Consider the following 122,940-nt stretch of genomic DNA (forward strand, 5'->3'; position numbering starts at 1 on the left):
CGTTAAGATTGACTAAAGAGTTTGGATTTTAGCATTAAGGTCTTTGTTACAAAACTTGTGAATTTCACTTTAACAGTAAATCCTAAACTATTATAGATATGATCAATATTCAAGTTTTATTGGGATTACCATGAGAATTTATGGAGGATGGCAGCTTAAAATTACTGTGGCTTCATTCGCTGCACTACTACAGAATTACATAGTTTTCATAAATGTTCCCCTTTCTGGCCAATCTTAATTAACACCGCTGCGTCTCCTTCGCCACAAACGCCTTCTACTCGGTTCCCCTATGACGTATGCTCTCGTCTGTCTCACTTGCACACTACAGTGCTTAAGCCTCAATAGACAATAGACGCCTGTGAGTTTCCCCATCTCGTGGTGGACATGCGCTCTTTGTGGCACGCAGTTCTGGATGACAAGGTTTCGTTTTACAATTCCTGAAGGCTGACTCTTTCGGCCATATACTTAAATGAGAGTGAAATGCTCGTTAACTCACAAGCATAAGCGGACTTGTGTTGCTGGATATAGGACGTTTCTCAAATATTGGTTTATGGAGAGAATTTCCATGCAATGTCTCTGAAGTTTGGAGCTTGTTGTTTATACTTTGAAGTTTATAGCGATGCATTTGTGTTCCAGCCGTGGTAAGCGAGCAGCCTTAAGCAGCAGCTGTAGCTGCTTTGAATGTAGGTATCAATTTAGTTGTTCTCTCATTTGCTTTTATGACATAGTAAACAGTAACCCTGTGTTGACTAGTGTTGATTAAGTTTTTGAACATCTGACATTTTGCGAGCGCTAGTGTTACGTGAGCTGACCAGTTCAGTGGTCTAGTATCAGGTAAACGCAGCACTGAGTTTGTGTACAGGGATGAATTTAGTCGTTTTATTACGTCCAACAATGAAATGACTTTTAGATGCTTAATTTTTGGCTGTGGAATATTGCTTCCTTTTCTCTGCTTGTTTGCGTGTTTTAGGATTGTTAGTGTAGCGTTATCAGACTTTGTAGTGAAGTTTCGCGCTACCAAAAAATTTCGGAAGCGACCTATTAATTATGAGTCAGTGCAAAACGTCACTATTGCCCGAGTCCATGACGAGTGAGTGAGCAACAGTTCTTAGAATGTGTGGCGACTACTATGAATTAGAAGCGTATTTCTTCAGCAGTCTAACGCAGTTACAGATGGATAAGGACTGCGTCTTTTACCTGTGGATCCATGACGAATATTCAGTCGTCTGAGACTAGAGGAAGCTGCATTTGCTACGGTCGACAGACTTGAGGATGTTATCATGGGCTGCCATGGCGCTGAGTCATCTTCGGTGAAAGCTGTTGGCACTTGTGCTAACTCTAGTGTTGCTTGGGCCTTCGAAGTTGTAGAGTCTTCCGATAGGTCGGACATGGGAGATTCACACTCACCTGGCAGTGAATCGTGAAGGGTCGGGGACGCGAATCTCTTAGAAGGAGGCGAAGGAGGCATAGAGGGTACTGGCTGCAGGACCGCCAATTTACATACAGAAACCTTATTATAGGTCTTGCCTATTGTCTGGAAATGTGCGAAGTGTAGTTTGTTGGGCACTGTGAGCTCCAACGCTGGAGCGGATGGATGATGTATTCTTGCCGTGGCATAGGAACCAGATCGGAAGGAAGGTCAGTGTCCACTCCCCATGCTAGCCGGACGTCTCTGTCAAGATGTGGATCAGGCTCTGCCGGTGTCACTGGAGCGCAATGGGTGTAGTCGGCTACAAACAGAGGCTCATGTTATCAGAAATGACCTCTGTCCCCCGATTCAGAAGCCATCCTCAGATCCGACAGGTAAATGCCTAAAGTGGTGAAGACAGCTAGCCTCACATGTGGTTTGGAAGCTTAGCTAGAGTTTTGTACCACCTTTTTCAGAAGAAATCACGATCCTCTGATATGAAGTCGAGAGGAGAGTTTAAATCAAAGGCTCAGACGACTATGTGACGACTTTCGATACGGAGCTTTCGACCTTGACTGCTTTGAGCGAAGAATCGCTGTACTCTCCTTAACAAGCCATGTGTGTACTACAGACAGGAAGCAGCTAATAGGGTATCAGAGTGCGCATATGTCTCATTTTAAGAAGAGGAAACACTCCATAAGCCCGATAAAAGTAGCATGACGTTCCTCACAGAGGAGAGTGGCATCCTCTTACATTACAGAGTGTACAAATGGTCATTAAAGACTGAATACAGAAAATGGTGCTGTATTAGTTAAGTGTTGGAGCATCCACGGGAAGCTACCAGAAAGAGACTCATTTATAAATAACAACGACGCCCACACAGCACTTAGAACAGAAAGCTGACTAAAGCACGGAATGGCTAGAAAGAAAATGTTCAGTTACAATTGGGCTGTACATCGCAAAAACATGCTGAAATACGGTGGTGGAGTCTTGTTTACGGCTTTAACTATGATAGCAATATGTAGTGAAGTTTTAACAGATTAAAAAATGTTCAACTGTGTGGGAATTCCTAAGGGACAAAACGGCTGAGGTCATCGGTCCCTAGACTTACACATTACTTAAACTAACTTATGCTAAGAACAACACGCACACACATGCCCGAGGAAGGACACGAACCTTCGGCGGGAAGGTCCACGCAGTCCGTGACACGGGGCCTCAAACCGCGCACCCACTCCGCGCGACTTTAACAGATTCCAAATACTGAATAATGTGAGTGAAGTTAAACGTTAAAGTTGGATCAAACATGATAATCCTTTATACTGAAACAGCCCTTGTCTTAGATGATGTAGTGGCGGAACGTTTGCAAGGAAATCTTAGAGAATGTGGCCTTTAAATTTCTTATCATGTTTTAGTATTAGAGGAGAGATCTCAAGCTATGGAATGGGTGATACAAGTGATCACTGCGGGTGATAGATACTTGTATTCGTGTGACAGTACTCTAAAAGGCACCTCCGAGTTGTACCTTGAGCGGCTACGGAGAGATCGACCTACAATAGTAAAGTCCTAATAATATATTTACAGAGGTTAAAAATTTTCTATTCAGTTAACGAAGACCAGGGAATCAGTGATTACGAGGACATAGCATCACTAACTGGAAGTTTAATGTTAAGAGACGTAGAAAGATGTTTCTGCTTTGTATGTATGACAGAATCCTTTGAGATTACCTTCTTGTTGCGCCTTTAAACGTTGGGTGTAAGTGGACAACATTCAAGAATGTTGCACAGTACGACTTTGACTGATCCCATGTGTCGACGAAAAATGTAAGATACGAGAAGGTCCCAACGTGCTTAAATAACCGCGGCAAGTACTCCGGCAACAATTAACCTCATCATACACGTAGCCAAAGACTTACGCAGAAATATAACTGGACGAAACCAAAATGAGCACTAGGAGAGCCATGCGTGGAACGTTCAACGAAATCGAAAGTATTATTCTATCTATCAGTGTGAAAGAAAAAAGGATTTACGATCCTACTTTAAATCAAGAAACAGATCAAAGGCATCTATAGCTTACCTCAGTGACAGTATGGCACAGAAAAGTACAATGACAGAGTGCCGAATTCTGAAATACTTTTTCCGAAATCGTTTCACTGTGAAAGATTTCAATACATTTCCTCGCTCCAAACGCCATTCAAACAACGAGTGCTCATAGCAAAATAAATGAGCCGTGCATATAGAATCAACTAAAGGAGACTCTGACTGCTGGTCAACCTGTCCGTCAGATTATTTATGATACAGAAAATAACAGTGGTCCTATCACACTTCCCTGGCGCACTCCTGTCGATACCCGCTCTCTGATAGACACTCGCCGTCGAGGACATCGTACTTGGTTCTGCTATTTAAGAATTCTTTGAACCCCTCACATATCAAGGAACCTATTCCGTATGCTCGTACCTTCGTTAACAGTCTGCAGTGAGACACTGTGCCAAATGTTTTTCGGAAATCTGCAAATAGGTAATGTGCCTGTTGTCCTTCATCCACAGTTCGCAGGGTATCACGTGAGAAAAGGGAACGCTGAGCTTGTCAGGAGCGATGCATTCTAAAGCCGTCTTAATATGTCATCAGAAGTTTTTCCGTCCCAAGGGAAATAATTTCGCAGCTAACCGATGTTAAGGATTTTAGTGCGTAATTCTGCGAGTCTGTTCGTTTGCCCTTCTTATCTACAGGAATCACCTGCGCATTTTTGAAGTCACTTGTGACTTATCGCTGGGCTACACATTCGTGACAAATGCTAGCTAAGTAAGCGCCAGTATCGTAGAGTACTCTTTGTAAAATGGAACTAGGGTTCTATCCGGTCCTGGCTCTTAACTCTTTCAGTTTTGTCTCTACGTTAGTGTTGCCTATTACTATGACCTCCATACAGGAATCTGATGGATGCTCAAACGACGGTATGTTTGTACGATTCTCTTTAAACATGAACTCTTTAAACTTGGGCTTTCATTTTGCTATCCTCCATAGACAGGCCAGACTGGTAAATGAGTAACTGAAGAGAAACTTAGACCGGCTTACCGATTTTACGTAGGACCAGAATCTTCTCGGGTTCTCGGTAAGACCTTTTGCTAAAGTATGCTGGAGGTAGTCGTTGATATCCATCTTTATAGAGACGTATGAAACTCTACTAAATTTTGCCAATTGCCATTTGCGCGTTCTATTTTGAGCCGAGAGTGCAACAGTCTTTGCTTCCTCAGCATTTTCCGAATTTCGATATCAAACCGCTGTGAGCATTTTTCGTCTGTAATCCACTTATTCTGCTCAAACTTCTCGAGAACACAATTTGCAACAAGTTCAAGCTTTACCTATAATTCCTCTATGTCCGTCGTACTGGGATTAAATTATGTACATTCATTGTCTAGTTGGGATGCTAATAAAGCTTTATCTGCTTTTTCTAGCATAAATACTCTCGTAGCCTTATAAATTTATTTATTAACCCTCGTAACCATTGTCCTGTGATGATATCATTGCCACTAATCCCTGTCTCTATTCTGACGCCGTTGAGAAGGACAGGCATGTTTGTAACTACAAGGTCTAAAATATTTCCAATGCGTGTGGGCTGTCGAACTTGTTGCTCAAGACAGTCCTTGGAAAATGTGTTGAAAATTACTTCGCAAGACTCTGTCTGTATCTCCTGCAACGAATATCTCAACAGAGACAGTTTTTTGTCAACAGCAACTGACACTGCCTCTCCTATGCCGTCTAATCTGTCTTTTCGATGTATGTTTCATTAATCGCTGAATACCTCAGAGGTCGCAGGAAGTGTAGTTCATTCAGGAAAGCGGTAGCTTATACAACTTCCGTCTGAGTAACATTGGAATGCTGCTGCGCAGTAGCGGACAACCTGCAAGAAGACGAGCACGAAATGCTGTTGTTCGCTTTTTTATGGACCAGTACGATGTATAGTTGGTGCACTTCAGCGTGACTCTCCCTTATTATAGTACAATGGCATCTATGCTAATTGTTCTGACATCAAGACAGGCATGAAACCAGGTGCTCCTAAACAATTTTCGTGTGGACCAAAGCACTCAGTAAGGTTCTGAACACCTGCAACATACATCTGTATTTAAAGAGACACAAAGATTTTTACTAGAAGAATAACTAAAACTATTGCGTATCCCTAACAGATTCAGCGGAAAGGCCAATAAAGAAAAATATGAGAGATTCTAGCTCATTTGTAGGCGCAGATTACACATTCTTCACGCGTACTGTTAGCGATTGGAACAGGAACCGTAGAAGTGACGTGAAGTTCTCTCTATCACACACAGTAAGTGAGATTGCAGAAAAGAGGGGTAAAAGCTCTCAACTATTTCGGCCACTTTCTCACGCCATGTTCAGCGGGATTTGAGGAAAACAGTGATCATATTCCCTAGTATGGAAGTGAAAGCATGTTAGAAAGTAGTCGCAAAGCGGCAGGAAAAAGGGCTATACAGTTAAACTACATTTCACCATAACGTAATTTTTAACAGTCTCACTGGGTCTTCATAAAAGCTATTGTAATGTGTTACTGTAATAGCAATTAAAACAGAAATTTTAAGAGAAACAGTGAAATAACTCTAAGCATTTACACTTTAACTTCTGTTCATTGTGGTTTGAAATCTTATAAACTACGTCATTACCATCCCCCAATAGATATGGTCCGGAACTCTTAGGGCTAAATCTGCTTCTGACCACAAACTCTGCGCATTGGTTAATGCGATTGATGTCACGTCAAGTGTCACTTATCAGCAATGATGTTCCGTGTTAACTGCTTTCTTCATAGAAATCCATAAACCTTTAAAAAATATAAAATTCTGCGTATGATTACATTCTAATTTCACATGAAGAACACATATTACGATAAAACAAATCAAAGAATGGTTTATATACAGAGTCCAAAACAATAAAAACAATTTTACCTATGATGTTACTGTTTCTTTGTATCAAAGAACCAAAACCATTAAAGACATATCGTGCAAAAACATTAGTTGCTACTGATGAAAGCGTTAAAAAATGTTATCCGTCTACACATCTTTTTATACGTATAGTTGACTGTTAATCAATACTTTAAACTAAAAGACTTATAACAGTAAGTTACGACACCGTCTAGTCCGGAACCGCGCGACTGCTACGGTCGCAGTTTCGAATCCTGCCTCGGGTATGGATGTGCGTGATGTCCTTAGGTTAGTTAGGTTTAAGTAGTTCTAAGTGCTAGGGGACTGATGACCACAGATGTTAAGTCCCACAGTGCTCAGAGCCATTTGAACCATTTTGAACGACAGCGTCTAGATGCTTCCAAAGGCGGAGAATCGTTGGGCCGGTACGTTTCACCATTAATTATTGACACGGAAACTCCAGTCCATGTTATTGGTGTTCCGTCTGAGTCCAGTTTCGCTATCGCTATCGGACTTGTAATGTACAGTGTGGTACTGTAGCGTGGCAAAGAACGTTGGCTTCTTTGTCAGAAGGCGGCTGCATGCCCACGTATGTTGAAAACACAAAAGGTAGCGTTTCCCTGTGGGTAACTGTACCACCGGTGCCTATAACAATGCACAGTGCTCGGTTTTCCTATTTTGGCTACACTTTTTGAACTATCACTGCTACTGGAATTTTTATCTGCATTACGTCGTACTTTCACTTGAACTGATCATAGAGGGGCAATTACTATCTACATTCCTAATCGGTGTATTTGTACTTTGTGTGATGGTGCCACGGAATTTGCAGATGATGGATTACTTTGCCCTGAAGTTGCCTAAAACCCACTTTTTCCACTCCTAAAAAAACGTTGGAATCACATCGTACCGTCGAAAAAATTACAAGTGATTTATTTAATTGAAGAAGCTCTCTTAACCCTGCTGTTCTGTTCGGATCTGTGTGATCCGAAATGGCTATATATTTCGTTTCTCATATTTTAAATTTCAGAATATGAAATCCGGTGACTTTGTCTAAAAGTGCCAGGGCAGGATGTGGTTAATAAAGTTTTAAAATATTATAAGTCATCTGATCATAATCCTATTGTAAAGTTACATTCTTTCTCGTTGTCTCATATTTTATAGTACTAATGACTTTCATTGTTCTTACTTACTCTCAACATTCAACAAGTCAACGTAGGCGCTTCGTTTACAACAGGGGACTAGTCACTACGCGTTGTCAAGTGTTCGAATTATCCATTGTTTCTTCTCAGTTTGTGTTCTTTATCATTTGTGATTAGTCTGAATTGAGACATCACGTCGATTACGTAATTGACAGTTGGAAGAATTAGTAAACAGCTCAACAGACGAAGGATCGTTTTCCGAGTTCGAAGATCATATCAGTAATTCATCTGAAATAGAGTATTTTGATAACATTGGCGACAGTCTACTGTCTGTTCAGACTTCTGTCTCTAAAAACGGGAACAGAGAATGGCAATTGTAGCCACCAGCACCGCACGGCCACCTACCTGCTTCAAACGTCATCAGGAGTACTCCGGCAGTTACCAGATATGCAAGCAGCAAAATGAGTGATGTAAAAATTTCATTTCAAGTATTATCTTCTACAGCACTTCAGAATGAAATAATAGACATGTGAAATGTTGAGGGTCAACGAGCTTATGGTAAACAATGGACAGACATTGATGATTCTCTTTTCCACGCATACTTAGGACTCCTGTTCCTTGCGGGTGTATGTCGACCACATGGGGAATCTACAAAAATTTTGTGGGTTAAGGATACCGGGCGGAACTTATTTAGAGTCAGTATGTCGCTAGAAACAATCTATAAAACATCGCGAGTATCGCGATTTGATAAGGAATCCACAAGAGAGGGAATACGATGTGCTGATAAACACGTCGCAATTCGCGGTACCTGGCAGAAGTGGTTAGAAGTCCTCCCTAAATTGTATAACCCAAGAGAAAATGTGACCGTCGACTAGGAGCTGGTAGCATTTAGAGGCCGCAGTCCATTCAAATAGTACATCACAAGCAAACCGGCAAAATATGGGATCAAGATATGGACTCCGTGTGACAGCAACTCTTCATATATACTGAAAGGCCAAATTTATACAGGAACGGAGAGTGGAGCTTCACCAGAAAAATGTCGGGGAATGAGAGTAGTTGCTGACCTTACTTATTATTTTCGAGGTAAGAATGTAACGTGTGACGATATTTCTACGACATACAATTTGGGACAGATGGTCCTGAAAAATAAACTAACAATATTAAGGATCATACGGAAAAATAAGCCGGAGCTTCCACAAAATAACATCAGCACGGAGGTTCATAGCATTTCATTTTACTACACAAATGACACTACAGTGGTTAATTATATTTCTCAGAGAAATAAGAATGTTGCACTAATGAGTACACTCCGCAATGGGGAAATAAGTGATAGTACTGATAAGAAGCCAAAAATGATTTTAGATCATAATTCCACCAAAGGGGCTGTATACACACTCAGTCGGCTAACAGGTACATATACATGCAAACGAAAAACCAGTAGATGGCCCATGACAGTTTTCAACAATTCTCTTGATGTAGCTGCTTATAATGCATTTTGTCTTGTGAACTTCGATTGAAACTAACGGGAATACAATAAAATGGATAGAAAGGAAATATTTTTGGAGAAGCTTGGGAAGTCACTGGTTTTAAACTTCCTGGCAGATTTAAACTGTGTGCCCGACCGAGACTCGAACTCGGGACCTTTGCCTTTCGCGGGCAAGTGCTCTACCATAGAAGTAAAGCTGTGAGTACCGGACGTGAGTCGTGCTTCGGTAGCTCTGATGGTAGAGCACTTGCCCGCGAAAGGCAAAGGTCCCGAGTTCGAGTCTCGGTCGGGCACACAGTTTTAATCTGCCAGGAAGTTTCATATCAGCGCACACTCCGCTGCAGAGTGAAAATCTCATTCAAGTCACTGGTTGCTTAGCACATTGCATCAAGGGAGCGTTTTCCAAGACCAGAAGATTCTTTGAGAATGGGCAGGATCACCCAAGACCCTGGAGGAGTGGCAGTTGTAGCTATATCGGTAGTAACAAGAAATTCTACTAAACTTCAACATTTTAAGTTCTGTTGGTTAGTTTGGGGTTGGGGACCAAACAGCGAGGTCATCGGTCGCAATAAGTTCTGTCCTTCAAGCAGTGACAATAAAAAAACTTGTGTGTATTAAACATATATGAAAAACACGCGTCACCTACTTGTGTCCAAACTGCAGTGAGTAAGAAGGAAAGAATGTGACATGGGAAGAGGACAGATGGTCATAGAGAATGACATTTTGGTGGAAATGTCTGTTGTTCCTTACATACGTTGAATGAATATGAAAATAATAAATTTTCTTTGGTGAAGTTCCGTGTATTATTATTATTACTTTTCTTATTATTACTATTATTATAACACTATGATCATTAACAACATAACAACATCCTGAAGTATAACATCAATGTCGAAGGCTTACAACTGTACGAAAAATACGTGTTAGTAGAGGTGTCGGTTAGTACTGACCCGAACAGTACATTTTTATAGTAAAAGTGAACACAGCAGCACGACACACCTGTTTATACGTGTCGCTGACAGTCAGCATTTCAAACTAAGAGTCTCATCACAGTACGTTACCGGACGTCGTCTGCATGGCTCCAAAGGCCATGGATCGATAGGCCGGTATGTTTCACCATTAATTATTGATACGGAAGCTCCAGCCCATGTTGCTGGTGATCCATTTGAGTCCAGTTTTATTATCGACAGTGGACTAATGATGTACGGTGTGGTACTGTAGCGTGGCGAGGAACATGGGCATCTTTGACAGATGACGGTAGTATGTCCACATATATTGGAAACACAAACCATAACGTTGCACTGTGGGTATCTGTGTCAGCTGTGACTACATGAATGCACAGTGCAAGAGTTCCCTGTTTTCGCTACACTTTTCCAACTATCACTGCTGCTGGAACCTTTAGCTGCACGACGTCGTACTTTCGATTGAACTGATCATAGAGGAGCAATTACTATCTACGTTGCTAACCGGTGTATTTGTACTTTGTTTCAGTACCCGAAGCATCTGCGTAGTATTTGCGTATTGTTCCAACCAACCATTAACTAATTTAGCAGCTCAACTCTGCTTCACGTCTTCCTTTAATCCGACTCAGTGCGGATGCCATACACTCCCACCAGCACTAATAATGGGTCGCACTAGTGTTCTATATGCGGTCTGCTTTACAAACGAACCACCTTCTCTAAGACTTCCCAAGAAGCCGAAGTCGATATTCTCCTTTTCCATTAAAATCCTTAAATGCTCCTTCAACTTCACATTGATTTGCAAATTTATTCCTAGACACTAAATCGACCTAACTGTGACAAGCAACACACTACTAATGCTGTATTCAAACATAATGGAACTAATTTCCTCACTCAGCTGCATTAACTTAATTTTTTCTACGTTTAGAGCTACCGTCTGTATCGTAGCCTTACACAAACTAGGCACTTCTCTGCTATGTATCACGTAGCGTATGAAAACCGGTATCGACGCTAAGCTGATAGCCGAAAACACATTATAGAGCGAATGGTACGCCTAAAAGTAAATACAATTCAAAGCAGTAGCGATGACAAAGCCAGAACCGTAATTTAACAATTTCAACAAGCGAAAAAATTTAATTCAAAATCCATGTCCATAAAAGTGAAGTGACAGTGGTAGTTCTGAATCTCCTTAAAGGAGTCTAGAAACATGTGATATGAACTACCGATCATTTCCACTCGGTCGGGTACTGGTTTCATATAACGAACTAACGGTCATCCCTACGTGACGTATATACCGCTACCATGGCAGTGACGGCAGTCACAACAGAGCATGGCCGCCACACAAATAATATCACTGCCAGAGAGGTGCATTAGAGATAAGAAACGGTGAGAGTACCAGTCGAAGGTTGTGGATTGCATACTTTTCAGATCAAAGCGCTGTTCGTAAATCAGAAGTAACGGGCTTGCTCCGTTCTCACTGTAACTCTGTATGTATGACGAGTCTGAGAAGTGTGGTGCTGCGGTTACTTCATACTCGTTGACACTGAGATGTGCAGAAGTTTAAGACTGGTGACGACTTAATGTTAGAGCAGAAGTTCAGTGTATGATCTTGTTGCTGTACAGTAAAACTTAGAAGGAGAATTGAACTGACAGGTTGTCGGGATCAGATGACCATTAACGAAGCTGTGTTCAGGGAGACTGTGGAGGGTGTAAGGCGAAAATTAACTACTGCCATGTACACCATTTCAAATGTGTTCCATTGGAGAAGGAAGGGCGGCTTCACCATTAGGCAGTACCAGGTGGCTGCCTAGGGGGGCAGAATTTTAGTGATGGAAAAGGGCGGAAAAAATTAATTTCAAATGAAGCAGTGAAAAAACTGAGCAATTGAGGAGAAAAATGAAAAAAGAAGGGATATTAAAGCATCGAATGGTTTTCAAAAGTATACGGAAACAGTGATTTAACAAGTCTTTAGTTACAATGACGGAAGTAGATGCTCAAAAAAATGAATATTTTCCTCAGTCTAAAAGTATTTCATTTGAAAAAGAAACGAAATAGTGCATGATTATTCAGATGGTCAGGTCTGATGCCTTGGCATTTGTCCCATCAGTACAGCTTAAGTTCTAAATTCAAGGAAAAATTCATTCACATTAAAAAATAATTCTATATCTTTATTAGTCCATTTTCTTGCAACTAAATAAAGTAAGTAATTGATAGCAGATTTGGTCGTATTGTTATTTTCAGCTGAGTTCTAGTTCAAAATGTTCAGCACATTCTTCCCATTTCAGTTACTTTGGGAAATATCCAAAATAAACAACAAAAATAAAAAAATGAGAACATTTGTCGTCCTCAATCAGTTTTAAAGTAATTCAGGAGAAAGCATGAAAACTGAGGACGGTCCCCAGAAAAGAGGAAATTATAGTCTCCTTAGTTTAATGATTGAAGGTGTAATAGGAGATTTTCATGATTGTGCACTGGATATTGTTGATAGAGGAGGGGAGTATATCGGGGAGTCTGATGGCATTAAAAAACAGGGGGCGTTATTTTTCAGTTCTCACCTAGAGCAACAAGACACCTGGCAACGGCCGTGGTTGAAGGAGTGATGTCCGGACTAAGTTAAATGCTACAGTATAAGATTCATAAGAAATACACACAAATTTCGTCCAATGAAAACAAAATAGTGGTATTCCTGTTTATTCCATATCCATCACGACAAACATATATAATCCTTCAAACGATAACTTAGCACAGACCGATGGCCCTGTTATATACCTGCAATCAAAAGGCGCGTTGTTTCTATATTCCTTTTACCATGGTAATTTGCGTTCATGGGCTAACAGTGAATTCTGTACCTTATCATCAATTTCTGTAAGATCATACGAAACTGTTATAAATTTATTTTAATAATTTATCACTCGCCGGCCGGTGTGGCCAAGCGGTTCTAGGCGCGTCAGTCTGGAACCGCGAGACCGCTACGGTCGCAGGTTCGAATCCTGCCTCGGGCATGGATGTGTGTAATGTCTTTAGGTTAGTTAGCTTTAAGTAGTTCTAAGTTCTAGGGGACTGATGACCTCAGATGTTAAGTCCTATAGTGCTCAGAGCCATTTGAATTAATCACTAATTAGTGACGGCACACACACACCCACCCACCCACCCACCCACACACACACACACACACACACACACACAGAGATATATATATATATATATATATATATATATATATGTGTGTGTGTGTGTGTGTGTGTGTGTGTGTGTGTGTGTGTGTGTGTGTATATATATATATATATATATATAGTAATAATCGTCATGCCCAGTGGGGTTGCTTTTGTCGTTTAAGAGCAGGTTGGTTATTTTGTTATACTTCAGCTTGCACTTGACAATGGCTCTAAAGCCCAAATTACGATTGTGAACTTAAATGAATAGTAACTGACAGCCTAATGACAGAAATTAGTTTCAATTAGGTTGCATATGCTGCGGAAATGTCGCGCGTGCGCGATTATACTTGCAAACTCATGTATTGAGTCTTGTTTCAGAGCGATTCGAATACCCTTGTACCTAACAACCGACGCAGGAGAGAAGTGGTCGGTGGCGGAGACTCACGAAGCGGGAATACGAGCAAACATAAAAGATGAGTACGGAAATGACGGCACAGGACTCTGATCTCTACGGTGCATCCCGCCACATATGCCATCTCGACCCCGCCCACTGTCAACTCTTCGTTCTGTTTCCGCACCGCGGGTAGTCGTTCTCAACTGTAGGCGTACCGGGAACAGAGTTCCAGAGCCGCGACGTCGAGAAATGCAGCTCGCTCGGATACCCGGCTGTCCCTGAGAGACATCAGGCTAGGTGAGGGGGGGAAACAGAAAACACCGGGAAGGGGGGAATGATTGGTCACAGACGGATTTGGCTTTGTGAATTGTCGGCACTCCTTTGAGAATCTTGATGGACTGATATGCTAGGAAGAATGTATTTTTGAACCTTTGTAAAGAAAACTTACTCGTAAAATAAAATAAGCGCTTTAACAGTAATAATAATGGAGATACTACAGGAAATCTTATATTGGTTCATACAATTAACCGCCGGCCGGAGTGGCTGAGCGGTTCTGGGCGCTACAGTCTGGAACAGCGCGACCGCTACGGTCGCAGGCTCGAATCCTGCCTCGGGCATGGATCTGTGTGATGTCCTTAGGTTAGTTAGGTTTAGGTAGTTCTAAGTTCTAGGGGACTGATGACCTCAGCTGTTAAGTCCCATAGTGCTCAGAGCCATTTGAATCATTTTTCTGAGCTTCTTTCTGAAACTTATGCCAAATTTTGTAGCTAAGTTCTTATTACGCTTTGGGACAGAGTTGATATACCAGGTACAAGTGTTACAATCATCTCTCCTTATATCCTGTTTTTTTTATATTCTTGTTCAAGTGGTCTTTTGGGTCATTCTGCACAAACAAGCTTTTTTTTGTGGTACAACTTTATAAGATTTTCAGTGAGGTTCGCCGTTCACTCGTTCACCATACGAGAAGCAACCTGACCTTCCTATCACGTGAAACCAGAGGAAAACTCACGGACTTTCTTCATATCGCCTGGCTCATAGGTGCAGAAATTTGTATGTGTGCCGATTTTCTTTTAAAACCGACTGTGAGATAGAGAATGTTATGGTGTGCTGTGAAAAATCTGCGGTTTTGGTATCTTTCTCTGAGTCAGTTTTAACTGTGGTAGCAGGGCATGTAAATCATTTGACTAATCGTTTTTCCCACAAATTATATTCTTTTTCCTTATGTGTAATTTGAACCATAAAATATATGCACAACACTGTACCATTCTGTTTTCTTTTTCGCCTACGGTTTTAAGAAAATAGAAGAGGAAAGATGAGTTGGACAGAGAAAGGTGATGGGGACTGAAGGAAATGAATATCGAGAGGTGGGTAGTAAGAGACAGAGGGAGGAGGAGACGGAGTGAGTGAGGGTGAATGAGAAGGTGAAAAGAGGGAGGATGGAGGATGGAGGAGGTGAGGTAGGAAGGGGAGGATTTGGAGGAGTTTGACATGGAGAGGACACATCAAGTTTACCAGTTGAGAAGTATTGCAGAGTACGCTAGTAAATGCATACGTACAAGCATCATCCCATACAGAACGCCCAACGTTTAACCTGCCCACAATATTTTTATCCAGCGGAGGTACTTCAGCTGTTCAGTGAAACTAGTGCGTCCCTTTTTAATGAGCGTTGCCGTCCTTTTTAATGCTTTTAAATGTCTGTTTAGCCTTTCTGTCGTTACCTGTCGGAATTTCTACTTCGTTTTTTAAACTTTAAAGTTTAAACAGAGAAAACAAGATTTTTTTTTGTAAATTCATTACATTTTAGAAAGTTTTTAAATTTTGAATGCATAAATTTTATTTGGTATGTCCTCATTCATATCTTATAAAGGATCTGGGGTGAGGTGTGACACATTGTATCGCTGTCAGCCCATATGATGCGAGGGGGATGAAATAATAATAAACAAAAACAGGCTCTCTGGCACCTACAGTATTTGAAAGTAATTTGTAAGACTCAAAGTGGCAAACAGTGTGAATTAAATTTAGTAAATTCATGTAAACAGCAACTGAGGTGGAACCTTCATAGTCTCCTTCAACAAAGTTACAGCTATGGTCTCCACACGAAAAAGAAACGATATTTTCATCAACACGTTCTCTGCAGTTTGCTATCAAGATATGTGCTGTTGTATTCTTGAGTTTTGTGGTGTCACCGCCAGACACCACACTTGCTAGGTGGTAGCCTTTAAATCGGCCGCGGTCCGTTAGTATACGTCGGACCCGCGTGTCGCCACTATCAGTGATTGCAGACCGAGCGCCGCCACACGGCAGGTCTAGAGACACTTCCTAGCACTCGCCCCAGTTAGACAGCCGACTTTGCTAGCGATGGTTCACTGACAAATTACGCTCTCATTTGCCGAGACGATAGGAAGCATAGCCTTCAGCTACGTCATTTGCTACGACCTAGCAAGGCGCCATTACCAGTTACTATTGATGCTGTAAAACATGTTCACCAATTATGGATTAAAGTTAAGTATTCCAGAAGATACGTACGTTTTTTGCTAGTCTCAATTCCTTCTCCTGTTCCAGACGTCACGCCAGCCTGCGTGAGTTTAAACGCGTGCCTTTCGGCTTCCTCATAGTGGGTTGACTGTCTTGCCAATACACAACAAATTTAACTTATACATCCAAGTTAGTTTAACTTGTTTATAAAATTATTGCAAAAGAATGTTATTTCGTAGATAAATTACATGGCTGTCCATCGTTGTTATGAAGTAAATCACATACACAACCAAAACAGTGAGAGTGTCTGTTACTAAGTTGTAATTGTCTTTTTTGTGCAGTAAATACTCCAGTAATTTACGGTAATATGTTTGCAAGTAATCACTAAACTTTAGGCTCATTAATGAAAACTAGGTTTTGCATGTCTACATCTTTGTTAGTTGTATTTAACATACAGTTGCTTTGGAAGTTTTATTCAGACGAGAAGATCAACGATTTTGCCTTTTCAGATGAAAGTCTTCCTCGCGGAGTTGCTGTCTGCTTGCAATGTTCTTTGACCAATGTTGTTAATCGGCATCTTTAATGTCAATTGGCGAAAAATTTCAGTTTTTCTCGTCAGAAAACTGAAAAATTGTCTGTAGAATCACAGCTCTGGACGTGGGCGGTAAGTTTTCTGTACGTAATAGGATGACCTAGGTATTGAAATACACAAACACAGGAATCTCGTAACTTGTATCTGCGGATTTATTTCACAAAATATCTCTGAAGTATGAAAACACACTTTCACATCTGTTTTACAATAATCGTTACTCTAACCGTTTCATCATCCCACTCAAAATGACCGTATTTCAGCTCAGCACCGATTTACATTACAAAGAATACACTACTTATTATCTCTCTTATTGGTATCTTGAATAAACAACTACGTCGTTCAGTTCCAACTACTCTATTATTATAAACTTTCCTACAAAAGGAGAAAGACATAAATGTGACTACTGTTTCCTGTTTAACTTATGTCTCACTGAACATTCTGATTTCAGCTACCTGTGTTTCCCTTTCGGGTACAACTCGGGCAGTACAGTTAAGTTTTTAATTTTCTATGGACGTGGCTGATTAATATCTTCACAAGTTTCTTTTACATTTCGTAGTGCACGCAAACGTATAAATACGATTGTGATTCACACAAGTATTACTGAACTGGAAAGATGCATGACGACTGTTACAGTATATTCACTTGCCTTATGTAGAGACGCTTCTGTCACAAAAACTTGAAGATATATTCTCTGTGTACTGTAGAATTATGTCTGGTTGCAGGTGCAGTACACTTTCAGGGGTTTTCTGCAATGCAAAAATGTGCTCAAAAAACAAACACAAAATTAATAAAACGGCTCTAAGAACCATACTATATCATGGCAGTGATGTCTGGAAATAATTAAGACTCACAAAACACACGCTCGTGTTATAATAGGCTGAAGGAGTACCACTGAAAGACTAAGTACGCTATGAATTCATAAGAAGTAGTTTGCAAGTCACCTCCACACATGAACAACCCTCAAAATTAAGGCTGAGTTGGTACGGACCTGATGAGCATGACATGGAAAAGTGCGTTTCCGTGGCTATACAGAGGAAACGGAGGGGAAGACCTCAAACTTGCAAATTGACGAATTGACAAAGCGATGTGGAAAAACGAACGTTTAGTGAAGATGTTGCCTACCATCGGGATGGATGGCACTTTACGATTTAGAAAGTCGTCAACGAGTAAGAGGGAAATGCGAGGCGAAGAAAGAGGATTCTATATCTGGCCTTTGCGAATCATTTGAGACCTAACTTTCTATTGTAAAAATAAAATTACTTCTGATAATGTGTAACGGATTATGTTTGGGGCTAGCATATCCTTAAGGTTGAATTTTTTTATTAATTCATTGTTATGAGAATTCGTAGTGATACTCGAAACAGAAAGAACTGCAAGACAGTGAAAAGAGTATTTCACTGTCATCTGAATTCATGGTTCTATGGAGTACGGATGCTGAATGTCTCTAGAAATCAGGTCCTGAAGTCTCAGTGGAAACTGTTGTAGTTCGGGAATAAGCCTGGTGCGATTGCGCTGTATACAGCGCAGCAAGTATTTCATCCATTTTACCAACAGGAATAATAGAAAGACGCCCAGGCCACATGCGAGAATGACGGAAATTATTTGATGGATATATAGGTGTATAGAAAAATGTGCATGGGTATCATCTTCAGGTGGCTTTGCTGTTGTTATGGCTGGCAATGAAGCGTTTACGTTGCTTCTTCTGGTGGTGACGTCGACCCGGCCCGGCAGTAGCAGTGATGTGGCGTCATGCTCCTCCATTGAGCGTAAGGCGCCGGTGGATTGCACCAGTGCCTTTGGCGTCGTTGTCGAGATGTCATCTTGGTCCCGTGATGCTATATCCCTACAGACAAATTAAAAGAAAATGTGACAATCACTTTTAGAGTTAAAACTTGATGGGCTTTTGGCCAATGGTTTGGGAATATGGTAGAGGCATCATGGGGTACCTGGATATTTTGCTGCTCATGTATGATGTGGTCTGCCGTGACTGGGTAGAGCAGGTAATGTACCTTAGCCTCTGAGGTAACCTGACTTCAATACTCAGGATATTTCTGTCTTGTGTCATCTCAAATACGAAGTATACTCCACTCTCGTTCATTAGGTAGAACAACTGGGACAATATTTTACTGCAGGGATGAATGCTGAGTAGCATCAAAATGCGACAAGAGCCTTGTAACACTTTCTTTAACACGTTAGCCCGAACAGTAAATCGTAGAATGTAGATGCTGACGTATGACTATCTGTTTCGTTAAGGTGGGCCATAGGTGGTGCGTAAGACAAATTACGTTGGAACTTAATCGAAAAGCTTACATTTCAAATAAATTCGTGCTAGCTAGATTCGCTGGAGTTTACCCTCATATAACTAGCAACTGCGAATATTAAACACCGCTTCATAGAAAATTTATTTATTTATGTAATTTGTTATCAACAGTCCATAGCAATTTTACAACACTAGAAGGAAACTATTGATCTGCAATATCCTTTAATCGATCTAACTTTGGCACAGGAATGGGTGAAATACTGAGCTATAAAACTCAATGTAGGTCTACCGATGAACGTTGGATGTTTCATAGACATAAAAAATATTTCTAGACTGTGAGCGTACAAGCGTAGAGCGGCAGTTTCCTGTCCCAGAGCATGTGGCTGGCGCTTGCTATGGGGAAATGGCGAGCGGCTAGCGTTACGCGGCCTTGGACAAACCCCAGCGGATGCTAGGCAGCGGTGCATATGGCAATGTATGCGCGCTTGGAGAAATTTATATGCCAGAGAAAAGATGAAAGGAACTAAACTAAGAGTGACACGGAAGTGCGAGTTGGCATTCATGGACAGAAACATATGTAGAGCTAAACAAAAATATGTAATAGTGGTAAGTGGGCTGTTTAGGTTCTTATATTGGTAACGCCGCCACCACGTAGCGCTCTCTGTATGAAAATCACTGGCTGTGCTGTGTGCAGTCTGTGGCTAGTTTGCATTGTTGTCTGCCATTGTAGTGTTGGACAGCTGGATGTGAACAGCGCGTAGTGTTGCGCAGTTGGAGGTGAGCCGCTAGCAGTGGTGGATGTGGGGAGAGAGATAGCGGAGTTTTGAAATTTGTAATACTGGATGGCATGAACTGCTATGTATATTATGATTTTTCAACACTATTAAGGTAAATACATTGTTTGTTCTCTATTAAAATCTTTCATTTGCTAACTATGCCTATCAGTAGTTAGTGCCTTCCGTAGTTTGAATCTTTTATTTAGGTGGCAGTAGTGGCGCTCGCTGTATTGCAGTAGTTCGAGTAATGAAGATTTTTGTGAGGTAAGTGATTTGTGAAAGGTATAGGTTAATGTTAGTCAGGGCCATTCTTTTGTAGGGATTTTTGAAAGTCAGATTGCGTTGCGCTAAAAATATTGTGTGTCACTTCAGTGAATGTTTGAGTACATTCAGTTTTGCTCAGCTGTTTGAAAAGCAAATAATGTAAGAGGTTTATCAGCGCAGTAACTCAGAAAATGTTCTAAGGGGACGTTTCATATGTCGACCCTTAGCCGAGGATACCTCACTGGAATCTTCTGACTTTTTTTCTTGTAGTTTGTGTAATTAGTGTAGCTATTGTTTATTGCTAGCGCGTTGTTGTGGAGAGAATTTCCTTTGTAGTTGTAGTTTTACATTCTTGTACAGTAAAACAGTTGTGGCAGGCATGTAGATTTGCACCAAGTATTTCGCAGCTGCGCTTGCAATTAACTAGATATTATTTTCAGTGCTATGTTAATGTGTTCCCCTATTTTTGCTCTTCAAATTGTGTTTTTCTGTGTTATCGTGTGAAATATTGTGACAATAATGGCGTGTGAAAACGTAATACCAGGCTCCAAAGTAAACTGAGAAATGACAGTGAAGGCGAAAGCAGTGTGTTAGCGCCACCGAGTAATGATTTAACTAATGTTCAAAGTAGTAATTTGGTAATTGTACATAGGGAAATGGAGCGGGCTGCAAACAGTGGTGTAGACAGTGAAACAATTAGTGAACAGGGAAGCATTATCGATCGATCGGTCGGCAACAGCTTGCCTCAGGAAAGGAATCCGAAATGACAGGACACAATCTTGCAAATACTGTAGATTCAGGTTTTGCGTCCTCACCCTTTTCTCAAATATGTCAAGACACATTTTCTGCTTTTCAAACTGCGAACATTGCCAGTTCAAATGCATTGCCGAACAGCACTGAGGAACATGTTTCAGACACCAGTGCATTGTTATTACAATTAATGCAACAAATGGGACAAAAGCTTCAAAAGTTAGACACAATGGAACAAAATCAGAGACAAACACAGCAAAAGCTTCAAACGTTAGACACAATGGAACAAAATCTTCAAAAGTTAGAGACAATGGAACAACACCAGAGACAAACACAGCAACAGTTAGACACAATGGAACAAAATCTTCAAAAGTTAGACACAGTGGAACAAAATCTTCAAAAGTTAGACACCACGCTTGAACAAACACGTGAAGATTTAACTACTGAGTTACATAACATCGAATCGAAATGTCAAAAAGTCTGTAATGACGTAAAAACACAAATTTGTGAGGATTTCCAACCTATTTTTTCGCGTCATGAAAATGCATTACAGAATCACGAAGCAGCCATAAAAGAACTGCAAACTATTGTTCATGAAAATCACGACACCTTGCAAGCTAAAACTGATTCAGTTGCATCTACCGATTCGGTTACGCAACCTGCAAAAACTCAAGAAAACTTAAAGGACACAGTTGATACGATTTCAACACAAATGGACCCTCTGAAACTTGGTTCAGAAAAACACACTGAGGAAATAAGTACACTATCGGAGAAAGTAGCCGAACGTTCGGATCAGTTCACTAACTTATCTGCAAAGGTAGATGATGATCTGAATGACACAAGACCTGTAGCCATCACTGACACAGAAGGGTATGAACAAATTAAGAAATTTAAACAAAATCAGAATCAAATTAATACGCAATACAAAAGAGAAATCCTGGAAGTACAAGATCAGTTGGCACAAGTAATACAAAAATTTCATATTTCAGAGGACACTCGCGCTCCAACACGGGAAGAGGAACTTAGAAATACGGAAAAGCCACAAAATAATAACACAGGGCATTTCGGAAATTATGAAAGAAATTGGCAAGGTGCACGGAATTTTGAGATGGAACCGCCGACACGACGTAACAATGACCGATATGCTACTCGCCAACACGATGGTTTTGACTATAAGCTGTTCATTACTACACGTAAATTCAAAACATTTAAGAATTCTGCCAACGACATTCATCCACAAGCGTGGCTTCATCAATTCTCTCATTGTTTTCCTCCCAACAGGTCATTAGAGCATAGATTAGAATTTATGTGTGGCTACTTAGAGAATGAACCAGCTGTAAGAATGCGATCTGTCATTCATGATTGCCACAGTGAAGGAGAATTTTACCCTGCCTTCCTCTCAGCATATTGGTCTCAAGCCACACAAGACCGAGTAAAACATAGCATCATAATGATGAAACATTTCGAACAATCTGAATTTTCCAGTCTTGTGAAATATTTTGAAGACATGTTGCACAAGAATCAGTACCTGTCAAACCCATACAGCCCCTCAGAACTCATCCGCATTTGCTTAATCAAATTACCTGAACATTTACTGCATATTATTTTGGCAGGACGTTGCAAAGACGACATTGAAGCTTCTCAGGGGCTCTTACAAGAACTGGAAATTGACACTGACAATCGCGGAACGCAAAAACATGGTGTAATTCCAAATCCAATTATAAATAAGTTAATGTTAAATAGGTGAAATCATTTTGCTAATCCTGATACTAAAACTATTGCTCCAATTGCTCCTGTTAATGGTCAAGGTCTGTAATCTACTAAGTGGAATGGGTGGTTTGAGTGAGTTGTTAACATAGGTTTAGTATACTTCTCTAGAATATGAAGTTCTTAAAATTGAGAAAACATAAGCTTGAATTATTGCTACTGCTGACTCTAGAACTAATAGAAGTATTTGTCCAATAATTAATAGTGAAATTAAGTTTATTGCTATAGATGGTCCTGTATTTCCTAGTAATGTTAATAGTAAGTGTCCTGCAATTATATTTGCTGCTAGTCGTACTGCTAATGTACCTGGTCGAATGACATTTCTAATTGTTTCAATTAATACTATAAATGATATTAATGCAGGCAGTGTTCCTTGAGTAACAAGGTGTGTAAATATATGTTTGGTATGATTAATTCATCCAAATAACATAAATCTTAATCATATAGGTAGAGCGATTGCAAATGCTAATGCTAAATGTCTTGTTCTAGTAAAGATGTAAGGGAATAATCCTATGAAATTATTAAATAGTATTATAATAAAGATTGAAATGAAGATGAATGTTGTTCCATTAAATGACTTTGGTCCTAGTAATGTTTTAAATTCATTGTGTAAGGTTAAGTTTAGTTTATTTCAAATAATATTAATTCGTGATGGTGTAAGTCAAAACAGTGATGGGATTAATAATAATCCTAAGAATGTTCTAGTTCTATTTAATGATAAATTGAAGATATTAGTTGATGGGTCAAATGTTGAAAATAAATTTGTTATCATTTTCAATTTAAGTTTTTTATATCAATTGTTCTTTTTTCTGCTCTTTTAATAAGATTTGGTTTAAATGAAAAAAAGTTTATTTGATTAAATAAAATTAATGTAGCCGAAAATATAATGAATAGGGAGAATCATATGAAAGGGGATATTTGAGGGATTTGGATTAAATTTCCCCATCAGAAGTAGTCGTTAATTTACTATTTACTTTTCAGTCGTCTGATGTATTTCAAGGTGTACTAATTGTTTAGTTATTTTAGATTGACACTCTAATGTTATATATTTTAACTAACTCCTTAGATTATCTTAGATAATCACTTGATAAATAAGTTTACTGAAGTTCTTTCAATTACAATTGGTGTGAATCTGTGGTTCGCTCCACAGATTTCTGAACATTGTCCAAAGAACAATCCAGGCCGGTTTATTGTAAATGTTCCTTGGTTTAGTCGACCTGGCGTTGCGTCAATTTTAACCCCTAATGCAGGTACTGCTCATGAGTGTAGAACGTCTGATGCTCTTGTTAATACTCGTACTTCCGTATTTATTGGTAGAATTGTTCGGTTATCTACATCTAGGAGTCGAAATCCGTCATTTTCTAGGTCTCGTTCTGGTGTTATATAATTGTCAAATTCTACGTCTATAAAGTCTGAATATTCGTATCTTCAGTATCATTGTTGTCCAATTGTTTTAATTGTGATTATTGCATCTACTGAATCATCAAGTAAATATAGTAGTCATAATGATGGGAGTGCAATGAAAATTAGTGTAATTGCTGGCAGTGCTGTTCAGATTGTTTCAATTAAATGTCCGTGAAGTATGTTTCGGTTTGTATAGGCAATAAATAATATATAACTTAGAGCATAACCTACAATTACTGTAATTAATAATAATATGACTATAGTATGATCATGGAAGAATGATAGTTGCTCCATTAATGGGGAAGCTCCATCTTGAAGGGATAAATTTGATCATGTTGCCATTAATAAATTTTCTAATAAAAGGTCAAACCTTTATTTGTAGAGCTTAAATCTACTGCACTAACATGCCATATTAGAATCTAGAAATTAATGGTAGTTCTGAGTAGCTGTGTTCTGCAGGTGGGTTATTTTGTAGTCATTCTGTTGATCTTCTTATATTAGCTCTAAATATGATTGCTCGGTTTGTAACCATTCTTTCTCATATAATTACAATAAATATATAGATTCCTACAATAGAAATTGTAGACCCAATTCTTGACACTACATTTCATGATGTATATGCATCTGGATAATCTGAATATCGTCGTGGTATTCCTGCTAGTCCTAGGAAGTGTTGAGGGATGAATGTTAAGTTTACCCCAATAAATAGAATTGTAAATGGGATTTTTAATCATGTATTATTTATAGTTAATCCTGTAAATAATGGATATCATTGAATAACACCTCCTATGATTGCAAATACTGCTCCTATAGATAATACATAATGGAAGTGGGCTACTACATAATATGTATCATGTAATTCGATGTCAAGTGATAAGTTTGCTAATACTAACCCTGTTAGTCCACCAATTGTGAATAGAAAAATAAATCCTAAAGCTCATAATAGTGGTGGATTGAATTTGAATTTAGTTCCATATAGTGTAGCTAATCATCTGAATACCCTAATTCCTGTAGGTACAGCAATAATTATTGTTGCTGATGTAAAGTAAGCTCGTGTGTCAACGTCTATTCCTACTGTAAATATGTGATGTGCTCATACAATAAATCCTATTAGTCCAATTGATAATATAGCATTAATTATACCTAGTGTTCCAAATGATTCAATTTTTCCTCTTTCTTGACATACAATGTGAGAGATAATTCCAAATCCTGGAAGAATTAAAATGTAAACTTCTGGGTGCCCAAAGAATCAAAATAAGTGTTGATATAGAATTGGGTCACCTCCTCCCGCAGGGTCAAAGAATGATGTATTTAAATTTCGATCTGTTAGTAGTATAGTAATAGCTCCTGCTAATACTGGAAGCGACAAAGGAGGAGAAGAGCTGTAATAGCTACGGATCATATAAATAAAGGTGTTTCATCTAGAGTTATACTTTCTGATCGTATATTAATTGCTGTTGTAATGAAGTTTACTGCACCAAGAATAGATGATACACCTGCTAAGTGAAGTGAGAAAATAGCCAGGTCTACAGATGCTCCTCCATGTGTGATAGCTCCTGCAAGAGTGGGGTTAACTGTTCACCCTGTACCAGCACCGTTATCTACTATAGAAGATGTAAGAAGAAGGGTTAGTGAAGGCGGTAGTAATCAAAAACTTATATTATTTATTCGTGGGAATGCTATATCTGGTGCACCAATTATTAATGGTACAAGCCAATTACCAAATCCACCAATTATAATAGGTATTACTATAAAAAAATTATTACAAATGCGTGTGCTGTAATAATAACATTATAGATTTGGTCGTCTCCAATTAGGGATCCTGGTTGGCCGAGTTCAGCATGAATATGTATTCTTATTGATGTTCCTACTATTCCTGCTCACGCTACAAATAGGAAGTATAAAGTACCAATATCCTTATGGTTTGTTGAGAATAATCATTTTTGCAGTAAGATGGCTAAATTTACAGTGGTAGACTGTAAATCTACTTATGAGATGTTTCTCTCTTAAAATGTGTTTAGGCCTTATATTCAATTATGATTCTAGACTGCAATTCTAGAGGTGTGAAATTTTACTAAGGCCTAAAAGATTATTCTTTTAATTATAACTTTGAAGGTTATTAGTTTAGTTAACTTAAGTCCTTAGTATAATGAGATTAAGGTTGGTGTTGAGATTAATCCTATTGTTGAAATTATTACTGTTACAGGGAGAATAATTCTTGATTTTTGAGACTTTATTTTTATAGATCATGAATTTCCTGTGTATGAAATAATTAGGGCTGAGAATCTAATACGTATATAATAGTAAAGTGTAATTGTAGTTAATACGACCATAATGGTTATAATAGTTATGTTATTTTCTATCAATGATTGTATTACAATTCATTTTGGTAGAAATCCAAGGAATGGTGGCAAACCACCTAGGGATAGAAGAGATAAAAATATTATGAATTTAATTTCAGTTTTTATATTTCTGGCTGAATAAATTTGGTTTATAAAAAATAGATTTATTTGCTTAAATAATAAGACCATAATTAATCTTAATAGAGATTAAATAATAAAGTATAGTTCTCAGATGTTTTGTCTAACTGTTAGAGATCTAATTATTCACCCTAAATGACTAATTGAGGAATATGCTAGAAGTTGTCGTAGAGATGTTTGATTTAAACCACCTATTGCCCCAATAATAATTCTTAGAATGATGATTGTTCAAACGAAAGTTCTTAATTGAATACAATAAGATAACACCATTATTGGGGCAATTTTTTGCCATGTTATTAGTGTTCAACAGTTATTTCTTCTTGAAGCTTCTATTACTTCTGGAAATCAGAAATGGAAAGGTGCAGCCCCGATCTTTAATAATAATCTAGATCTGATTATTATTGATGGGATAAATTCTGTTTCTCATCCTATTGGATATTTTATTTGAATCAGCAAAATTGAAAATAATAGTATTGTCGATGCTATTGCTTGGACAATAAAATATTTAATTGATGATTTATATATTATTATATTTTTATTTCTTGTTAGGAGCGGAATAAATGAAAGTAAGTTGATCTCAAGTCCTATTCAAACTCCAAATCAGGAGTTTGATGAAATGGACAGGATCGTTCCTATCATTAATGTTGATAGGAAGAGTAGTTTTGTAGAGTTGTTGGTCATTATAAAGGAGAGGATTGATACCTCTATAAATGGGGTATGAACCCATTAGCTTGTATAGCTTACCTTTTTACATTAAGGTGTATGATGCACATTAGTTTTTGATACTAAAGGAGGTAGTTTAATTCTGTCTTATGTAATTTTTAATGAAGGTAATTTTTATTTACTTGATTTACCCTATCAAGGTAACCCTTTAATCAGGCACTTCATTTATATATAAATTAAAATTTTTTTTGAAAATTTGTTTATGTATTATTTTGGTTATTTCTAATTAATTTATCTCGGTTCGGATAATTTGAGCATATATTATATATTATATACAATATATAATTTATATTAAGATATTACATTTAATTAAATTTAAATACTTATAATGTTATTTTATTTTATTAAGTGATTATTTTAATACATTTATTTACCTAGGATTATATCTACTTATGTTTTTAGCTTAAAATAGGTTATTATATTATAAATTATATAATAATATGTAAATTAATATTAAATATTATTATAATTGGACATAATAAATATAAGTTATATTATTAAATATAAAAATTATATTAATATAAATAATTATATTAATTATAATAATATAATTAGATATATTTTCTATAATTAAATTATTTAATTAATTAATATTTAAGTTAACTTAATATAAAGTTAATTTTATATTTATAACATATTACATTAATTTACATAATTGTATAAAATATATTTATTATATTATTTAATCTTTCTTTATTATTAGTGAAAAGAAAGATTAAATAAGATAGAGTATAATCCATTTATTGGTATACATGTTCCATATTAATCTTTATTTAAATATAATAGTGAAGTTGTTGTAGTCATTCGAGGGCGCGTTTCTTCTTTTTGTCTCTATTTGTGTTATTTTTTCTTTTTTTTCTTTAAATATTTGAATCTTTCATTTTTTCTTAATTTTATAAATTTTTGAATTTCTTATTTTGTTTCCAAAAGTTTTATTCTTGCTTATTTATACACTTTTTCTTTGTATTATATGTAAGTTTTGTTAAACTTAATGTTCTATTTTGCAGTGATTTGATTTAATTATCAAGTGATTTTGGATTTAGCAACTGATTTAGTATTGGCATAATTTGTGCCAGCAGCCGCGGTTATACGATTGATACAAGTGAATATTATTGGTTCAAACAGTTGTTTACATTTTTAGGGTTAAAATATAAATTTGTAAGGTGAAATGTTAAAATTTATTTATAGCTCTTTTTATGAAACTGTGAAATTTAAATAATAAACTAGGATTAGATACCCTATTATTTTAAATGTTAATTATATTTACCAGGGTAGTATTAGTTAAGGTCTTTAAACCCAAAGAATTTGGCGGTATCTCATTCCATTCAGAGGAACCTACCCCGTGATTGATAATACACGATTTACTCTACTTAATATATTTGTTTGTATATTTCTGTTATCAGAGAATCTTTTTAGAGTTATAATTCTCAAGATTTATAATTATAAAGTATTTCAGGTCAAGGTGCAGCTTATAGTTAAGAGGAGGTGGGTTACAATTGATTTTTGTTTATAACAGATTTGATGGTGAAATACTTTTAATGAAGGTGAATTTGATAGTAATTTAATTTATTTAATTTAACTGATATTGGCTCTGACGTGTGTACACATCACCCGTCGCTCTAATTATTGATTATTCTATTTTATTGTTTTAATTTAGCTTCAATTTAGATGAGATAAGTCGTAACATAGTAGATGTACTGGAAAGTGTATCTAGTAAGAGTTTCAAGATATAACTTATTAGTAAAGTGTTTCATTTACACTGAAAATTTTTCTGTGCAAATCAAGATATCTTGATTATTTATTTTATTATATTTATTTTTTGTTTATTTAATTATTTAATAAAAATAATTTTGTCGAATTTTGTCTTAGTATATTTTGTAGAATTGATTTTTTAAATTATAGTTTATTGGTAATGTAATTCTTTTATGAAATATTATTTTAAATTTTTTAAAGTAGATTTTATTTGTTGTACCTTTTGTATCAGGGTTTATCAAAATTTTAGTATTTATTTTACTTGTCTCGATTTGGGTTGATTTATAAATAATTTATAGTTAATGTATCATAATTATTATTAAATTATTTATAGAAATGAGATGTTAATCGTTTCCCAAGCTATCTAGTTTCTTAAGAAAAATTTAATTTTTTGAAGTTAATTGTTTTTATTTAATTTTTTAAGTATAAATATTAACTTATTTATTCTTTAAGGGATAAGCTTTGAAGTTAATAACCTATAATTTGTTTTTTAAAATATAATAGTAAGCTTTAAACCAGCTATCTCGAAGATTACGTTTTAGTTCATTATTTTTTATTTTGATTTTTTAATTATTTTAGGTTTTTTATTAAGATTATTTATTTAATTTTAAAATTTTTGTAATAATGATAGAATTAGTATATTTATTTGTATATAATTTTTACCTTGTGAATTTATTATAAGGAACTAGGAAAAATTGATTTCCGCCTATTTATCAAAATCATGTCCTCTTGAAAATACTTTGAGGTCTGGCCTGCTCACTGAGCAGATTTTTAAAGAGCCGTGGTATTTTGACCGTGCAAAGGTAGCATAATCATTAGTCTCTTAATTAGTGGCTGGAATGAATGGCTTGACGAGATATCAACAGTCTCTTAATAAATTTTTGAATTTAACTTTTGAGTCAAAAGGCTTAAATTTTTCTTTAGGACGAGAAGACCCTATAGAGCTTAACATTTTATTTTTATATAGTTTTTTGTTTGTCTTTCTATATTTAATGATGATGTTTTGTTGGGGTGACATGAAGAATAAATAAACTCTTCATTATTATATCATTTATTTATGTTTGTTGTTTTGATCCATAATTTATGATCATAAGATTAAGTTACCTTTTATCCTCGTCACTACCACTACTACTACTATTATCTTTTTCGTAACCACTACTGCCACTTTCCATCTTTCTTTTTGCTCCTTTCTCCGATACCTCCAGCTTGTCTTTCACCTTTAGCTCACAGACGCTTGAGTCAGTCACGACCTTGGACACACCTGTAAATATGTCTTCCCCCGCGAAATCCAGCTTTTGTCCCTCTTCCGGCCAGCAGGTAGACGGAGCGCGCTCGGTCCTACAGGCGGCCACAATGGGACGGACCGGTTCCGGCGATGGGCTCTTTGTGGCCCACGCGAACGCGCAGTCGCTAACGGCTCACTTCGACGAGTTCTGTGATCTGTTCTGCCAATCGCTGTTCCATGTTATCCTCATCTCTGAAACTTGGTTGAAACCAAACATTTCTTCCGACGCTATCCGAATCAATGGTTACTCTCTCCTAAGGGCAGATCGTGAAACACGACGCGGAGGTGGTGTGGGTGCCTATGTTCGCTCTGATCTCAGACCTACTGTTCTATGCACATCGGATGCAAAGGGCGGAGGAGAAGCAGAGTTCTTGTTTTTCGAAATAAACACATCAAATCAGAAACTGCTAATTGGAGTAATCTATAAACCTCCAAACGTCAGTGCTATGTCCTCCTTTCAGTCTGCCCTGTCCTCGCTCGTGACACTGTATGAACACATAATCATTATGGGCGACACAAACATCGACTTACAGTTAAAATCTCCCTCTGCAGAAAAACTAAGGAGACTGTTCCACTCCAATGATATGAGTTTAACACCGCTGGACCGAACTCATCACACGCCACACAGCCATACACTCATAGATATAATAGCAACAAAGCGACCAGATAAAATAATTCGCGCCAATCAGACATCCGTTCCAGGACTCTCTGCTCACGACGTGATATTCTTAAATTACTCAGTGCATACTACCAAAGAAAAATCTCACCTGGTAACCTACAGAAATCTAAAAAATGTTAACCATGACGCTCTTCAAAAGGATTGCTCAGACATCCCTTGGCATGATATAAGCAATGAACCGACTTTAGACGGAAAAATTCGGGAATTATGTCGCAAAATTATTACACTGTATGATAAACATGCTCCTCAACGCACTGTCAAGGTAAAGAGAGCTCCCGCTCCGTGGCTCACCACTGCATTACGCCAGTTAATGAATAAACGTGATGCTGCACATAGGGCCTTCAAGCGTAACCCAGCTCCCGAGGCGTACGAAGCTTATAGGAAACTCCGAAATAGAACCAAGCAAGGCGTGAGGAATGCCAAAATCAGACATACCCGCTCTGTCGTATGCGGTATAACAAAACCTGCTGCACTGTGGAAAAAGCTGCGCAGTTTCGGTATAGGGAAGCGAAAATCTGACGCTGTTTATCAAGCGTCTGCAGAAGAATTCAATGATTTCTTCTCAACAGCTATAAACTGCCACGCAGCGACAAATTACCAGCCCCAAGATATCAATCTCTCGAGAGACAAGTTTTTCCTAAAACATGTAACTACTGGCACAGTACACAAGGCAATTATGAGAATCTCTTCCGAGGCAGTAGGAAATGATGGAGTGAGCATTGGCATGATTAAGAACGTCGTAGACACTATTACTCCAGTTATCACAGACATCTTCAACCTGTCTCTTGTCAGTAGTACATATCCTACTGAGTGGAAGCAAAGTTTAATTCATCCTATACCCAAGACTGACAACCCTAAGTCGCCAGGTGACTACAGGCCGATCAGCATACTACCTGCAATATCTAAAGCCCTAGAATACATCGTCCATGAACAGCTGACGGATTACCTCAAAATTCATAACATCCACAACAAATATCAGTCAGGCTTTCGAAAGCACCATAGTACAGCAACTGCATTACTCAAAGTAACTGATGACATTAAACATGCTATGGACAGACGTGAAGCTACCATCCTAACACTGCTTGACTTTAGCAAGGCTTTTGATACAGTTGACTTTGATATATTACTAATTAAAATGAAACAGCTGAATTTCTCAAACAGCGCTATACACTGGTTCGACAGCTACCTCAAAAACAGAAGTCAACAAGTCATTTGTGGGTCGGAAAAGTCATCATGGAAAAACGTGCGCTCTGGAGTTCCCCAAGGCTCCGTCCTTGGTCCATTACTCTTCTCACTGTACATTAATGATATTTCTTCAGTGATTCACTCCTGCAACTACCATCTATATGCCGACGACAGCCAACTGTACATAAGTGCAAGCCCCAAGAACATTGCTGACGCAGTAGCGAGTATGAAGGCAGATCTTTGCTCTGTTTCTCGATGGGCACAGAACCTAGGTCTGAAACTAAACCCCAAGAAATCCCAGGTCATACTTATATCTCATCCAAAGTTAATCAGTCGGTACTTTCGCGAAACAGTCCCTCAAATACTCCTCAATGGCACCCAACTACCATACCAAAAAACAGTAAAAGACCTTGGAATAATCTTGGATGAACACCTAAACTGGGAAGAACAAACAGTCACAGCTTGCCGGATCGCTCTCCTCCCTACATGCAATTCAAAAATTTAGAAAAATATTTCCAACCCATGTTAAACAAAAATTAGTCCAAACACTAGTCTTGCCTAATCTTTACTACTGTGATGTAGTTCAACACGGCACAAATAGTGAAAATTCGAGATGCCTTGAGCTAGTGGTGAATGCTTGCGTTAGATACGTATGCAATATACGGTTGTATGATCATATCAGTCCTTCATACTCCCAGCTAGGTTGGATACGCCCACATAAGGCACGCGATCTCCACACGATGTGCTTACTTCAACGATTTCTTAGCCACTGGTGCCCCCAATACTTATCTTCTCACATTAAACACCTATCATCATTCCACACCGCAATACCAGATCGGATACATCTAGCATCTTGGCTGTACCTTTACATAACACAAAATCTTTCTCTGTGTCATTCTCCATCTCAGCCATACGACTATGGAACGCGCTCCCCTGTGATCTGCGTCTTATCCAGAACCACTTAACATTCAAGAGGGAACTCAAGACTTACATATTAGGGACGGTATAGCCACCATTGTCGTGCCCCTCTCATCTTTTTCTTTCTCCTCTCCATCATAGCTTCGAATTTTACCATTCTATTTCTCCTCCTCTAACTTATCTACCTTTTCTATATCTCTTTCACCCCATTCTATCGTCTTATGTCTCTGCTTGATGAGAATAACTCACAAGCTGCAAGAATATAACGAGAAAATTCCCAACTAGCAATAGGACTGACATTCATAAAAGAAAAAATATGTTCACTGTCCTATACATAGTCGTTACTATTATTATTATTCTTGATTATTATAATTATTTTTTGATTGTTATAATTATCATTGTAGTACTTCTATAACCTCTAATTTTTTCTGTAACATTAATACTGTATAACATGTTATATGTCCTTAATGTTCTGTAGAAACTGAAATTTGTTGAATCTGAGTATGCCTGGTTAGGTTTAAGAGAGGGCCTGAAGGCCCTAATCTTGCTAGGTAAAATAAATGCATAAATAAATAAATAAATAAATAAATAAATAATTATCGTAATTGATTTAGGTTGAAATATTTCGTTTGATGCAATTCTCGTAATATAAATAAATAGAACTAATATACCACCAAGAAACGTTAAAAATAAAATATATGATAATCAATATCTTTCCATTATTGTTCCTGTTATTAGCCCGGCTAAAAAAGTTTGTAGGATAATGAAAAGCATTATTGATATTGGGTGTCTTAATTTAATAAAATTAATATTTATTACGTTTGATAGTGATATAATTATTATTTTGATCATTTCAGGGGTTAGTTTATTAAAAATATCGGTTTTGGGGACCGATGATGGAAAGCTTTTCCACCTCTGAAGTTTTAAAAGTGGGGCTGAACTTATTTCCGGTTTACAAGACCGGCGTTTTTTTTAAACTATTAAAACTAAGGTTTATATTCTCTGTCTTTACTTCTTTATTGATTTATTTTGCTGGTGTTTATGTTTTTTCCTCTAAATGTAGGCATTTATTAATGGTTCTTTTGAGATTAGAATATATTGTTCTTTCTTTATTTATATTAATTATTGTTTTTCTTATTGAGTTTGATTATGATTATTTTTTTCCTGTTTTTTTTTTTTTTGTTTTTTCTGTTTGTGAAGGTGCTTTAGGTCTTTCTATTTTAGTTTCAATAATTCGTTCTCATGGGAATGATTTTTTTAATTCTTTTGGTTTATCTTTATGTTAAAGTATTTATTTATAACTATTTTTTGATCCCTCTTTGTTTGGTTAATAATTGTTGATGTTTGGTTCATTCTTTAATGTTTATGTCTAGTTTAGTTTTTATGATTTGTGTTTATTCATATGCGGATTTGAATATGATTAGATATTATTTTGGTATTGATTATTTTTCTTTTAGTTTGATTTTGCTTAGTTTTTGAATTTGTTCTTTAATAATTACTGCTAGAGGTTCAGTTTATTTAAGTTCTTATCATTCAAATTATTTGTCTTTATAGTCTTAATTTTAATGATTATGCTTTATTGTTCTTTTGCTAGATTGAGTCTTCTTTCTTTTTATATTTTTTTTGAGGTTAGATTAGTTCCTACTTTACTTTTGATTTTAGGTTGAGGTTATCAACCTGAACGTTTACAGGCTGGTGTTTATTTAATTTTTTATACTCTGGTTGCAAGATTACCTTTATTATTAGTTTTATTTAGGTTTTATGATTTTTCTAATACTTTGTATTTTCCTTTATTGGTTGATTTTGGTTCTTATTATTTTATATTTTATGTGTTTATAATTCTTGCCTTTTTAGATAAGATGCCGATATTTTTGGTTCATTTATGGCTTCCTAAGGCTCATGTTGATGCCCCTATTTCAGGTAGACTGATTCTTGCTGGTGTTTTATTAAAGTTAGGTGGTTATGGTATTTTTCGTGTTATGAAGGTTATTTCTTATTTGGGTTTAAAGTTTAATTATTTTTGATTGTCTTTAGGTTTATCTGGCGGGGCTATTGTTAGATTTATTTGTTTTCGTCAGGTTGATTTAAAGTCTTTAATTGCATATTCTCTTGTTGCTCATATAAGAATAGTTATTGGAGGATTGATGACCATGAATTGATGGGGTTGTATAGGTTCTCTTTCTTTAATGGTTGGTCATGGCTTGTGTTCTTCTGGTTTATTTTGTTTATCTAATATTGTTTATGAGCGTTTAGGTAGACGAAGATTATTAATTAACAAGGGTACAATTAATTTGATACCAAGAATGGCTTTATGATGATTCCTTTTGAGCTCTTCTAATATAGCTGCTCCTCCTTCTTTAAATTTGGTAGGTGAACTTAGATTATTAAATAGAATTATGTCTTGATCATCTTTTAGATTTTTGCTTTAATTTTCTTGTCTTTTTTTAAAGCTGTTTATACTTTATACATGTATTCTTATTCTCAGCATGGTTATTATTATTCTGGTGTTTATACATGTTCGCTTGGTTATTTTCGTGAATATCATCTTTTACTTTTACATTGATTACCTTTAAATATTCTTTGTTTAAAGGGTGAGTATTTTTTGTTTAGGTTGCTTAAGTATTTTAATTAAAAATGTTGTTTTGTGGAATCAATGATATGAATTTTTTCGTCTTAGGCCGTGAATTTGTTTTCTATTTGTTCTTTGAGTTTTTTTTCTTAATTTTTTTCTAGAACTATAATTTTTATTTTGGGTATTTATTATTTAATAATTGATTATACAGTTTTTGTTGAATGAGAACTTTTTAATTTAAATGGTTCTATGGTTGTTATGACTTTAATTTTGGATTGAATATCTCTTATTTTTATGTCCTTTGTTATGTAAATTTCTTCTTTGGTTATTTATTATAGAGAGGACTATATATCGGGAGAAAAAAATATAACTCGTTTTATTATTATTGTTTTAATATTTATTCTTTCTATAGGTTTTTTAATTATTAGTCCTAATTTGATTACAATTTTATTAGGATGGGATGGTTTAGGTTTAGTTTCTTATTGTTTAATTATTTACTACCAAAATGTGAAATCTTTAGTGCGGGTATATTAACTGCACTTTCTAATCGTATTGGTGATGTTGCTATTTTAATTTCTATTGCTTGAATATTAAATTTTGGTGGTTGAAATTACATTTATTATTATGATTTTATTTCTAATTCTTTTTAAATAAAGCTTATTACTATATTAATTGTTTTAGCAGCTATAACTAAAAGAGCTCAAATTCCCTTTTCTTCTTGGCTTCCTGCTGCTATGGCTGCTCCTACTCCTGTTTCTGCTTTGGTTCATTCTTCTACTTTTGTTACTGCTGGGGTTTATTTATTAATTCGTTTTCAGACCAATATTAGATGCTTATAATTGTGGTTGATTTTTGCTTTTAATTGGTTGAATAACTATATTTATGTCTGGTTTAGGAGCGAATTTTGATTTGATTTTAAGAAAATTATTGCTCTTTCTACTTTAAGACAACTTGGTTTAATAATAAGAATTTTGGCTATGGGTTACCCAAAACTTGCATTTCTTCATTTATTAGCTCATGCTTTATTTAAGGCTTCATTGTTTATGTGTGCAGGTTCAATAATTCATAATTTAAAGGATTCTCAGGACATTCGTTTTATAGGTTCTATTGTTAATTTTATGCCTTTAACTTCAGTTTGTTTTAATGTTTCTAGTTTGTCTTTGTGTGGTATACCATTTTTAGCTGGTTTTTATTCAAAGGATTTAATTCTTGAAATGGTTTGTTTAAGATGAATTAATTGTTTAATTTTTTTCCTTTATTTCTTTTCTACCGGCTTAACCGCTTCTTAATCTTTTCGTCTTTTTTATTATTCAATGTCTGGTGATAATAATTTTTATTCTAGATTTTATTTTGATGATAAGGGTTATTATATTTCATTTGGTATAATTGGTTTATTATTTATTGCTGTTTTTGGCGGCAGTCTTTTGTCTTGATTAATTTTTCCTATTCCTCATGTTATTGCTTTGCCCTATTATTTAAAGTTTTTGAGTATTACTGTAGTTGTTTTGGGTGCTTATTTGGGTTATCTTATTTCTAATTTTGATTTTTCTCACAATTTATTTTCTTTAAGTATACTTTCTTTTGTCAGATTTGCTGGTTCTATGTGGTTTATACCTTTCCTTTCAACTAAGTTTATTAGATATATTCCTTTAAAATTGGGTTATTATTCATCTAAATCATTTGATTATGGTTGGGGTGAATTATTTGGTGGTCAAGGTTTATATAGACTATTTATTTATTTAATTGGTTATATACAAGGATGATATGATTCTAATTTTAAGATTTATCTTTTAACTTTTAATTTTTGAATGTTTATTTTGGTGGTATTATTTTTCGTTTACTTAAATAGCTTATGATTAGAGCGTAACACTGAAGATGTTAAGGAAGTATTTTTACTTTTAGGTATTTATAAATATACATGTATTATTTTTACAGTGAAAATGTAATGTTTTATTTAAACTATATAAATTTTAGAAATCTTAACGGAATTTAACCGCTAATATAAAAAGTTAGCAGCTTTCATATTGACTTTACATTTCCTTAATTGGAACTTTATAGTTCAATTATATTATTAACAGTAATACGCCTCTTTTTGGCTTCAATTAATAAGAATAAGGGTATTTTATTTACCAACCTTCCAGGTCAAAACTGACTGCAATATTTCGCTTCTTATTCTATTTAAGGTTGATTGATTATATCAATACTTTTTGAATGCAACACAAATGTTATAGTTAACTACAACCCTTTATTCTGCTCATTGTAAGGCTCCTTGATTTCATTCATGGTATAGTCCTCCTAATAATACTATAATAAAAAATATTGTTGATATTGTTCAGATTATAATATCTGAAGTTTTAAAAATAATTACAATTGGAAGGATTAGTGCGATTTCTACATCAAAAATTAAGAAAATTACTGCAATTAAGAAGAATCGAAGTGAGAAGGGTATTTGTGCTGATCTTTTTGGGTCAAATCCACACTCAAATGGTGATCTTTTTTCTCGGTCATTAATTAATTTTTTTGATAGTGTTGTTGCAAGGATTATAACAATTATTGGGATAATAAATCTAATAAAAATTCTTGTAGATAAAATTAGGATTGTTTTTCTTGATTAATATCAAGCTTTTTGATTGGAAGTCAAATGAACTATTTATACTATAAAAACAATTGTCTACCCCATCAATAAATAGAGATGTATAAGAATAATCACACTACGTCTACAAACTGTCAGTATCATGCTGCTGCTTCAATTCCAAAGTGGTGTCTTGGTGAGAATTGGTTTATTGAATGTCGAAGTAGACATGTTGATAAGAAGATTGTTCCGATAATTACATGTAGCCCATGGAATCCTGTTGCAACAAAGAATGTTGATCCATAAACTGCGTCTGCAATGGTGAAGGGTGCTTCTCAATACTCATATGCTTGAAGTATAGTGAAGTATAGTCCTAGTAATACTGTGAAGTATAGTTCTTGTAATGCTTGAGTATGATTAGATTCTATTAAACTATGATGTGCTCATGTTACTGTTACTCCTGATGCTAAAAGAATAGCTGTATTAAGTATTGGAATTTGTATAGGATTAAAAGGTTGGATTCCTGTTGGGGGTCATAATATTCCTAGTTCAATAGTAGGTGCTAGTCTTCTTCTAAAAAATGCTCAGAAAAATGAAACAAAGAATAGTACTTCTGATGCAATAAATAAAATTATCCCTCATCGTAATCCAATTGATACAAATGCCATATGTAGTCCTTGGTATGTTCCTTCTCGTACTACATCTCGTCATCATTGGATTATAGTTAGTAAGGTAATTCAAAATCCAATTATAAATAAGTTAATGTTAAATAGGTGAAATCATTTTGCTAACCCTGATACTAAAACTATTGCTCCAATTGCTCCTGTTAATGGTCAAGGTCTGTAATCTACTAAGTGGAATGGGTGGTTTGAGTGAGTTGTTAACATAGGTTTAGTATACTTCTCTAGAATATGAAGTTCTTAAAATTGAGAAAACATAAGCTTGAATTATTGCTACTGCTGATTCTAGAATTAATAGAAGTATTTGTCCAATAATTAATAGTGAAATTAAGTTTATTGCTATAGATGGTCCTGTATTTCCTAGTAATGTTAATAGTAAGTGTCCTGCAATTATATTTGCTGTTAGTCGTACTGCTAATCTACCTGGTCGAATGACATTTCTAATTGTTTCTATTAATACTATAAATGATATTAATGCAGGCAGTGTTCCTTGAGTAACAAGGTGTGTAAATATATGTTTGGTATGATTAATTCATCCAAATAACATAAATCTTAATCATATAGGTAGAGCGATTGCAAATGCTAATGCTAAATGTCTTGTTCTAGTAAAGATGTAAGGGAATAATCCTATGAAATTATTAAATAGTATTATAATAAAGATTGAAATGATGATGAATGTTTTTCCATTAAATGATTTTGGTCCTAGTAATGTTTTAAATTCATTGTGTAAGGTTAAGTTTAGTTTATTTCAAATAATATTAATTTGTGATGGTGTAAGTCAAAACATTGATGGGATTAATAATAATCCTAAGAATGTTCTAGTTCAATTTAATGATAAATTGAAGATATTAGTTAATGGGTCAAATGTTGAAAATAAATTTGTTATCATTTTCAATTTAAGTTTTTTATATAAATTGTTCTTTTTTCTGCTCTTTTAATAAGATTTGGTTAAAATGAAAAAAAAGTTTATTTGATTAAATAAAATTAATGTAGCTGAAAATATAATGAATAGGGAGAATCATATGAAAGGGGATATTTGAGGGATATGGATTAAATTTCCCCATCAGAAGTAGTCATTAATTTACAATTTTTTGGTTTAAGAGACCATTACTTACTTTCAGTCATCTGATGTATTTCAAGGTGTACTAACTGTTTAGTTATTTTAGATTGACACTCTAATGTTATATATTTTAACTAACTCCTTAGATTATCTTAGATAATCACTTGATAAATAAGTTTACTGAAGTTCTTTCAATTACCATTGGTATGAATCTGTGGTTCGCACCACAGATTTCTGAACATTGTCCAAAGAACAATCCAGGCCGGTTTATTGTAAATGTTCCTTGGTTTAGTCGACCTGGCGTTGCGTCAATTTTAACCCCTAATGCAGGTACTGTTCATGAGTGTAGAATGTCTGATGCTCTTGTTAATACTCGTACTTCCGTATTTATTGGTAGAATTGTTCGGTTATCTACATCTAGGAGTCGAAATCCGTCATTTTCTAGGTCTTGTTCTGGTGTTATATAAGTGTCAAATTCTACGTCTATAAAGTCTGAATATTCGTATCTTCAGTATCATTGTCGTCCAATTGTTTTAATTGTGATTATTGCATCTACTGAATCATCAAGTAAATATAAAAGTCGTAATGATGGGAGTGCAATGAAAATTAGTGTAATTGCTGGTAGTGCTGTTCAGATTGTTTCAATTAAATGTCCGTGAAGTATGTTTCGGATTGTATAGGCAATAAATAATATATAACTTAGAGCATACCCTACAATTACTGTAATTAATAATAATACTACTATAGTATGATCATGGAAGATTGATAATTGCTCCATTAATGGGGAAGCTCCATCTTGAAGGGATAAATTTGATCATGTTGCCATTAATGAATTTTCTAATAAAAGGTCAAACCTTTATTTGTAGAGCTTAAATCTACTGCACTAATCTGCCATATTAGAATCTAGAAATTAATGGTAGTTCTGAGTTGCTGTGTTCTGCAGGTGGGTTATGTTATAGTCATTCTGTTGATCTTCTTTTATTAGCTCTAAATATGATTGCTCGGTTTGTAACCAGTCTTTCTCATATAATTACAATAAATATAATGATTCCTACAATGGAAATTGTAGACCCAATTCTTGACACTACATTTCATGATGTATATGCATCTGGATAATCTGAATATCGTCGTGGTATAATTACCATGCTGAAAATAAGAATACATGTATAAAGTATAAACAGCTCTAAAAAAAGAAAAAAAAATTAAAGCAAAATATCTAAAAGAAGATCAAGACATAATTCTATTTAATAATCTAAGTTCACCTACCAAATTTAAAGAAGGAGGAGCAGCTATATTAGAAGACCTAAAAAGGAATCATCATAAGGCCATTCTTGGTATCAAATTAATTATACCCTTGTTAATTAATAATCTTCGTCTACCTAAACGCTCATAAATAATATTAGATAAACAAAATAAACCAGAAGAACACAAGTCATGACCAACCATTAAAGAAAGAGAACCTATACAACCCCATCAATTCATAGTCATCAATCCTCTAATAACTATTCTTATATGAGCAACAGAAGAATATGCAATTAAAGACTTTAAATCAACCTGACGAAAACAAATAAATCAAACAATAACCCCACCAGATAAACCTAAAGACAATCAAAAATAATTAAACTTTAAACCCAAATAAGAAATAACCTTCATACCACGAAAAATACCATAACCACCTAACTTTAATAAAACACCAGCAAGAATCATTCTACTTGAAATAGGGGCCTCAACATGAGCCTTAGGAAGCCATAAATGAACCAAAAATATCGGCATCTTAAGTAAAAAGGCAAGAATTATAATCACATAAAATATAAAATAATAAGAACCAAAATCAACCAATAAAGGAAAATACAAAGTATTAGAAAAATCATAAACCCTAAATAAAACTAATAATAAAGGTAATCTAGCAACCAGAGTATAAAAAATTAAATAAACACCAGCCTGTAAGCGTTCAGGTTGATAACCTCAACCTAAAATCAAAAGTAAAGTAGGAACTAATCTAGCCTCAAAAAAAATATAAAAAGAAAGAAGACTCAATCTAGCAAAAGAACGATAAAGCATAATCATTAAAACTAAGACTACAAAGACAAAAAAATTAGAATGATAAGAACTTAAATAAACTGAATCTCTAGCAGTAATTATTAAAGAACAAATTCAAAAACTAAGCAAAATCTAAGTAAAAGAAAAATAATCAATACCAAAATAATATCTAATCATATTCAAATCCGCATATGAATAAACACAAATCATAAAAACAAAACTAGACATAAACATTAAAGAACGAACCAACCATCAACAATTATTAACCAAACAAAGAGGGATCAATAAAATAGTTATAAATAAATACTTTAACATAGAGATAAACCAAAAGAATTAAAAAATCATTCCCAAGAGAACGAATTATTGAAACTAAAATAGAAAGACCTAAAGCACCTTCACAAACAGAAAAAACAAAAAAAAAAACAGGAATAAAATAATCATAATCAAACTCAATAAGAAAAACAATAATTAATATAAATAAAGAAAGAACAATATATTCTAATCTCAAAAGAACCATTAATAAATGCTTATGTTTAGAGGAAAAAACATAAACACCAGCAAAATAAATCAATAAAGAAGTAAAGACAGAGAATATAAACATTAGTTTTAATAGTTTAAAAAAAACACCAGTCTTGTAAACCGGAAATAAGTTCAGCCCCACTTTTAAAACTTCAGAGGTGGAAAAGCTTTCCATCATCAGTCCCCAAAACCGATATTTTTAATAAACTAACCCCTGAAATGATCAAAATAATAATTATATCACTATCAAACGTAATAAATATTAATTTTATTAAATTAAGACACCCAATATCAATAATGCTTTTCATTATCCTACAAACTTTTTTAGTCGGGCTAATAACAGGAACAATAATGGTAAGATATTGATTATCATATATTTTATTTTTAACGTTTCTTGGTGGTATATTAGTTCTATTTATTTATATTACGAGAATTGCATCAAACGAAATATTTCAACCTAAATCAATTACGATAATTATTACCTTAACTATATGAGTATTTATTATATCAATATTTATTATTCTTGTTATAATAATATTTATAGACTTTTTCAAGAATACTGAAACTATAAATATTGATAATTCAATCAATTATCAAGAAATAACAATATCTTTAAAAAAATATATAATAGACCAATATTTATTATTACAATAATAATAATAATTTATTTATTTTTGGCACTATTAGCAGTTGTTAAAATCACCAATATTAACCAGGGGCCTATTCGTAAAATAAGATAATTTACTAATGATTAAACCCTTACGATTAAGACATCCTTTAATTAAAGTCATTAATAACTCTTTAGTTGATTTACCTGCACCAACAAATATTTCATTTTGATGAAATTTTGGGTCCCTACTAGGACTATGTTTAGTAATTCAAATTGTAACCGGACTATTTTTAGCTATACATTATACATCAAATACTGAAAAAGCGATTAGTAGTGTAGTTCACATCTGCCAAAACGTAAATAATGGTTGAATTATTCGATCCTTACACGCAAATGGAGCTTCTATATTTTTTATTTGTATTTATTTACATGTAGGACGAGGAATTTACTACTGATCTTACATATACATGACACCTGAATAATTGGTACAGTAATTCTATTCTTAGTTATAGCAACCGCATTTATAGGATACGTTTTACCTTGAGGTCAAATATCATTCTGAGGTTCGACAGTAATTACTAATTTATTATCAGCAATTCCATATTTAGGAACAGATTTAGTTCAATGGGTATGAGGAGGGTTTGCTGTTGATAATGCAACATTAAACCGATTCTTTACATTTCATTTTGTACTACCGTTTATTAATGCTGCAATGGCAGCAATTCATTTATTTTTCCTTCACCAATCAGGGTCTAATTACCCTTTAGGCCTAAATGGAGATATTGAAAAAGTTCCATTTCACCCATACTTTACTTTCAAGGACTCTATTACATTTGTATTAATAACATCATTATTAATTATATTAAGCTTGATTTATCCTTACCTTCTAGGGGATCCAGATAATTTTGTACCTGCTAACCCATTAGTAACTCCCGTCCATATCCAACCAGAATGATATTTCTTATTTGCATATGCAATTCTACGATCAATCCCTAATAAGGTAGGAGGTGTTATTGCATTATTCTTATCAATTAGAATCTTAATAACTTTACCATTTTATAATAAAACACCATTTCGAGGTATTCAATTCTATCCTATTAATCAGGTTTTATTCTGAATGATAGTAGTTTTCGTATGCTTATTAACATGAATTGGTAAACGACCTGTTGAAGAACCTTACATTATAACAGGACAAATCTTAACAATTATCTACTTTACATACTTCTTAATTAATGTACATATTGCAAACGCATGAGATAAACTAATTAAGGAATAATAAGTTAATTAGCTTAGGAAAAGCATATGTTTTGAAAACATAAAACTAGAAGTTTAACTCTTCTATTAACTTTTCTTAAAAAATTTCACTAAATAAATGAAATAAATAAAATCTTTAAACCGACAAAGAAAATAAAAAAATTTAAAGATAAAGGCAAAAAACTTTTTCAAGCTAAGTACATTAACTTATCATAACGAAAACGTGGTAATGTTCCCCAAACTCAAATAAACCCCAAGCTTAATAAAAAATATAAAAGAATAAAAATCACCAACTAAAAAAATTAAAGCTAATAATATTCTTATAAAAACAATTCTTGTATACTCAGCTAAAAAAAGTAAAGTAAATCCACCTGCACCATATTCAATATTAAAACCTGAAACTAACTCGGATTCACCTTCGGCAAAGTCAAAAGGAGTACAGTTAGTTTCAGCTAAACAAGAAGCGAAACAAGCTAAAGCTAAAGGAAAAGAAATAATAATAAATCAACAATAAAGCTCATAATTTATAAAATCAAACATGTTAAAACTACCAATTAATATAATTAAAGATAATAAAATTAATGCCAAACTAACTTCATATGAAATTGTTTGAGCAACAGAACGAAGAGAACCTAATAAAGAATAATTTGAATTAGAAGACCTACCAGCAATTATAACAGTACAAACACCTAATCTAGTACAACTTAAAAAAACAAAAATCCATAAGAAAAAGAACACATATGAGTCAAGTAAGGGAAAATTACTCAAATAGCCAAGGAAATTATTAAATTAAAAACAGGAGAAAAATAATAAAATAAATAATTAGATATAATAGGAATTGGCTGCTCCTTACAAATTAACTTAATAGCATCACTAAAGGGCTGAGGAATTCCTACAAAACCTACTTTATTTGGGCCCTTTCGAATTTGGATGAAACCTTAAACCTTACGCTCTAATAAAGTTAAAAAAGCAACACTAATTAAAACACAAATAACTAATAAAAGAAAATTCAAAATAAACATAAATAAATCATAAAGTATCAATACTATTTGTAGAAAAAATCTACATTAATGAATTCTAAATTCAACACATTAATCTGTCAAAATAGTAATTTAATTAGTATTAATCAATGAAATAAAAAATATTTCAACCATATGGTCCATATGCTACCTTTGCACGGTCAAAATACCGCGGCTCTTTAAAAATCCGCTCAGTGAGCAGGCCAGACCTCAAAGTATTTTCAAGACGACATGTTTTTGATAAACAGGCGGAAATCAATTTTGCCTAGTTACTTATAATAAATTCACAAGGTAAAAATTATATACAAATAAATATACTAATTCTATCATTATTACAAAAATTTTAAAATTAAATAAATAATCTTAATAAAAAACCTAAAATAATTAAAAAATCAAAATAAAAAATAATGAACTAAATCGTAATCTTCGAGATAGCTGGTTTAAAGCTTACTATTATATTTTAAAAAACAAATTATAGGTTATTAACTTCAAAGCTTATCCCTTAAAGAATAAATAAGTTAATATTTATACTTAAAAAATTAAATAAAAACAATTAACTTCAAAAAATTAATTTTTTTCTTAAGAAACTAGATATCTTGGGAAACGATTAACATCTCATTCCTATAAATAATTTAATAATAATTATGAAACATTAACTATAATTTATTTATAAATCAACCCAAATCGAGACAAGTAAAATAAATACTAAAATTTTGATAAACCCAGATACAAAAGGTACAACAAATAAAATCTACATTTAAAAATTTAAAATAATATTTCATAAAACAATTGCATTACCAATAAACTATAATTTAAGAAATCAATTCTACAAAATTCAACAAAATTATTTTTATTAAATAATTAATTAAACAAAAAATAAATATAATAAAATAAATAATCAAGATATCCTGATTTGCACAGAAAAATTTTCAGTGTAAATGAAACACTTTACTAATAAGTTATATCTTGAAACTCTTACTAGATACACTTTCCAGTACATCTACTACGGTACGACTTATCTAAATTGAAGCTAAATTAAAACATTAAAATAGAATAATCAATAATTAGAGCGACGGGCGATGTGTACACACCTCAAAGCCAATATCAATTAAATTAAATAAATTAAATTACTATCAAATCCACCTTCATTAAAAGTATTTCACCATCAAATCCGTTATAAACAAAAATCTATTGTAACCCACCTCCTCTTAACTATAAGCTGCACCTTGACCTGAAATACTTTATAATTATAAATCTTGAGAATTACAACCCTAAAAAGATTCTCTGATAACGGAGATATACAAACAAATAAATTAAGTAGAGTAAATCGTGTATTATCAATCACGGGGTAGGTTCCTCTGAATGGAATGAGATACCGCCAAATTCTTTGGGTTTAAAGACCTTAACTAATAGTAGCCTGGTAAATATAATTAACATTTAAAATAATAGGGTTTCTAATCCTAGTTTATTATTTAAATTTCACAGATTCATAAAAAGAGCTTTAAATAAATTTTAACATTTCACCTTACAAATTTATATTTTAACCCTAAAAATATAAACAACTGTTTTAACCAATAATATTCACTTGTATCAATCGGCTGCTGGCACGAATTATGCCGGTACTAAATCAATTGCTAAATCCAAAATCACTTGATAATTAAATCAAATTACTGCAAAATAGAACATTTAGTATGAGAGAACTTACATATAATACAAAGAAAAAGTGAATAAATAAGCAAGAATAAAAACTTTTGGAAACAAAATAAGAAATTCAAAAATTTATAAAATTAAGAAAAAATAAAAGATTCAAATTTTTAAAGAAAAAAAAGAAAAAAAATACAAATAGTGACAAAAAAAAGAAACGCACCCTCGAATGACCACAACAACTTCTCTATTATATGAAAATAAAGATTAATATGGAACATGTATACCAATAAATGTATTATATTCTTTCTTATTTAATCTTCCTCTTCTCTAATAATAAAGAAAGATTAAATAATATAATAAATATATTTTATACAATTATGTAAATTAATGTAATATGTTATTAATTTAAAATTAACTTTATATTAAGTTAACTTAAATATTAATTAATTAAATAATTTAATTATAGAAAATAAATCTAATTATATTATTATAATTAATATAATTATTTATATTAATATAATATTTTATATTTAATTAATATAAATTATATTTATTATATCCAATTATAATAATATTTAATATTAATTTACATATTATTATATAATTTATAATATAATAACCTATTTTAAGCTACAAACATAAGTAGCTATAATCCTAGGTAAATAAATGTATTAAAATAATCACTTAATAATAATAAAATAACTTTATGAGTATTTAAATTTAATTAAACGTAATATATTAATATAAGTTATTTATTATATAATATATAATATAAGCTCAAATTATCCGAACCGAGATAAATTAATTAGAAATATCCAAAATAATACATAAACAAATTATCAAAAAAAAATTTTAATTTATATATTAAATATAAATGAAGTGCCTGATTAAAGGGTTACCTTGATAGGATAAATCAAGTAAATTAAATTACCTTCATTAAAAATTACATAAGACAGAATTAAACTACCTCCTTTAGTATCAAAAACTAACGTGCATCATACACCTTAATGTAAAAAGGTAAGCTAAACAAGCTAATGGGTTCATACCCCGTTTATAGAGGTATCATCCTCTCCTTTTTAATGACCAACAACTCTACAAAACTTCTCTTCCTATCAACATTAATGATAGGAACGATCCTGTCCATTTTATCAAACTCCTGATTTGGAGTTAGAATAGGACTTGAGATCAACTTACTTTCATTTATTCCGCTCCTCACAAGAAATAAAAATATAATAATAAATGAATCATCAATTAAATATTTTATTGTCCAAGCAATAGCATCGACAATACTATTATTTTCAATTTTGCTGATTCAAATAAAATATCCAATAGGATGAGAAACAGAAGTTATCCCATCAAGATCGGGGCTGCACCTTTCCATTTCTGATTTCCAGAAGTAATAGGAGCTTCAAGATGAAATAACTGTTGAACACTAATAACATGGCAAAAAATTGCCCCAATAATGGTGTTATCTTATTGTATTCGATTAAGAACATTCGTTTGAACAATTATCATTCTAAGAATTATTATGGGGGCAATAGGTGGTTTAAATCAAACATCTCTATGACAACTTCTAGCATATTCCTCAATTAGACATTTAGGGTAAATAATTAGATCTCTAACAGTTAGAGAAAACATCTGTGAACTATACTTTATTATTTACTCTCTATTAAGATTAATTATGGTCTTATTATTTAAGCAAATAAATCTATTTTTTATAAACCAAATTTATTCAGCCAGAAATATAAAAACTGAAATTAAATTCATAATATTTTTATCTCTTCTATGCCTAGGTCGTTTGCCACCATTCCTTGGATTTCTACCAAAATGAATTGTAATACAATCATTGATAGAAAATAACATAACAACTATTATAACCATTATGGTTGTATTAACTACAATTACACTTTATTATTATATACGTATTAGATTCTCAGCCCTAATTATGTCATACACAGAAAATTCATGATCTATAAAAATAAAGTCTCAAAAATCAAGAATTATTCTCCCTATAACAGTAATAATTTCAACAATAGGATTAATCTCAGCATCAACCTTAATCTCATTATACTAAGGACTTAAGTTAACTAAACTAATAACCTTCAAAGTTATAATTAAAAGAATAATCTTTTAGGCCTTAGTAAAATTTCACACCTCTAGAATTGCAGTCTAGAATCATAATTGAATATAAGGCCTAAACACATGGTAAGAGAGAAACATCTCATAAGTAGATTTACAGTCTACCACCTTAAATTCAGCCATCTTACCGCAAAAATGATTATTCTCAACAAACCATAAGGATATTGGTACTTTATACTTCTTATTTGGAGCGTGAGCAGGAATAGTAGGAACATCAATAAGACTACTTATTCGTGCTGAACTCGGCCAACCAGGATCTCTAATTGGAGACGACCAAATCTATTATGTTATTATTACAGCACACGCAATTGTAATAATTTTTTTATAGTAATACCTATTATAATTGGTGGATTTGGTAATTGGCTTGTACCATTAATAATTGGTGCACCAGATATAGCATTCCCACGAATAAATAATATAAGTTTTTGATTACTACTGCCTTCACTAACCCTTCTTCTTACATCTTCTATAGTAGATAACGGTGCAGGTACAGGGTGAACAGTTTACCCCCCTCTTGCAGGAGCTATCGCACATGGAGGAGCATCTGTAGACCTGGCTATTTTCTCACTTCACTTAGCAGGTGTATCATCTATTCTTGGTGCAGTAAACTTCATTACAACAGCAATTAATATACGATCAGAAAGTATAACTCTAGATGAATCACCTTTATTTGTATGATCCATAGCTATTACAGCTCTTCTCCTCCTTTTGTCGCTTCCAGTATTTGCAGGGGCTATTACTATACTACTAACAGATCGAAATTTAAATACATCATTCTTTGAACCTGCGGGAGGAGGTGACCCAATTCTATATCAACACTTATTTTGATTCTTTGGGCACCCAGAAGTTTACATTTTAATTCTTCCAGGATTTGGAATTATCTCTCACATTGTATGTGAAGAAAGAGGAAAAATTGAATCATTTGGAACACTAGGTATAATTTATGCTATATTATCAATTGGAATAATAGGATTTATTGTATAAGCATATCACATATTTACAGTAGGAATAGACGTTGACACACGAGCTTACTTTACATCAGCAACAATAATTATTGCTGTACCTACAGGAATTAAGGTATTCAGATGATTAGCTACACTATATGGAACTAAATTCAAATTCAATCCACCACTATTATGAGCTTTAGGATTTATTTTTCTATTCACAATTGGTGGACTAACAGGGTTAGTATTAGCAAACTCATCACTTGACATCGAATTACATGATACTTTTTATGTAGTAGCCCACTTCCATTATGTATTATCTATAGGAGCAGTATTTGCAATCATAGAAGGTGTTATTCAATGATATCCATTATTTACAGGATTAACTATAAATAATACATGATTAAAAATCCAATTTACAATTATATTTATTGGGGTAAACTTAACATTCTTCCCTCAACACTTCCTAGGACTAGCAGGAATACCACGACGATATTCAGATTATCCAGATGCATATACATCATGAAATGTAGTGTCAAGAATTGGGTCTACAATTTCTATTGTAGGAATCATTATATTTATTGTAATTATATGAGAAAGAATGGTTACAAACTGAGCAATCATATTTAGAGCTAATATAAGAGGATCAACAGAATGACTACAAAATAACCCACCTGCAGAACACAGCAACTCAGAACTACCATTAATTTCTAGATTCTAATATGGCAGATTAGTGCAGTAGATTTAAGCTCTACAAATAAAGGTTTGACCTTTTATTAGAAAATTCATTAATGGCAACATGATCAAATTTATCCCTTCAAGATGGAGCTTCCCCATTAATGGAGCAATTATCATTCTTCCATGATCATACTATAGTAGTATTATTATTAATTACAGTAATTGTAGGCTATGCTCTAAGTTATATATTATTTATTGCCTATACAAACCGAAACATACTTCACGGACATTTAATTGAAACAATCTGAACAGCACTACCAGCAATTACACTAATTTTCATTGCACTCCCATCATTACGACTACTGTATTTACTTGATGATTCAGTAGATCCAATAATCACAATTAAAACAATTGGACGACAATGATACTGAAGATACGAATATTCAGACTTTATAGACGTAGAATTTGACACTTATATAACACCAGAACAAGACCTAGAAAATGACGGATTTCGACTCCTAGATGTAGATAACCGAACAATTCTACCAATAAATACGGAAGTACGAGTATTAACAAGAGCATCAGACGTTCTACACTCATGAGCAGTACCTGCATTAGGGGTTAAAATGACGCAAGGCCAGGTCGACTAAACCAAGGAACATTTACAATAAACCGGCCTGGATTGTTCTTTGGACAATGTTCAGAAATCTGTGGAGCGAACCACAGATTCATACCAATTGTAATTGAAAGAACTTCAGTAAACTTATTTATCAAGTGATTATCTAAGATAATCTAAGGAGTTAGTTAAAATATATAACATTAGAGTGTCAATCTAAAATAACTAAACAATTAGTACACCTTGAAATACATCAGATGACTGAAAGTAAGTAATGGTCTCTTAAACCAAAAAATAGTAAGTTAACGACTACTTCTGATGGGGAAATTTAATCCAAATCCCTCAAATATCCCCTCTCATATGATTCTCCCTATTCATTATATTTTCGGCTACATTAATTTTATTTACTCAAATAAACTTTTTTTCATTTAAACCAAATCTTATTAAAAGAGCAGAAAAAAGAACAATTGATATAAAAAACTTAAATTGAAAATGATAACAAATTTATTTTCAACATTTGACCCATCAACTAAGATCTTCAATTTATCATTAAATTGAACTAGAACATTCTTAGGATTATTATTAATCCCATCAATGTTTTGACTTACACCATCACGAATTAATATTATTTGAAATAAACTAAACTTAACCTTACACAATGAATTTAAAACATTACTAGGACCAAAATCATTTAATGGAACAACATTCATCTTCATTTCAATCTTTATTATAATACTATTTAATAATTTCATAGGATTATTCCCTTACACCTTTACTAGAACAAGACATTTAGCATTAACATTTGCAATCGCTCTACCTATACGATTAAGATTTATGTTATTTGGATGAATTAATCATACCAATCATATATTTACACACCTTGTTCCTCAAGGAACACCGCCTGCATTAATATTATTTATAGTATTAATTGAAACAATCAGAAATGTCATTCGACCAGGTACATTAGCAGTACGACTAGCAGCAAATATAATTGCAGGACACTTACTATTAACATTACTAGGAAATACAGGACCATCTATAGCAATAAACTTAGTTTCACTATTAATTATTGGACAAATACTTCTATTAATTCTAGAATCAGCAGTAGCAATAATTCAAGTTTATGTTTTCTCAATTTTAAGAACTTTATATTCTAGAGAAGTATACTAAACCTATGTTAACAACTCACTCAAACCACCCATTCCACTTAGTAGATTACAGACCTTGACCATTAACAGGAGCAATTGAAGCAATAGTTTTAGTATCAGGATTAGCTAAATGATTTTACCTATTTAACATTAACTTATTTATAATTGGATTTGGAATAACCTTACTAACTATAATCCAATGATGACGAGATGTAGTACGAGAAGGAACATACCAAGGACTACATACGGGATTTGTATCAATTGGATTACGATGAGGGATAATTTTATTTATTGCATCAGAAGTACTATTCTTTGTTTCATTTTTCTGAGCATTTTTTAGAAGAAGACTAGCACTTACTATTGAACTAGGAATATTATGACCCCCAATAGGAATCCAACCTTTTAATCCTATTCAAATTCCATTACTTAATACAGCTATTCTTTTAGCATCAGGAGTAATAGTAACATGAGCACATCATAGTTTAATAGAATCTAATCATACTCAAGCATTACAAGGACTATTCTTCACAGTATTACTAAGACTATACTTCACTATACTTCAAGCATATGAGTATTGAGAAGCACCCTTCACCATTGCAGACGCAGTTTATGGATCAACATTCTTTGTTGCAACAGGATTCCATGGGCTACATGTAATTATCAGAACAATCTTCTTATCAACATGTCTACTTCGACATTCAATAAACCAATTGTCACCAAGACACCACTTTGGATGTGAAGCAGCAGCATGATACTGACACTTTGTAGACGTAGTGTGATTATTCTTATACATCTCTATTTATTGATAGGATAGATAATTGTTTTTCTAGTATAAATAGTACATTTGACCTCCAATCAAAAATCTTGATATTAATCAAGAAAAACAATCCTAATTTTATCTACAAGAATTTTTATTCGATTTATTATCCCAATAATTGTTATAATCCTTGCAACAACACTATCAAAAAAATTAATTAATGACCGAGAAAAAAGATCACCATTTGAGTGTGGATTTGACCCAAAAAGATCAGCACGAATACCCTTCTCACTTCGATTCTTCTTAATTGCAGTAATTTTCTTAATTTTTGACGTAGAAATCGCACTAATCCTTCCAATTGTAATTATTTTTAAAACTTCAGATATTATAATCTGAACAATATCAACAATATTTTTTATTATAGTATTACTAGGAGGACTATACCATGACTGAAATCAAGGAGCCTTACAATGAGCAGAATAAAGGATTGTAGTTAACTATAACATTTGGGTTGCATTCAAAAAGTATTGATATAATCAATCAACCTTAAATAGAATAAGAAGCGAAATATTGCAGTCAGTTTTGACCTGGAAGGTTGGTAAATAAAATACCCTTATTCTTATTAATTGAAGCTAAAAAGAGGCGTATTACTGTTAATAATATAATTGAACTTTAAAGTTCCAATTAAGGAAATGTAAAGTCAATATGAAAGCTGCTAACTTTTTATATTAGCGGTTAAATTCCGTTAAGATTTCTAAAATCTATATAGTTTAAATAAAACATTACATTTTCACTGTAAAAATAATATATGTATATTTATAAATACCTAAAAGTAAAAATACTTCCTTAACATCTTCAGTATTACGCTCTAAACATAAGCTATTTAAGTAAACGAAAAATAATACCACCAAAATAAACATTCAAAACATAAAAGTTAAAACATAAATCTTAAAATTAGAATCATATCAATCTTGTATATAACCAATTAAATAAATGAATAGTCTATATAAACCTTGACCACCAAATAATTCACCCCAACCATAATCAAATGATTTAGATGAATAATAACCCAATTTTAAAGGAATATATCTAATAAACTTAGTTGAAAGGAAAGGTATAAACCACATAGAACCAGCAAATCTGACAAAAGAAAGTATACTTAAAGAAAATAAATTTTGAGAAAAATCAAAATTAGAAATAAGATAACCCAAATAAGCACCGAAAACAACAACATTAATACTCAAAATCTTTAAATAATAGGGCAAAGCAATAACATGAGGAATAGGATAAATTAATCAAGACAAAAGACTGCCGCCAAAAACAGCAATAAATAATAAACCAATTATACCAAATGAAATATAATAACCCTTATCATCAAAAGAAAATCTAGAATAAAAATTATTATCACCAGACATTGAATAATAAAAAAGACGAAAAGAGTAAGAAGCGGTTAAGCCAGTAGAAAAGAAATAAAGGAAAAAAATTAAACAATTAATTCTTCTTAAACAAACCATTTCAAGAATTAAATCCTTTGAATAAAAACCAGCTAAAAATGGTATACCACACAAAGACGGACTAGAAACATTAAAACAAACTGAAGTTAAAGGCATAAAGTTAACAATAGAACCTATAAAACGAATGTCCTGAGAATCCTTTAAATTATGAATTATTGAACCTGCACACATAAACCATAAAGCCGTAAATAAAGCATGAGCTAATAAATGAAAAAATGCAAGTTTTGGGTAACCCAAACCAGACATAAATATAGTTATACAACCAATTAAAAGCAAATATCAACCACAATTATAAGCATCTAATATTGGTCTGAAACGAATTAATAAATAAACCCCAGGAGTAACAAGAGTAGAAGAATGAACCAAAGCAGAAACAGGAGTAGGAGCAGCCATAGCAGCAGGAAGCCAAGAAGAAAAGGGAATTTGAGCTCTTTTAGTTATAGCTGCTAAAACAATTAATATAGTAATAAGCTTTATTTCAAAAGAATTAGAAATAAAATCATAATAATAAATGTAATTTCAACCACCAAAATTTAATATTCAAGCAATAGAAATTAAAATAGCAACATCACCAATACGATTAGAAAGTGCAGTTAATATACCCGCACTATAAGATTTCACATTTTGGTAGTAAATAACTAAACAATAAGAAACTAAACCTAAACCATCCCATCCTAATAAAATTCTAATCAAATTAGGACTAATAATTAAAAAACCTATAGAAAGAATAAATATTAAAACAATAATAATAAAACGATTTATATTTTTTTCTCCCGATATATAGTCCTCTCTATATTAAATAACCAAAGAAGAAATATACATAACAAAAGACATAAAAATAAGAGACATTCAATCCAAAATAAAGTCATAACAACCATAGAACCATTTAAATTAAAAAGTTCTCATTCAACAAAAACTCTATAATCAATTATTAAATAATAAATACCCAAAATAAAAATTATAGTTCTAGAAAAAAATAAAATACTCACCCTTTAAACAAAGAATATTTAAAGGTAATCAATGTAAAAGTAAAAGATGATATTCACGAAAATAACCAAGAGAACAAGTATAAACACCAGAATAATAATTGCCATGCTGAGAATAAGAATACATGTATAAAGTATAAACAGCTCTAAAAAAAGACAAAAAAATTAAAGCAAAAAATCTAAAAGAAGATCAAGACATAATTCTATTTAATAATCTAAGTTCACCTACCAAATTTAAAGAAGGAGGAGCAGCTATATTAGAAGAGCTCAAAAGGAATCATCATAAAGCCATTCTTGGTATCAAATTAATTGTACCCTTGTTAATTAATAATCTTCGTCTACCTAAACGCTCATAAATAATATTAGATAAACAAAATAAACCAGAAGAACACAAGCCATGACCAACCATTAAAGAAAGAGAACCTATACAACCCCATCAATTCATGGTCATCAATCCTCCAATAACTATTCTTATATGAGCAACAGAAGAATATGCAATTAAAGAATTTAAATCAACCTGACGAAAACAAATAAATCTAACAATAGCCCCGCCAGATAAACCTAAAGACAATCAACAATAATTAAACTTTAAACCCAAATAAGAAATAACCTTCATAACACGAAAAATACCATAACCACCTAACTTTAATAAACCAAAAATATCGGCATCTTAACTAAAAAGGCAAGAATTATAAACACATAAAATATAAAATAATAAGAACCAAAATCAACCAATAAAGGTAAATACAAAGTATTAGAAAAATCATAAACCCTAAATAAAACTAATAATAAAGGTAATCTAGCAACCAGAGTATAAAAAATTAAATAAACACCAGCCTGTAAACGTTCAGGTTGATAACCTCAACCTAAAATCAAAAGTAAAGTAGGAACTAATCTAGCCTCAAAAAAAGTATAAAAGAAAGAAGACTCAATCTAGCAAAAGAACAATAAAGCATAATCATTAAAATTAAGACTATAAAGACAAAAAAATTAGAATGATAAGAACTTAAATAAACTGAACCTCTAGCAGTATTATTAAAGAACAAATTCAAAAACTAAGCAAAATCAAACTAAAAGAAAAATAATCAATACCAAAATAATATATAATCATATTCAAATCCGCATATGAATAAACACAAATCATAAAAACAAAAAACTAGACATAAACATTAAAGAATGAACCAACCATCAACAATTATTAACCAAACAAAGAGGGATAAAAAAAATAGTTATAAATAAATACTTTAACATCAAGATAAACCAAAAGAATTTAAAAAATCATTCCCAAGAGAACGAATTATTGAAACAAAAATAGAAAGACCTAAAGCACCTTCACAAACAGAAAAAACCAAAAAAATAACAGGAAAAAAATAATCATAATCAAACTCAATAAGAAAAACAACAAATAATATAAATAAAGAAAGAACAATATATTCTAATCTCAAAAGAACCATTAATAAATGCTTACGTTTAGAGGAAAAAACATAAACACCAGCAAAATAAATCAATAAAGAAGTAAAGACAGAGAATATAAACATTAGTTTTAATAGTTTAAAAAAAACGCCAGTCTTGCAACCGGAAATAAGTTCAGCCCCACTTTTAAAACTTCAGAGGGGAAAAAGCATCAGTCCCCAAAACCGATATTTTTAATAAACTAACCCCTGAAATGATCAAAATAATAATTATATCACTATCAAACGTAATAAATATTAATTTCATTAAATTAAGACACCCAATATCAATAATGCTTTTCATTATCCTACAAACATTTTTAGTCGGGCTAATAACAGGAACAATAATGGAAAGATATTGATTATCATATATTTTATTTTTAACGTTTCTTGGTGGTATATTAGTTCTATTTATTTATATTACAAGAATTGCATCAAACGGAATAATTCAACCTAAATCAATTACGATAATTATTACCTTAACTATATGAGTATTTATTATATCAATATTAATTATTCTAGATATAACAATATTTATAGACTTTTTCAAGAATACTGAAACTATAAATATTGATAATTCAATCAATTATCAAGAAATAACAATATCTTTAGAAAAACTATATAATAGACCAACATTTATTATTACAATAATAATAATAATTTATTTATTTTTGGCACTATTAGCAGTTGTTAAAATCAACAATACTTACCAGGGGCCTATTCGTAAAATAAGATAATTTACTAATGAATAAACCCTTACGATTAAGACATCCTTTAATTAAAATCATTAATAACTCTTTCTTTGATTTACCTGCACCAACAAATATTTTATTTTGATGAAATTTTGGGTCCATACTAGGACTATGTTTAGTAATTCAAATAACTGGACTATTTTTAGCTATACATTATACATCAAATATTGAAATAGCGTTTAGTAGTGTAGTTCACATCTGCCAAGACGTAAATAATGGTTGAATTATTCGAACCTTACATGCAAATGGAGCTTCTATATTTTTTATTTGTATTTATTTACATGTAGGACGAGGAATTTACTACTGATCTTACATATACATGCACACCTGAATAATTGGTACAGTAATTCTATTCTTAGTTATAGCAACCTCATTTATAGGATACGTTTTACCTTGAGGTCAAATATCATTCTGAGGTGCGACAGTAATTACTAATTTATTATCAGCAATTCCATATTTAGGAACAGATGTAGTTCAATGGGTATGAGGAGCGTTTGCTGTTGATAATGCAACATTATACCGATTCTTTACATTTCATTTTGCACTGCCGTTTATTATTGCTGCAATGGCAGCAATGCATTTATTTTTCCTTCACCAAACAGGGTCTAATAACCCTTTAGGCCTAAATGGAGATATTGAAAAAGTTCCATTTCACCCATACTTTACTTTCAAGGACTCTATTACATTTGTATTAATAACATCATTATTAATTATATTATGCTTGATTTATCCTTACCTTCTAGGGGATCCAGATAATTTTGTACCTGCTAACCCATTAGTAACTCCCGTCCATATCCAACCAGAATGATATTTCTTATTTGCATATGCAATTCTACGATCAATCCCTAATAAGCTAGGAGGTGTTATAGCATTATTCTTATCAATTAGAATCTTAATAATTTTACCATTTTATAATAAAACACCATTTCGAGGTATTCAATTCTATCCTATTAATCAGATTTTATTCTGAATTATAGTAGTTGTTGTATGCTTATTAACATGAATTGGTAAACGACCTGTTGAAGAACCTTACATTATAACAGGACAAATCTTAACAATTATCTACTTTACATACTTCTTAATTAATGTACATATTGCAAACGCATGAGATAAACTAATTAAGGAATAATAAGTTAATTAGCTTAGGAAAAGCATATGTTTTGAAAACATAAAACTAGAAGTTTAACTCTTCTATTAACTTTTCTTAAAACATTTCACTAAATAAATGAAATACCTGGAGAGTTGCTAGTCTCCTACCAGGCGCCTCCCCAGGTGGCGGATAGGGGAATGCTCACCAGATATGGTGGGTACCGGGGAAATAAAATACCTGGGGTGGACCAAAACTAGCAAACTAGGGCACGACGGATCCACATGTCAGTGGCGGTTTCCGACAGCGTCTGTTGCACATGTTAGTGGCGGCTGATTTGTGTTTCAAGGCTCCACAACCTTGATCCTACCAACTGGCACATGTCAGACCAAAATACAATCACAAGTAAAATCATGGTTCGTGTATGTAATAACAAAAGTACCCCAGGTGGTGAAATCCACCCACCTAGCAGAAAGGTGGCAACCGGTCTATTGGATTCTGGGGAGACCGGACCTACATGACTTGTGAGTGGATCGGAGCACTCTGGAAAACTTCCCAAAAATGAAGATTACATTGGAACAGTAAACATCTGGACACTAATACAAACGGGAAAATTATACACATTAACAGAAGAATTAAAGAAGCTGAAAATCCAAATCCTAGCAGTACAAGAGACCAGATTTCCTGATAATCAAATCACTGACTACAATGGCTTCAGAATTTTCAAAAGTGGAACGGACAGAAAAATTGGTAAAGGGGCAAACATGCTTGGTATGGCCTTTATGGTCGAAAAATCCTCAGTTAAATTTGTAAAATCTGTAAAAACTATTAGCAATAGACTAATGTTTCTTAGGTTGAAACACAAGAATAAATATTACACCCTAATTAATGTTCATGCACCCTGCAACGTTGACAATAGAAAGGACCTAGACAATGTGGATAAATTTTGGGAACGATTAGAACTTGAAATGTCAAAGATACCGAGAAATGATGTCAAAATACTTCTTGGAGATTTCAGTGCACAGATTGGCAGAGAAAAGAAATACAGGAAGACGGTTGGGCTATACCCAGCACACAAATTGACCAACAAAAATGGCATGCGACTAATCCAACTTTGTCAACAATTCAACATGAAAATCAGCTCAACGTCGTTCAATAAGAAACCAAGAAAACAGAAGACCTGGAGATCCCCTATAAGCCAATTGGGAGAATTTCAAATTGACCATGTGGCCATCTCATATAACTTCCAAAAAGAGATCAGAGATATCCAGGTTAGGAGAGGTGCAAATATTGACTCAGATCATTATCTCACCAGAGTTCGGGTCCAATTCACCCCAAGAAGGAAAACACCAAGAATTCCACCAGCAATCCCAAAATTTGACCTACAAAAACTAACAGAAGCAGAAACAATTAAAAAATGGGAAAATTCTCCCGCAAACAACTGGGAAACATTCAAGGAAAAAATCACAAAAATAGCGAAGGAGCAAATACCATTGAAGAAGAAGCACAAACATCCATAGTGGAATATGGAATGCGAAAAGGCAATTCAAGTTCGTACAGAAGCCTTTGCGAAGTACAGTTCAAATAAAAATGAGAAAACTATTCAAAACTTTTTAGAAACACGGAAACTTTCAAATAAACTTATTAGACAAGAGAAGAGAAAGTATGTAACTCAGCAACTGGAATCAGTAGAAGCAGATTTTAAAAATTATAATACGCATGGATTCTACAAAACTTTTGCAAACCAAATTAAAGGGTATATCCCTCAAAATGTCTGTTTTCGGAAATCAGATGGGAATCTGGCACTAAGCGACGAAGAAAACTGTGAATATTTAGCCAAATATTTTGAAACGCTACTAAACTGTCCAGAACCAACAGAAGCTCTTCCAATATCCAGCACTAAAGCCCCGCAACAGCAAGACTCTGTACCGCCAACTGAAGAAGAAATTATCAAACACATAAACAAACTCAAAAATAACAAAGCATCAGGAGAAGATGGAATTTGTAACATTATGTGATTGTCTTATCATTTTAAATCATTCACTAATCGAGCAGTCCCTCGGCAACAGCTACAGTTAGCAAATAATGTTGCGGGAATGTAAAAGGTGAACGACCTGTGACGTAACTTGTTTATTGTCGAAGCGCCGTCAGAGATGCAGTGAGTTATTGACTTTGAAAACTGCGGCGCGAAAAACGGACAGAAGAAGAACACTTTTACACATTTTTTTTTGGAGGTACGAGATATTCTCGATGAACAGTTACTCATTCTTCTTTTGTCTCCTGAAACTTGTGTCGGACGCGCATGTCTTGCCGCCGTATTATTATTGTTAAAATTAATATTGTTCTAGTGTAAAGTAAATGCGTAATACTAAAAGTGCCTAGCAGAAGATTTATTGTGCGACGTGTATGTGAAAACGTCAGAGGAATTGTTTTCCTTAAGAGAAGTGCCAGTCAAAACGGCATCCATGTTAAATCCGTCATTGCAGTGTAAGTTTGTCTATTACTTGCCATAAATTCAGAGTTTAATGGAACTGGTGTATGGACTATTCATTTACTATAGAATCTATGTCGCACTTCTTCATGAAATTATTTAATTTTCTATATGTTTCTGCCAAATAGAGAGTTCACAGTCACGAATTCTTTCGTCGAGTTCGGACGGAAGTTGCATGCGGCGAAATATTTTCTCCACGCCATATTCTACTGGTAAATGCATGATAAACTACGGTCCCTTAGGAAATTCACGTTGAGCTATCCAAAATAATTATATTTTGAATAGGCATTTACTCTCCTCTGCAATGCAACTACTGACTGATCAGACGATCCAACAAGAAACAGCCGCACACGGTCGGAGTTCGCAAATATGTTTCCACCGCTGATTATAGCTATATGTTACAGCACAAAAGTAACATATTGTTATAATTAGAGACTACGAACGGGGACATTTATAACTGTATGTTTATGTATACACATTACGTAAACATATCGTTATAATTGGCGCCCGAACAGGGACTTGAATTTAAAAAAATATACTCAAGGGAATAAAAATTTATATAAGATACGCATTGTGGGAATATTCATAAATAATTGTAGCTAATCTTGTGCTTTTTATTTGTTACATGACATCAAACGCCATCCAATAAAATTTCCATTGAGCGAAAGAAACGAGATATTCAGAGAAAATTATGGAAGAGAGATTTTTTTTTGGAAAAGAATTTGTGCGAAAATCTAGTTGCAACGGCCAAGGCAGTCATCAGTTACGTAAGTTAAAATTTTGTTAGCCATAGCCAAGCTTCCTTAATTTCAGCCGACATTAATCAATTTGTGACGATCTTTATTAGTTGCAGTAAAATTTGCTTTGAATTCAGTAGATTGCATTTAGTAGATTAGTAATTTCTTCAAGTATTGTTTAAATTCCATTGTTGTGTATTGCATATCATTTGTTTTTAAATGTCCGCTGCCTGTTCATGGAGCTGACCAGCCTTAGTTTTCATTTATTTTGAACAGTGTGCAGCCCTACTTTCTTTACGGTCCAGAATGGTCTCTTGTTCTCGTGACGTGCATCTCCCGACATTCCGATCTTGTGACGTAGCAGTGACAACCGACTCGCAACCGGTAAGTTACATCTCTGTCGACAGCTGACGGCCATAGCTCAAACGAACTTCATTGACTTACTGTTTGTAAATAAGTGAGCTATGGCAGACGATAAAATGTCATCACTAGATTCAAATGAACGGAATGAAACGAGTGAAGTGTCACGTCGCTTACGGTCCCGCACTGTAATTAGTAGGGCTGAGACACCAATTGAAACAATTGTAGAAAGTGAAGTGGGAAATCTTACGGATTTTGGTGCCTCACACCATAATGTTACCGGTACTGAACTAGACAATGCCAACATAGTTTCTGCCACTAGTAGTCGTAGCCATATACTGGTTACAAGGGAGGCAGGTGAAAGCAATTCAGGGGTAGTGACAGACGATGTATTCAAACAGCTACTGAGTCAAATAAGTCAAATGATGCAGGACGGAAATCGCCAAATGGTGAATTCCATTAAAAATGATTTGAAAGACGAAAATAGACAAATGTTAGCCTCACTTGAAGATGATTTGAAAGACGAAAATAGACAAATGTTAGCCTCACCTGAAGATAAACTTTCTACAGTAAGCGAAGAAATAAAAACTGTTAGAGAAAACGTAGCCAAAGAAGTAGCAAAGCAAGTTAAGGATGCTGTTTCTCAAATGCGAAGTGGAATAATTTTCGAACTGAATGACACTTTAGCTACCATGCAAAGCGAGACAGCTGACATCCGAAACGCAACCAAGAATCTTGACTCCACCATAACCACGGTTAATCACAGATTAGACAGAGTAACTACGCAGGTAGAAAAACTAACTGAGGGAATGTCAAACTTGACTCTGGAAATGGAAACGAAAGTAAAGGAGAGGCTAGATAGTCATGAGAGAGAATTTAGAGAAAAGTATGAGAACTGGATTGCTGGAAAGGACAAATTTGTCGAAGATAAAATTAACAAATACCTAGTAGAGACCGTGAAAGCAACCACTCTTGGTATCTTGTCAGCTCCTGGAAGCTCCGGAGATACCGTAATGTCTGAACTCGGTAGTATTAGGCGTACCCTTCAGCAAGAATTACCAAATTGGAAGAAAGAGGTAACGGAACAGCTAAATAACCTGAAGGCACAAGTGAGTAGTAGTTCCCGAATACAGAGACCGAATTATCCTAACTCTTTAGCCTCAGAGGAAGAAGATGAATTAATTCGGCAATTCCGAATACCTGTTGTATCTAATGAACACACTTCACCACCACATCTTCCAGTTAGTCACCGAAATCAAGAATCTGACTCAGTAGTAAAAATGATGAAGGAAGAAAGCATGATAAAGCATCGAGTTTTTGAAACCTTTAACCCAGAAAAACGAAATATCCACCCAATTGTCTTTCTTCGTGGATTCTCCGGGATTTTTCCAAATTCGTGGACTGATAGACAGCGTATCCAATTTGTTACCAGATATATAGGTGGCGAATCGGCAATATGGGGAACAGAAATGGTTGATAAGTGTCGAACATATGAGGAGTTTGAGCACTGTTTCCTCAGCAAATTTTGGAGCGAAGGTGTTCAGAAGCGCCTTCGTAAAGAAGTCTATAATGCAGAACAATTTGACCCCAGGAATAGTAGCCTGAGAAAGTACTTCGAAAAATATCTTGGCAAAATTAGGTATTGGGATAACCCCATCAATAGTAAAAATGTAATTATGATTCTCAAGTCTAAATTACCCTTTTCGATTCGTGAAAAGCTGATAGCCATACCAGATGATGATCCAGATACCTTTCTGTCGATATTAGATTCCCTAGACCTGATCTATGAGGACATGAGAGCTAACAAACCGCGGAATACTCCGCACAATTCTTGGCCATAACATTACGAGAGTAACGGCTACGAAAAGCCAGGGAACGGTTACAAAAGTAGTAACGATTGGCAAAACGGAAATAAAGGCAGTGGGTATCCGCACAAAAGGAATAGACATAATCAACACAACCGATTCAATCCCGTTTATAACACGACTGGTAACCAGTACGGCAATCAATCGTACAAGCAGAAGTTTGGAAACGGTTTCAGTCAAAAAGGTTGGCAACAGCAGAGCGGATCGCAATGGAATGCACCGTACTCGCGCAGCCAACACTCAGATTACGGGCAGCAACAAACAGCTGATAACGCCCACTCATACCATTACAACTCCGCGCCTAGTAAAAATCAAGCGCAGGGAATGCACAGAAACACACAGTTTAACGGCAAACCACAGTGTGAATGTGGATTTCACAGTAACAATTCCGGAAATCATAATAGTAATAAAAATCATCAGACCCCGCGAAGGCATTACAATCCCCTTGTATTTTTCGCAAATGCAGAAGACAGTAACACGTATTGGACACCAGAACAAATGCAGCAATATTTTGACACGAGGTTTGTGCATATTAGTAATTTTGTTCCTCAGTGTTCTCATAACGTCAGATTGGTCGAACTTTCTAATGATGAAGGCCAATCAAAACCACACAAACAGGAAAACTAAGTTCAGCATCTGAAAGCTCCCTAAGTGATGCTGTGAGACAGAATGGGGGCTACCACTTCGACGGAGAGACTAACCATGACGTACTTGTACTGACATACAATAACGGGATTGACATGAGACAAGAATTATTACAAGAGAAAGAGACAACCGACGTTGATGAACCGATAGATGACCAAGTGCAAGCTATGACAAAACTTCCTATAGCCGGAATTTTGACGACTGTAATCCTAGATACAGGTGCATATAATAATGCTATGTCCTTCTGTTTCTATAAGCAAATTAGTACATTAATTAAAATTCCAACATTACCCGTCCAAGGATGTTCAATGTCAATTCAATTCCTAAGTGTAACAACACAGGTGCTAGTTTAGACGCCAGAATAAGACAAGCTCTTAACAATGTTGACCACCCAAGCCAATTTACGCAAGAAGGCGTATGACAAACATATTAATAAGATGTTAACTTATAAAGTAGGCGAAAAGGTCTTGCTAAAAACACACTTTAAACCATCGTTGCTCTTACACAAAAATCGAAAATGGCAAAGTCTTTTTGAGGGACCTTACGAGATCCTTCATATACCGCATACAGGTTGTTATCTGATTTCTGATCCCGCAAATGGAAAAATAAAAGGATTATACCATCACTCTGATCTTAAAAAATATCATGCTACAGAATAAGTCAAAAGGAAAGCTTTATAATGACAAGAGAAGGTTAGCCGCTACTTTTTAAGTGACAACTGATTTGACTTCGTTAAAAAAAATGCTTAGAATATATTACATGACAGTGGGTCTATCTTGCTATACAGCAGACAATTTAAAATATGTTATCTTGAGCCATAATTTAAGTACAGACAAGCTGATAAAAAAAAATCTTGTTTAACAAAGAAAGTGATCAACTCCAAGAACTCTAGTTTTAAGATTTAGTTTTAAGGAGATAATATTTAAGAGAGAGAAATGAAATATAAAGCGACGGATGTGCCTAACAAGCCGGCTTCTGCGATATGAAATGCTAAAGAAGTGAAAATAAAACATAGTATGTAAGAATTTTTTTTTAAGTTCAAGGAGCAATGATCCAGAAACGAAATTTATTTTCGTCAAGGACAAGGGTCGCTTGACAATTATTGGTTCCTGATCCCACTAAAAGGGAAAACAAGTAACTAGTTTCTAAGTCAGCTATGTCTAGATTAAGTTCCAATGTACATAGAAATCTGGAACAGGTTCATCTCTGCATTAAAATAACGTAATATTTACGAAGCATGTGAGTTACTTGTGAGTACCAACATGACCACGAAAGCGCTATCCTTCAGCTAGATAAACAAAGTAGCATTAATTGTAATTGCAATACGCAGGACAGATACATTCAAAGCCATAAGTGAAATAAATACCAAGTATAAGAGCGTAAGTGGCTAGGACAAAGCAATTATGACTTAGGGTCATATATAGAGGCCAATGCAGTGTAGTGCAAACAGGTGTCAAGGCGAGAATAAAATGACTATGAAACCGCTGGCAAAACAAAGTAGCTAGTTTGTAATTGGAGCGTGTACGCAGACGTATTAATATCTAAGTCATAAGGAACAAGGAGTTGTTTGCTAGATTTCTTCTTCTATGTACTATTATTTCTATGTCTTTCTTCTGAATTTGTGTAAATATCCTAACCCGCCTAAACCCGTCCCGTAGACTTGACGTCACAGATTGAGAAATGCAGTTGATGTGGAAGGCTGGTTTGGCATACGATTTTCAAAAGGAAGCGCGTGAACGAAATCGGGAAAAGCTAGTTTTGAAATGTCTTTATTTTTCCTTTTAAAGTCAATCCGAGACGCAAACCGAGATCGCGATAAGGAATTTGAAATTTTCTTGAATGGTGTTCTGTTCTCATGTGAGAGGGCAATCAAATGTGACTGATTGATCCTCACATCTAGTAAAAAGAGAATTTGTGTTGAAATGACAGTGATAACTTTAATGAATCTAATAAATAGAAAGAACGATTGAAATGAATTAAAATAATAATAATTGCTAACAGATCAGAGAAACTAATATATTGTGACTGTGAACTAAAAGCATAATTAGTCTTAGAGAAACAATGTAAAGCGAAATGTTAAGGTAGTTAGCAACAAAGCAACAGAAATTGAAATGGACATGATAATCAAAGCTCTCACTTAGCAAGCTTCAAAGTGAGACAATCTATTTGATTATAAACTGTAAAAAAAAAAAAAAATTTTGTACGTAGTAGTGTATAAGTGAAGGCTTAAAATGGTGTGGAAGTCTGCCACAGACACGATGAAGAAAAAAGTGATAAACGTGCAGATAGGCCGACGGACAATGATAGTCCGGTTGTGTAACCGAAGGCGGTGATGTGATTACGTGCAGTGCATCGGAAACCAAGTGTGTTAGCTGCTTTGCAAAGTGCGAGCACTAGCCTACCTTAAAATCTTCAAAATCGGCTGGAAAATGTGGAGACAGGGATGGTTTCAATGGAGCCTCTGTCCCTGGTAATCCTCGTCCCTCCTCACCAGATTCAGCAAACCACAAAATACCATAACACCATCGACGCAACGTGTTCACTAAACCGTGCGCAGAAAAGCTGAAGTACCGCATGGAGGCTAGTGAGCGCCTCGAGTTGCGATTCAGCTCTAACAATCAGCCTGTGTCAACGTACATCGACGCAACAAACGCATTAAATTTAAAGTGATGTACTAGCACAGCACTCCCACTGCAGTTCGACGAAACGGACTTTCCATGAAAGCCGCTCCCAAAATAAAAGACTTTTATATGAGTTCACAACATATCACATACTATGCTAATGTTATATCCCATGAATAAAATGTGAACAGCCAAACCACACGCGAATAGTGACAAAGTCAAATTCCTATGAATCCCAAGTCCTAAAATAGATTTAAGCTTAGTTTTTAGACTAATGGGTATTTATATTTCTTTTGTTACATGTAACGTGTGTACGTAACGTGCGAGTGAGACTCGCCCGCCAGAGCTGATGAAAAGTTTTCTACTCGGAGACCGCAAAGTAGCGATCCAACTTCTCAAGGCATAAGCTTCACCTGAAGAAGAATCAAATTTTAACTTACCTGTCAATACACAAACAGTGAAAGTGTAAAAATCATGACAACTAGTGAGCAATGAAAAATGGACACGTGTGAGAAATTCCATGTGTGAGAATTATATGTGTATAAAAATGGACACATGTGAGAAATTCCATGTGTGAGAATTATGTGCGTATAAAAAGATGAATCCAATGTGTTTTGTTTCAGGAGCAAAGAGCCTATGAGCTCTGGACAATAACTTGAGGCCACAAAGATGGTCGGTATGAACTCTAAAAAAAAAAGACTGTAATGAGTATAATGTATAATGTCCATTGTAAACTTTGTAGATTTACTGTCTTAGTTTTTAAATTTTTTTTGTGTATCTTTACCTTAAGAACTGCCTTTGTCTATGAATGAGAGATCACCATATTTGTGTAATCCTAATAATCAAATGACAGGAATACTGTGTTTGATCAATGTAAATCTGTAAAGTACTCAATCCCATAATGTTAACGGCGACATGTGAATCTTGGTAATCTCCTTGATTTCCAAGATTCCCATGGAAGGCAATGTAACATTATGTGATTGTCTTATCATTTTAAATCATTCACTAATCGAGCAGTCGCTCGGCAACAGCTACAGTTAGCAAATAATGTTGCGAGAATGTAAAAGGTGAACGACCTGTGACGTAACTTGTTTATTGTCGAAGCGCCGTCAGAGATGCAGTGAGTTATTGACTTTGAAAACTGCGGCGCGAAAAACGGACAGAAGAAGAACACTTTTACACATTTTTTTTTGGAGGTACGAGATATTCTCGATGACCAGTTACTCATTCTTCTTTTGTCTCCTGAAACTTGCGTCGGACGCGCATGTCTTGCCGCCGTATTACTATTGTTAAAATTAATATTGTTCTAGTGTAAAGTAAATGTGTAATACTAAAAGTGCCTAGCAGAAGATTTATTGTGCGATGTGTATGTGAAAACGTCAGAGGAATTGTTTTCATTAAGAGAAGTGCCAGTCAAAACGGCATCCATGTTAAATCCGTCATTGCAGTGTAAGTTTGTCTATTACTTGCCATAAATTCAGAGTTAAATGGAACTGGTGTATGGACTATTCATTTACTATAGAATCTATGTCGCACTTCTTCATGAAATTATTTAATTTTCTATATGTTTCTGCCAAATAGAGAGTTCACAGTCACGAATTCTTTCGTCGAGTTCGGACGGAAGTTGCATGTGGCGAAATATTTTCTCCGCGCCATATTCTACTGGTAAATGCATGATAAACTACGGTCCCTTAGGAAATTCATGTTGAGCTATCCAAAATAATTATATTTTGAATAGGCATTTACTCTCCTCTGCAATGCAACTTCCGACTGATCAGACGATCCAACAAGAAACAGCCGCACATGGTCGGCGTTCGCAAATATGTTTCCACCGTTGATTATAGCTATATGTTACAGCACAAAAGTAACATATTGTTATAATTAGAGACTACGAACGGGGACATTTATAACTGTATGTTTAAATATACACATTACGTAAACATATCGTTATAAATTGTAGCCAAATTTCTCAAAAGTCTAGGGTCTAACTCAAGAAATGAGCTAGTTAAAATTATTCAAAACATATGGGTTACTGAAGAAATACCAGAAAATTGGAAATGTGCCCTAATACATCCGTTACATAAAAAAGGGGATAAATCGGATGTGAACAACTATAGAGGAATCTCCTTACTTACCGTCACATACAAGATATTATCAGCTTGTCTTCTTGAAAGAACACAAAAACTGCTAGAAACCAAAATCTCAGATTTCCAAGCTGGTTTCAGACCAAACAGATCATGTCCAGAACAAATTTTAGACTTGAAATTGATTACAAGGATGAGACAAATGCGAAGGAAGCCTACAGTATATGTCTTTGTCGACTTTAAAAAGGCATATGATTCAATTCACAGACCCACACTATTTAAAATTCTTGAAGAACAAGGACTGGATAAGAAGACACGGAACATCATAGAGCAGACATTAACAAATACAAAATGCAAAGTGAAATTCATGGGAAAACTTTCAAAATCATTTGAGATAAAAACTGGGGTTAGACAAGGTGATGGATTATCACCTCTGTTATTTAACTTAGTTCTGGATAGAGTCATGGCAGAATGGGAAAAAGAACTCAAAAAAGGAAAAGTACTGGAAACCAATATCACTGGGAACCAAAAAAGATGACCTACAAATCCCCTACTTAGCCTACGCAGACGATCTTGGAATAATGGCAGATTCTAGTGAAATGGCAGTCAAACAGATAGAAACCTTAAAAGAGTGTGCAGGAAAAGTTGGCCTACAAATATCTTTTGAGAAAACGATGTTTACAACAACAAATCTAGAAATTTCTAAGTTACAAACCAAATATGGAGAAATTAGGAGGGTACCATACTTTAAATATTAAGGAGAGATAATTTCTGAAAAATACTCACAACAAGAAAGAATATTAAAAGCTCGTAGGGGTCTAGGGCTGGTCCAAAACATTTACAATAAAAAATGTCTATCTATAAATACAAAAATTAAATATTATAAGTCGGTAATTAAACCAATAATGCTATATGCCAGTGAAACCTTACACTTAAAAGAAAAACAGATATGGAAAACCTGAAGAAAGAGGAAAGGAAAATCATTAGGAAAATTCTGGGACCAAGATGGACCAAAGAGGGGTATAGATTACAGAAAAATTCAAAAATTGAAGAATATTCTAACATAGAGATAGACATGAGGAAGAGGCGTCTAAAATTCTATGGCCACATAATGAGACTTCCCGATCACAGACTTACAAAAAGAATAGTAGGATACGTAGCATCCCCTGTTAATGGAGGAGAATGGATCAAAAATGTAAAGAAAGATCGGGAATTAGCCAACATTACTACTGAAGACATGAAGAAAGGAAACAATTTCAAACTTAAAGTTGACAAATGGGAGGTAAAACCAGAGACAAAAGCGCCGAGAACTGGAACAAAATGGAGCGAAGAAAGAAAAGCTGAACTCTCGCAAAGGATGAAGACCTGGTGGGCAAACAAGAAGAATAAGAATCCCCAGAAGTGAACCATCTTTACTTAGTGTCTTCCATGTTGGGAGCTTTACGACTAATAATAATAATAATAATAAATGAAATAAATAAAATCTTTAAACCGACAAAGAAAATTAAAAAATTTAAAGATAAAGGCAAAAAACTTTTTCAAGCTAAGTACATTAACTTATCATAACGAAAACGTGGTAATGTTCCCCGAACTCAAATAAACCCGAAGGACATTACAGCAAGCTTAATAAAAAATATAAAAGAATAACAATCACCACCTAAAGAAATTAAAGCTAATAATATTCTTATAAAAACAATTCTTGTATACTCAGCTAAAAAAATAAAAGTAAATCCACCTGCACCATATTCAATATTAAAACCTGAAACTAACTCAGATTCACCTTCGGCAAAGTTAAAAGGAGTATGGTTAGTTTCAGCTAAACAAGAAGCAAAACAAGCTAAAGCTAAAGGAAGAGAAATAATAATAAATCAACAATAAAGCTGATAATTTATAAAATCAAACATGTTAAAACTACCAATTAAAATAATTAAAGATAACAAAATTAAAGCCAAACTAACTTCATATGAAATAGATTGAGCAACAGAACGAAGAGAACCTAATAAAGAATAATTTGAATTGGAAGACCAACCAACAATTATAACAGTATAAACACCTAATCTAGTACAACATAAAAAAAACAAAAATCCATAAGAAAAAGAACACATATAAGTCAAGTAAGGGAAAATTACTCAAACAGCCAAGGAAATTATTAAATTAAAAACAGGAGAAAAATAATAAAGTAAATAATTAGATATAATAGGAATTGGCTGCTCCTTACAAATTAACCTAATAGCATCACTAAAGGGCAGAGGAATTCCTACAAAACCTACTTTATTTGGGCCCTTTAGAATTTGGATGTAACCTAAAACCTTACGCTCTAATAAAGTTAAAAAAGCAACACTAATTAAAACACAAATATTAAATAAAAGAAAATTCAAAATAAACATAAATAAATCATAAAGTATCAATACTATTTGTAGAAAAAATCTACATAAATGAATTCTAAATTTAACACATTAATCTGTCAAAATAGTAATTGAATTAGTAATAATCAATTAAATAAAAAATATTTCAACCATATGGTCCTTTCGTACTAATATGAATCAATAATCTTAGGATAGAAACCGACCTGCCTCACGCCGGTATGAACTCAGGTCATGTAAGAATTTAATGGTCGAACAGACCTAATCACTGGGCTACTGCACCCAAAATTTTTCTTAATCCAACATCGAGGTCGCAATCTGCTTTGTCGATATGAGCTCTCAAAAACAATTACACTGTTATCCCTAAGGTAACTTAATCTTATGATCATATTTTATGGATCAAAACAACAAACATAAATAAATGATATAATAATGAAGAGTTTATTTATTCTTCATGTCACCCCAACAAAACATCATCATTAAATATAGAAAGACAAACAAAAAACTATATAAAAATAAAATGTTAAGCTCTATAGGGTCTTCTCGTCCTAAAGAAAATTTTAAGCCTTTTTACTCAAAAGTTAAATTCAAAAATTTATTAAGAGACAGTTGATTTCTCGTCAAACCATTCATTCCAGCCACTAATTAAGAGACTAATGATTATGCTACCTTTGCACGGTCAAAATACCGCGGCTCTTTAAAAATCTGCTCAGTGAGCAGGCCAGACCTCAAAGTATTTTCAAGAGGACATGTTTTTGATAAACACGCGTAAATCAATTTTGCATAGTTCCTTATAATAAATTCACAAGGTAAAAATTATATACAAATAAATATACTAATTCTATCATTATTACAAAATTTTTAAAATTGAATAAATAATCTTAATAAAAAACCTAAAATAATTATAAAATCAAAATAAAAAATAATGAACTAAAACGTAATCTTAGAGATAGCTGGTTTAAAGCTTACTATTATATTTTATAAAACAAATTATAGGTTATTAACTTCAAAGCTTATCCCTTAATGAATAAATAAGTTAATATTTATACTTAAAAAATTTTATAGAAACAATTAACTTCAAAAAATTAAATTTTTTCTTAAGAAACTTGATATCTTGGGAAACGATTATCATCTCATTTCTATAAATAATTTAATAATAATTATGAAACATTAACTATAAATTATTTATAAATCAACCCAAATCAAGACAAGTAAAATAAATACTAAAATTTTGATAAACCCTGATACAAAAGGTACAACAAATAAAATCTACTTTTAAAAATTTAAAATAATATTTCATAAAACAATTACATTACCAATAAACTATAATTTAAAAAATCAATTCTACAAAATATACTAAGACAAAATTCGACAATATTATTTTTATTAAATAATTAAATAAACAAAAAAATAAATATAATAAAATAAATAATCAAGATATCCTGATTTGCTCAGAATAATTTTCAGTGTAAATGAAACACTTTACTAATAAGTTATATCTTGAAACTCTTACTAGATACACTTTCCAGTACATTTACTATGTTACGACTTATCTCATCTAAATTGAAGCTAAATTAAAACAATAAAATAGAATAATCAATCATGAGAGCGACGGGCGATGTGTACACACCTCAGAGCCAATATCAGATAAATTAAATTACTATCAAATCCACCTTCATTAAAAGTATTTCACCATCAAATCCGTTATAAACAAAAATCTATTGTAACCAACCTCCTCTTAACTATAAGCTGCACCTTGACCTGAAATACTTTATAGTTATAAATCTTGAGAATTATAACTCTAAAAAGATTCTCTGATAACGGAGTTATACAAACAAATAAATTAAGTAGAGTAAATCGTGTATTATCAATCACGGGGTAGGTTGCTCTGAATGGAATGAGATACCGCCAAATTCTTTGGGTTTAAAGACCTTAACTAATAGTACCCTGGTAAATATAATTAACATTTAAAATAATAGGGTATCTAATCCTAGTTTATTATTTAAATTTCACAGATTCATAAAAAGAGCTATATATAAATTTTAACATTTCACCTTACAAATTTATATTTTAACCCTAAAAATATAAAAAACTGTTTTAACCAATAATATTCACTTGTATCAATCGTATAACCACGGCTGCTGGCACGAATTATGCCAATACTAAATCAATTGCTAAATCCAAAATCACTTGATAATTAAATCAAATTACTGCAAAATAAACATTTACTTTAACAAAACTTACATATAATACAAAGAAAAAGTGAATAAATAAGCAAGAATAAAACTTTTGGAAACAAAATAATAAATTCAAAAATTTATAAAATTAAGAAAAAATAAAAGATTCAAATATTTAATGAAAAAAAAACACAACTAGTGACAAAAAAAAAAGAAACGCGCCCTCGAATGACCACAACAACTTCTCTATTATATATAAATAAAGATTAATATGGAACATGTATACCAAAAATTTATTATATTCTTTCTTATTTAATCTTTCTTTTCACTAATATTAAAGAAAGAATAAATAATATAATAAATATATTTTATACATTTATGTAAATTAATGTAATATGTTATTAATATAAAATTAACTTTATATTAAGTTAACTTAAATATTAATTAATTAAATAATTTAATTACAGAAAATATATCTAATTATATTATTATAATTAATATAATTATTTATATTAATATAATATTTTATATTTAATAATAGAACTTATATTTATTATATCCAATTATAATAATATTTAATATTAATTTACATATTATTATATAATTTATAATATAATAACCTATTTTAAGCTACAAACATAGGTAGCTATAATCCTAGGTAAATAAATGTATTAAAATAATCACTTAATAATAATAAAATAACATTATAAGTATTTTAATTTAATTAAGTGTAATATATTAATACAAATATTTTATTGTATATAATATATAATATATGCTCAAATTATCCGAACCGAGATAAATTAATTAGAAATAACCAAAATAATACATAAACAAATTTCCAAAAAAAATTTTAATTTATATATAAATGAAGTGCCTGATTAAAGGGTTACCTTGATAGGGTAAATCAAGTAAATAACAATTACCTTCATTAAAAATTACATAAGACAGAATTAAACTACCTCCTTTAGTATCAAAAACTAACGTGCATCGGACACCTTAATGTAAAAAGGTAAGCTAAAGAAGCTAATGGGTTCATACCCCATTTATAGAGGTATCAATCCTCTCCTTTTTAATGACCAACAACTCTACAAAACTTCTCTTCCTATCAACATTAATGATAGGAACGATCTTGTCCATTTCATCAAACTCCTGATTTGGAGTTTGAATAGGACTTGAGATCAACTTACTTTCATTTATTCCGCTCCTAACAAGAAATAAAAATATAATAATTAATGAATCATCAATTAAATATTATATTGTCCATGCAATAGCATCGACAATACTATTATTTTCAATTTTGCTTATTCAAATAAAATATCCAATAGGATGAGAAACAGAATTTATCCCATCAATAATAATCAGATCTAGATTATTATTAAAGATCGGGGCTGCACCTTTCCATTTCTGATTTCCAGAAGTAATAGGAGCTTCAAGATGAAATAACTGTTTAACACTAATAACATGGCAAAAAATTGCCCCAATAATGGTGTTATCTTATTGTATTCAATTAAGAACTTTCGTTTGAACAATTATCATTCTAAGAATTATTATTGGGGCAATAGGTGGTTTAAATCAAACATCTCTACGACAACTTCTAGCATATTCCTCAATTAGACACTTAGGGTGAATAATTAGATCTCTAACAGTTAGAGCTTCCACATGAACCATGGACCTTTCCGTTGGTGGGGAGGCTTGCGTGCCTCAGCGATACAGATGGCCGTACCGTAGGTGCAACCACAACGGAGGGGTATCTGTTGAGAGGCCAGACAAACATGTGGTTCCTGAAGAGGGGCAGCAGCCTTTTCAGTAGTTGCAGGGGCAACAGTCTGGATGATTGACTGATCTGGCCTTGTAACATTAACCAAAACAGCCTTGCTGTGCTGTTACCGCGAACGGCTGAAAGCAAGGGGAAACTACAGCCGTAATTTTTCCCGAGGACATGCAGCTCTACTGTATGATTAAATGATGATGGCGTCCTCTTGGGTAAAATATTCCGGAGGTAAAATAGTCCCCCATTCGGATCTCTGGGCGGGGACTACTCAAGAGGACGTCGTTATCAGGAGAAAGAAAACTGGCGTTCTACAGATCGGAGCATGGAATGTCAGATCCCTTAAACGGGCAGGTAGGTTAGAAAATTTAAAAAGGGAAATGGATAGGTTAAAGTTAGATATAGTGGGAATTAGTGAAGTTCGGTGGCAGGAGGAACAAGACTTTTGGTCAGGTGATTACAGGGTTATAAATACAAAATCAAATAGGGGTAATGCAGGAGTAGGTTTAATAATGAAAAAAAAATAGGAGTGCGGGTAAGCTACTACAAACAGCATAGTGAACGCATTATTGTGGCCAAGATAGACACAAAGCCCATGCCTACTACAGTAGTACAAGCTTATATGCCAACTAGCTCTGCAGATGATGAAGAAATAGATGAAATGTATGACGAGATAAAAGAAATTATTCAGGTAGTGAAGGGAGACGAAAATTTAATAGTCATGGGTGACTGGAATTCGTCAGTAGGAAAAGGGAGAGAAGGAAACATAGTAGGTGAATATGGATTGGGGGGAAGGAATGAAAGAGGAAGCCGCCTTGTAGAATTTTGCACAGAGCACAACTTAATCATAGCTAACACTTGGTTCAAGAATCATGAACGGAGGCTGTATACATGGAAGAAGCCTGGAGATACTGACAGGTTTCAGATAGATTACATAATGGTAAGACAGAGCTTTTGGAACCAGGTTTTAAATTGTAAGACATTTCCAGGGGCAGATGTAGATTCTGACCACAATCTATTGGTTATGAACTGCAGATTGAAACTGAAGAAACTGCAAAAAGGTGGGAATTTAAGGAGATGGGACCTGGATAACCTGAAAGAACCAGAGATTGTAGAGAGTTTCAGGGAGAGCATTAGGGAACAATTGACAGGAATGGGGGAAAGAAATTCAGTAGAAGAAGAATGGGTAGCTCTGAGGGATGAAGTGGTGAAGGCAGCAGACGATCAAGTAGGTAAAAAGACGCGGGCTAATAGATATCCTTGGGTAACAGAAGAAATATTGAATTTAATTGATGAAAGGAGAAAATATAAAAATGCAGTAAATGAAGCATGCGAAAAGGAATACAAACGTCTCAAAAATGAAATCGACAGGAAGTGCAAAATGGCTAAGCAGGGATGGCTAGAGGACAAATGTAAGGATGTAGAGGCTTGTCTCACTAGGGGTAAGATAGATACTGCCTACAGGAAAATTAAAGAGACCTTTGGAGAGAAGAGAACCACTTGTATGAATATCAAGAGCTCAGATGGCAACCCAGTTCTAAGCAAAGAAGGGAAAGCAGAAAGGTGGAAGGAGTATATAGAGGGTTTATACAAGGGCGATGTACTTGAGGACAATATTATGGAAATGGAAGAGGATGTAGATGAAGATGAAATGGGAGATAAGATATTGCATGAAGAGTTTGACAGAGCACTGAAAGACCTGGGTCAAAACAAGGCCCCGGGAGTAGACAACATTCCATTAGAACTACTGATGGCCTCGGGAGAGCCAGTCATGACAAAACTCTACCATCTGGTGAGCACGATGTATGAGACAGGCGAAATACCCTGAGACTTCAAGAAGAATATTATAATTCCAATCCCAAAGAAAGCAGTTGTTGACAGATGTGAAAATTACCGAACAATCAGTTCAATAAGTCACAGCTGCAAAATACTAGCGCGAATTCTTTACAGACGAATGGAAAAACTGGTAGAAGCCGACCTCGGGGAAGATCAGTTTGGATTCCGTAGAAATGTTGGAACACGTGAGGCAATATTGACCTTACGTCTTATCTTGGAAGAAAGATTAAGAAAAGGCAAACCTACGTTTCTAGCATTTGTAGACTTGAGAAAGCTTTTGACAATGTTGACTGGAATACTCTCTTTCAAATTCTGAAGGTGGCAGGGGTAAAATACAGGGAGCGAAAGGCTATTTACAATTTGTACAGAAACCAGATGGCAGTTATAATAGTCGAGGGGCATGAAAGGGAAGCAGTGGTTGGGAAAGGAGTGAGACAGGGTTGTAGCCTCTCCCCGATGTTATTCAATCTGTATATTGAGCAAGCAGTAAAGGAAACAAAAGAAAAATTCGGAGTAGGTATTAAAATTCATGGAGAAGAAGTAAAAACTTTGAGGTTCGCCGATGACATTGTAATTCTGTCAGAGACAGCAAAGGACTTGGAAGAGCAGTTGAACGGAATGGACAGTGTCTTGAAAGGGGGATATAAGATGAACATCAACAAAAGCAAAACGAGGATAATGGAATGTAGTCAAATTAAGTCGGGTGATGCTGAGGGAATTAGATTAGGAAATGAGACACTTAAAGTAGTAAAGGAGTTTTGCTATTTAGGGAGTAAAATAACCGATGATGGTCGAAGTAGAGAGGATATAAAATGTAGAGTGGCAATGGCAAGGAAAGCGTTTCTCAAGAAGAGAAATTTGTTAACATCGAATATGGATTTAGGTGTCAGGAAGTCGTTTCTGAAAGTATTCGTATGGAGTGTAGCCATGTATGGAAGTGAGACATGGACGATAACTAGTTTGGACAAGAAGAGAATAGAAGCTTTAGAAATGTGGTGCTACAGAAGAATGCTGAAGATAAGGTGGGTAGATCACGTAACTAATGAGGAGGTATTGAATAGGATTGGGGAGAAGAGAAGTTTGTGGCACAACTTGACTAGAAGAAGGGATCGGTTGGTAGGACATGTTCTGAGGCATCGAGGGATCACAAATTTAGCATTGGAGGGCAGCGTGGAGGGTAAAAATCGTAGAGGGAGACCAAGAGATCAATACACTAAGCAGATTCAGAAGGATGTAGGTTGCAGTAGGAACTGGGAGATGAAGAAGCTTGCACAGGATAGAGTAGCATGGAGAGCTGCATCAAACCAGTCTCAGGACTGAAATTAAATTCATAATATTTTTATCTCTTCTATCCCTAGGTGGTTTGCCACCATTCCTTGGATTTCTACCAAAATGAATTGTAATACAATCATTGATAGAAAATAACATAACAACTATTATAACCATTATGGTTGCATTAACTACAATTACACTTTATTATTATATACGTATTAGATTCTCAGCCCTAATTATGTCGTACACAGAAAATTCATGATCTATAAAAATAAAGTCTCAAAAATCATGAATTATTCTCCCTATAACAGTAATAATTTCAACAACAGGATTAATCTCAGCATCAAACTTAATCTCATTATACTAAGGACTTAAGTTAACTAAACTAATAACCTTCAAAGTTATAATTAAAAGAATAATCTTTTAGGCCTTAGTAAAATTTCACACCTCTAGAATTGCAGTCTAGAATCATAATTGAATATAAGGCCTAAACACATGGTAAGAGAGAAACATCTCATAAGTAGATTTACAGTCTACCACCTTAAATTCAGCCATCTTACCGCAAAAATGATTATTCTCAACAAACCATAAGGATATTGGTACTTTATACTTCTTATTTGGAGCATGAGCAGGAATAGTAGGAACATCAATAAGAATACTTATTCGTGCTGAACTCGGCCAACCAGGATCTCTAATTGGAGACGACCAAATGTATAATGTTATTATTACAGCACACACAATTGTAATAATTTTTTTTTATAGTAATACCTATTATAATTGGTGGATTTGGTAATTGGCTTGTACCATTAATAATTGGTGCACCAGATATAGCATTCCCACGAATAAATAATATAAGTTTTTGATTACTACCACCTTCACTAACCCTTCTTCTTACATCTTCTATAGTAGATAACGGTGCTGGTACAGGGTGAACAGTTTACCCCCCTCTTCAGGAGCTATCGCACATGGAGGAGCATCTGTAGACCTGGCTATTTTCTCACTTCACTTAGCAGGTGTATCATCTATTCTTGGTGCAGTAAACTTCATTACAACAGCAATTAATATACGATCAGAAAGTATAACTCTAGATGAAACACCTTTATTTGTATGATCCGTAGCTATTACAGCTCTTCTCCTCCTTTTGTCGCTTCCAGTATTAGCAGGGGCTATTACTATACTACTAACAGATCGAAATTTAAATACATCATTCTTTGACCCTTCGGGAGGAGGTGACCCTATTCTATATGAACACTTATTTTGATTCTTTGGGCACCCAGAAGTTTACATTTTAATTCTTCCAGGATTTGGAATTATCTCTCACATTGTATGTCAAGAAAGAGGAAAAATTGAATCATTTGGAACACTAGGTATAATTTATGCTATATTATCAATTGGACTAATAGGATTTATTGTATGAGCACATCACATATTTACAGTAGGAATAGACGTTGACACATGAGCTTACTTTACATCAGCAACAATAATTATTGCTGTACCTACAGGAATTAAGGTATTCAGATGATTAGCTACACTATATGGAACTAAATTCAAATTCAATCCACCACTATTATGAGCTTTAGGATTTATTTTTCTATTCACAATTGGTGGACTAACAGGGTTAGTATTAGCAAACTCATCACTTGACATCGTATTACATGATACATATTATGTAGTAGCCCACTTCCATTATGTATTATCTATAGGAGCAGTATTTGCAATCATAGGAGGTGTTATTCAATGATATCCATTATTTACAGGATTAACTGTAAATAATACATGATTAAAAATCCAATTTACAATTATATTTATTGGGGTAAACTTAACATTCTTCCCTCAACACTTCCTAGGACTAGCAGGAATACCACGACGATATTCAGATTATCCAGATGCATAACATCATGAAATGTAGTGTCAAGAATTGGGTCTACAATTTCTATTGTAGGAATCATTATATTTATTGTAATTATATGAGAAAGAATGGTTACAAACCGAGCAATCATATTTAGAGCTAATATAAGAAGATCAACAGAATGACTACAAAATAACCCACCTGCAGAACACAGCTACTCAGAACTACCATTAATTTCTAGATTCTAATATGGCAGATTAGTGCAGTAGATTTAAGCTCTACAAATAAAGGTTTGACCTTTTATTAGAAAATTCATTAATGGCAACATGATCAAATTTATCCCTTCAAGATGGAGCTTCCCCATTAATGGAGCAATTATCATTCTTCCATGATCATACTATAGTAGTATTATTATTAATTACAGTAATTGTAGGTTATGCTCTAAGTTATATATTATTTATTGCCTATACAAACCGAAACATACTTCACGGACATTTAATTGAAACAATCTGAACAGCACTACCAGCAATTACACTAATTTTCATTGCACTCCCATCATTACGACTACTATATTTACTTGATGATTCAGTAGATGCAATAATCACAATTAAAACAATTGGACGACAATGATACTGAAGATACGAATATTCAGACATTATAGACGTAGAATTTGACACTTATATAACACCAGAACAAGACCTAGAAATTGACGGATTTCGACTCCTAGATATAGATAACCGAACAATTCTACCAATAAATACGGAAGTACGAGTATTAACAAGAGCATCAGACGTTCTACACTCATGAGCAGTACCTGCATTAGGGGTTAAAATTGACGCAACGCCAGGTCGACTAAACCAAGGAACATTTACAATAAACCGGCCTGGATTGTTCTTTGGACAATGTTCAGAAATCTGTGGAGCGAACCACAGATTCATACCAATTGTAATTGACCTGATGGGATACCAGTTCAATTTTACACAGAGTACGCGAAGGAACTTGCCCCCCGTCTTGTAGCGGTGTACCGTAGGTCTCTAGAAGAGCGTAGCGTTCCAAAGGATTGGAAAAAGGCACAGGTCATCCCCGTTTTCAAGAAGGGACGTCGAACAGATGTGCAGAACTATAGACCTATATCTCTAACGTCGATCAGTTGTAGAATTTTGGAACACGTATTGTGTTCGAGTATAATGACTTTTCTGGAGACTAGAAATCTACTCTGTAGGAATCAGCATGGGTTTCGAAAAAGACGGTCATGTGAAACCCAGCTCGCGCTATTCGTCCACGAGACTCAGAGGGCCATAGACACGGGTTCACAGGTAGATACCGTGTTTCTTGACTTCCGCAAGGCGTTCGATACAGATCCCCACAGTCGTTTATTGAACAAAGTAAGAGCATATGGACTATCAGACCAATTGTGTGATTGGATTGAGGAGTTCCTAGATAACAGGACGCAGCATGTTATTCTCAATGGAGAGAAGTCTTCCGAAGTAAGAGTAATTTCAGGTGTGCCGCAGGGGAGTGTCATAGGACCGTTGCTATTCACAATATACATAAATGACCTGGTGGATGACATCGGAAGTTCACTGAGGCTCTTTGCAGATGATGCTGTGGTGTATCGAGAGGTTGTAACAATGGAAAATTGTACTGAAATGCAGGAGGATCTGCAGCGAATTGACGCATGGTGCAGGGAATGGCAACTGAATCTAATGTAGACAAGTGTAATGTGCTGCGAATACACAGAAAGATAGATCCTTTATCATTTAGCTACAAAATAGCAGGTCAGCAACTGGAAGCAGTTAATACCATAAATTATCTGGGAGTACGCATTAGGAGTGATTTAAAATGGAATGATCATATAATGTTGATTGTCGGTAAAGCAGATGCCAGACTGAGATTCATTGGAAGAATCCTAAGGAAATGCAATCCGAAAACAAAGGAAGTAGGTTACAGTACGCTTGTTCGCCCTCTGCTTGAATACTGCTCAGCAGTGTGGGATCCGTACCAGATAGGTTTGATACAAGACATAGAGAAGATCCAACGGAGAGCAGCGCGCTTCGTTACAGGATCATTTAGTAATCACGAAAGCGTTACGGAGATGATAGATAAACTCCAGTGGAAGACTCTGCAGGAGAGACGCTCAGTAGCTCGGTACGGGTTTTTGTCAAAGTTTCGAGAACATACCTTCACCGAAGAGTCAAGCAGTATATTGCTCCCTCCTACGTATATCTCGCGAAGAGCCCATGAGGATAAAATCAGAGAGATTAGAGCCCACACAGAGGCATACCGACAATCCTTCTTTCCACGAACAATACGAGACTGGAATAGAAGGGAGAACCGATAGAGGTACTGAAGGTACCCTCCGCCACACACCGTCAGGTGGCTTGCGGAGTATGGATGTCGATGTAGATGTAGAACTTCAGTAAACTTATTTATCAAGTGATTATCTAAGATAATCTAAGGAGTTAGTTAAAATATGTAACATTAGAGTGTAATCTAAAATAACTAAACAATTAGTACACCTTGAAATACATCAGATGACTGAAAGTAAGTAATGGTCTCTTAAACCAAAAAATAGTAAATTAACGACTACTTCTGATGGGGAAATTTAATCCAAATCCCTCAAATATCCCCTCTCATATGATTCTCCCTATTCATTATATTTTCGGCTACATTAATTTTATTTAATCAAATAAACTTTTTTTCATTTAAACCAAATCTTATTAAATGAGCAGAAAAAAGAACAATTGATATAAAAAACTTGAATTGAAAATGATAACAAATTTATTTTCAACATTTGACCCATCAACTAATATCTTCAATTTATCATTAAATTGAACTAGAACATTCTTAGGATTATTATTAATCCCATCAATGTTTTGACTTACACCATCATGAATACATATTATTTGAAATAAACTAAACTTAACCTTACACAATGAATTTAAAACATTACTAGGACCAAAATCATTTAATGGAACAACATTCATCTTCATTTCAATCTTTATTATAATACTATTTAATAATTTCATAGGATTATTCCCTTACATCTTTACTAGAACAAGACATTTAGCATTAACATTTTCAATCGCTCTACCTATATGATTAAGATTTATGTTACTTGGATGAGTTAATCATACCAATCATATATTTACACACCTTGTTCCTCAAGGAACACCGCCTGCATTAATATCATTTATAGTATTAATTGAAACAATTAAAAATGTCATTCGACCAGGTACATTAGCAGTACGACTAGCAGCAAATATAATTGCAGGACACTTACTATTAACATTACTAGGAAATACAGGACCATCTATAGCAATAAACTTAATTTCACTATTAATTATTGGACAAATACTTCTATTAATTCTAGAATCAGCAGTAGCAATAATTCAAGCTTATGTTTTCCCGATTTTAAGAACTTTATATTCTAGAGAAGTATACTAAACCTATGTTAACAACTCACTCAAACCCCCCATTCCACTTAGTAGATTACAGACCTTGACCATTAACAGGAGCAATTGGAGCAATAGTTTTTGTATCAGGATTAGCAAAATGATTTCACCTATTTGTTGTTGTTGTTGTGGTCTTCAGTCCTGAGACTGGGTTGATGCAGCTCTCCATGCTACTCTATCCTGTGCAAGCTTCTTCATCTCCCAGTATCTACTGCAACTTACATCCTTCTGAATCTGCTTAGTGTATGCATCTCTTGGTCTCCCTCTACGGTTTTTACCCTCCACACTGCCCTCCAATGCTAAATTTGTGATCCCTTGATGCCTCAAAACATGTCCTACCAACCGATCCCTTCTTCTAGTCAAGTTGTGCCACAAACTTCTCTTCTCCCCAATCCTATTCAATACCTCCTCATTAGTTACGTGATCTACCCACCTTATCTTCAGCATTCTTCTGTAGCACCACATTTCGAAAGCTTCTATTCTCTTCTTGTCCAAACTAGTTATCGTCCATGTCTCACTTCCATACATGGCTACACTCCATACAAATACTTTCAGAGATGACTTCCTGACACTTAAATCTATACTCGATGTTAACAAATTCCTCTTCTTGAGAAACGCTTTCCTTGAAGTTGCCAGTCTACATTTTATATCCTCTCTACTTCGACCATCATCGGTTATTTTACTCCCTAAATAGCAAAACTCCTTTACTACTTTAAGTGTCTCATTTCCTAATCTAATTCCCTCAGCATCACCCGACTTAATTTGACTACATTCCATTATCCTCGTTTTGCTTTTGTTGATGTTCATCTTATATCCTCCTTTCAAGACACTGTCCATTCCGTTCAACTGCTCTTCCAAGTCCTTTGCTGTCTCTGACAGAATTACAATATCATCGGCGAACCTCAAAGTTTTTACTTCTTCTCCATGAATATTAATACCAACTCCGAATTTTTCTTTTGTTTCCTTTACTGCTTGCTCAATATACAGATTGAATAACATCGGGGAGAGGCTACAACCCTCTCTCACTCCCTTCCCAACCACTGCTTCCCTTTCATGCCCCTCGACTCTTATAACTGCCATCTGGTTTCTGTACAAACTGTAAATAGCCTTTCGCTCCCTGTATTTTACCCCTGCCACCTTCAGAATTTGAAAGAGAGTATTTCAGTTAACATTGTCAAAAGCGTTCTCTAAGTCTACAAATGCTAGAAACGTAGGTTTGCCTTTTCTTAATCTTTCTTCTAAAATAAGTCGTAAGGTCAGTATTGCCTCACGTGTTCCAACATTTCTACGGAATCCAAACTGATCTTCCCCGAGGTCGGCTTCTACCAGTTTTTCCGTTCGTCTGTAAAGAATTCGCGTTAGTATTTTGCAGCTGTGACTTATTAAACTGATAGTTCGGTAATTTTCACATCTGTCAACACCTGCTTTCTTTGGGATTGGAATTATAATATTCTTCTTGAAGTCTCAGGGTATTTCGCCTGTCTCATACATCGTGCTCACCAGATGGTAGAGTTTTGTCATGACTGGCTCTCCCGAGGCCATCAGTAGTTCAAATGGAATGTTGCCTACTCCCGGGGCCTTGTTTCGACTCAGGTCTTTCAGTGCTCTGTCAAACTCTTCACGCAGTATCTTATCTCCCATTTCATCTTCTTCTAAATCCTCTTCCATTTCCATAATATTGTCCTCAAGTACATCGCCCTTGTATAAACCCTCTATATACTCCTTCCAACTTTCTGCTTTCCCGTCTTTGCTTAGAACTGGGTTGCCATCTGAGCTCTTGATATTCATACAAGTGGTTCTCTTCTCTCCAAAGGTCTCTTTAATTTTCCTGTAGGCAGTATCTATCTTACCCCTAGTGAGATAAGCCTCTACATCCTTACATTTGTCCTCTAGCCATCCCTGCTTAGCCATTTTGCACTTCCTGTCGATATCATTTTTGAGACATTTGTATTCCTTTTTGCCTGCTTCATTTACTGCATTTTTATATTTTCTCCTTTCATCAATTAAATTTAATATTTCTTCTGTTACCCATGGATTTCTATTAGCCCTCGTCTTTTTACCTACTTGATCCTCTGCTGCCTTCACTACTTCATCCCTCAGAGCTACCCATTCTTCTTCTACTGTATTTCTTTCCCCCATTCCTGTCAATTGTTCCCTTATGCTCTCCCTGAAACTCTCTACAACCTCTGGTTCTTTCAGTTTATCCAGGTCCCATCTCCTTAAATTCCCACCTTTTTGCAGTTTCTTCAGTTTCAATCTGGGGTTCATAACCAATAGATTGTGGTCAGAATCCAGATCTGCCCCAGGAAATGTCTTACAATTTAAAACCTGGTTCCTAAATCTCTGTCTTACCATTATATAATCTATCTGATACCTTTTAGTATTTCCAGGATTCTTCCAGGTATACAACCTTCTTTTATGATTCTTGAACCAAGTGTTGGCTATGATTAAGTTATGCTCTGTGCAAAATTCTACAAGGCGGCTTCCTCTTTCATTACTTCCCCCCAATCCATATTCACCTACTATGTTTCCTTCTCTCCCTTTTCCTACTGACGAATTCCAGTCACCCATGACTATTAAATTTTCGTCTCCTTTCACTACCTGAATAATTTCTTTTATCTCGCCATACATTTCATCTATTTCTTCATCATCTGCAGAGGTAGTTGGCATATACACTTGTACTACTGTAGCAGGCATGGGCTTTGTGTCTATCTTGGCCACAATAATGCGTTCACTATGCTGTTTGTAGTAGCTAACCTGCACTCCTATTTTTTTATTCATTATTAAACCTACTCCTGCATTACCCCTATTTGATTTTGTATTTATAACCCTGTAATCACCTGACCAAAAGTCTTGTTCCTCCTGCCACCGAACTTCACTAATTCCCACTATATCTAACTTTAACCTATCTATTTCCCTTTTTAAATTTTCTAACCTACCTGCCCGATTAAGGGATCTGACATTCCACGCTCCGATCCGTAGAACGCCAGTTTTCTTTCTCCTGATAACGACGTCCCCCTGAGTAGTCCCCGCCCGGAGATCCGAATGGGGGACTATTTTACCTCCGGAATATTTTACCCAAGAGGACGCCATCATCATTTAATCATACAGAAGAGCTGCATGTCCTCGGGAAAAATTACGGCTGTAGTTTCCCCTTGCTTTCAGCCGTTCGCAGTACCAGCACAGCAAGGCCGTTTTGGTTAATGTTACAAGGCCAGAACAGTCAATCATCCAGACTGTTGCCCCTGCAACTACTGAAAAGGCTGCTGCCCCTCTTCAGGAACCACATGTTTGTCTGGCCTCTCAACAGATACCCCTCCATTGTGGTTGCACCTACGGTACGGCCATCTGTATCGCTGAGGCACACAAGCCTCCCCACCAGTGGCAAGGTCCATGGTTCATGGGGGGGTTCACCTATTTAACATTAACTTATTTATTTAACAATAACTTATATATAATAGGATTTGGAATTACCTTACTAACTATAATCCAATGATGACGAGATGTAGTACGAGAAGGAACATACCAAGGACTACATACGGCATTTGTATCAATTGGATTACGATGAGGGATAATTTTATTTATTGCATCAGAAGTACTATTCTTTGTTTCATTTTTCTGAGCATTTTTTAGAAAAGACTAGCACCTACTATTGAACTAGGAATATTATGACCCCCAATAGGAATCCAACCTTTTAATCCTATACAAATTCCATTACTTAATACAGCTATTCTTTTAGCATCAGGAGTAACAGTAACATGAGCACATCATAGTTTAATAGAATCTAATCATACTCAAGCATTACAAGGACTATTCTTCACAGTATTACTAGGACTATACTTCACTATACTTCAAGCATATGAGTATTGAGAAGCACCCTTCACCATTGCAGACGCAGTTTATGGATCAACATTCTTTGTTGCAACAGGATTCCATGGGCTACATGTAAATATCGGAACAATCTTCTTATCAACATGTCTACTTCGACATTCAATAAACCAATTCTCACCAAGACACCACTTTGGAATTGAAGCAGCAGCATGATACTGACACTTTGTAGACGTAGTGTGATTATTCTTATACATCTCTATTTATTGATGGGGTAGATAATTGTTTTTCTAGTATAAATAGTACATTTGACTTCCAATCAAAAAGCTTGATATTAATCAAGAAAAACAATCCTAATTTTATCTACAAGAATTTGTATTAGATTTATTATCCCAATAATAATTATAATCCTTGCAACAACACTATCAAAAAAATTAATTAATGACCGAGAAAAAAGATCAACATTTGAGTGTGGATTTGACCCAAAAAGATCAGCACAAATACCCTTCTCACTTCGATTCTTCTTAATTGCAGTAATTTTCTTAATTTTTGACGTAGAAATCGCACTAATCCTTCCAATTGTAATTATTTTTAAAACTTCAGATATTATAATCTGAACAATATCAACAATATTTTTTATTATAGTATTACTAGGAGGACTATACCATGAATGAAATCAAGGAGCCTTACAATGAGCAGAATAAAGGGTTGTAGTTAACTATAACATTTGGGTTGCATTCAAAAAGTATTGATATAATCAATCAACCTTAAATAGAATAAGAAGCGAAATATTGCAGTCAGTTTCGACCTGGAAGGTTGGTAAATAAAATACCCTTATTCTTATTAATTGAAGCCAAAAAGAGGCGTATTACTGTTAATAATATAATTGAACTATAAAGTTCCAATTAAGGAAATGTAAGGTCAATATGAAAGCTGCTAACTTTTTATATTAGCGGTTAAATTCCGTTAAGATTTCTAAAATTTATATAGTTTAAATAAAACATTACATTTTCACTGTAAAAATAATATATGTATATTTATAAATACCTAAAAGTAAAAATAATTCCTTAACATCTTCAGTGTTACGCTCTAATCTTAAGCTATTTAAGTAATTGAAAAATAATACCACCAAAATAAACATTCAAAAAATAAAAGTTAAAAGATAAATCTTAAAATTAGAATCATATCAACATTGTATATAACCAATTAAATAAATAAATAGTCTATATAAACCTTGACCACCAAATAATTCACCCCAACCATAATCAAATGATTTAGATGAATAATAACCCAATTTTAAAGTAATATATCTAATAAACTTAGTTGAAAGGAAAGTTATAAACCACATACAACCAGCAAATCTGACAAAAGAAAGTATACATAAAGAAAATAAATTTAGAGAAAAATCAAAATTAGAAATAAGATAACCCAAATAAGCACCCAAAACAACTACAGTAATAGTCAAAAACTATAAATAATAGGGCAAAGCAATAACATGAGGAATAGGAAAAATTTATCAAGACAAAAGACTGCCGCCAAAAACAGCAATAAATAATAAACCAATTATACCAAATGAAATATAATAACCCTTATCATCAAAAGAAAATCTAGAATAAAAATTATTATCACCAGACATTGAATAATAAAAAAGACGAAACGAATAAGAAGCGGTTAAGCCAGTAGAAAAGAAATAAAGAAAACAAATTAAACAATTAATTCATCTTAAACAAACCATTTCAAGAATTTATTCCTTTGAATAAAAACCAGCTAAAAGTGGGATACCACACAAAGACAAACTAGAAACATTAAAACAAACTGAAGTTAAAGGCATAAAATTAACAATAGAACCTATAAAACGAATGTCCTGAGAATTCTTTAAATTATGAATTATTGAACCTGCACACATAAACAATAGAGCCTTAAATAAAACATGAGCTAATAAATGGAAAAGTGCAAGTTTTGGGTAACCCATATCCAAAATTCTTATTATTAAATCAAGTTGTCTTAAAGTAGAAAGAGCAATAATTTTCTTCAAATCAAATTCAAAATTCGCCCCTAAACCAGACATAAATATAGTTATACAACCAATTAAAAGCAAAAATCAACCACAATTATAAGCATCATATATTGGTCTGAAACGAATTAATAAATAAACCCCAGCAGTAACAAGAGTAGAAGAATGAACCAAAGCAGAAACAGGAGTAGGAGCAGCCATAGCAGCAGGAAGCCAAGAAGAAAAGGGAATCTGAGCTCTTTTAGTTATAGCTGCTAAAACAAATAATATAGTAATAAGCTTTATTTCGAAAGAATTAGAAATAAAATCATAATAATAAATGTAATTTCAACCACCAAAATTTAATATTCAAGCAATAGAAATTAAAATAGCAACATCGCCAATACGATTAGAAAGTGCAGTTAATATACCCACACTATAAGATTTCACATTTTGGTAGTAAATAACTAAACAATAAGAAACTAAACCTAAACCATCCCATCCTAATAAAATTCTAATCAAATTAGGACTAATAATTAAAAAACCTATAGAAAGAATAAATATTAAAACAAGATTAATAAAACGATTTATATTTTTTTCTCCCGATATATAGTCCTCTCTATAATAAATAACCAAAGAAGAAATTTACATAACAAAAGGCATAAAAATAAGAGACATTCAATCCAAAATTAAAGTCATAACAACCATAGAACCATTTAAATTAAAAAGTTCTCATTCAACAAAAACTCTATAATCAATTATTAAATAATAAATACCCAAAATAAAAATTATAGTTCTAGACAAGAATAAAGAAAAAAAAATCAAAGAACAAATAGAAAACAAATTCACGGCCTAAGATGAAAAAATTAAAATCATTGATTCCACAAAACAACATTTTTAATTAAAATACTTAAGCAACATAAACAAAAAAATACTCACCCTTTAAACAAAGAATATTTAAAGGTAATCAATGTAAAAGTAAAAGATGATATTAACGAAAATAACCAAGCGAACATGTATAAACACCAGAATAATAATTACCATGCTGAGAATAAGAATACATGTATAAAGTATAAACAGCTCTAAAACAAGACAAAAAAATTAAAGCAAAAAATCTAAAAGAAGATCAAGACATAATTCTATTTTATAATGTAAGTTCACCTACCCAATTTGAAGAAGGAGTAGCAGCTATATTAGAAGAGCTCAAAAGGAATCATCATAAAGCCATTCTTGGTATCAAATTAATTATACCCTTGTTAATTAATAATCTTCGTCTACCTAACGCTCATAAATAATATTAGATAAACAAAATAAACCAGAAGAACACAAGCCATGACCAACCATTAAAGAAAGAGAACCTATACAACCCCATCAATTCATAGTCATCAATCCTCCAATAACTATTCTTATATGAGCAACAGAAGAATATGCAATTAAAGACTTTAAATCAACCTGACGAAAACAAATAAATCTAACAATAACCCCGCCAGATAAACCTGAAGACAATCAAAAATAATTAAACTTTAAACCCAAATAAGAAATAACCTTCATAATACGAAAAATACCATAACCACCTAACTTTAATAAAAAGGCAAGAATTATAAACACATAAAATATAAAATAATAAGAACCAAAATCAACCAATAAAGGAAAATACAAAGTATTAGAAAAATCATAAACCCTAAATAAAACTAATAATAAAGGTAATCTAGCAACCAGAGTATAAAAAATTAAATAAACACCAGCCTGTAAACGTTCAGGTTGATAACCTCAACCTAAAATCAAAAGTAAAGTAGGAACTAAATAAAAAAGAAAGAAGACTCAATCTAGCAAAAGAACAATAAAGCATAATCATTAAAATTAAGACTATAAAGACAAAAAAATTAGAATGATAAGAACTTAAATAAACTGAACCTCTAGCAGTAATTATTAAAGAACAAATTCAAAAACTAAGCAAAATCAAACTAAAAGAAAAATAATCAATACCAAAATAATATCTAATCATATTCAAATCCGCTTGTGATTAAATACAATCATAAAAACAAAACTAGATATAAACATTAAAGAATGAACCAACCATCAACAATTATTAACCAAACAAAGAGGGATCAAAAAAATAGTTATAAATAAATACTTTAACATAAAGATAAACCAAATGAATTAAAAAAATCATTCCCATGAGAACGAATTATTGAAACTAAAATAGAAAGACCTAAAGCACCTTCACAAACAGAAAAAACCAAAAAAATTACAGGAAAAATATAATCATAATCAAACTCAATAAGAAAAACAATAATTAATATAAATAAAGAAAGAGCAATATATTCTAATCTCAAAAGAACCATTAATAAATGCTTATGTTTAGAGGAAAAAACATATACACCAGCAAAATAAATCAATAAAGAAGTAAAGACAGAGAATATAAACATTAGTTTTAATAGTTTAAAAAAAACGCCGGTCTTGTAAACCGGAAATAAGTTCAGCCCCACTTTCAAAACTTCAGAGGTGGAAAAGCTTTCCATCATCGGTCCCCAAAACCGATATTTTTAATAAACTAACCCCTGAAATGAACAAAATATTAATTATATCACTATCAAACGTAATTAATATTAATTTTATTAAATTAAGACACCCAATATCAATAATGCCTTTCATTATCCTACAAACTTTTTTAGTCAGGCTAATAACAGGAACAATAATGGAAAGATATTGATTATCATATATTTTATTTTTAACGTTTCTTGGTGGTATATTAGTTCTATTTATTTATATTACGAGAATTGCATCAAACGAAATATTTCTACCTAAATCAATTACGATAATTATTACCTTAACTATATGAGTATTTATTATATCAATATTAATTATTGAAGATATAACAATATTTATATACTTATCAAGAATACTGAAACTATAAATATTGATAATTCAATCAATTATCAAGAAATAACAATATCTTTAGAAAAACTAAATAATAGACAAACATTTATTATTACAATAATAATAATAATTTATTTATTTTTGGCACTATTAGCAGTTGTTAAAATCACCAATATTAACCAGGGGCCTATTCGTAAAATAAGATAATTTACTAATCAATAAACCTTTACGATTAAGACATCCTTTAATTAAAATCATTAATAACTCTTTAGTTGATTTACCTGCACCAACAAATATTTCATTTTGATGAAATTTTGGGTCCCTACTAGGACTATGTTTAGTAAATCAAATTGTACCTGGACTATTTTTAGCTATACATTATACATCAAATATTGAAATAGCGTTTAGTAGTTTAGTTCACATCTGCCGAGACGAAGTTGAACTCTTCTATTAACTTTTCTTAAAAAATTTCACTAAATAAATGAAAGAAATAAAATCTTTAAACCAACAAAGAAAATAAAAAATTTTGAAGATAAAGGCAAAAAACTTTTTCAAGCTAAGTACATTAACTTATCATAACGAAAACGTGGTAATGTTCCCTGAACTCAAATAAACCCAAAGGACATTACAGCAAACTTAATAAAAAATATAAAAGAATAAAAATCATTACCAAAAAAATTAAAGCTAATAACATTCTTATAAAAACAATTCTTGAATACTCAGCTAAAAAAATTAAAGTAAATCCACCTGCACCATATTCAATATTAAAACCTAAAACTAACTCAGATTCACCTTCGGCAAAGTCAAAAGGAGTACGGTTAGTTTCAGCTAAACAAGAAGCAAAACAAGCTAAAGCTAAAGGAAGAGAAATAATAATAAATCAACAATAAAGCTCATAATTTATAAAATCAAACATGTTAAAACTACCAATAAAAATAATTAAAGATAATAAAATTAAAGCCAAACTTACTTCATATGAAATTGTTTGAGCAACAGAACGAAGAGAACCTAATAAAGAATAATTTGAATTAGAAGACCAACCAGCAATTATAACAGTATAAACACCTAATCTAGTACAACATAAAAAAAACAAAAATCCATAAGAAAAAGAACACATATAAGTCAAGTAAGGGAAAATTACTCAAACAGCCAAGGAAATTATTAAATTAAAAACAGGAGAAAAATAATAAAGTAAATAATTAGATATAGTAGGAATTGGCTGCTCCTTACAAATTAACTTAATAGCATCACTAAAGGGCTGAGGAATTCCTACAAAACCTACTTTATTTGGGCCCTTTACAATTTGGATGTAACCTAAAACCTTATGCTCTAATAAAGTTAAAAAAGCAACACTAATTAAAACACAAATAACTAATAAAAGAAAAATCAAAATAAACATAAATAAATCATAAAGTGTCAATACTATTTGTAGAAAAAATCTACATAAATGAATTTTAAATTCAACACATTAATCTATCAAAATAGTAATTTAATTAGTATTAATCAATAAAATAAAAAATATTTCAACCATATGGTCCTTTCGTACTAATATGAATCAATAATCTTAGGATAGAAACTGACCTGGCTCACGCTGGTCTGAACTCAGATCATGTAAGAATTTAAAGGTCGAACAGACCTAATCACTGGGCTACTGCACCCAAAATTTTTCTTAATCCAACATCGAGGTCGCAATCTGCTTTGTCGATATGAGCTCTCAAAAACAATTACGCTGTTATCCCTAAGGTAATTTAATCTTATTATCATAAATTATGGATCAAAACAACAAACATAAATAAATGATATAATAATGAAGAGTTTATTTATTCTTCATGTCACCCCAACAAAACATCATCATTAAATATAGAAAGACAAACAAAATACTATATAAAAATAAAATGTTAAGCTCTATAGGGTCTTCTCGTCCTAAAGAAAAATTTAAGACTTTTGACTCAAAAGTTAAATTCAAAAATTTATTAAGAGACAGTTGATTTCTCGTCAAGCCATTCATTCCAGCCACTAATTAAGAGACTAATGATAATGCTACTTTGCACGGTCAAAATACCGCGGCTCTTTAAAAATCTGTTCAGTGAGCAGGCCAGACCTCAAAGTATTTTCAAGAGGACATGTTTTTGATAAACAGGCGAAAATCAATTTTGCCTAGTTCCTTATAATAAATTCACAAGGTAAAAATTATATACAAATAAATATACTAATTCTATCATTATTACAAATATTTTAAAATTAAATAAATAATCTTAATAAAAAACCTAAAATAATTAAAAATCAAAATAAAAAATAATGAACTAAAACGTAATCTTAGAGATAGCTGGTTTAAAGCTTACTATTATATTTTATAAAACAAATTATTGGTTATTAACTTCAAAGCTGATCCCTTAAAGAATAAATAAGTTAATATTTATATTTAAAAATTAAATAAAAACAATTAACTTCAAAATATTAAATTTTTTCTTAAGAAACTAGATATCTTGGGAAACGATTAACATCTCATTTCTATAAATAATTTAATAATATTTATGATACATTAACTATAAATTATTTATAAATCAACCCAAATGGAGACAAGAAAATAAATACTAAAATTTTGATAAACCCTGATACAAAAGGTACAACAAAAAAAAACTACTTTTAAAAATTTAAAATAATATTTCATAAAACAATTACATTACCAATAAACTATAATTTAAAAAATCAATTCTACAAAATATACTAAGACAAAATTCCACAAAATTATTTTTATTAAATAATTAAATAAACAAAAAATAAATATAATAAAATAAATAATCAAGATTTGCACAGAAAAATTTTCAGTGTAAATGAAACACTTTACTAATAAGTTATATCTTGAAACTCTTACTAGATACACTTTCCAGTACATTTACTATGTTACGACTTATCTCATCTAAATTGAAGCTAAATTAATACAATAAAATTGAATAATCAATCATGAGAGCGACGGGCCATGTGTACACACCTCAGAGCCAATATCAGTTAAATTAAATAAATTAAATTACTATCAAATCCACCTTCATTAAAAGTATTTCACCATCAAATCCGTTATAAACAAAAATCTATTGTAACCAACCTCCTCTTAACTATAAGCTGCACCTTGACCTGAAATACTTTATAATTATAAATCTTGAATATTATAACTCTAAAAAGATTCTCTGATAACGGAGTTATACAAACAAATAAATTAAGTAGAGTAAATCGTGTATTATCAATCACGGGGTAGGTTGCTCTGAATGGAATGAGATACCGCCAAATTCTTTGGGTTTAAAGACCTTAACTAATAGTACCCTGGTAAATATAATTAACATTTAAAATAATAGGGTATCTAATCCTAGTTTATTATTTAAATTTCACAGATTCATAAAAAGAGCTATATATAAATTTTAACATTTCACCTTACAAATTTATATTTTAACCCTAAAAATATAAAAAACTGTTTTAACCAATAATATTCACTTGTATCAATCGTATAACCACGGCTGCTGGCACGAATTATGCCAATACTAAATCAATTGCTGAATCCAAAATCACTTGATAATTAAATCAAATTACTGCAAAATAAACATTTACTTTAACAAAACTTACATATAATACAAAGAAAAAGTGAATAAATAAGCAAGAATAAAACTTTTGGAAACAAAATAATAAATTCAAAAATTTATAAAATTAAGAAAAAATAAAAGATTCAAATATTTAATGAAAAAAAAACACAACTAGTGACAAAAAAAAGAAACACGCCCTCGAATGACCACAACAACTTCTCTGTTATATATAAATAAAGATTAATATGGAACATGTATACCAAAAATTTATTATATTCTTTCTTATTTAATCTTTCTTTTCACTAATAATAAAGAAAGATTAAATAATATAATAAATATATTTTATACATTTATGTAAATTAATGTAATATGTTATTAATATAAAATTAACTTTATATTAAGTTAACTTAAATATTAATTAATTAAATAATTTAATTACAGTAAATATATCTAATTATATTATTATAATTAATATAATTATTTATATTAATATAATATTTTATATTTAATAATAGAACTTATATTTATTATATCCAATTATAATAATATTTAATATTAATTTACATATTATTATATAATTTATAATAAAATAACCTATTTTAAGCTACAAACATAAGTAGCTATAATCCTAGGTAAATAAATGTATTAAAATAATCACTTAATAATAATAAAATAACATTATAAGTATTTTAATTTAATTAAGTGTAATATATTAATACAAATTATTTATTGTATATAATATATAATATATGCTCAAATTATCCGAACCGAGATAAATTAATTAGAAATAACCAAAATAATACATAAACAAATTTCCAAAAAAAATTTTAATTTATATATAAATGAAGTGCCTGATTAAAGGGTTACCTTGATAGGGTAAATCAAGTAAATAACAATTACCTTCATTAAAAATTACATAAGACAGAATTAAACTACCTCCTTTAGTATCAAAAACTAACGTGCATCGTACACCTTAATGTAAAAAGGTAAGCTAAAGAAGCTAATGGGTTCATACCCCATTTATAGAGGTATCAATCCTCTCCTTTTTAATGACCAACAACTCTACAAAACTTCTCTTCCTATCAACATTAATGATAGGAACGATCTTGTCCATTTCATCAAACTCCTGATTTGGAGTTTGAATAGGACTTGAGATCAACTTACTTTCATTTATTCCACTCCTAACAAGAAAAAAAAATTTAATAATCAATGAATCGTCAATTAAATATTATATTGTCCATGCAATAGCATCGACAATACTATTATTTTCAATTTTGCTTATTCAAATAAAATATCCAATAGGATGAGAAACAGAATTTATCCCATCAATAATAATCAGATCTAGATTATTATTAAAGATCGGGGCTGCACCTTTCCATTTCTGATTTCCAGAAGTAATAGGAGCTTCAAGATGAAATAACTGTTTAACACTAATAACATGGCAAAAAATTGCCCCAATAATGGTGTTATCTTATTGTATTCAATTAAGAACTTTCGTTTGAACAATTATCATTCTAAGAATTATTATTGGGGCAATAGGTGGTTTAAATCAAACATCTCTACGACAACTTCTAGCATATTCCTCAATTAGACACTTAGGGTGAATAATTAGATCTCTAACAGTTAGAGCCTCCACATGAACCATGGACCTTTCCGTTGGTGGGGAGGCTTGCGTGCCTCAGCGATACAGATGGCCGTACCGTAGGTGCAACCACAACGGAGGGGTATCTGTTGAGAGGCCAGACAAACATGTGGTTCCTGAAGAGGGGCAGCAGCCTTTTCAGTAGTTGCAGGGGCAACAGTCTGGATGATTGACTGATCTGGCCTTGTAACATTAACCAAAACAGCCTTGCCGTGCTGTTACTGCGAACGGCTGAAAGCAAGGGGAAACTACAGCCGTAATTTTTCCCGAGGACATGCAGCTCTACTGTATGATTAAATGATGATGGCGTCCTCTTGGGTAAAATATTCCGGAGGTAAAATAGTCCCCCATTCGGATCTCTGGGCGGGGACTACTCAAGAGGACGTCGTTATCAGGAGAAAGAAAACTGGCGTTCTACAGATCGGAGCATGGAATGTCAGATCCCTTAATCGGGCAGGTAGGTTAGATAATTTAAAAAGGGAGATGGATAGGTTAAAGTTAGATATAGTGGGAATTAGTGAAGTTCGGTGGCAGGAGGAACATGACTTTTGGTCAGGTGATTACAGGGTTATAAATACAAAATCAAATAGGGGTAATGCAGGAGTAGGTTTAATAATGAAAAAAAAATAGGAGTGCGGGTAAGCTACTACAAACAGCATAGTGAACGCATTATTGTGGCCAAGATAGACACAAAGCCCATGCCTACTACAGTAGTACAAGCTTATATGCCAACTAGCTCTGCAGATGATGAAGAAATAGATTAAATGTATGACGAGATAAAAGAAATTATTCAGGTAGTGAAGGGAGACGAAAATTTAATAGTCATGGGTGACTGGAATTCGTCAGTAGGAAAAGGGAGAGAAGGAAACATAGTAGGTGAATATGGATTGGGGGGAAGGAATGAAAGAGGAAGCCGCCTTGTAGAATTTTGCACAGAGCACAACTTAATCATAGCTAACACTTGGTTCAAGAATCATGAACGGAGGCTGTATACATGGAAGAAGCCTGGAGATACTGACAGGTTTCAGATAGATTACATAATGGTAAGACAGAGATTTTGGAACCAGGTTTTAAATTGTAAGACATTTCCAGGGGCAGATGTAGATTCTGACCACAATCTATTGGTTATGAACTGCAGATTGAAACTGAAGAAACTGCAAAAAGGTGGGAATATAAGGAGATGGGACCTGGATAACCTGAAAGAACCAGAGATTGTAGAGAGTTTCAGGGAGAGCATTAGGGAACAATTGACAGGAATGGGGGAAAGAAATTCAGTAGAAGAAGAACGGGTAGCTCTGAGGGATGAAGTGGTGAAGGCAGCAGACGATCAAGTAGGTAAAAAGACGCGGGCTAATAGATATCCTTGGGTAACAGAAGAAATATTGAATTTAATTGATGAAAGGAGAAAATATAAAAATGCAGTAAATGAAGCATGCGAAAAGGAATACAAACGTCTCAAAAATGAAATCGACAGGAAGTGCAAAATGGCTAAGCAGGGATGGCTAGAGGACAAATGTAAGGATGTAGAGGCTTGTCTCACTAGGGGTAAGATAGATACTGCCTACAGGAAAATTAAAGAGACCTTTGGAGAGAAGAGAACCACTTGTATGAATATCAAGAGCTCAGATGGCAACCCAGTTCTAAGCAAAGAAGGGAAAGCAGAAAGGTGGAAGGAGTATATAGAGGGTTTATACAAGGGCGATGTACTTCGAGGACAATATTATGGAAATGGAAGAGGATGTAGATGAAGATGAAATGGGAGATAAGATATTGCATGAAGAGTTTGACAGAGCACTGAAAGACCTGGGTCAAAACAAGGCCCCGGGAGTAGACAACATTCCATTAGAACTACTGATGGCCTCGGGAGAGCCAGTCATGACAAAACTCTACCATCTGGTGAGCACGATGTATGAGACAGGCGAAATACCCTGAGACTTCAAGAAGAATATTATAATTCCAATCCCAAAGAAAGCAGTTGTTGACAGATGTGAAAATTACCGAACAATCAGTTCAATAAGTCACAGCTGCAAAATACTAGCGCGAATTCTTTACAGACGAATGGAAAAACTGGTAGAAGCCGACCTCGGGGAAGATCAGTTTGGATTCCGTAGAAATGTTGGAACACGTGAGGCAATATTGACCTTACGTCTTATCTTGGAAGAAAGATTAAGAAAAGGCAAACCTACGTTTCTAGCATTTGTAGACTTGAGAAAGCTTTTGACAATGTTGACTGGAATACTCTCTTTCAAATTCTGAAGGTGGCAGGGGTAAAATACAGGGAGCGAAAGGCTATTTACAATTTGTACAGAAACCAGATGGCAGTTATAATAGTCGAGGGGCATGAAAGGGAAGCAGTGGTTGGGAAAGGAGTGAGACAGGGTTGTAGCCTCTCCCCGATGTTATTCAATCTGTATATTGAGCAAGCAGTAAAGGAAACAAAAGAAAAATTCGGAGTAGGTATTAAAATTCATGGAGAAGAAGTAAAAACTTTGAGGTTCGCCGATGACATTGTAATTCTGTCAGAGACAGCAAAGGACTTGGAAGAGCAGTTGAACGGAATGGACAGTGTCTTGAAAGGAGGATATAAGATGAACATCAACAAAAGCAAAACGAGGATAATGGAATGTAGTCAAATTAAGTCGGGTGATGCTGAGGGAATTAGATTAGGAAATGAGACACTTAAAGTAGTAAAGGAGTTTTGCTATTTAGGGAGTAAAATAACCGATGATGGTCGAAGTAGAGAGGATATAAAATGTAGAGTGGCAATGGCAAGGAAAGCGTTTCTCAAGAAGAGAAATTTGTTAACCTCGAATATGGATTTAGGTGTCAGGAAGTCGTTTCTGAAAGTATTCGTATGGAGTGTAGCCATGTATGGAAGTGAGACATGGACGATAACTAGTTTGGACAAGAAGAGAATAGAAGCTTTAGAAATGTGGTGCTACAGAAGAATGCTGAAGATAAGGTGGGTAGATCACGTAACTAATGAGGAGGTATTGAATAGGATTGGGGAGAAGAGAAGTTTGTGGCACAACTTGACTAGAAGAAGGGATCGGTTGGTAGGACATGTTCTGAGGCATCGAGGGATCACAAATTTAGCATTGGAGGGCAGCGTGGAGGGTAAAAATCGTAGAGGGAGACCAAGAGATCAATACACTAAGCAGATTCAGAAGGATGTAGGTTGCAGTAGGTACTGGGAGATGAAGAAGCTTGCACAGGATAGAGTAGCATGGAGAGCTGCATCAAACCAGTCTCAGGACTGAAATTAAATTCATAATATTTTTATCTCTTCTATCCCTAGGTGGTTTGCCACCAAGTCTATAATGTTATTATTACAGCACACGCATTTGTAAGAATTTTTTTATAGTAATACCTATTATAATTGGTGGATTTGGTAATTGGCTTGTACCATTAATAATTGGTGCACCAGATATAGCATTCCCACGAATAAATAATATAAGTTTTTGATTACTACCGCCTCCACTAACCCTTCTTCTTACATCTTCTATAGTAGATAACAGTGCTGGTACAGGGTGAACAGTTTACCCCCCTCTTGCAGGAGCTATCGCACATGGAGGAGCATCTGTAGACCTGGCTATTTTCTCACTTCACTTGGCAGGTGTATCATCTATTCTTGGTGCAGTAAACTTCATTACAACAGCAATTAATATACGATCAGAAAGTAAAACTCTAGATGAAACACCTTTATTTGTTTGATCCGTAGCTATTACAGCTCTTCTCCTCCTTTTGTCGCTTCCAGTATTAGCAGGGGCTATTACTATACTACTAACAGATCGAAATTTAAATACATCATTCTTTGACCCTGCGGGCAGAGGTGACCCAATTCTATATCAACACTTATTTTGATTCTTTGGGCACCCAAAAGTTTACATTTTAATTGTTCCAGGATTTGGAATTATCTCCCACATTGTATGTAAAGAAAGAGGAAAAATTGAATCATTTGGAACACTAGGTATAATTTATGCTATATCATCAATTGGACTAATAGGATTTATTGTATGAGCACATCACATATTTACAGTAGGAATAGACATTGACACACGAGCTTACTTTACATCAGCAACAATAATTATTATTGTACCTACAGGAATTAAGGTATTCAGATGATTAGCTACACTATATGGAACTAAATTCAAATTCAATCCACCACTATTATGAGCTTTAGGATTTATTTTTCTATTCACAATTGGTGGACTAACAGGGTTAGTATTAGCAAACTCATCACTTGACATCGTATTACATGATACATATTACGTAGTAGCCCACTTCCATTATGTATTATCTATAGGAGCAGTATTTGCAATCATAGGAGGTGTTATTCAATTATATCCATTATTTACAGGATTAACTATAAATAATACATGATTAAAAATCCAATTTACAGTTATATTTACTGGGGTAAACTTAACATTCATCCCTCAACACTTCCTAGGACTAGCAGGAATACCACGACGATATTCAGATTATCCAGATGCATATACATCATGAAATGTAGTGTCAAGAATTGGGTCTACAATTTCTATTGTAGGAATCATTATATTTATTGTAATTATATGAGAAAGAATGGTTACAAACCGAGCAATCATATTTAGAGCTAATATAAGAAGATCAACAGAATGACTACAAAATAACCCACCTGCAGAACACAGCTACTCAGAACTACCATTAATTTCTAGATTCTAATATGGCAGATTAGTGCAGTAGATTTAAGCTCTACAATTAAAGGTTTGACCTTTTATTAGAAAATTCATTAATGGCAACATGATCAAATTTATCCCTTCAAGATGAAGCTTCCACATTAATGGAGCAATTATCATTCTTCCATGATCATACTATAGTAGTATTATTATTAATTACAGTAATTGTAGGCAATGCTCTAAGCTATATATTATTTATTGCCTATACAAACCGAAACATACTTCACGGACATTTAATTGAAACAATCTGAACAGCACTACCAGCAATTACACTAATTTTCATTGCACTCCCATCATTACGACTACTATATTTACTTGATGATTCAGTAGATGCAATAATCACAATTAAAACAATTGGACGACAATGATACTGAAGATACGAATATTCAGACTTTATAGACGTAGAATTTGACACTTATATAACACCAGAACAAGACCTAGAAAATGGCGGATTTCGACTCCTAGATGTAGATAAGCGAACAATTCTACCAATAAATACGGAAGTACGAGTATTAACAAGAGCATCAGACGTTCTACACTCATGAGCAGTACCTGCATTAGGGGTTAAAATGACGCAAGGCCAGGTCGACTAAACCAAGGAACATTTACAATAAACCGGCCTGGATTGTTCTTTGGACAATGTTCAGAAATCTGTGGAGCGAACCACAGATTCATACCAATTGTAATTGAAAGAACTTCAGTAAACTTATTTATCAAGTGATTATCTAAGATAATCTAAGGAGTTAGTTAAAATATATAACATTAGAGTGTCAATCTAAAATTACTAAACAATTAGTACACCTTGAAATACATCAGATAACTGAAAGTAAGTAATTGTCTCTTAAACCAAAAAATTGTAAATTAATGACTACTTCTAATGGGGAAATTTAATCCAAATCCCTCAAATATCCCCTCTCATATGATTCTCCCTATTCATTACATTATTCGGCTACATTAATTTTATTTATTTAATCAAATAAACTTTTTTACATTTAAACCAAATCTTATTAAAAGAGCAGAAGAAAGAACAATTTATATAAAAAACTTAAATTGAAAATGATAACAAATTTATTTTCAACATTTGACCCATCAGCTAATATCTTCAATTTATCATAAAATTGAAATAGAACATTCTTAGGATTATTATTAATCCCATCAATGTTTTGACTCACACCATCACGAATTAATATTATTTGAAATAAACTAAACTTAACCTTACACAATGAATTTAAAACATTACCAGGACCAAAATCATTTAATGGAACAACATTCATCTTCATTTCAATCTTTATTATAATACTATTTAATAATTCCATAGGATTATTCCCTTACATCTTTACTAGAACAAGACATTTAGCATTAACATTTGCAATCGCTCTACCTATATGATTAAGATTTATGTCATTTCTATGAATTAATCATACCAATCATATATTTACACACCTTGTTCCTCAAGGAACACCGCCTGCATTAATATCATTTATAGTTTTAATTGAAACAATTAGAAATGTCATTCGACCAGGTACATTAGCAGTACGACTAGCAGCAAATATAATTGCAGGACACTTACTATTAACATTACTAGGAAATACAGGACCATCTATAGCAATAAACTTAATTTCACTATTAATTATTGGACAAATACTTCTATTAATTCTAGAATCAGCAGTAGCAATAATTCAAGCTTATGTTTTCTCAATTTTAAGAACTTGATATTCTAGAGAAGTATACTAAACCTATGTTAACAACTCACTCAAACCACCCATTCCACTTAGTAGATTACAGACCTTGACCATTAACAGAAGCAATTGGAGCAATAGTTTTAGTGTCAGGATTAGCAAAATGATTTCACCTATTTAACATTAACTTATTTATAATTGGATTTGGAATTACCTTACTAACTATAATCTAATGATGACGAGATGTAGTACGAGAAGGAATATACCAAGGACTACATGCGGGATTTGTATCAATTGGATTACGATGAGGGATAATTTTATTTATTGCATCCGAAGTACTATTCTTTGTTTCATTTTTCTGAGCATTTTTTAGAAGAAGACTAGCACCTACTATTGAACTAGGAATATTATGACCCCCAATAGGAATCCAACCTTTTAATCCTATACAAATTCCATTACTTAATACAGCTATTCTTTTAGCATCAGGAGTAACAGTAACATGAGCACATCATAGTTTAATAGAATATAATCTTACTCAAGCATTACAACGACTATTCTTCACAGTATCTTTCCATTATTGTTCCTGTTATTAGCCTGACAAAAAAAGTTTGTAAGATAATTAAAAGCATTAATGATATTGGGTGTCTTAATTTAATAAAATTAATATTTATTACGTTTGATAGTGATATAATTATTATTTTGATCATTTCAGGGGTTAGTTTATTAAAAATATCGGTTTTGGGGACCGATGATGGAAAGATTTTCCACCTCTGAAGTTTTAAAAGTGGGGCTGAACTTATTTCCGGTTTACAAGAATGGCGTCTTTTTTAACTATTAAAACTAATGTTTATATTCTCTGTCTTTACTTCTTTATTGGTTAATTTTGCTGGTGTTTACGTTTTTTCCTCTAAACGTAAGCATTTATTAATGGTTCTTTTGAGATTAGAATATATTGTTCTTTCTTAATTTATATTAATTATTGTTTTTCTTATTGAGTTTGATTATGATTTATTTTTTCCTGTTATTTTTTTGTTTTTTCTGTTTGTGAAGGTGCTAGAGGCCGTTCTATTTTAGTTTCAATAATTCGTTCTCATGAGAATGATTTTTTAAATTCTTTTGGTTTATCTTTATGTTAAAGTGTTTATTTATAACTATTTTCTGATCCCTCTTTGTTTGGTTAATAATTGTTGATGGTTGGTTCATTCTTTAATGTTTATGTCTAGTTTTGTTTTTATGATTTGTGTTTATTCATATGCGGATTTGAATATGATTAGATATTATTTTGGTATTGATTATTTTTCTTTTAGTTTGATTTTGTTTAGCTTTTGAATTTGTTCTTTAATAATTACTGATAGAGGTTCAGTTTATTTAAGTTCTTATCATTCTAATTTTTTTGTCTGTATAGTCTTAATTTTAATGATTATGCTTTATTGTTCTTTTGCTAGATTGAGTCTTCTTTCTTTTTATATTTTTTTTGAGGCTAGATTAGTTCCTACTTTACTTTTGATTTTAGGTTAAGGTTATCAACTTGAACGTTTACAGGCTGGTGTTTATTTAATCATGTTGCCATTAATGAATTTTCTAATAAAAGGTCAAACCTTTATTTGTAGAGCTTAAATCTACTGCACTAATCTGCCATATTAGAATCTAGAAATTAATGGTAGTTCTGAGTAGCTGTGTTCTGCAGGTGGGTTATTTTGTAGTCATTCTGTTGATCTTCTTATATTAGCTCTAAATATGATTGCTCGGTTTGTAACCATTCTTTCTCATATAATTACAATAAATATAATGATTCCTACAATAGAAATTGTAGACCCAATTCTTGACACTACATTTCATGATGTATATGCATCTGGATAATCTGAATATCGTCGTGGTATTCCTGCTAGTCCTAGGAAGTGTTGAGGGATGAATGTTAAGTTTACCCCAGTAAATATAACTGTAAATTGGATTTTTAATCATGTATTATTTATAGTTAATCCTGTAAATAATGGATATCATTGAATAACACCTCCTATGATTGCAAATACTGCTCCTATAGATAATACATAATGGAAGTGGGCTACTACATAATATGTATCATGTAATTCGATGTCAAGTGATAAGTTTGCTAATACTAACCCTGTTAGTCCACCAATTGTGAATAGAAAAATAAATCCTAAAGCTCATAATAGTGGTGGATTGAATTTGAATTTAGTTCCATATAGTGTAGCTAATCATCTGAATACCTTAATTCCTGTAGGTACAGCAATAATTATTGTTGCTGATGTAAAGTAAGCTCGTGTGTCAACGTCTATTCCTACTGTAAATATGTGATGTGCTCATACAATAAATCCTATTAGTCCAATTGATAATATAGCATAAATTATACCTAGTGTTCCAAATGATTCAATTTTTCCTCTTTCTTGACATACAATGTGAGAGATAATTCCAAATCCTGGAAGAATTAAAATGTAAACTTCTGGGTGCCCAAAGAATCAAAATAAGTGTTCATATAGAATAGGGTCACCTCCTCCCGAAGGGTCAAAGAATGATGTATTTAAATTTCGATCTGTTAGTAGTATAGTAATAGCCCCTGCTAATACTGGAAGCGACAAAAGGAGGAGAAGAGCTGTAATAGCTACGGATCATACAAATAAAGGTGTTTCATCTAGAGTTATACTTTCTGATCGTATATTAATTGCTGTTGTAATGAAGTTTACTGCACCAAGAATAGATGATACACCTGCTAAGTGAAGTGAGAAAATAGCCAGGTCTACAGATGCTCCTCCATGTGCGATAGCTCCTGAAGAGGGGGGTAAACTGTTCACCCTGTACCAGCACCGTTATCTACTATAGAAGATGTAAGAAGAAGGGTTAGTGAAGGTGGTAGTAATCAAAAACTTATATTATTTATTCGTGGGAATGCTATATCTGGTGCACCAATTATTAATGGTACAAGCCAATTACCAAATCCACCAATTATAATAGGTATTACTATAAAAAAAAATTATTACAATTGTGTGTGCTGTAATAATAACATTATACATTTGGTCGTCTCCAATTAGAGATCCTGGTTGGCCGAGTTCAGCACGTATAAGTATTCTTATTGATGTTCCTACTATTCCTGCTCACGCTCCAAATAAGAAGTATAAAGTACCAATATCCTTATGGTTTGTTGAGAATAATCATTTTTGCGGTAAGATGGCTGAATTTAAGGTGGTAGACTGTAAATCTACTTATGAGATGTTTCTCTCTTACCATGTGTTTAGGCCTTATATTCGATTATGATTCTAGACTGCAATTCTAGAAGTGTGAAATTTTACTAAGGCCTAAAAGATTATTCTTTTAATTATAACTTTGAAGGTTATTAGTTTAGTTAACTTAAGTCCTTAGTATAATGAGATTAAGGTTGATGCTGAGATTAATCCTATTGTTGAAATTATTACTGTTATAGGGCGAGTTATTCTTGATTTTTGAGACTTTATTTTTATAGATCATGAATTTTCTGTGTATGACATAATTAGGGCTAAGAATCTAATATGTATATAATAATATAGTGTAATTGTAGTTAATACAACCATATTGGTTATAATAGTTGTTATGTTATTTTCTATCAATGATTGTATTACAATTCATTTTGGTAGAAATCCAAGGAATGGTGGCAAACCACCTAGGGATAGAAGAGATAAAAATATTATGAATTTAATTTCAGTTTTTATATTTCTGGCTGAATAAATTTGGTTTATAAAAAATTGATTTATTTGCTTATATAATAAGACCATAATTAATCTTAATAGAGAGTAAATAATAAAGTATAGTTCTCAGATGTTTTCTCTAACTGTTAGAGATCTAATTATTCACCCTATATGTCTAATTGAGGAATATGCTAGAAGTTGTCGTAGAGATGTTTGATTTAAACCACCTATTGCACCAATAATAATTCTTAGAATGATAATTGTTCAAACGAAAGTTCTTAATTGAATACAATAAGATAAAACCATTATTGGGGCAATTTTTTGCCATGTTATTAGTGTTAAACAGTTATTTCATCTTGAAGCTCCTATTACTTCTGGAAATCAGAAATGGAAAGGTGCAGCCCCGATCTTTATTAATAATCTAGATCTGATTATTATTGATGGGATAAATTCTGTTTCTCATCCTATTGGATATTTTATTTGAATCAGCAAAATTGAAAATAATAGTATTGTCGATGCTATTGCTTGGACAATAAAATATTTAATTGATGATTAATTTATTATTATATTATTATTTCTTGTTAGGAGCGGAATAAATGAAAGTAAGTCGATCTCAAGTCCTATTCAAACTCCAAATCAGGAGTTTGATGAAATGGACAGGATCGTTCCTATCATTAATGTTGATAGGAAGAGAAGTTTTGTAGAGTTCTTGGTCATTAAAAAGGAGAGGATTGATACCTCTATAAATGGGGTATGAACCCATTAGCTTGTTTAGCTTACCTTTTTAAATTAAGGTGTATGATGCACGTTAGTTTTTGATACTAAAGGAGGTAGTTTAATTCTTTTTTTGTAATTTTTAATGAAGGTAATTTTTATTTACTTGAATTACCCTATCAAAGTAACCCTTTAATCAGGCACTTCATTTATATTTAATATATAAATTAAAAATTTTTTTTGAAAATTTGTTTATGTTTTATTTTGGTTATTTCTAATTAATTTATCTCGCTTCGGATAATTAAATAAGAAAGAATATAATACATTTATTGGTATACATGTTCCGCATTAATCTTAATTTATATATAATAGAGAAGTTGTTGTGGTCATTCGAGGGCGCGTTTCTTTTTTTTGTCACTATTTGTGTTTTTTTTTTCTTTTTTTTCTTTAAATATTTGAATCTTTTATTTTTTGTTAATTTTACAAATGTTTGAATTTCTTATTTTGTTTCCAAAAGTTTTATTCTTGCATAATTATTCACTTTTTCTTTGTATTATATGTAAGTTTCGTTAAACTAAATGTTCTATTTTTCAGTAATTTGATTTAATTATCAAGTGATTTTGGATTTAGCAATTGATTTAGTATCAGCATAATTCTTGCCAGCAGCCACAGTTATACGATTGACACAGTTGTTTATATTTTTAGGGTTAAAATACAAAATTTATAAGGTGAAATGTTAATTTTTATTTATAGCTCTTTTTATGAATCTGTGAAATTTAAATAATAAACTAGGATTAGATACCCTACTATTTTAAATGTGAATTATATTTACCAGGGTACTATTAGTTAAGGTCTTTAAACCATAGAATTTGGCGGTATCTCATTCCATTCAGAGGAACCTACCCCGTGATTGATAATACACGATTTACTCTACTTAATTTATTTGTTTGTATATCTCCGTTATCAGAGAATCTTTTTAGAGTTATAATTCTCAAGATTTATAATTATAAAGTATTTCAGGTCAAGGTGCAGCTTATAGTTAAGAGGAGGTGGATTACAATAGATTTTTGTTTATAACGGATTTGATGGTGAAATACTTTTAATGAAGGTGGATTTGATAGTAATTTAATTTATCTGATATTGGCTCTGAGGTGTGTACACATCGCCCGTCGCTCTCATGATTGATTATTCTAATTTATTGTTTTAATTTAGCTTCAATTTAGATGAGATAAGTCTTAACATAGTAGATGTACTGGAAAGTGTATCTAGTAAGAGTTTCAAGATATAACTTATTAGTAAAGTGTTTCATTTACACTGAAAATTTTTCTGTACATATCAGGATATCATGATTATTTATTTTATTATATTTATTTTTGTTTATTTAATTATTTAATAAAAATAATTTTGTCGAATTTTGTCTTAGTATATTTTGTAGAATTGATTTTTTAAATTATAGTTTATTGGTAATGTAATTGTTTTATGAAATATTATTTTAAATTTTTAAAAGTAGATTTTATTTGTTGTACCTTTTGTATCACGGTTTATCAAAATTTTAGTATTTATTTTACTTGTCTCGATTTGGGTTGATTTATAAATAATTTATAGTTAATGTATCATAATTATTATTAAATTATTTATAGAAATGAGATGTTAATCGTTTCCCAAGATATCTAGTTTCTTAAGAAAAAATTTAATTTTTTGAAGTTAATTGTTTCTATTTCATTTTTTAAGTATAAATATTAACTTATTTATTCTTTAAGGGATAAGCTTTGAAGTTAATAACCTATAATTTGTTTTATAAAATATAATAGTAAGCTTTAAACCAGCTATCTCTAAGATTACGTTATAGTTCATTATTTTTTATTTTGATTTTATAATTATTTTAGGTTTTTTATTAAGATTATTTATTTAATTTTAAAATTTTTGTAATAATGATAGAATTAGTATATTTATTTGTATATAATTTTTACCTTGTGAATTTATTATAAGGAACTAGGCAAAATTGATTTCCACCTGTTTATCAAAAACATGTCCTCTTGAAAATACTTTGAGGTCTGGCCTGCTCACTGAGCAGATTTTTAAAGAGCCGCGGTATTTTGACCATGCAAAGGTTTAGTCTCTTAATTAGTGGCTGGAATGAATGGCTTGACGAGAAATCAACTGTCTCTTAATATATTTTTGAATTTAACTTTTGAGTCAAAAGGCTTAAATTTTTCTTTAGGACGAGAAGACCCTATAGAGCTTAACATTTTATTTTTATATAGTTTTTTGTTTGTCTTTCTATATTTAATGATGATGTTTTGTTGGGGTGACATGAAGATTAAATAAACTCTTCATTATTATATCATTTATTTATGTTTGTTGTTTTGATCCATAATTTATGATCATAAGATTAAGTTACCTTAGGGATAACAGCGTAATTGTTTTTGAGAGCTCATATCGATAAAGCAGATTGCGACCTCGATGTTGGATTAAGAAAAATTTTGGGTGCAGTAGCCCAGTGATTAGGTCTGTTCGACCTTTAAATTCTTACATGATCTGAGTTCAGACCGGCGTGAGCCAGGTCGGTTTCTATCCTAAGATTATTGATTCATATTAGTACGAAAGGACCATATGGTTGAAATATTTTTTATTTTATTGATTATTACTAATTAAATTACTATTTTGACAGATTAATGTGTTGAATTTAGAATTCATTTATATAGATTTTTTCTACAAATAGTAATGATACTTTATGATTTATTTATGTTTATTCTGAATTTTCTTTTATTAGTTATTTGTGTTTTAATTAGTGTTGCTTTTTTAACTTTATTAGAGTGTAAGGTTTTAGGTTACATCCAAATTCGAAAGGGAACAAATAAAGTAGGTTTTGTAGGAATTCCTCAGCCCTTTAGTGATGCTATTAAGTTAATTTGTAAGGTGCAGCCAATTCCTATTATATCTAATTATTTACTTTATTATTTTTCTCCTGTTTTTTATTTAATAATTTCCTTGGCTGTTTGAGTAATTTTCCCTTACTTCACTTATATGTGTTCTTTGTCTTATGGATTTTTGTTTTTTTTATGTTGTACTAGATAAGGTGTTTATACTGTTATAATTGCTGGTTGGTCTTCCAATTCAAATTATTCTTTATTAGGTTCTCTTCGTTCTGTTGCTCAAACTATTTCATATGAAGTTAGTTTGGCTTTAATTTTATTATCTTTAATTATTTTAATTGGTAGTTTTAACATGTTTGATTTTATAAATTATCAGCTTTATTGTTGATTTATTATTATTTCTTTTCCTTTAGCTTTAGCTTGTTTTGCTTCTTGTTTAGCTGAAACTAACCGTACTCCTTTTGACTTTGCCGAAGGTGAATCTGAGTTAGTTTCAGGTTTTAATATTGAATATGGTGCAGGTGGATTTACTTTAATTTTTTTAGCTGAGTATACAAGAATTGTTTTTATAAGAATATTATTAGCTTTAATTTTTTTAGGTGGTGATTTTTATTCTTTTATATTTTTTATTAAGCTTGCTGTAATGTCCTTTGGGTTTATTTGAGTTCGGGGAACAGTACCACGTTTTCGTTATGATAAGTTAATGTACTTAGCTTGAAAAAGTTTTTTGCCTTTATCTTTAAATTTTTTTATTTTCTTTGTCGGTTTAAAGATTTTATTTATTTCATTTATTATTATTATTATTATTAGTCGTAAAGCTCCCAACATGGAAGACGCTAAGTAAAAATGGTTCACTTCTGGGGCTTCTTATTCTTCTTGTTTGCCCACCAGGTCTTCATTCTTTGCGAGAATTTAGCTTTTCTATCTTTGCTCCATTTTGTTCCAGTTCTCGGCGCTTTTGTCTCTGGTTTGACCTCCCATTTGTCAACTTCAAGTTTGAAATTGTTTCTTTTGTTCATGTCTTCAGTAGTAATGTTGGCTAATTCCAGATCTTTCTTTACATTTTTGATCCATTCTCCTTCATTAACAAGGGATGCTACATATCTTACTATCCTTTTTGTAAGTCTGTGATCAGGCAGTCTCATTATGTGGCCATAAAATTTTAGACGCCTCTTCCTCATGTCTATCTCTATGTTAGAATATTCTTCAATTTTAGAATTTTTCTGTAATCTATACCCCTCTTTGGTCCATCTTGGTCCCAGAATTTTCCTAATGATTTTCCTTTCCTCTTTCTTCAGGTTTTCCGTATCTGTTTTTCTTTTAAGTGTCAAGGTTTCGCTGGCATATAGCATTATTGGTTTAATTACCGACTTATAATGTTTAATTTTTGTATTTATAGATAGACATTTTTTATTGTAAATGTTTTGGACCAGCCCTAGACCCCTACGAGCTTTTAATATTCTTTCTTGTTGTGAGTATTTTTCAGAAATTATCTCTCCTAAATATTTAAAGTATGGTACCCTCTTAATTTCTCCATATTTGGTTTGTAACTTAGAAATTTCTAGATTTGTTGTTGTAAACACCGTTTTCTCAAAAGATATTTGTAGGCCAACTTTTGCTGCACACTCTTTTAAGGTTTCTATCTGTTTGACTGCCATTTCACTAGAATCTGCCATTATTGCAAGATCGTCTACGTAGGCTAAGTAGGGGATTTGTAGGTCATCTTTTTTGGTTCCCAGTGATATTGGTTTCCAGTACTTTTCTTTTTTGAGTTCTTTTTCCCATTCTGCCATGACTCTATCCAGAACTATGTTAAATAACAGAGGTGATAATCCATCACCTTGTCTAACCCCAGTTTTTATCTCAAATGATTTTGAAAGTTTTCCCATGAATTTCACTTTGCATTTTGTATTTGTTAATGTCTGCTCTACGATGTTCCGTGTCTTCTTATCCAGTCCTTGTTCTTCAAGAATTTTAAATAGTGTGAGTCTGTGAATTGAATCATATGCCTTTTTAAAGTCGACAAAGACATATACTGTAGGCTTCCTTCGCATTTGTCTCATCCTTGTAATCAATTTCAAGTTTAAAATTTGTTCTGGACATGATCTGTTTGGTCTGAAACCACCTTGGAAATCTGAGATTTTGGGTTCTAGCAGTTTTTGTGTTCTTTCAAGAAGACAAGCTGATAATATCTTGTATGTGACGGCAAGTAAGGAGATTCCTCTATAGTTGTTCACATCTGATTTATCCCCTTTTTTATGTAACTGATGTATTAGGGCACATTTCCAATCTTCTGGTATTTCTTCAGTAACCCATATGTTTTGAATAATTTTAACTAGCTCATTTCTTGAGTTAGACCCGAGACTTTTGAGAAATTCGGCTACAATACCATCTTCTCCTGATGCTTTGTTATTTCTGAGTTTGTTTATGTGTTTGATAATTTCTTCTTCAGTTGGCGGTACAGAGTCTTGCTGTTGCGGGGCTTTAGTGCTGGATATTGGAAGAGCTTCTCATGGTTCTGGACAGTTTAGTAGCGTTTCAAAATATTTGGCTAATTCTTCACAGTTTTCTTCGTCGCTTAGTGCCAGATTCCCATCTGATTTCCGAAAACAGACATTTTGAGGGATATACCCTTTAATTTGGTTTGCAAAAGTTTTGTAGAATCCATGCGTATTATAATTTTTAAAATTTGCTTCTATTGATTCCAGTTGCTGAGTTACATACTTTCTCTTCTCTTGTCTAATAAGTTTATTTGAAAGTTTCCGTGTATCTAAAAAGTTTTGAAGAGTTTTCTCATTTTTATTTGAACTGTACTTCGCAAAGGCTTCTGTACGAACTTGAATTGCCTTTTCGCATTCCATATTCCACCATGGATGTTTGTGCTTCTTCTTCAATGGTATTTGCTCCTTCGCTATTTTTGTGATTTTTTCCTTGAATGTTTCCCAGTTGTTTGCGGGAGAATTTTCCCATTTTTTAATTGTTTCTGATTCTGTTAGTTTTTGTAGGTCAAATTTTGGGATTGCTGGTGGAATTCTTGGTGTTTTCCTTCTTGAGGTGAATTGGACCCAAACTCTTGTAAGATAATGATCTGAGTCAATATTTGCACATCTCCTAACCTGGATATCTCTGATCTCTTTTTGGAAGTAATATGAGATGGCCACATGGTCAATTTGAAATTCTCCCAATTGGCTTATAGGGGATCTCCAGGTCTTCTGTTTTCTTGGTTTCTTATTGAACGACGTTGAGCTGATTTTCATGTTGAATTGTTGACAAAGTTGGATTAGTCGCATGCCATTTTTGTTGGTCAATTTGTGTGCTGGGTATAGCCCAACCGTCTTCCTGTATTTCTTTTCTCTGCCAATCTGTGCACTGAAATCTCCAAGAAGTATTTTGACATCATTCCTCGGTATCTTTGACATTTCAAGTTCTAATCGTTCCCAAAATTTATCCACATTGTCTAGGTCCTTTCTATTGTCAACGTTGCAGGGTGCGTGAACATTGATTAGGGTGTAATATTTATTCTTGTGTTTCAACCTAAGAAACATTAGTCTATTGCTAATAGTTTTTACAGATTTTACAAATTTAACTGAGGATTTTTCGACCATAAAGGCCATACCAAGCATGTTTGCCCCTTTACCAATTTTTCTGTCCGTTCCACTTTTGAAAATTCTGAAGCCATTGTAGTCAGTGATTTGATTATCAGGAAATCTGGTCTCTTGTACTGCTAGGATTTGGATTTTCAGCTTCTTTAATTCTTCTGTTAATGTGTATAATTTTCCCGTTTGTATTAGTGTCCGTATGTTTACTGTTCCAATGTAATCTTCATTTTTGGGAAGTTTTCCAGAGTGCTCCGATCCACTCACAAGTCATGTAGGTCCGGTCTCCCCAGAATCCGATAGACCGGTAGCCACCTTTCTGCTAGGTGGGTGGATTTCACCACCTGGGGTACTTTTGTTATTACATACACGAACCATGATTTTACTTGTAATTGTATTTTGGTCTGACATGTGCCAGTTGGTAGGATCAAGGTTGTGGAGCCTTGAAACACAAATCAGCCGCTACTAACATGTGGAACAGATGCTGTCGGGAAACCGCCACTGACATGTGGAACCGTCGTGCCCTAGTTTGCTGGTTTTGGTCCACCCCGGGTATTTTATTTCCCCAGTACCCACCATATCTGGTGAGCATTCCCCTATCCGCCACCTGGGGAGGCGCCTGGTAGGAGACTAGCAACTCCCCCAGGTATTTCATTTATTTAGTGAAATTTTTGAAGAAAAGTTAATAGAAGAGTTAAACTTCTAGTTTTATGTTTTCAAAACATATGCTTTTCCTAAGCTAATTAACTTATTATTCCTTAATTAGTTTATCTCATGCGTTTTCAATATGTACATTAATTAAGAAGTATGTAAAGTAGATAATTGTTAAGATTTGACCTGTTATAATGTAAGGTTCTTCAACAGGTCGTTTACCAATTCATGTTAATAAGCATACAACAACTACTATAATTCAGAATAAAATCTGATTAATAGGATAGAATTGAATACCTCGAAATGGTGTTTTATTATAAAATGGTAAAATTATTAAGATTCTAATTGATAAGAATAATGCAATAACACCTCCTAGCTTATTAGGGATTGATCGTAGAATTGCATATGCAAATAAGAAATATCATTCTGGTTGGATATGGATGGGAGTTACTAATGGGTTAGCAGGTACAAAATTATCTGGATCCCCTAGAAGGTAAGGATTATTCAACCATAATATAATAAATAATGATGTTATTAATACAAATGTAGTAGAGTCCTTGAAAGTAAAGTATGGGTGAAATGGAATTTTTTCAATATCTCCATTTAGGCCTAAAGGGTTATTAGACCCTGTTTGGTGAAGGAAAATAAATGAATTGCTGCCATTGCAGCAATAATAAACGGCAGTACAAAATGAAATGTAAAGAATCGGTTTAATGTTGCATTATCAACAGCAAACCCTCGTCATACCCATTGAACTAAATCTGTTCCTAAATATGGAATTGCTGATAATAAATTAGTAATTACTGTCGCACCTCAGAATGATATTTGACCTCAAGGTAAAACGTATCCTATAAATGCGGTTGCTATAACTAAGAATAGAATTACTGTACCAATTATTCAGTTGTGCATGTATATGTAAGATCCGTAGTAAATTCCTCATCCTACATGTAAATAAATACAAATAAAAAATATAGAAGCTCCATTTGCGTGTAAGGGTCGAATAATTCAACCATTATTTACGTCTCGGCAGATGTGAACTACACTACTAAACGCAATTTCAATACTTGATGTATAATGTATAGCTAAATATAGTCCGGTTACAATTTGAATTACTAAACATAGTCCTAGTAGGGACCCAAAATTTCATCAAAATGAAATATTTGTTGGTGCAGGTAAATCAACTAAAGAGTTATTAATGATTTTAATTAGAGGATGTCTTAATCGTAAGGGTTTATTCATTAGTAAATTATCTTATTTTACGAATAGGCCCCTGGTTAATATTGGTGATTTTAACAACTGCTAATAGTGCCAAAAATAAATAAATTATTATTATTATTGTAATAATAAATGTTGGTCTATTATATAGTTTTTCTAAAGATATTGTTATTTCTTGATAATAGATTGTATTATCAATATTTATAGTTTCAGTATTATTGAAAAAGTCTATAAATATTGTTATATCTAGAATAATTAATATTGATATAATTAAAACTAATGTTTATATTCTCTGTCTTTTCTTCTATATTGATTTATTTTGCTGGTGTTTATGTTTTTTCCTCTAAACGTAAGCATTTATTAATGGTTCTTTTGAGATTAGAATATATTGTTCTTTCTTTATTTATACTAATTATTGTTTTTCTTATTGAGTTTGATTATGATAATTTTTTTCCTGTTATTTTTTTGGTTTTTTCTGTTTGTGAAGGTGCTTTAGGTCTTTCTATTTTAGTTTCAGTAATTCGTTCTCATGGGAATGATCTTTTTAATTCTTTTGGTTTATCTTTATGTTAAAGTATTTATTTATAACTATTTTTTTGATCCCTCTTTGTTTGGTTAATAATTGTTGATGGTTGGTTCATTCTTTAATGTTTATATCTGGTTTTGTTTTTATGATTTGTGTTTATTCATATGCGGAATTGAATATGATTAGATATTATTTTGGTATTGATTATTTTTCTTTTAGTTTGATTTTGCTTAGTTTTTGAATTTGTTCTTTAATAATTACTGCTAGAGGTTCAGTTTCTTTAATTTCTTATCATTCTAATTTTTTGTCTTTATAGTCTTAATTTTAATGATTATGCTTTATTGTTCTTTTGCTAGATTGAGTCTTCTTTCTTTTTATATTTTTTTTGAGGCTAGATTAGTTCCTACTTTACTTATGATTTTGGTTCTTATTATTTTATATTTTATGTGTTTATAATTCTTGCCTTTTTAGTTAAGATGCCGATATTTTTGGTTCATTTATGGCTTCCTAAGGCTCATGTTGAGGCCCCTATTTCAGGTAGAATGATTCTTGCTGGTGTTTTATTAAAGTTAGGTGGTTATGGTATTTTTCGTGTTATGAAGGTTATTTCTTATTTGGGTTTAATGTTTAATTATTTTTGATTGTCTTTAGGTTTATCTGGCGGGGTTATTGTTAGATTTATTTGTTTTCGTCAGGTTGATTTAAAGTCTTTAATTGCATATTCTTCTGTTGCTCATTTAAGAATAGTTATTGGAGGATTGATGACTATGAATTGATGGGGTTGTATAGGTTCTCTTTCTTTACTGGTTGGTCATGGCTTGTGTTCTTCTGGTTTATTTTGTTTATCTAATATTATTTATGAGCGTTTAGGTAGACGAAGATTATTAATTAACAAGGGTATAATTAATTTGATACCAAGAATGGCTTTATGATGATTCCTTTTGAGCTCTTCTAATATAGCTGCTCCTCCTTCTTTAAATTTGGTAGGTGAACTTAGATTATTAAATAGAATTATGTCTTGATCTTCTTTTAGATTTTTTGCTTTAATTTTTTTGTCTTTTTTAGAGCTGTTTATACTTTATACATGTATTCTTATTCTCAGCATGGTAATTATTATTCTGGTGTTTATACTTGTTCTCTTGGTTATTTTCGTGAATATCATCTTTTACTTTTACATTGATTACCTTTAAATATTCTTTGTTTAAAGGGTGAGTATTTTTTTGTTTATGTTGCTTAAGTATTTTAATTAAAAATGTTGTTTTGTGGAATCAATGATTTTAATTTTTTCATCTTAGGCCGTGAATTTGTTTTCTATTTGTTCTTTGATTTTTTTTTCTTTATTCTTTTCTAGAACTATAATTTTTATTTTGGGTATTTATTATTTAATAATTGACTATAGAGTTTTTGTTGAATGAGAACTTTTTAATTTAAATGGTTCTATGGTTGTTATGACTTTAATTTTGGATTGAATGTCTCTTATTTTTATGTCTTTTGTTATGTATATTTCTCCTTTGGTTATTTATTATAGAGAGGACTATATATCGGGAGAAAAAAATATAAATCGTCTTATTATTATTGTTTTAATATTTATTCTTTCTATAGGTTTTTTTAATTATTAGTCCTAATTTGATTAGAATTTTATTAGGATGGGATGGTTTAGGTTTAGTTTCTTATTGTTTAGTTATTTACTACCAAAATGTGAAATCTTATAGTGCGGGTATATTAACTGCACTTTCTAATCATATTGGTGATGTTGCTATTTTAATTTCTATTGCTTGAATATTAAATTTTGGTGGTTGAAATTACATTTATTATTATGATTTTATTTCTAATTCTTTTGAAATAAAGCTTATTACTATATTTAATTGCTTTAGCAGCTATAACTAAAAGAGCTCAAATTCCCTTTTCTTCTTGGCTTCCTGCTGCTATGGCTGCTCCTACACCTGTTTCTGCTTTGGTTCATTCTTCTACTCTTGTTACTGCTGGGGTTTATTTATTAATTCGTTTCAGACCAATATTAGATGCTTATAATTGTGGTTGATTTTTGCTTTTAATTGGGTGTATAATTATATTTATGTCTGGTTTAGGGGCTAATTTTGAATTTGATTTGAAGAAAATTATTGCTCTTTCTACTTTAAGACAACTTGGTATAATAATAAGAATTTTGGCTATGGCTTACCCAAAACTTGCATATTTTCGTTTATTAGCTCATGCTTTATTTAAGGCTTTATTGTTTATGTGTGCAGGTTCAATAATTCATAATTTAAAGAATTCTCAGGACATTCGTTTTATAGGTTCTATTGTTAATTTTATGCCTTTAACTTCAGTTTGTTTTAATGTATCTAGTTTGTCTTTGTGTGGTATACCATTTTTAGCTGGTTTTTATTCAAAGGATTTAATTCTTGAAATGGTTTGTTTAAGATGAATTAATTGTTTAATTCTTTTTCTTTATTTCTTTTCTACCGGCTTAACCGCTTCTTATTCTTTTCGTCTTATTTATTATTCAATGTCTGGTGATAATAATTTTTATTCTAGATTTTCTTTAGATGATAAGGGTTATTATATATCATTTGGTATAATTGGTTTATTATTTATTGCTGTTTTTGGCAGCATTCTTTTGTCTTGATTAATTTTTCCTATTCCTCATGTTATTGCTTTGCCCTATTATTTAAAGTTTTTGACTATTACTGTAGTTGTTTTGGGTGCTTATTTGGGTTATCTTATTTCTAATTTTGATTTTTCTCAAAATTTATTTTCTTTAAGTATACTTTCTTTTGTCAGATTTGCTGGTTCTATGTGGTTCATACCTTTCCTTTCAACTAAGTTTATTAGATATATTACTTTAAAATTGGGTTATTATTCATCTAAATCATTTGATTATGGTTGGGGTGAATTATTTGGTGGTCAAGGTTTATATAGACTATTTATTTATTTAATTGGTTATATACAATGTTGATATGATTCTAATTTTAAGATTTATCTTTTAACTTTTATTTTTTGAATGTTTATTTTGGTGGTATTATTTTTCGTTTACTTAAATAGCTTATGATTAGAGCGTAACACTGAAGATGTTAAGGAAGTATTTTTACTTTTAGGTATTTAGAAGTATACATATATTATTTTTACAGTGAAAATGTAATGTTTTATTTAAACTATATAAATTTTAGAAATGTTAACGGAATTTAACCGCTAATATAAAAAGTAAGCAGCTTTCATATTGACTTTACATTTCCTTAATTGGAACTTTATAGTTCAATTATATTATTAACAGTAATATGCCTCTTTTTGGCTTCAATTAATAAGAATAAGGGTATTTTATTTACCAACCTTCCAGGTCGAAACTGACTGCAATATTTCGCTTCTTATTCTATTTAAGGTTGATTGATTATATCAATACTTTTTGAATGCAACCCAAATGTTATAGTTAACTACAACCCTTTATTCTGCTCATTGTAAGGCTCCTTGATTTCATTCATGGTATAGTCCTCCTAGTAATACTATAATAGAAAATATTGTTGATATTGTTCAGATTATAATATCTGAAGTTCTAAAAATAATTACAATTGGAAGGATTAGTGCGATTTCTACGTCAAAAATTAAGAAAATTACTGCAATTAAGAAGAATCGAAGTGAGAAGGGTATTCGTGCTGATCTTTTTGGGTCAAATCCACACTCAAATGGTGATCTTTTTCCTGGGTCATTATTTAAATTTTTTGATAGTGTTATTGCAAGGATTGTAACAATTATTGGGATAGTAAATCTAATAAAAATTCTTGTAGATAAAATTAGGATTGTTTTTCTTGATTAATATCAAGCTTTTTGATTGGAAGTCAAATGTACTATTTATACTAGGAAAACAATTATCTACCCCATCAATAAATAGAGATGTATAAGAATAATCACACTACGTCTACAAAGTGTCAGTATCATGCTGCTGCTTCAATTCCAAAGTGGTGTCTTGGTGAGAATTGGTTTATTGAATGTCGAAGTAGACATGTTGATAAGAAGATTGTTCCGATAATTACATGTAGCCCATGGAATCCTGTTGCAACTAAGTATGTTGATCCATAAACTGCGTCTGCAATGATGAAGGGTGCTTCTCAATACTCATATGCTTGAAGTATAGTGAAGTATGGTCGTAGTAATACTGTGAAGAATAGTCCTTGTAATGCTTGAGTAAGATTATATTCTATTAAACTATTATGTGCTCATGTTACTATTACTCCTGATGCTAAAAGAATAGCTGTATTAAGTAATGGAATTTGTATAGGATTAAAAGGTTGGATTCCTATTGGGGGTCATAATATTCCTAGTTCAATAGTAGGTGCTAGTCTTTTCTAAAAAATGCTCAGAAAAATGAAACAAAGAATAGTACTTCTGATGCAATAAATAAAATTATCCCTCATCGTAATCCAATTGATACAAATGCCATATGTAGTCCTTGGTATGTTCCTTCTCGTACTACATCTCGTCATCATTGGATTATAGTTAGTAAGGTAATTCCAAATCCAATTATAAATAAGTTAATGTTAAATAGGTGAAATCATTTTGCTAATCCTGATACTAAAACTATTGCTCCAATTGCTCCTGTTAATGGTCAAGGTCTGTAATCTACTAAGTGGAATGGGTGGTTTGAGTGAGTTGTTAACATAGGTTTAGTATACTTCTCTAGAATATAAATTTCCTAAAATTGAGAAAACATAAGCTTGAATTATTGCTACTGCTGATTCTAGAATTAATAGAAGTATTTGTCCAATAATTAATAGTGAAATTAAGTTTATTGCTATAGATGGTCCTGTATTTCCTAGTAATGTTAATAGTAAGTGTCCTGCAATTATATTTGCTGCTAGTCGTACTGCTAATGTACCTGGTCGAATTATATTTCTAATTGTTTCAATTAAAACTATAAATGATATTAATGCAGGCGGTGTTCCTTGAGGAACAAGGTGTGTAAATATATGATTGGTATGATTAATTCATAGAAATGACATAAATCTTAATCATATAGGTAGAGCGATTGCAAATGTTAA

The 122,940-nt window shown here is 33.0% G+C and overlaps 2 long non-coding RNA genes across 2 annotated transcripts; both read right to left on the minus strand.

The window, feature by feature from the left end:
* Window positions 1–29,490: 29,490 nt before the first annotated feature.
* Window positions 29,491–111,699, minus strand: LOC126185166 (uncharacterized). Its single transcript, XR_007536971.1, has 2 exons — window positions 111,448–111,699; window positions 29,491–29,812 (listed from the first exon to the last, which is right to left on the minus strand). It is a non-coding gene; the product is annotated as an uncharacterized LOC126185166 (long non-coding RNA).
* LOC126185167 (uncharacterized) lies at window positions 72,614–95,384 on the minus strand. The gene is made up of 2 exons (XR_007536972.1): window positions 95,149–95,384; window positions 72,614–72,713 (listed from the first exon to the last, which is right to left on the minus strand). It is a non-coding gene; the product is annotated as an uncharacterized LOC126185167 (long non-coding RNA).
* Window positions 111,700–122,940: the final 11,241 nt, after the last annotated feature.

This window comes from Schistocerca cancellata, chromosome 4, assembly GCF_023864275.1.
Source record: "Schistocerca cancellata isolate TAMUIC-IGC-003103 chromosome 4, iqSchCanc2.1, whole genome shotgun sequence".
Taxonomy (NCBI): Eukaryota; Metazoa; Arthropoda; class Insecta; order Orthoptera; family Acrididae; genus Schistocerca; species Schistocerca cancellata.